Source organism: Adiantum capillus-veneris, chromosome 4, assembly GCF_014529385.1.
Source record: "Adiantum capillus-veneris isolate H3 chromosome 4, ASM1452938v2, whole genome shotgun sequence".
NCBI classification, from domain to species: domain Eukaryota; kingdom Viridiplantae; phylum Streptophyta; class Polypodiopsida; order Polypodiales; family Pteridaceae; genus Adiantum; species Adiantum capillus-veneris.
The window spans coordinates 141,395,528-141,539,706 of record NC_140934.1 but is presented as its reverse complement, the minus strand read 5'-3'; the positions used below and the strand labels follow the sequence as shown (position 1 = coordinate 141,539,706).

At 42.3% G+C, this 144,179-nt stretch overlaps 1 protein-coding gene across 1 annotated transcript; it reads right to left on the bottom strand.

Moving 5' to 3' along the window:
* Positions 1-139,651: 139,651 nt before the first annotated feature.
* On the bottom strand, positions 139,652-142,291 carry LOC147460071 (uncharacterized). The gene has a single exon (XM_086509949.1). It carries the CDS (start codon positions 142,183-142,185, stop codon positions 140,401-140,403), a length of 1,785 nt encoding a protein of 594 aa, XP_086366075.1. The 5' UTR covers positions 142,186-142,291; the 3' UTR covers positions 139,652-140,400.
* Positions 142,292-144,179: the final 1,888 nt, after the last annotated feature.

Here is a 144,179-nt window from a genome sequence, read left to right as displayed (position 1 = left end):
GAAATACCTTAAACCCACGATATTTTGTAGATGAGGGGTTTACATTCAAGGTCCACCACTTGTCCATGCTATTATTGCAAGTATCATGAGTGGTTTGGTCTCAAGATTCACCACTTTTCCACTCTATGTCATTATATTAAGAATATCTGGGTGTTAAGGTCCACCACTTGTCCAACCTATAAGGCTACATCTTAAAGGTTATTCTTTCTTACGACTTGGAGTGACCATGATAGGTTTTACATGGGGGTTTGGTCCCAAGGTCCACCACTTGTCCAAGCTATTACCGCTAGTATTGATAGCCGTTTTTCCGCTCTTTGTAATTACCGCAGTGAGTTACCTCACCCTACCAAAATCACCCAAACACTGTGGCTATCCCTACCATTTCACTATACATAGGCGTGTGTGAGTCGCGGGACTTTTCCCATATCTTCTTAAAAACCCTCAATTAGCTAGTCATTGGGCTAGTTGAGCCAAAAAATAAATAAAAACCCTCAATTAGCTAATCATTGGGCTAGTTGAGCCAATTATATTATGGCCCATGCGTATGTAAATATTTCTTTATATATAGGGCCTAAATAAAAGATTTTTTCATAATTATTTTGGTATTTATTTAAATATTTCTACCTAGGTGTGTGTTATTTATGCTCTGTACATTGCCTCACCATTACCACAATTTTTCTTACCATTTTTTATATTCTTTATTCCATATAGAAATATTTTCATGTAAGATTCTCTTATATTTGATGTAACTCCACCCCAACAAAAATCCAAAAAAAGTAGTTTTATTTATGTGTATATTTTTTCACTATTGTGATTTTTCCCTTCCTACATCTATTTTGTTTTTTTTTTTAGAACACCAAAAATATTTATCTTTTTATGGTAGCCTCATAATGAGAGAGATTTCTTTTGACCCCTTTATATTTTTTCCACTTATATTATTTATATTTGACATGTACATATTTTTTAGACCCCTCAATATTTGATTTTCTTAGTTGTACTATTCACTTATATCATAATCTCAACAATATCTTCAATTATAGACCTACCAAATAAGGTCAAGGGTAGGTGGCATGCATACATGCACTATGGAGGGCTCACTCTTGGAGGTATTCAAAAGAATCATCCAAAGAAGGACCCCACAAGGACCTTTGCAGTGGAAAAAAACGGTCGGTTTTGCTGAATTTTTAAAAGTTCACTTGCTCTCCAAATTTGAAAAGGTGATACAAACAAAAGTTGTAGCTCGTGGGCTGAACTTTTGCCTCAAATGTTTTCATGTTTTTTTGAGCTACGAGCTGTGAGCTATGATTTTTTTAGTGGACCCCAGTTTTCCCATGCTATGTAGCCACACTCTCTCTTCCACTTTATCATTTTTCTCTTTCACACACACTTCTCCACTCATCATCCCCATCTCTCTCACCACTCCTCTCTGCACACTACTCACCTTCTCCTCAACCTTGAAGAATAAGAGAAACCATGGTGAACTCATACCTCCCACACACAATTCCATTCCAAAATTGACCACCTAGTCTCATTTTTCCTCCTCCAAATTACCCATATCTATCAAAAAAACCACAAAATTCAGCCTCTTCTCTTAAAAGACAGCATCATGGTGGTTGATTACTCAGCTTCAATTACCTTGTCTCTCAAGGAAGGTCAAGAGTGGAGAAAAAATGTACCGTCAAAGCTAGTGGACCGTCAACAAGCGTCAAAATTGGCCCTACTCAAGACACATGGAGCATCAACCTTGTAAGAAATCCACCTTTTCTTACCTCTTAAAAGTTTTTCTTCCTTATTTGTATCCTACATGGATACTCCCATTGTAAATATCCAATTCCATTTGTAAATTAATACTAACTCTACTAACACTAACCCACTATGAAAAGTCCTATCACCTCCATTTCTCTCCTCTCTCTTTCCCCACCAACTTCTTGATAATTCCAAGCAAAAGAAATTAGATAAATTGCTGAAAATCTCACCCAACCATGGTTAGAGGAGTAACCCTAGCCTTCAAAATTGCTATAAAAGGAGGGTGTAGCTAGCACAAAAGGGGGGAGCCATAAGCAAGAGCACTATACTATAGCTTGAGAAGCCAAGCTCAACCTCTCTAGAAGGAGCTCTTGAGTGGAAGCTCATTGTCTTATGCATGTGCATGTGTTGTAATAGGGGATTAGCAAGGAAACTCTATGCCATTGTAAGAGAGAGAGTGATCATTCAATTGAGAGTAGGAAATCTATCATTTCTCCTACTAGTGTAAGCCCAACATTTGCTGAATCAAGGAGGGTGGATTTGGACTAAGCTTGGATACTTTGTCTCCCTTCCAACGTGAAGTAATGGACAACAATGATGCGTAAGTGTCTTGGTGTTTTTTGTTAAGTTCTTGATAGCTTGTCTCTGGTGTTGTCATCAATCTAGCCATAAATCCCACATACTGTAAGAGGGCGACAGGGTGGAGAGGACTCCCCTGGCTTTAAGACAGTGATTGGGGTGGTTTTTTTTTGTGATGTGTTGTGGTGAAATTTACGCAAGCTATGTTGAACAAATACTAATCTCACTTTGATTTGTCATGACAGATTTGTAAGAAGGTATTAATGCAACAAGCACCCCCTCCCCCTTTCTCTCTCTTTCTTAAATATATAGTTGTGTTTGCTTGATCATTGCCGATACGTTTCAAAGCATCCCGAGCACTATCTCTCTCTCTATCATGTTTTAGTGTGTAAGAGTGTTCCATTGGTGTTAGGGTTAGTGTAAATTCCTTGCTTGTTTGTGGGTTGCTCTAACGATTCTCCTCTTTTGCGTCCTAGTTCGCTCTTAAACTAGGTGGTGCCCCTTGTGTAGTTGGGATTTAGCTGTGGGTTTGTTGTTTTGGTTTGTGTTGTGTTGTGCCCCAGCCCCATTGAGCAGCACGGGAGCCTTGAAGGGTGTCTAGAGGCCACTCTTCTTGTTGCCCGCCCCGGACCGCCTCAAATTGGTGCCCCCACTGAGGACGGCTTGTGTATTTTTGTGTAGAATCAACCTTTAGCATAGTCAAGTAGTTTGCATGAATCACGAAGATTTGTATGATCCCTTCATTCCCATTGCAAGGCAAAAGGTACACATAATTGTTAGTACTAAGTTGCAATTTCAACGTGTCATTCGTAGAATTTTAGGTCCTCTTAGGTTGGCCGAGATAAACGCTTCAGTAAATCCTTTTATTTTGCCTCTCATTAGGTACGACCTTAGTTTGGACGTCTATATTTTTGTTTTGTTTTAAGCATTAGGACATGCATAGGCCATGGATAATGGCCCAGGAATAGAGGTTTTTCGCTTTCATTTTACTCCACACATTAGAATAAACGTTGCAATTAGTAGAAAGATCCATTTTCAACAACGAATGGTGTTCATGTTTGGTGCCCAAAGAGCAGGAGAAATTCTTGCATCACCAAACCCTGTCATTCTACCTCTCATCAACTACCACACTTCTTTTGATGTACATGTGTTCATTTTATTTTAAAATGAAGTGCAGCCCGGCAAAATAGTGTGTATGTTTGTTTTTTTCTTTGTCCAAGTTGTTACAAGAAACAAAAAACGATCATTTGTTCTAACTGGGAATGTGTGTGCAGTGAAAGTTCAATCCTTAGAGATCTAGCTCTATTACCAATTGAGTTGCAGGAGCAAGTAGTAAGGCGTCTCCCTCATAACAAGAGGGTGGTGAAGTTAAGACGGAAGGTCCTACGCGTGGATTCCATTTTCCTCTTGTTGTTGGGCACTAAGGAAGACTGCGCATTCATCCAACTAGTGTGTGCCCTAAGATTGGTAAATAGAGTGAAATTTGGCGTTTGGCGAGTGCATTTCACCATTGAGGAAGACTCTTCAGGAAACTTGCGGCCATAGTTCATGCTTTATAGACTCACATTTGGTGAATTTTTCCCTCATTTGCGTCTTATTAATAGTCTTCCTTTCGCTTTCAACAAAGGAGATAGGGAGCTATTCAAAGCTTGTCTTAATAAAGAGAGCATAGAGAAGATTGCAAATTTGTATAAATTCTCATCCTTCTCTACTTTCTATGACACTTTGTTCATAGAGACATTGTAAATCTCTTTATGCTTTTGAATGATTCAACCATAATCCTAAGGAGTTTTTGTCCAGGAATATTGTAGCACAAGTGGAGTCTTTAAATCTTGCAAACTTGATTGGACTTGATGAGGATGTTCTTTATGAAATTGTGAGAAGGTTGCCTCACTCCGACTGTGTGGAACTCGAAGGAAAGGAGCTCCTAGTCAATTGCTACTTTCTCATGGCCTTCGACGAGCATGAAGATCTAGTTTTTATACAAACCGCTTGTGCATTGGGAATTGTAGAGCAAGTGCAATTTATCACTTGGGACGTGGTTGCTCTTTTGGATCCAGAAAATGAAGTTCTAGAGATTTCTGTTTATCGCCTTAGCTTTGAAGAATTTCAACCCTTCTTAGAGCTCATCAATAGTCTACCCTTTTGTTTTGATCAAACAAATCGAGACCTTATTGAAGCTTGGATAGCTGAAGAAGAAAACCTAGAGTGCACTTCTTCATTTGCAGGCGAGTGGTTCTAAATCTCTATTGTATCCCTTATTGTAACTCGTGTTGTAATCTTTCATAATAATGGAGAGCCAACGCCAAATGTCTGGATATCCTCTTTTCTTTGGAGAGCCTGGAGAGGATGCAGAATTATTTTTAGCAAATTTCAAGATGTCTTGCCGTATCAAGAGGATAGTAACCGATCAAGAACGTGTAGAAATGTTTGAGGTGGTCCTTAGGAAAGATGCTAGTACTTGGTTTGACTCTTTGCCTGAGGAAGTCAAGGGGAATTACACAGAAGTTTTGAATCGTTTTAAGAGATACTTCTTTGATCCCCAAAACACTCAAAAACTATGGCAAGACATTGTTTCTCATAAGCAAAAAGACTTAGATGACTACTACTTGTACAAGCAAGAGTTTCTACGTCTTTGGGCTCTATGGATACGAAATGTTGCTAACCCTGGTGATGGTGCAAAATTTTTAAAGAAGGAGAGGTTCATAGCCGGACTCTTTCCTGACCTTAAGGTAAAAGTTGAGGCGGGTGCACCTGCTACTTTTGATGCAGCTGAAACTAGGGCTGCTGAGAAGTATAGGAAACTCAAGTGCTTAAGGGGAGAGTTTCCAATAGAAGGTCTTAGACCCAAAGGTAAGTCACAAGCATCAACATCAAGGGAGCTTCCTGAGGTAACGGCGGAAGTAATTGAGAAGTTAAACGAATCTTTAAGCAGCCTGTCAATTCACCTTGCACAAGCTGTAGGTCCAAACGGACAAGCAAAGAAGTCTGAAGAGCGAGATCCACGACCTAGGAGAGTCTTGCAATGTTGGAATTGCGGAGAGTCTGGACATGGGATGTATAATTGTCCTTGGCCCCGTGGGGAGCCAGGGAGACCTAACTTGAATTACCCAGTGATGAATGCAGGTGAAGGAACTGGTCAACAACCAAGGCTTCTACAAAGACCAAATGGACCAAGACCACCTCCACAAGGGGTAGAAGGAGTTCCACCTTTGCCAGATCCAAATGTGCATGTGGTAGAGGTGACAAATTCAAATGAGTTTGACATGGAAGCCAATGGCATTAAGCGTGGCCGAGGAAAAGGTAAAGAGAAAGAGGGTGTCCCATCACAGAGTGACCATGGACAAGGCAAGAAGGCAAAGGAGACCAAGGAAGCTAAGAGGACTCGGCGTCGTATCAATCTCCAAGACTTCCCTCTTGGACATGGTATGGCTCCATACAACCTGTTGGAAGACATGCGAGGTAAGGGTCCTGATATCTCATGGCCTCAGTTTCTTGCATTATGCCCACAAGTTAGGAGGGATTTAACAAAGGCAGTTAGCACTAGGAGAAAGGTAAAAGAGAGTTTTCCTGTTGTAAAAATTGCACATGCTGAAATGAACGAGGACATTACACCGGTGCTAGACTGTTACATCAAAGGAAGATTGGTTAGGAAAAATCTAGTGGATGGGGGTGCACAAATTTGCATCATGACAGAAGGGCTCATGCAAAGACTAGGCATGCACATCCATGAGACACCTGAAATCAAAGTGAAAATGGCAAACAATAGCAAGGCTAGGTGCGTAGGCATTTGTAAAAATGTTTTTGTGGAGGCCTTTGGCATTAAGAAGGCAGTGGATTTCTATGTCATGTCTACCAAGGGAAATGGTTACCCATTTATCCTAGGAAGACCATGGCTAATGAAAATGCGAGCTTTGCAGGATTGGGAGAGTGGGAAATTAATTTGCAGGAATGACAATCATAAGAAGGTTGTCTTTGACATGAAGGAGCAACGCCAAGAGGAGCTCCATGAAGAATCATCTCAAAGTGAGACGGAAGAAGGTTGGACCGATAGCACTTCAGAAGAAGAAAGTAGTAGTAGCATTACTGAAGAGGAGTCTTCCATCGAAGTCATGGGGGTAAGGTTTAAGCCAAGCAACCAAGAGACCTCTTGTCAAGGTTTGGAAGAGGTAGGTTCCCAAGAGAACCAAAAGGTGGAAGATGAAGGAATGTTAGAAGGTATGTTATCAACAACACTTACAAAGGATGAAAGAGAGGAGTTCAAATGTGTGCTAAGGAAGTTTCCGAGGCTTTTTGCTAAAGACTACACCGATGTGCGTGGAGTAGATGCTGTTCAACACAAAATTGAGTTGAAGCCAGAGGCCACACCTAAGGCTCAGAAGCTACGAAGGCTAGGAGTCATCAAGGAGCAGGCTTTACTCAAGGGGGTAAGAAAGCTTCTAGCAGCAGGGTTCATTTATCCAGTGGAGAATTCAGAGTGGGTCTCTCCTGTTGTTGTCACTCCTAAGAAGAACGGCAAGTGGAGGGTGTGTGTGGATTACCGTCCCCTCAATGAGGCAACAAAGAGAGATCACTTTCCCCTCCCATTCCAGGATGAGATACTAAATGAGGTAGCTGGTCATGAGAAGTACATTGTGTGCGATGGTTACTCAGGTTACTTTCAAATAGGGATTGCACTAGAGGATCAATTGAAAACAACCTTTATCACTCCTTGGGGTTGTTATGCTTTTAGAGTCATGCCATTTGGTGTGAAAAATGCTCCTGCAACATTCCAACGTTTCATGAACATGGTGTTTCAAGCATTCTTTGGAAAGTCAATTAGGGTGTTCATTGATGATTTCTGTATTTATAGCTCAAAATCATTGCATCTACAAAGGGTAGAAGAAGGTTTAAAGAAGCTCTACGACATGGGAGGTCAACTCAACCCCGACAAGTGCCACATAGGTGAGGATGAAGTGATCTTGCTCGGTCACAAGGTTTCCCATAAAGGCATTGAGGTGGATCCTTCAAAGTCAAAGGCTCTTATTGAGCTCCCATCACCGAAGAGTCTTAAGGAGGTCATCTCTTTCATTCAGAAGGTGAAGTATATGTCACGCTTCATTCACTTAGCCTCGGAGTTGCTTCATCCTTTGCAAAAGTTGACACAACAAGTAGAATTTGCATGGTCTGATGAGCTTGAAGAGTATTTTTGTAACATTAAACTCATTTTGTCAGAGCTACCAACACTCATGCCTCCTTGTTGGGAGTACACATTCTTTGTTAGCTCTAGTGTTGGAAGGGAAACAATTGGTGCTGTGTTGCTACAACAAGATCCCCACAGTACAAGGATGCGACCCATCTACTTTGCTAGTAGGGTCATGAATGCTTTGGAGAGAGACTACACACAAGCAGAACTCATGATGCTTTCTCTCATGTTTGCGGTGAGAAAGTTTAGATCCTACCTGCTACCAAAACCTTTTGTAATTCTCACTGCAGAAAATTTGTTCCCTTGGGTGTCATCTCAAATGAATCTTAGTACTAGGATCTCAAAGTGGATTATGGAGTTGCAAGAGTTCCAATACTCTTTCAAGGTAGAAGATAGTGTGCGTGCACAATTGGCAGGGATTCTCACTTATAGGGTACGTGAGAAGGAGATTAAGGTGCCTGAAGTAAAGACCCTACCATTGCCACCACCAAAAAGTATTCCTAATGCTTTTACCTTGTTCTTTGATGGAGCTTTTCGTCGAGCCACAGGAAAAGCAGGGGGAGGGCTAGTGTTGCTCAACCCAAGTGGAGAGGTGGTCATGAAAGAGAAGTTCAATCTACCAGGTTCAACTAGCAACAATGAAGCAGAATACGACACACTACTTCATGGTTTGAAGATGTGCATTGGCCAAGGGATAAAACGTCTCATGGTAAAGGGAGATGCACTTCTCATTGTTAAACAGATTTTAGGCATTTGGGCATGCAAGAATGAAAGCTTAAGGACAAAAGTTCATGCCATTCGTAGGATGTTTAATCAGTTTGAAGAAGTGCAACTATATCATATTCCGAGGAAACAAAATGAAGATGCCGATTTACTTGCACAACAAGCAGTTACATGTGTTGAGAGAGAAGTGCAGGTCATCATGGTGGCAGCAACTGTCAAGAAACCGAGATACTAGGGATTGGAGTCATTGGCTCCCATCATTGGCTACATTTTGGAGGGTGAGTTTCCACCAGACTTCACAAAAGCTCAGAAGAGGAGACTCATGAAGAAGGCAAGCATGTATCTCTTCCTAGAAGGCTCCCTCTATCAAAGAGGGAAGGATCAAGTGTGCAGAAGAGTACCAACTATTGAGGAAATTCCAGCCATTCTAAAAGGTTTGCACGAAGAAGCATGTGGTGGTCATTTTGCCCAAGAATTAACTGTGAAGAAGATTTTTCTTGCGGGGTATGTTTGGCCAAGCTTGCATGTGGATGTTCAACATTGGTGTAAAAGCTGTCACAATTGTCAGATAAATGGAAATAGAAGGTTGGTGCATGGCCCGAGGCAAATAGTGATTGCAAATGGACCCTTTGAAAAGTGGGGCATTGATGCTATGGGTCCTCTGCCTAGGACAAAAAATGGTAAACTCTACATTCTAGTGGCTGTAGACTATATGACTAGGTGGGTGGAAGCTCAAAGTGTGGCAAGATTGAATGAGAGGACAGTTAGCAAGTTTGTGTATAATCACATTTGTTGCAGATTTAGCACACCTTTGGAGATTGTTTCTGATAATGGTCCAGGGTTTAGAAAGGGATTGCTCACAGAAGTCTGTGAAGAACTTCACATTCTACATCGTCACAGTACACCCTACTATCCCCAATCAAATGGTTTGGTAGAAAAAGCTAATGGTGTCATTGCAGGCATCATTAGAAAGATGGTGAAAAGCAAGACAAAGTTGTGGGATGACTTCTTGGATGGTGCCTTGTGGGCGTATCGAACCACATATAGGGAAGCCATGGAGTTCACACCATTTCACTTGGTCTATGGTCAAGAGGCTTTACAGCCAATTGAACTAAACATTCCAACAATGCGACTTCATGGAAAATCAGCACAAGATGATCAAGAAGCATGGATGGATCGACTTCTTACCTTAGCTGAGCTTGAGTGGAAAAGAGAAGCATCATACGAGTGCTACAAGAGGAAAGCTAGGCAGGCGAAGGAGAAGCTTGACAAGAAACTAAAGGACAAAGGCATCAATGAAGGAGATCTGGTGCTAAGGTATGACAATCGACTCGATAATCGTTTTGATGCCAAGTTTGAAACTAGATGGCAAGGGCCATACATAGTCAAGAAGGCTTTCAATTCAAGTTACTATCAGCTTATGGACTTGAATGGTAAAGAGCACTCCAGGAAAGTAAACGGGTATCGCTTGAAGCCCTATTTGAGTCGCCTTCTACCAAAGGATCTACCAAAGATCTGTCAAAAGGCCACTGTCTCATGTAAGTATTGTTACATGAAGCATGAGTGTAACTCTAGCCAAAATTCCGAGGGGCCAAACAATGAAGATCTTGTTAAGGACTCTGAAGCACTGTCTTTGGAAAAGATGCTCTATGATGGTACATGAATATACCATCATCCAGGGGGACGGCTAATGATAGCCGTTTTTCGGCTCTTTGTAATTACCACAGTGAGTTACCTCACCCTACCAAAATCACCCAAACACTGTGGCTATCCCTACCATTTCACTGTACATAGGCGTGTGTGAGTCGCGGGACTTTTCCCATATCTTCTTAAAAAACCCTCAATTAGCTAGTCATTGGGCTAGTTGAGCCAAAAAATAAATAAAAAATAAATAAAATATAAGTATATTATGGCCCATGCGTATGTAAATATTTCTTTATATATAGGGCCTAAATAAAAGATTTTTTCATAATTATTTTGGTATTTATTTAAATATTTCTACCTAGGTGTGTGTTATTTATGCTCTGTACATTGCGTCACCATTACCACAATTTTTCTTACCATTTTTCATATTCTTTATTCCATATAGAAATATTTTCATGTAAGCTTCTCTTATATTTGGTGTAACTCCACCCCAACAAAAATCCAAAAAAAGTAGTTTTATTTATGTGTATATTTTTTCACTATTGTGATTTTTTCCTTCCTACATCTATTTTGTTTTTTTTTTTAGAACACCAAAAATATTTATCTTTTTATGGTAGCCTCATAATGAGAGAGATTTCTTTTGACCCCTTTATATTTTTTCCACTTATATTATTTATATTTGACATATACATATTTTTTAGACCCCTCAATATTTGATTTTCTTAGTTGTACTATTCACTTATATCATAATCTCAACAATATCTTCAATTATAGACCTACCAAATAAGGTCAAGGGTAGGTGGCATGCATACATGCACTATGGAGGGCTCACTCTTGGAGGTATTCAAAAGAATCATCCAAAGAAGGACCCCACAAGGACCTTTGCAGTGGAAAAAAACGGTCGGTTTTGCTGAATTTTTAAAAGTTCACTTGCTCTCCAAATTTGAAAAGGTGATACAAACAAAAGTTGTAGCTCGTGGGCTGAACTTTTGCCTCAAATTTTTTCATATTTTTTTGAGCTACGAGGTGTGAGCTATGATTTTTTTAGTGGACCCCAGTTTTCCCATGCTATGCAGCCACACTCTCTCTTCCACTTTATCATTTTTCTCTTTCACACACACTTCTCCACTCATCATCCCCATATCTCTCACCACTCCTCTCTGCACACTACTCACCTTCTCCTCAACCTTGAAGAATAAGAGAAACCATGGTGAACTCATACCTCCCACACACAATTCCATTCCAAAATTGACCACCTAGTCTCATTTTTCCTCCTCCAAATTACCCATATCTATCAAAAAAACCACAAAATTCAGCCTCTTCTCTTAAAAGACAGCATCATGGTGGTTGATTACTCAGCTTCAATTACCTTGTCTCTCAAGGAAGGTCAAGAGTGGAGAAAAAATGTACCGTCAAAGCTAGTGGACCGTCAACAAGCGTCAAAATTGGCCCTACTCAAGACACATGGAGCATCAACCTTGTAAGAAATCCACCTTTTCTTACCTCTTAAAAGTTTTTCTTCCTTATTTGTATCCTACATGGATACTCCCATTGTAAATATCCAATTCCATTTGTAAATTAATACTAACTCTACTAACACTAACCCACTATGAAAAGTGCTATCACCTCCATTTCTCTCCTCTCTCTTTCCCCACCAACTTCTTGATAATTCCAAGCAAAAGAAATTAGATAAATTGCTGAAAATCTCACCCAACCATGGTTAGAGGAGTAACCCTAGCCTTCAAAATTGCTATAAAAGGAGGGTGTAGCTAGCACAAAAGGGGGGAGCCATAAGCAAGAGCACTATACTATAGCTTGAGAAGCCAAGCTCAACCTCTCTAGAAGGAGCTCTTGAGTGGAAGCTCATTGTCTTCTGCATGTGCATGTGTTGTAATAGGGGATTAGCAAGGAAACTCTATGCCATTGTAAGAGAGAGAGTGATCATTCAATTGAGAGTAGGAAATCTATCATTTCTCCTACTAGTGTAAGCCCAACATTTGCTGAATCAAGGAGGGTGGATTTGGACTAAGCTTGGATACTTTGTCTCCCTTCCAACGTGAAGTAATGGACAACAATGATGCGTAAGTGTCTTGGTGTTTTTTGTTAAGTTCTTGATAGCTTGTCTCTGGTGTTGTCATCAATCTAGCCATAAATCCCACATACTGTAAGAGGGCGACAGGGTGGAGAGGACTCCCCTGGCTTTAAGACAGTGATTGGGGTGGTTTTTTTTTGTGATGTGTTGTGGTGAAATTTACGCAAGCTATGTTGAACAAATACTAATCTCACTTTGATTTGTCATGACAGATTTGTAAGAAGGTATTAATGCAACAAGCACCCCCTCCCCCTTTCTCTCTCTTTCTTAAATATATAGTTGTGTTTGCTTGATCATTGCCGATACGTTTCAAAGCATCCCGAGCACTATCTCTCTCTCTATCATGTTTTAGTGTGTAAGAGTGTTCCATTGGTGTTAGGGTTAGTGTAAATTCCTTGCTTGTTTGTGGGTTGCTCTAACGATTCTCCTCTTTTGCGTCCTAGTTCGCTCTTAAACTAGGTGGTGCCCCTTGTGTAGTTGGGATTTGGCTGTGGGTTTGTTGTTTTGGTTTGTGTTGTGTTGTGCCCCAGCCCCATTGAGCAGCACGGGAGCCTTGAAGGGTGTCTAGAGGCCACTCTTCTTGTTGCCCGCCCCGGACCGCCTCAAATTGGTGCCCCCACTGAGGACGGCTTGTGTATTTTTGTGTAGAATCAACCTTTAGCATAGTCAAGTAGTTTGCATGAATCACGAAGATTTGTATGATCCCTTCATTCCCATTGCAAGGCAAAAGGTACACATAATCACTACTAGCATTTGTGGTTTTGTCTCAAGATTCATCACTTTTTCACTCTATGTCATTATATTAAGAATATTTGGGTGTTAAGGTCCACCACTTGTCCAACCTAGAAGGCTATATCTCAAAGGTTGTTCTTTCTCACCACTTGGAGTGACCATGATAGGTTTTACGTTATTCTTTCTCACCACTTGGAGTGACCATTATAGGTTTTACATGCGGGTTTGGTTCCAAGGTCCACCACTTGTCGAAGCTAACTCTATTGAAAAATAGAGAGAAGCAAAGGTCCACCACTTGTCCAAGCTAGGCTCCATTGAAACATGGAGAGAAGGATGCTCCACCATTTGTCCAAGATAGGCTCCATTGAAACATGAAGAGAAGCAAGCTGCACCGTCTCTCCAAGATGATAGGCTCCATTAAAATACCTTAAACCCACGATATTTCGTACATGGGGGGTTTACATTCAAGGTCCACCACTTGTCCAAGCTATTATCCTTAGTAGCATGAGTGGTTTTCTCTTAATATTCACCATTTTTCCACTCTATGTCAGTATATTAAGAAGATCTGGGTTTTAAGGTCGACCACTTTTCGAACCTATAAGGCTATATCTTAAAGGGTATTCTTTCTCACCACTTGGAATGACCATGATATTTTTTACATGGGGGTTTGGTTCCAAGGTCCACCACTTGTCCAAGCTAACTCTATGGAAACATAGAGAGAAGCAAAGGTCCACCACTTGTACAAGATAAGCTCCATTGAAACATGGAGAGAAGGATGATTCACCATTTGTCAAAGATAGGCTTCATTGAAACATGAAGGGAAGCAAGCTGCACCATGTCTCCAAGATGCTAGGATCCATTGAAATACCTTAAACCCACAATAATTTGTACATGTGGGGTTTAAATTCAAGGTCAACCACTTGTCCAAGCTATTACCCCTAGTAGCATGAGTGGTTTGGTCTCAAGAGTCACCACTTTTCCACTCTATGTCATTATATTAAGAAGATCACACTCAATACAAATACTATATACATGTTTTCTTAGTTCCCTTTGGGCCTCTCTATTCAAAAGGAGCCATGGAGCATGTCAAAAGGATAATGGATCTCTTACAATTGGAACCTTGGGGGCAATGATGAAGTGCTAAATACAGCAAACATGAAAAAATTGGGTTTAGCATTATGACCTTTAGAAACCCATAGAAACTACTCAATATCTAGCCAATTTTGTAGTCTATGATTAGATATGGTTACTACCTACAAAATACACACAATTGGCCTAAGAAACTAGCAATATTTAGAAAGTTATACTTGCTACTCTAAAATGTATCGTATTCTTTAGCAATCAAAAAACTCAACCATCATCATATACTATGCTATATAGCATATTAGGTCCCCCAAAACTCAAGGAATATTAGCTTTATGTTATACATTACACTTAAACAATAAAAATTGAATTTGAATATCAAGAAAGCCACCAAAAAAATCATAAAAGTACTAATTTTGGCCAAAAAATAGGATTATGCAATTCTTGTAAATTGGTCATAACTTTCAATTTTAACACTTAGCTCTCCCTACAAGCATCAAAACATGTTGAGTAATATGAAGGCCTAACCTCTAGCCATCTAAACCTCACAAACATGAAGTTTAGAGTGGTATAGTTGCAAAAAATTGAAAAATAGCCAAAAACAGGACCCGTTTTTTCACACAGTTTAGGTTCAAAAATGTTATGCAAGAGTAAGGTTAATGGTGAGATCGATACTCAAAAAAAAATGCTAAGTTTTTTTCAGCTCATACGGCAACTTTGTGGATATATAGAACCTAGAAATTCATTTTCATACTCTTCAAATAATTCAAGAAAAATGGTCACTTAAAAGGACACAAAAGTGTCCAAGGACATAAAAGTGTCATGTTACCATTCTAGTGTTAAAGGGTATTCTTTGTCACCACTTGGAATGAACATAATATGTTTTACATGGGGATTTGGTTCCAAGGTCCACCACTTATCGAATCCAACTCTATTCTTCTCATAGAGAGAAGCAAAGGTCCACCGCTTGTCGAAGCTAGGCTCCATTGAAACATGGAGAAAAGGATGCTCCACCATTTGTCGAAGCTAACTCTATTGAAACATGGGGGGCTTACGTTCAAGGTCCACCACTTGTCCAAGCTATTATCACTATTAGCATGAGTGGTTTTGTCTCTACATTCACCACTTTTTCACTCTATGTCATTATATTAAGAATACCTTGGTGTTAAGGTCCACCACTTGTCCAACCTATAAGGCTATATCTTAAAGGTTGTTCTTTCTCACCACTTGGAGTGACCATGATAGGTTTTACATTAGTGTTTGGTTCCAAGGTCCACCACTTGTCCAAGCTAACTCTATTGAAACATAGAGAGAAGCAAAGGTCCACCACTTGTCCAAGCTAGGCTCCATTGAAACATGGAGAGAAGGACGCTCCACCATTTGTCCAAGATAGGCTCCATTGAAACATGAAGAGAAGCAAGCTGCACCATGTCTCCAAGATGCTATTCTCCATTGAAATACCTTAAACCCACGATACTTCATACACGGGGGGTTTACATTCAAGGTCCGCCACTTGTCCAAGCTATTCTCGCTAGTAGCATGAGTGCTTTGCTAACAAGATTCACCTGTTTTCCACTCTATGTCATTATATTAAGAATATCTGTGTGTTAAGGTCCACCGCTTATCCAACCTACAAGGCTATATCTTAAAGGTTATTCTTTCTCACCACTTGGAGTGACCATAATAGGTTTTACATGGGGGTTTGGTTCCAAGGTCCACCACTTGTCCAAGCTAACTCTATTGAAACATAGAGAGAAGCAAAGGTTCACCACTTGCCCAAGCTAGGCTCCATTGAAACATGGAGAGAAGGATGCTGCACCATTTGTCCAAGATAGGCTCCATTGAAACATGAAGAGAAGCAAGCTGCACCATGTCTCCAAGATGCTAGGCTCCATTGAAATACCTTAAACCCACGATATTTCGTACATGGGGGGTTTACATTCAAGGTCCACCACTTGTCCAAGCTATTATCCTTAGTAGCATGAGTGGTTTGGTCTCAAGATTCACCACTTTTCCACTATATGTCGTTATATTAATAAGGTTTGGGTGTTAAGGTCCACCACTTGTCCAACCTATCAGGCTATATCTTAAATGATATTTTTTCTCACCACTTGGAATGTGCATGATATGTGTTACATTGTGTTTTGTTCCAAGGTCCACCACTTGTCCAAGCTAGATCTATTACATATATATTATACTTACAATATTCAACTAGACTCCCTACCTATCATGTCTAGTAGCATGGATGCTCTGGCTTTAAGGTCCATCGCTTGTCCAACCTATACTCTCTTATGTAAGGGAGATCTCCCTATAAATTCAAAACCTTCCTGCCTAAATTGAAAATTCAAAATCTTATCGCCTAAATTTAAAATATCCCTCCCAAATTTTAAAATATCCTGCCCAATTTTAAAATTTTAATTTTACCACTTAAATTTAAAATATTCCACGCGAAATTGAATTTAAATTCAAGTTTACCACAAAAAGATATCATTATCCCACCTAAATTCAAATATGCAAACATGAAATCATTATATTGTACATAAATTCCAACAAATTCAAAGTAACAAGCCTAAACTGATATTAGTTTGCATAGATATGAATTTATCACACCTAAATTATGTCACCGTGTTAGAGAGAGTGGTTAGAGAATTTGAACAAGGTCCACCACTTGTCCAACCTAGATACCAAGAAGGATTGAGTGTACAAGGTATTGTTTGGAGGTCCTTATAGTCCATTGGTCTCAAGGTCCACCACTTGTGGTAAGGGTCACCAAAAAGTGTATATATTCATCCAAAGAAATACATGTATTTTTGGCCTACATGTCCTAGTTTCAACCATTTATGTCCATTAGGTGTATCACTAAACAACACTACTTTTGTTGAGAAACAGAAGTTACAATCATATCTACAAATGGATTAGAGGAAAATCAGCTCAGCATACATCCAGAACTTTCTACAAGAATCGACTTTAACAGATCACGCAAGTAAGTCTTCCATTCAAGTTTACTAGTATTACAATGTGTTAGTTATTTGTGATATTTATGTATGTATATATACTATGTGTGCATATCGTAATTAAGTGTAATTGTGTATCTGCATTATGTATGAGTATTACAATGAAATAACACAAATATACATACATACACATAGATAACACAGACACACACATACATGAGCATGTATTTTCAAGAGAGAGATAGCAAGATACAGAGATAGATAGAGAGAGAGAGAGAGAGAGAAATACATGTTTTCTAGAGAGAGGAGAGAGAGAAAGATAACAGATTTCACTGTGTTTATGTATGTGGAAGAGATGAAGACGATGTATGGGAATATGTTTTTTTCAAGAGAGAGACAACAAGATAACAGATTTCACTGTGGTTATGTATGTGGAAGAGAGGAAGACGATGTGTGGGAATATGTGCATGTATTTTCAAGAGAGAGACATCAAGATAACAGATTTCACTGTGGTTATGTATGTGGAAGAGAGGAAGACGATGTGTGGAAATATGTGTATGTGTGCGGGAATCCTTTTAAACTATGTATCCCTGTCTTTTGACGAGAGAGTGTGTGTGCAAGAAAGAGTTACAGAGAACCATCTTCTGTATATGGAGAAAGATAGAGAGTGAGAGAGAGAGAAATACCTATTTTTTTGCTATTCGTGAGGTGTGCAATGTCTCCATAGAAGAAGCTATGCCCGATCTTGCCCTTCTGGAAAGCGTTGCGTACGATGCTGTTTCTTTATCTTGTGCGGGAACTGTCAATCCTGTGCGCTCTACCCGTGCGTTGTGTACGATGCCTGGTTTGCTCCTCTACGCGTGCGTATACTCCAACTGTGTGCGATCCGTGTGCACTTTCTTTGTGTTTGCTGCTCGCTTGCTTTCTCTGTGTGCGTTGCTTGTGCGCTCTCTCTGTGCCTAATCATGATAGGGTTTATTAGAATGCCACGTATGCTACAAGTCCATGTTTTATCATAGGATTAACAAAAACAAAAGCATTATAAAACATTAACCAATTCACATGGCCAAAATTAAAGAAATCATGGTTGAAAATATGCAAAACATGCATAACTCTACACTAGGAATTCACTTTTTTTTAAAAAAATCTATGGGCGCTACCCCAGGACCCCGCCCGGAACAATATCCCAAAATCAGCCTCCCAAGCCCTGCCATCGAGAGCGCTATATTCCACATCCCCATCAAGAGCACTACCCCCAAACCTCACGTGGAAGCGCTGCCTCGTCAGATGCACCCCATTGTGACATTGCCCTAAGACCCCGCATTTGGAGTGCTAAATGGGAACATTCTTCATTAGTGAAATTTTGAAATAAATTATATTTAGCATATACTTAAATATAATACAAATATTAACATATTAACTATACTACTAATTTACTATAGTAGTTCTAGATTATGTCCCATACTATATTTAAGGTGCCAAAGGTTTGGCCTTATGGTCCTAGATTTAGCCAAGTGGTCAACACATATAGGACCAAGTGCACACTCTGCCACAAAACTTGGCCACCACTTCACTTGCCAAAGTTTAGGCCACATGGTCAATCCTAAGTTTCCAATGTTCTTATTATTTCATAAGAGACAACACTTCTTTTTTGTCACCTTTTGCCTCGTGGAAAACCTAGGCTTGTTTTCACATACTCAGGCACTTCAAGCCATAATAAATTTTCATTACTCTTCGGAAACCCTTTTGTTGAAGTCTTTGAAAAAACGTTGTTTAAGGCCACCCTAAACCATTTTCATTTAGGGGTGTCTAAAACTAGCTTTTTGGAAATTCGAGAAGAAAATGGTCAAAGTTTCATACTTAGTTTTAACCACTTGACCAATTCAAATATTGGAAAGCAAGGTCTTGTAAAACTTTTCTTTGGACATCACACATTAAAACTAGGTCCCTCACTTGTCCAAGCTATGCTCTAATACAATAAAGGGCTTTTGGTTTCAAGATGCACCACTTTCCCAACCTTGACTCCATTAAAGAAGCTAGCTTTACTTAGACATTTAATAGCAAGGTCCTGTAGCAGTTCACATTGAACATTTTCCATGACAGCTAGGTCCACCACTTATCTAATCTATGCTCTAATAGAGTAAGGGGGTTTTGGTTTCCAGATCCACCACTTGTCCAAACTTGATTTGGGAAGCAAGGTCCTATAATAGTTTTCTTTGTAAATTCACCATTACAACTAAGTCCACCACTTCTCCAAGCTATGTTTTAATACACTAAGGAGGTTTTGGTTTCAAGGAGAACCACTTGTACAACTTTTTTTTTGGAAGTAAGGTCTTTACATAGTTCACCTTGGACCTTGGAGATTGGATACTACAACTAAGCCCACCACTTGTTCAAGCTATCCTCTATATATAGACAAAGGGTTTGGGTTTCAAGATTCACCACTTTTCCAACATTTCTTCCATTAAAGAAAGGAGGGGCATTATAACTAGGTCCACCACTTGTCCAAGCTATGCTCTGATATAGAAAGGGGATTTTCGTTTCAAGGTCCACCACGTGTTCAACCTTGCAAGACTCAAGGGATACTTGGACATTGGAAAGCATACTCCTATAGTAGTTGATAGGTGGCATTGGGTATTACAACTAGGTCCAACCTATGCTCTCATATAGAAAAGAGGCTTTGGTTTCAAGGTCCACCACTTGTCCAACCTTACTTCCATTAAAGAAATGAGGGGCTACGTAAACATTGGCAAGCAAGGTAGCAAGGTCCTAAGGTATTTCACCTTGGATATTGGGCATTATAACTAGGTTCACCACTTGTCCAAGCTATGCTCTGATATAGAAAGGGGTTTTCGTTTCAAGGTCCACCATGTGTTCAACCTTGCAAGACTCAAGGGATACTTGGACGTTGGAAAGCATAGTCCTATAGTATTTGATAGGTGGCAGTGGGTATTACAACTAGGTCCAACCTATGCTCTCATATAGCAAAGAGGCTTTGGTTTCAAGGTCCACCACTTGTCCAACCTTCCTTCCATTAAAGAAATGGGGCGCTACGTAAACATTGGCAAGCAAGGTAGCAAGGTCCTAAGGTATTTCACCTTGGATATTCGGCATTATAACTAGGTCCACCACTTGTCCAAGATATGCTCTTATATAGAAAGGGGATTTTCGTTTCAAGGTCCACCACGTGTTCAACCTTGCAAGACTCAAGGGATACTTGGACATTGGAAAGCATAGTCCTATAGTAATTGATAGGTGGCAGTGGGTATTACAACTAGGTCCAATCTATGCTCTCATATAGCAAAGAGGCTTTGGTTTCAAGGTCCACCACTTGTCCAACCTTGCTTCCATTAAAGAAATGAGGGGCTACGTAAACATTGACAAGCAAGGTAGCAAGATCCTAAGGTATTTCACCTTGGATATTGGGCATTATAACTAGGTCCACCTTTTGTCCAAGCTATGCTCTGATATAGAAAGGGGATTTTCGTTTCAAGGTCCACCACATGTTCAACATTGAAAGACTCAAGGGATACTTGGATATTGGAAAGCATAGTACTATAGTAGTTGATAGGTGGCAGTGGGTATTACAACTAGGTCCAACCTATGCTCTAATATAGGAAAGAGACTTTGGTTTCAAGGTCCACCACTTGTCCAACCTTGCTTCCATTAAATAAATGAGGGGCTACGATAACATTGGCAAGCAAGGTAGCAAGGTCCTAAGGTATTTCACCTTAGATATTCGGCATTATAACTAGGTCCACCACTTGTCCAAGCTATGCTGTGATATAGAAAGGGGATTTTCGTGTCAAGTTCCAACACGTGTTCAACCTTGCAAGACTCAAGGGATACTTGGACATTGGAAAGCACAATCCTATAGTAGTTGATAGGTGGCAGTGGGTATTACAACTATGTCCAACCTATGCTCTCATATAGCAAACAGGCTTTCGTTTCAAGGTCCACTACTTGTCCAACCTTGCTTCCATTAAAGAAATGAGGGGCTACGTAAGTGACATTGGCAAGCAAGGTATCAAGGTCCTAAGGTATTTCACCTTAGATATTGGGCATTATAACTAGGTCCATCACTTGTCCAAGGTATGCTCTGATATAGAAAGGGGATTTTTTTTTCAAGGTCCACCACGTGTTCAACCTTGCAAAAATCAAGGGATACTTGGACATTGGAAAGCATAGTCCTATAGTAGTTGATAGGTGGCAGTGGGTATTACAACTAGGTCCACCACTTGTCCAACCTATGTTCTAATATAGCAAGGATGCTTTGGTTTCAAGATCCACCATAATTTCCAACCTTGCTTCCATTAATATAGCAAGGAGGATTTGGTCTCAAGATTCACCACTTGTCCAACCTATGCAAACCTTTTTCATGTTGTAGCATGATTTTTTGTTTGAAGAGTATTTTTCTATGACTATGGATTTAACAATGTAATCTTTTTCACTTACAGGATGGACTTCGAATCTGGGGAGAAAGTACATATGATACTTGACAATGAAATTGTTTGTATTGGTTGTGTGTGTAGAACAGATCCAGATTCCACTTGTGGTGGTACAAAGATAGGGCAAGGAAATGTCTCCATACTAGTGGAGGAATGCTTGAAGGATGTGGTCCTACCTTTTCCTACAATGGATACTTCATCTCTCCAAGACTCATTATGGAGTGCTCTTCGATGGTCAAAGCTTCTTTTGCAATCTTTTGTATTAAATGGGAACTTAATTGATCCATAGGAAAGCTACAATGGTGATGAAGAACATGATCATTCTGATCCTCTAGTTACAGATGCAATACCTATGACAAGCCCATAATTTGAAGTAGTGATTCGAGAGTCTTGGAGAAATCAGAGGGTCCTTTTAAAAGATGACACAATGATGCAAACCATGAATGAAGGGACCATCTTATATGTATTTCCACATGATTATGTCAGCTTTTAGGAACTTGGTCATGATTGTGTGGGTGTGGGTATTGAAAGAGAAAATGCAAGCATTGATGATGTGGTTGAAGTGGGTAGCATCACTTTGCTAAAGTGGCCCATCAAGCAGACAACAATGTTGAATGGGAGCCCATTACAACGCTTTGTTCCTATTGATGGCATGCATGCTACATATGAGGATGTATCCAACGATGACAATGTTGGAAAAAAACTTGATGGGAGTAATGTTGTCCAGTTGTCAAGGAAGAGACGATACACTTTCATGAACAGGACTCAAAAATCAAAAGCAGCACCAGCTTCGACTTTTTACCTTTCAAACAAATCAAATCAAATGGTATCATTCATTGATTGTTGTGCACAAAATTTTTTCCAGTTTGCAGATCGTGATATGGTGACAAGGTTAGGACAACAATTTTAGGGAGAGTCTCAAAAATTACGCACTAATTATGTTTATGATGTTCTTTCTATATGTTATCAGAAAGATGAGAAGTCACGATACCAATTCAGGCTAAATGGCTCTATTGTTTGTTGTAGAGCATGGTATGAGCTACATGGAATACCAAAGACATCATTTTATCGATACAAGGAGAACTTTGAAAATGGTGTGCACCAATATCTACATGGAAACACATGTACATTGAGAAGGGGACTTCAACATACTAGTTTAGCAAGAGCACTACTAAATGAGTTTGTGGAAAACAACTCTGAGAAGATGCCACATAGAAGTAGAACACTGCTACATGGCTCAAGAGAGACTCAATTGGTGATTCCATCAACATACAAACAAGTGGATATTTTATGTGAAATCAACACGACACTTGACCAAATGGGCTATGAGAAGAAGCTATCCCAATCTTCTTTTGGTAGAATTTGGAACAAAGAGTACGCACATGTCACTTTAACAAAGACGAGTGAGTTCTCTAAGTGCAATATTTGTAGATCAATCAAGGCAACGTTAGAAGCTAAACCTTCTCTTGAAGAGAGAGCTCTTCTCTTGAGGGAGAGAGAAGCTCACATGGCACAACAAAAGAGTTGCAGAAGCCTATATTATGCATGGCGCACGTATTCAGAAACTCAACCACAAAAATATGTATGCATAATCCATGATAAGATGGATCAAAAGAATACTTCCATTCCTAGATTACGCATTGTTCCTAAGGGTGTGGATTCAGGATATAATCTACAGGTGGCATTGATTGGCATGATCACTCACGGACATGGAGAAGGTCATTATGGACACTTTGTCTTGAATGGTTTGTGGCCAGCTGATCCAAATCTTACAATTGGCTCAATTGCTAATTGTTTACATAACCTAGAGAGGATAGATAGGCATCGTCTTGGTGATCTAGTAACAAATGGACTTCCAAGGAGCAATATTTCACTACTACATGCTTTGAACTCAAGGGATGCTTTGGACTACCATAACTTGAGTGATGGAAAAGAGCCCATTGTGCAGTCAGAAATTGCAGAAGAGGAATTGGGGTCAACATTTCGCAAGTTTCCAGAGAACTTGTTGCTACAATTGGATAATTGTGCAGGGAAAAACAAAAATCAATACTTATTTGCCTATTTGTCAATGCTTGTTGCAAGGGGTGTTTTCAAAACCATCCAGCTGGGATTTTTAATGGTTGGACATACACATGAGGACATAGACGCCATGTTTAGTAGGTTTTCAGAGAAGTTGAGAGTTACACAAACCTATACTTTGCCACATTTGATGGATACATTACAAAATAGCTCATCTTCATCTCCAGCTCCATTTTTTCTCACAAAGATCCCCGATTTCAAGCACTATTGTGATGGCTATCTTTGTGATGGACAAGACATACTTGTTGGACATTCCAAACCGCTTCAGTTCAGGTTCTTTATGCAGGATGAGACACCATGGATGCAATATAAGGCACATGTAGGTGTATCAAGTTGGAGTGGAAGTATTCGCCTTTGGAAAACAGACACAGAAGGCAAGCCAATGTTACCACATGGAGATCCACCTCTAGTACAAATGGCCGAGTATGTCAAGTCCCACGAAGAAGTCATTTTGGGGATAAAGAACTATATAAAATTTTGGAAAAATTTAGGGAATGGTTCAAGTATTCCGCGATATTATAGACCCGTGATAGATTATTGGAGTAAGGTAATTGAAGAGATTGGAAAAGCAATCATATCGTAGGGAGTCTTGTATGAAATGTTTTGGCCAAAAACTCAAGAATATTCTCACCTACAAAGCACTACAATGAATTTGCAACAAGGAGAAGAAAGATTCCTAGGCCTTGAAGAGTTGAACGATCATTTTTGTGGGCCTCAACGAGATAGGCCAAGGGAAGAGTTTGACCCTATGTCTGATGTGCACCAAGGTGACTTTATTATGCTTGTTCCGAGTGACACAAAAATCTATCCAGTGTGGCTTGCAATGGCTGCATCTGACATTGATAATGAGCCTACATCACCAAACTACAGAAAACTCTTGATTAAATATTGGGCACCTTGCGCGAGAAAAAGTGGGATGACAGATACTCAAGCTTACAATAATTGTTGGAAGGGTTATTGGGCTGTCAACTATAAGGACCCACAAGTGTGGGAAACTGTAGATGCAATTGTTTGGTCCTGGAGACCCAACAAAGAAGGACCATTTTCTAGAATAAAGATTCCAGAAAAGCATTCTCTAAAAGCCAAAGAAGGCCTCACTCGTGCACATCAACCACACTTGGATCAAAGTTCAGATATAGTATCAAATGTGGAGTAGAATTATGTGGAGCTTCCATTGTGACTATACTAGTCAATTTGTAAACAAAATATTTTTTTGTATCTTCCTTTGTTTTATGTAATTCGTAGTTATTATTCAAATCCATGTGTTTTACATCCTCTTGACTTTTGGTGTTTATCAACGCCACAATCCTATGAGATTTTCACTTCATTGACTAACCACACACCTCACTTTTTCCCACTTTAAGTGGAAAATTCCCAAATTACATGAATTTAGTCGATTTGGAGATTCCCATAATGTGAGATTTTTACCAAAATACCTAATATGGTCTTATATGGAGAAATTTCCCAAAGGAGTGGGCTCATAGGATGCCTCAAATGGGTAAAATCTCAATGTAAGAGTCGTAAATGGAAGCCTTGCTTCACATAAATATGTTTGTGCTAACCAGAACTGTGTGGTAAGCATCCTCCATCAGTGTGTAGAAAACGTGACAAGCAGTCGGCCATTCCAAGCAACTTGCTTTCTTCAACAAGTCAAATAAGAGGCCATGCCTGTCTCTTTGAGATACTAAAAATTTGGCCCTTGCCATCAATATATGCAACAAAATGTGAGTGCTTATGTGAATTGTTAGAAATCGTGCCTGCTTGGTGTGGAGAAAGTGCATCACCTTTGATGTATGTTAGAGATATGCAATACAGGTGATACATGCTCCATCTAGGTCAAATGCTTCATAAGCAATTGACAGTCCTGCTGTTATTACATCAATTCATGGTTGACGATCAAAAGATGTATATTAAGTGCCACATGCCAGTCTCATACATTACCTTATGTAGAGATATGGCCAGAATTGTGTAACCAGTTATGCAGATGACAATAAAGTACAAGCATCCTACTGTGCAGACAAAGCCTACCTTAAAGGATTTGCTGCTACATGGATTATCTATTTCAAAACCTTAATGACGTAATACATCCGATTGTGCCTAGCTGTGATTATGCTAACCACAGAAGCACATGAAGGAGAACAGGCGGAAGTGCGACGCGAGAGAGAGTGCGAGAAGAAGAGCACGACAATATGGTGAAATCGCTCTACTATAATGTATAGAGCATAGTGAGTTCTTATTAGTTTTTTACAAAAGAATATGTGTACATACCTAGTGGCTCGCCCACTTACCTGGGCGACCACATTGGGATTTATACCCCAACAACCTCCCACTTAAAGTCCAATGTGGTACTTTAAGTGTGAGAGAAGCTACTATACAAGCTAATATACAAGAGATGTAGAGAAGTGATGTACTACCCTACACCTAACTGCTTGCGAAAATGCACAAAGCTCTCTGAGGGAAGTCCTTTTATAAGTAGATCAACAGGATTTTCTGTGGTGTGAACTTTGACAAGCTGAAGTTGCTTATCCTCGAGCATTTCCCTGATGAGATGATACTTCACATCCACATGCTTTGTCTTTGAGTGATAAACTAGATTGCGAGCCAATTGTATAGCACTTTGACTATCACAATATAACAAATGCATCTCTTCTTTGATTCCCAAATCTGCTACTAGTCGATTAAGCTAAATTGATTCTTTGCATGCCTCTGATGCTGCAACATATTCAACCTCTGGAGTAGACTGAGTAACACAATCTTGTAATCTAGAACGCCATGATACTGCTCCACCAGCCAATGTAAAGACATACCCTGACATAGACCTTCGGTTGTCTAAGTCACTTGCATAATCTGAGTCTGTAAAACCCTTTACACTTAGCTCCTGACTCCCATATCATATACGCATACTCTTTGTAGCTTTCACGTATCTCAATATTCCTTTCACTGCCTCCCGATGTTTCTTGCCTGGGTTTGACATGTATCGACTTACCACTCCCACTGAAAATGCAATGTCTGGGCGAGTAGCAATCATTGCATACATCAAACTACCCATTGCAGACACATATGGAATCTTATCCATTTCAGCCTGTTCTTCCTCAGACATAGGACAATCTTGTTTGCTAAGTTTCACATATGGTGGCAATGGAACACTCAATGCCTTTCCCTTCTCCATATTGAAACGTTGCAAAACCTTGTCAATATACTCTGTTTGAGATAGCCAAATCAACTTCTTTGATCTGTCTCTCTCAATGCGCATACCAAGTATATGACTTGCCTCACCCATGTCTTTCATGTCAAACGATTTTGCCATCTTTGACTTCAAAGCTGAAATTTCTTCCAACTGCTTGCCAACAATCAACATGTCATCCACATACAAAATAAGGATCAGCCAACTACCATCCTTAGCCTTCTTTGTATATAGACAATGATCGAACTCACTACGTTTGTAGCCTTGAGAAAGCATAAACTTGTGGAACTTATGATACCATGCCCTCGGTGATTGTTTTAAGCCATAAAGACTCTTTAACAACTGGCATACCCAATCTTCCTTGCCTTTCTCAACAAACCCTTATGGCTGCTTCATGTAAATTTCCACATCTAAATCACCATGCAAGAATTTTTTCTTGACATCCATTTGGTGCAACAACAAATCTAATATGGCAACCAATGCAAGAAAGCATCTCGATGTAGTCATCTTGACCACCGGAGAGAAGAATTCATCAAAGTCAATGCCTTGTTCTTGCTTAAAGCCCTTGGCAACAAGCCTTGCTTTGTACTTTGGCTGACTATCATGAGTGGTGATCTTATACCTGTAAACCCATTTACAAGGTAGATCCTTTTTGTCCTGTGGTAATTTAACTAGCTTCCATGTCTTGTTTTTATGCAGAGCTGTCATCTCTGACTGCATGGCCAATTGCCAATTCCCGGAGTCCTTCATTTGCACTGCTTCCTTGTAACATGAAGGGTCATTGCAATCAGTCAACATGACATAGTTCATAGATGGAACAAACCTATCAGGAGGTCGCGTGATACGTCCAGATCTACACACAATAGGTGGCTCAGGCTCAGCCACAACCTGTGGTTCCACTCTATCCTGTCCTTGCTCCTCTTGATCCCTGACATTTTGTCTTGCACGTGTAGGTCCATCTTCTTGGAAGACAACTCTTCTAATCTCCTCAACCCTCTCTGGTTTAGAATGATATTTGGATTCATTAAAGTGAACATCATTGCTGCGGATAACCTTTCTGGATTCGGGATCCCAAAGTCTGTACCCCATCTCACCAGAATTACCATAGCATAGAAAGATGCACTTTCTACTCTTTGGCTCAAGTTTGTTCCTAAATTCCTTTGCAACATGAGTATATGTCTCACAGCCAAAGACTCTGAGATGCTTGTATGAGGGCACCTTGCCTGACCATACCATCTCTGCCACTAAATCCTTCTGCAAAACCTTGCTAGGAGATCTATTTATAAGATGAAAAACTATTGATACAGCTTCAACCCAAAACCCATTTGGCAGTTGTGCATTAGACAACATACTTCTGACCTTCTCTTGTATGGTCCTATTCATCATCTCAACAACACCATTTTGAGGAGGATTGTAAGGAGCAGTAAGTTCACGTTTTATACCTTTTGACTCACAAAAGTCCTGAAAGGCCTTTGAAACATACTCTCCACCATTGTCAGTGCGTAAGCATTTAAGCTTCTTGCCACTCTGATTATCCACAAGTGTCACAAACGTTTCAAAAACACTAAATGCTTCATCCTTGTGCTTGAGAAAGTAAACCCATACTTTCCTCGAGTAATCATCTATAAATGTCATAAAGTAAGAAGCTCCCCCTAGAGATAGGTTAGGCATAGATCCACACAAATCACTATGAACAAGTGCCAACTGTGTATCTCTTCTACTGCTTCTATGCTTATGTGGCTGCTGTGTTTGCTTACCATACAAACAATGTTCACAGAATTCAAAATCATTAAATGACAAGCCAGGAAAATAACTAGAATGAGATAAGATTTCCATTCCCTTCTTGGACATATGTCCTAACCGGCTATTCCACAAAGAAACGTTCGGTTTCTCGGTTACATTGATTACCTTTTTAGAGACATTTGATACATAAATCATGTAAAGTCCTCCAGACTTTACTCCATGTGCTACTGTCATAGAACCCTTGGATATCTTCCACATGTTCTGTCCAAAAGTGGTGACGTAGCTAGCATCATCAAGTAAACCTGTGCTGATCAAGCTCTTTGTAATTGCGAGAACTTGTCTCACATTCTTCAGCGTGAAAGAAGAGCCATTCTGAAACTTCAATTGAACATCTCCAACACCTAAGATCTCACATGTCTGCCCATTGCCTAGCCGAACATGATCTTTAGTGGTCACATAAGAGGTAAACCACTCCTTGTTTGGAGACACATGAAGTGATTCCCCTAAGTCTATAATCCAGTCACTCAGTGCATTTCCATCAAATGCTGTAAGAAGAGCTGAGTCCATTGTATTCTTCAAGAAGTAGATGTCTCCTGACACTAGACTGTCATCCTCTGCAACAGTGTTTGTCACATTTATTTCTTGAATCTTCACTAAGGACTTGTTCTTCTCACCATGGTCTTTAGCTTTCTCTTTGCCTTTTTCTGCTTTCCATTCTCTGCAGTCTCTTTTCATGTGACCCTTCTTGCCACAATGGTAGCATTCTATGTCACTCTTGCCTTTAGCACTGCAGGACTTTCTACGAGACTGATTCCTCTTTCCACCTTTGTACTTTTCTTTGGTCCTTCCCCTGACAACTAAGGTTGTTCCTTTGCCTTTGTCCATTGTCTTTCTATTGGTTTCTTCAGTAAGCAGACTTCCTTCTACACATGCTATGTTCAAACCATCTGGAGGTGCAGAATTACTCAAAGCTGTGCAAAAAGTGTCCCAACTTTCCGGCAATGTGATCAACAGAAACATAGCTCTTACAGGTTCATCAAACTTGACACCTTGAGCTGACAACTGACTATAGATTGTGTTGAATTCATTCAGATGATTGGACATGGGTGGCCCTTCTTTCATCTTCAAGTCAACAAGCTTCTTAAGCCAATATACCTGTGAAGCTGCACTTTGCTTCTCATAAAGATCACTCAGCTTTAACCATGCTTGATAAGCCAACATCTCGTCTGCTACATTGAAGTAAACGCTTTCTGCCAAAGTCAGCATAATGGTAGAAAGTGCCAATTCATCCATTTTGCTCCATTCATCTTCGTCCATATCTTCTGGTTTTATCCCCTTGAGATTTATAGGTTTTATCTGCTTCTTTTGTACCAACACGTTCCAAATCTACTTCTTCCACAATGGGAAATTGGTTCCATCCAGTTTCTTAATATTGTAAAGAGCAGTGTCCTGTGATCCAGCCATAGCTACGCTTCACAGTAGTTTACTTTCCTGGGAAAAATTCGACAGAGTTTCCCCTGTAAACTGACCTCTGAACCAATATCAACCTATCAAATGAACCAAGAAAGCTTCAGATTGTGCAGAAATTTCGGCAGAGTCTCCTTTGTAAAATGGCTCTGGTGTACTCAAAAAACAGACCAAAAACAGCTCAAAAAACCACTATCTCTCTAACACTATAAGCTGTGGGTAAACCTATCCTGCACCTGTACTGTCTCTCACTGTCCTGTTACTGTCCTGTAAGCATAGACTGCGACAATGCCTTAACGGTAGTAAACCAAAGATGCAATCCCAACTATCTAACTCATAGTCAATACATCCTAGCTGCCTATCTAAGGGTGCTCGACGGATCGCTCCAAGACCTGTATCACCAAAAGGATCTCAACATTCGAGAATCCCCCAACTCAATAAAACCTCACTCGACCCTCAACAAATGCTGCAGTAAATCTGACAATACATAGACTTCCCACAAAGTCATATATCCACAAATTTCTCACTGTATGCTGTAACCGTTGTGGAAGATGTTTGCTGCGTGACTCACAGCCAGCAAACCCTCAACAGACATACATCATCTCTGACAATACAATCCATGTGGAAGTACCTGCAATGTCAGGATGAAATCTAGATTATCAAGCAGCAAACACAAGCTACCTGATGAACTAGTGGATGTCGCCTACAGTCTGTGTTTAGATGTGCCCGTGTCGTATGTGACATGCCTCCAAGAACTGTGAGCCATCCTTCGATGTGTAGACATCCACAAATCAAGTGTCAATATCCTCAGCACCTACAGTCGTAGGCCGAAAACCCCAAATTTGCAGAGGCCGATCTGCACTCGCCAAGACCACGTAGTCAAAAATGGCCTGCGCAGAACTTTGTCGAAGCCGAACGGTGGCTGAGATGATCTCATAATGAAATCATCGCCTGTCTTCGCCTGTCGAATCTCACTCCAATCTGAGCAAGTGAGTCTGACTACCTGCAAATGCTGCCCCGAGCCTCGATCTGAGCTCTGATACTAGTTGAAGGAGAACGAGCGGAAGTGCGACGCGAGAGAGAGTGCAAGAAGAAGAGCACGACGATATGGTGAACTCGCTCTACTATAATGTATAGAGCATAGTGAGTTCTTATTAGGTTTTTACAAAATAATATGTGTACATACCTGGCGGCCCGCCCACTTACCTGGGCAACAACATTGGGCTTTATACCCCAATAGCACCTTGTGTGTGGTACCAGCGTTGCTTGTGGATGCACGTACACGGCTAGTGCATACGAGAGTTTTACGGCATGACTCAAAAATTTTGGTAAACAAAAACCAAAATTATGTATACCTTACCTTTGAAGGTCAAAGAGGAATTATAGTCATGTCATCGGAAAGCTACATCTATTGTCTTTCCCCTTAGTCATTGCCTTTACGACTGCTTACTTGCTTTGGATCTTCTACAGTTGCTTCTTGCCTCGGACATTCAATAAATGCAATTTTTGCTCCTTGCTATCGAGATTTAAGTGTTTTAGGCCTTGCTTTGCATTCATTCGTCTTGCCCAATAGCAATGTTCAAAGAAGACGATCTGCCAATTATTTGCCCAAACTTGGTTTTCCAAAGATCTGCAATTTCCTTGAATCCGTAGTTGTCGGATGTGTCAAGATGCATGTCCTCAACATACTGTGTATGTCGTGGTTGTAATACGCTATGCACTTCATAGGATGCAAGGCGACTCCCTGCCATGCCCCTTATTTCATAGTTGCCGCCATGGCCCTTTGGAATGGGGTGTATGCTGGGGTGGGCATGCACCCTATCGTAAGTAAATTGCCCAAGGCCAAAGGCCTTAGGGCATCTTGATGTGAAGCCAACATGAAGCTGGGTGATGGAGTTCTCCACAGAGCCGCCGCGAGAGAGAAAGGGAGGTCTGGCTCCACGCGTTGCTTGGATGCACCCACCACTAAGTCTAGTTTTCTCCTGCTCCGCCTCGCGCTTGAATCCAGGCTGACCACGAGCGATTTGGAGCTTGTCAATGAGCCATCTCCTCCCGCCTCAAGAGGCCTTGCACATGCCACGGCCAGCCATCGTCTTCCTCCCGCCTATCTAGGGGTCTCTTCCACGGTTCCTTGTTCATGCACATGCAAAAGCATGAGAGGAACACGCCTGCCTTTTTCAAAAAAGAGTGGCTCTGGTACCAATGTAAGACCTAGGGAACAGAGACTTGGTATCCTCCTCCCTACCGCCCGTTATATAGGCCTAGCTCCTAGATCTTGCCCTAAGCGGATCCCCAGTCCACACTGGTCCAGTCCAGGCCCTTGGCCTAGGTCCCTGACCCCCTAGGTTGGGCCTTGCCCCATAGGACCCTTGTCCTAACACTCACTACAACAACTTGTGGAGATTATAACGCCCGTATCAAAAGAAATAAAATAGTTATAAAACCCCAATCGTTGGTATGGGTGTCGGTACCAACACGTCGATATGTTTTTCGATATAGCAAGCATCATTATACATGCTAGTGGAATTAAAAAACATATATCAATACGCATACCGATGAGCATATTAATGCTCATATTGACACCAAAACCGGCAAAAGTTTTTTGAGCATAGAAGGTTGGCATGTGGTGCTACATGTATTCTAGTACCAAAAGCAACCTTCTCTGCTCAAAGGAGAGAGTGCAAAAGAAACCGCACTCCACCTTTTTTTTGCGTGAAAAATCCACACATGTATATATTGACCATGACCAGATCCACAAAACATAACCATAACAATACTCACAAACCATAATCATCGTGTAAATCATAAAACATAACCATAACCATGCGATTAACCATAACCATATGATTAACCATAATCTTAAGCATAACCATAAGCTTAAGCATAACCATAACCAATAACCATAACCAAATTCTAAAACCATAACCTTAACCTCAAACCATATCCTCAACCAAATTTTGAAACAATAACCATAACCAAACTCTAAAACCATATCCAAAAATTTGAAACCATAACCATAACCAAATTCTAAAATCATGATCATAATTGAATTCTAAAACCATAACCATAACCATCATGTAGATCACAAAACAAAACGATAATTGGATTTTGAAATCATGACCATAACCTTAAGCACAACTAGAACCATAACGTCAAACCATAACCATAATTTCAAAACATATTCATAACAAAATTTTGAAAAGTTAACCATAACCAAAACCATTGTGTAGATCGTAAAACATAACCATAACTAAAATCTAAAATCATAACCATAGCTTTAAACATAGCCACAATCAAAACCGACATCACCATAAACATAATTGCTACCATCTAAAAGTATATATGAACCAAAACATAACTAGCTATACATCAACATCTACAAATGAAAATTTATACATCGACTATCTTGATCAAGATAACTAGCTATACATCAACATGTACAAATGAAAATTTATATGTCGACTATCTTGATCAAGATAAGGCCTCTCAATCAATGACCTCTCCCTCATTCTGAATCTGCAAAAGAAGATCTAATAGTCCATCTTTGAATACATGTCTCTCCTCTCTACCCATCGGAGGATGCTTCATAGCAAGCTCCTGTAATATAAGCACTTTGTTGGAGTGTATGGTATACTATGCACTTCCCATGGAGACTCTCACTTATGCATACCTAGACTTCTTCCAAATAATATCCATATATCATTATGTGTTTTTTCTACACATATTCTTATTGTGTATAAAGTCAAGATCTAAGTCAAAATAGCCCCAAAAGGAAGCATATGGGCTCTCCACTTTCTTTCCTTTTTTTGGGATAATAATTGAGCTCTCCCATACCTCATCCATGAATAAAGCATGAATCTTTAGGGCAAGCTTATATAACATGTAGATTTGTAGTCATTTCAATACATACATACATATATATATTATATTATATATATATATATTATATATTATATATATATATATCAATGTGCAAGGTCTACTATGCTATTCTTATTCATGAATGGCTCATTACAATTTCCTCCATAATCACAATTTTCCAACAGTTGGCATCAGAGTTCTAGAGTGATTGATACTTCCTAATCAATAAACATCCTCATCTATTAGCCTAATCTAATTAATTCATCTATGTTATAATTTTTTTTTATGTTTCATTAATAATTGCATCAAATTACAAGCCACATTGTCTGTATATGCATCATAGCATGATTAGCCACTTTAATTTTGTGTGCACTAGTCGTTTTTGTGTTATTATCTCTTTAAAAAGAGTTTGAGTGATCCCAATGTGCATGAGCTAAAATTATTATTTTTTTTTTTCACTTAGGGTATAGCCAGAGTGTTTGTGTATGTGTGTGTAATGGGGGAACCACTTTGAGAAGAAGATAAGGGTTTTTTGCTCGTGTTTCATTGACTTTTATTTTTTTTCTCCTAAACCACCACATTCTTCCACATCCATTACATAGATTTGTCTATCCTCTACAAGCACCCATATTGTCATTACGTGCATGCTAAGACTTATCAACTTGCACCCTACTACCTACAAACCTTCATCGTGAATCTCTTGCTGCATTGCCAAATGTGAACGCCACAACTAGCCTGCATAGGAGATTCTCAGCACCATCATCATCAACCTAATATGAGGGCCATGTTAGGGACCATCGATTGCCCCATCTCTGCATGGATACACACGATTCTTGACATCACTCCCACTTGAGATCAACACCAAGACAGGACTCCTTCTACTCTTCAATGCCAACTCAAGGGTAGTAACACCTTCTCTGATATGGAACCCTTACCCCCAAAATATAATTCCTTATCAACTCAAAACCTTCCAATCAAAGGCATGAGACTAAATTTGAACTCTTCCTTCTCAGGTCAACTGGTGAGATCTCTCTAATTCACCCATGGTCTAAGGTCATTTACGCATTTTTCTTGGTTATGATTGAGCACAACCATCATTGAGCTACCATAAGATGAGGGGTGTATTTGTTAACTACATGAATCTCTCGTTCCCAAGTTTGATTCTTGCTCCATAGGTTGGAATCCCTTCTTCCTGTTCTTGACTTAACTTAATAGACAACATAAAATTGGGTTCAAATTTCTAGTTAAAAAATTAACCTTGTGGAATCCACCCTGCCAAGAGACTGTTTAGTAAATGCACCTTTTCCAAGGTAGTACTATGATATTAGAAACACAATTTCAATCATGTCAAACCAAGAATACATATATAGAATTTGAAAGCAACATGAAAACTATTCCATACCCTTGCTTATGTGCATTTATTAGGTCGTTCCTACCTTTTTCTTTATAGAATATTTTACTTCCTTTCTACTTTAGTTATCTTTCAAGCAATCAAATATACGTCTCCAGGAATATCCCCATCCTCATCCTAGGACTCGTATATCCTGTCTCCTTTGCCACGTGTGGAGGCAGCACCTTTACACAACTTCCAATTATTATTATTTTTTATCTTCTATGGGAAAGGATTCAAAGGTAATCTACTCTAGGTCCTTTTTAAATCAATAATCCAAGAAGAAGATAAAAGTTCCAGTTGATGAGGACAACTTCGGGATAGCCCATTTAGGTTCCTAGCCTTTCCAAGGTTCCTTTTTACCAAACAATTAGAAGAGCTCCTTAATCTGATAATATCCTACTGCTTATTTGATCCCTTCATGGATCCATTTTCCCTTCTCCTTTTCTTGTCCGCATCAGGCCTACCCAAACTAGGCCGATTTTCAAACGCATCCATGGGTCACTCCCATCCAATCCCATTTCTATGGCATTAAATGAACCTCGGCTCAAAACATAGACCAACGGTTATCATTCCTAGCTAAAAAGAACCATATTGGGTTGCATCCCATAGGTTAGCACGGACGGGAGCAAAGCGAACCCCGAGCCCCAACGGCCTCTAAAATGCCAAGGGCCGAATGGCGCGCCTCGAGCTTGTCACACGGTAAAGCGAACAGGGGGCACCACCTAGCTTTGAACGGCTAGGATGCAAACCGCGATGATGTGAACACCGCAAACTTACACACCAAGAGAGAGAGAGAGAGAGAGAGAGAGAGAGAGACAGAGAGAGAGATATTTGCAAATGATGAAAACCCTCGGGGGTGTGAGGGAGAATTATTTCTACACTATTTACAAATGGCACACCGTGGTGATAGAGAGGTAGGGAGAAAAGATGGTGCAAACTACTTGGTGTGCTCTCTAAGACAACTCAATGATTGTGAAGCTTTCTACCAAGAGCGTGTATACGTGTGTGCATCGACCATTGGAGTCGAGAGATGGACATGGCTCCCTTCGCATGGTGCAATTCCCCAAGGAAAACCCAACACACAAGCCCCCTCCCCATGATGGTGAGAGTGTCAATTCTTCCCACTACACTCTACCAAGTGCTGACTTCTCATGGACTGCCCCCCCCCCCCCCGATAGTGACCTCGCAGTGCCAATTTATAGGTGTTGGCTGCTTGGATTATGGTAATCTTAGTGTGATTAGGGTAAGCATAATTGGGGAGACAAAGAAAGTGGTGGGCCCGGTGTGGTTGACCCTTGCTTTGTTTTGGGAGGTTATTAAAAGATGAGAATCTCTAGGTGGGCCTTTGTGACCATCACCTAGAGAGAGGAAATTTACAAAGTGGGATTTTACAATGGCTTGGGTGAAAACTGAAGAAATGATAAAAGTAACCTATAAATTATTGAAATTGGCGTCGTGGTTGTGTGTTGCCGGCAAATGGTGTGTTGCCGGTGCGCTGGTGTCGAACGTACTACTTTTCGGGTCGGCCGGGGCATGCCTTCAGCGCATTTTTCTTTTTTGTTGCGGTGCGTGCTTTGGGTCCTCCTTCCTTTTTGTTGTCGTCGTAGTCGTGGAATCCTTCGTTTTCTTTTCCTTGTATTTATGTGCGTATATGCGTGTGTGTGTGTGTGTATGTATGTGTATGTGGATGTGTGTGTGTATATATATATATATATATATATATATATTATATATATATATATATATATATATCTATAGATATATATATATATATATATATATATGGGGGTGTGTGCATGAGTGCGTGTGTGTGTATTCGTATATGTGCGCAAGCGTGCGGTGGGAACAGGGGGTTTATCTACATAATGTATATATTATATGTTTTGTATATTTATTTATTTTTTGTGTGTTGGCAGCCAGCGCGACAGCTACACAGAGATGGGGCATGGGGGGGATGGTGTGTGTGTGTGTGTATGCGTGGGGTGTGTGTGTGTGTGTGTGTGTGTTGAGAGAGAGAGAGAGAGAGAGAGAGAGAGAGAGAGAGAGGAGAGAGAGAGAGGAGAGAGAGAGAAGAGCTCTGTGTTGTGCCTTCTACAGGCCGAGACGTAGAGAGAGAGAGATTGCGGACAGGGTGGAGTCGAAATGGAGCTCGAGAGGGGATTGGGGGTGGTGAGTGAGGGAGAGAATGAGGGTGTGAGAGGGTGAGGGTGAGTGAGTGTGTGGTGTGGAGGGAGAGTGGGCTCCGGCTCCTTACGCTGCACCTTTGGGCTGAGAAGAACGAGAGAGAGAGAAGGGGATGAGGTGGCATGGATAGGAGAGAGAGGGGGCTCTATGGGGGTGCCCACCATGGCGGGGGGGGAGGGAGAGAGTGGGTGGGGGGGGGGGGGGGGGGGGGGGGGGGGGGGTGTTGTCCTATTCTTTGTCTTGCATGGTGTCTCAAGGATGAGAGGAGGGGAGAAGTCAATGGTGTGGGGGGGGGAGGAGAAGGGGGTGGGGATAGGGCCAAGGGAGGGGCGTAATGAGGCCGAGGGGAGGGTGAGGCGAGCGGGTGGGGAAGAGATGGGGGAGGGGAGAATATAAGCGGGCCAAGGCAGGGGGAATGAGAGGGTGGCGGGGGGGTGGGTTAAGAATACAGGAGAGCGAGAGTTCAGATGCGGCTCGACACGGAGTGAGCGCCAGAGGGAAAGCGAGAGAGGGGGTCGGGGTGAGTGCTCCAGGCTTGCGCCTGGCCGAGGGTGGCCAGTAAGGGGGGGAGTAATGGAGGGTGAGGTGAGAGAGAGGATATGTAGGGAAAATGAGAGAGAGAGGGGGGCGGAGGGGGGGGGGGGATTTTTATTCAATGCCTGCTGGGGAAATAACTACAAGGAGAGAGAGAGGGATATCTGAAACCGGAGGCAGTTGTCTAGGATGGGGTATAGACAAGCGGGGGCCCGAGGGTGATAAGGCCGGCCAATCGAAAGGGGGGTGGTGTACCATGCCCATAGAGGTGTCGTGAGGTATACCAGGCGGTTCCGAGCCTTCCAACAGTGTCGCCAAGGCCCCGGTAGAGGAAAAATAGTTTTTTTTAAAATTTTATTTTCAAATATTGGCCATCATTAGCCCTCTCCCTTTGGCTAGAGGCATGGATGCTTCTAGCCCTTCTTCTTCATCTTCAGTCGTGGAATTGGAGGGTTCTCCCTGTTCTGGAATGTCTAGCATGAATTCTGGATCAAACCTAAGAAAATACCTTTTCAGTCTCCATTCATTGACCCTAGTCTTGTGAATTCTCCCATCTGCTTCCATCAGCTTATAGATGTTGTTGTCATAGCGTTTCTTGATGATGAATGGCCCTTCCCATCTGGGTCAAAATTTCTTGTCCTTCCTGGTGTCAAATGTGTTGTCCTATCTCAGCACTAACAAACCTTTTTCCAGTCCCTTTTCTTTAAGCCCTTGATTGAAAGTGAGCCGGCGTCGTTCTGCCTGCGCTGCATAGTGGTTGATTGCTTCTTCCATATCTAGTTGGAGTCTCTCCAGATCCAAGATGTGGTTTTGAAGATTTACAATCGGACGATGTATCTGGCTAGCCAAAACTCGTAAGCTGGCTATCTGTACCTCAATCAATAGAATTGCCTCCTTCCCATAAACTAGATGGAAAGGGGTGAAACGTAGTGATGTTCGGAACGTTTTTCTGCCATGAGATGTTTATCCTAGTCCCCTGTGTGATTGTTACTTGCTTTGTGATGATTTTGCAAATCATTCCGTTTACCTTCTCTACCAGACCATTGCATTGTGGATAGTATGGTGTGGAATGCCGACGTGTGATGCCTAACTTCTTCATTAGTTCTCCCACCAAATTACCTCTGAATCCTGTTCCTCTATCTAATATTATCTCAAGAGGAGTGCCAAAACGCCAACAGATATGCTCAAAAATGAACTTTGCCACCTCTTGGGCTGTAATGCGGATGGTGGCTGTTGCTTCTGCCCATCGGGTCATGTAGTCTACACCCACTATGATGTACAGTTTACCTGATTGGGCCCTTGGTAAAGGACCGATTGCATCTATTCCCCATTTCTCAAATGGACTATATGAGATGGAGAGGAGTCTGTGACTCGTAGGTTAATGCTTGATCACTGGCCACTTGACAAGCCTTACATGTTCTACACCAATGGTGTACATCCCTATTCAAGCTAGGCCAAGAGTATCCTTCTTGTAGAATCTTCCTACAGGTGATGTCTAGAGAAAAATGACCGCCGTAGACGCCATCATGGCAACTTGAAATTACCTCTGTGATCTCACTAGAGGTTGGCACCCACCTGAGAATTTGATCCTTGACCTTACAATACAAGTGGTCGTTTACAAGGCCGCACCTAGTAGCCTTCCTTACTAGCCACTATTTATGGCCTTTGGTGTATCCTTCCGGACATTCTCATGTATCTAAAAAACCGATGACATCAGGCATAGCATCATACCTTGGAAGAGGGATAGCTTTAGTTTGATTGCTCCTACGGAAACGTCTTGTATTCTCTCTTTGGCTAGAGCATCTGCCTCTTGATTTTCTGCTCTGGGGACATGAAATAGTTTCACTACTTCAAAATTCTTTAGAAGGTCCTTAACTTGGCGGAGTTGACCAAGTAAAACCTGATTCTTACAATCCCAGGTGCCATTGATCTGCCTTATCAAAAGCAAAGCATCGCCAAACACATTTAGGCGATGAATTCCTTGTGAAATACATTGTTCCAACCCAAGAATTAGGGCTGCATATTCTGCTTCATTGTTGGAGTGGGACTGTAATAACTGCCCGATGGAGAACCCTCTTTCTTGCTGTTCATTGAAAATGACTATGCCTCCAGCAGACTGATCCATTGCTCTCTTGTATGCTCCGTCAAAGAAAAGAGAGTGAGCTCTTTCTAGCCTAGGACTCTCTACCATTGGTGTTTCTTCCTTTGCTTCCGTGTTGACCTTCAGCTTCTTCTCATAATGGCGATGAGTGAGAATTCCCGGTAAACTAGCCCTGGTGGAGTTTTTTACTTGCATGGTGTAGTCAAACTCTTGTAATCTAATCAACCACCTTGAGATCCTAGATGAGACATCCATGTGTCGCATTACATATGGGAAAACCTCTTCCACTGTCATGATTACAAAGGGTCTAGGCATGAGATAGGAGCGGAACTTTGTGGTAGCAAACATTAGTGCCAGAACCATGTGTTCTACTTCGGTAAATCCTTTTTCTAATGGGGTCATGACACGACTAGAGAAGTAAATAGGATGCTTGAAAGAATTTTTGGGGTCGCATTAGCACGGCTCCGAGTGTATCACTTCCCACACTAGGATTCACATAAAATGGCTCGTCCCACTTAGGAGCTGAAATAGTGGGAAGCTTAGCTAGTATTTGCTTTACCTCAGTAAACTGCTACTCGTTCTCTTCACTCCATGAGAAGGATCTCTCTGGGTGAGTTGTTGTAGTGGAAGGACCACTTGAGATAGCAAGTGAATGAATCTGCTTAAGTATCTTACCTTCTGAAGGAAAGAAACCAGCTGCTTAGCGGTGGTGGGTGACGACAAAGATACAAGAGCTTGAATCTTGCTAGGGTCAGCCTCGATCCCTTTTCGTGAAATTACATGACCAAGGAGAGTGAGTTTGCTTTCACCAATGTGACACTTATCCACGTTGAGCTGGCCACCCAAGGTTTGCAGCCTGGTTAAGCCATCATAGACTTTGCTTAAATGAAGGGCTCGCGAACTATAGATGCAAAAATCATCTATGAAAACCGGTATTGAGGTTCCAAAGTAGGGTTGGAAAGCAAAAGTCACATAGCGTTGAAATGTGGTCAGGGCATTAGTGAGGTCAAACGGCATCACACTATAGGCAAAACATCCCCAAGGTGTGATGAAGGTTGTCTTCTTCTGATCTTCCTCCGCAATGCTAATCTGGAAGTATCCTAAGTAGCCATCGCACATTGTGTATCGTTCATGACCTGCCACTTCATTGACTATTTCATCTTGGAATGGGAGGGGAAAGTGATCCCTCTTCGTGGCTTCATTGAGAGGTTTATAATCCACACAGAAACTCCACTTACCATTTTTTTTTTGTGTGACTACTACTAGGGAGACCCATTCTGAGTCTTCGACAAGGAAGATGAAACCTGTTTGTAGCAAACTTCTCACTTCTTTAAGCAGTGCCTCTTGTTGGATTACTGCAAGTCTTCTCAGGCTTTTGTACTATGGGTTTACTGCCTTCCTTGAGCTTTATGTGGTGTTGCACTGCTGTAATTCCTCTGATCTTATCATAGCCATCAATGAACAAAGTAGTGAAGTTACCTAGCATGGAGACATACTCCTACCTTTCTTCATTGGTTAACTCATTTGACAACATTTTCTGTAACTTACCTGCATCCTCCAAGGACTGCATACTTGATGATCCCTCTTGGTTTGTCGGGGGTGTTTCAGATTGTGTCAATCTTTTTTGGTCTTTAAGAATGACCCCCATCACTTCGATGCTACTGTCACTTCCGTCGGTGGTGGTTGTCTCTTCTCCTGAGGTGGACGAATAGTCGTTGGTGGACTCATATTTTGAAGCCTCCAAGATCATGTTGCGGTACTTTCCAGTCCTCATGTCCTAAAATATGGACTTCCCTTTAGCGTCCTTCATCTAAATCATCCCAGTGCTCCAATCTTGTTTAGCTTCCATAGCCATAAGCCAAGGCCTTCCAAGAATGATGGGGTAGCCCTCCCCTTTGTGTGGCATGACGAAGATGTCTACCTCCACTTCTGTATTGAATTATTTTACTTTGAAAGCATTTACAATGCCCACGCATTTCACTCTTACATTGTTTGCCATCTTGGCTCGGCAGGGTGCCGACCTACTTACCTCTAGACCTAGATGGTGCATCATCTTTTCACTCATGCCACATATTTGCGCATCACCATCTATGTAGACATTTGAGATTCGTTGGCTCTTGATGTGAGCGTCCATGGTTGGTAGGATGTCCATGGGCCTTGATTTCTTGGTACTTACCATTTTTGTCCATTGCCTCCTCATCCTTGGTGCAAGGTGGAGTAATTGGGGCCAAGTTATCTTCAGACCCTGCATTAACACATCCTGAACTAAGTCATAGGGTTTTGCATACTCACCTAGTGAGAAGTCCACGATGTCTATCTTTCATCGCGGTTTAGCTGCTTGCTTGCTAGACTCGGCCTTCCCCGTCATCTTCTCTTCTCTTTGAGATGCTTCTTCGTGCCTGGCACGCTTCACTACTATAACATCCACTTCTTCTACCTTCGCTTTTCCTTTGTGCTTCTCTTGAACTGATTCTTCTACCTTTGCCTTCCCTTTAGCCTCCAAGCTAATAACACTCATCGCTTGGTTCATAGCAAGTGGTGGGGGTAGTGGCGGAATGAGAGGTTGGGGTGGTGGTTGCTGTTGTACAGGTGGTCGAAGGATTCGGAGCGGTGGGATTGTCCTGGTTTCCTAGGTGGTGGTGTTCTGGCTCTTGGAGGAGAGATTTGATTCTGTCTCCCCCCTCTATTGAAATTCTGCCTCCTCGGTTGTGGGCAGTAGTACATTCCATGGCTATGTTCCCCGCAGTTGTAACAGTGGTACTCTTGGTTCTACCTTCGTTGTCCTCTTCCTTGTTCTGGATTCCTGCCAAGTGCATACCCTTGCTGCACTAGATGCACAGATAAACTCTCTAGTTGGGTGGTGATGCGATTCAGCAGGTCTTGCTGCTCTTTTGATGCCTCCTGCAGTTGGATTCTATGATTGGCTGTTGCAGTCACTGGGGTTGGTCGGGCTGAGCTTGTTTCCTCTAACTCGTTTAATATTTCTTGCATACGTAGCTTCTTGTCTTTAAGGTGGGCTACTTCGACTGCAAACTCATATGTTGCAAGAAACCTTCCCTTCACCTTCTCTCTAAGCGGCGACCATAGAACAACAATGAAATGGTCCTTCTTTAGGAAATTAGGAGCTCCTTTGTCTTCCTCCAGTGAGGCAACCCATCTCTCCCATAAGTCCACAAATTTGGACTTGTAGGTGGCATACTCTAGCAGACTTCCCTGCTTTAATTCTGTCAATAGCAGCCATAGCTTCTCCGAGGTTGTACCTCCACCAAACCTCTTTACAAAAGTATCCCTTAACACATCCCATGCATTCTTGGTAGCCTAGGGTAATGCATTATACCAAGACATGGCCTCTACTTTCATCGTCATCTTTGTTAAAGACGACATAAGCAATATCAAAATCATCCAAAAAGTCGGTGGTGAGATCCTCTCCCTTCTTTGCACTGAACATGGGGAAAGAAATGCTTGCCATGGTAGTAATTCAGGAGATTAAAAACCTTTTTTTTTTTTACATTAACAACAATAGCGGCTCATAGCGGATTTTTACAGGAGTGGGTGGATAGGTTAAAACAGGATAAAGATAGAAACATTAAAGGAATGATGGTAATCCAATATGGGAAAAATGATAGGGTTCGGGGAATTGAGGATTTCTCCTAGTACCGCCGCACCGAATAGGGATACAATCTTCTGTTGGTAGAAGACTTTCCTATCTACATAGATATTCACATGCATATGCTGCAGGAATCTGAACGAGAATGTCGTCGGCCCGTTTTCCATCATGCATAGAGGGTGGAATACTTACTTATACTCTTACTGTGCCAGTGTTGATGAGTCGGCACATCCTCAAGAGATTGTCGCCTTCCATGGTCTCTACCTTTCCTTTGTTGCTCAGCACGTATGGGGTGATGGCGACACGTCTGACCACTCCCAGCCTCTTAGCTAACATCAATTGTAGGTAATTTTCGTAGTCAGCGTGTTGCATGAATTCTACTCCATTGAGCTGCATCTCGTCTCCATCCCACTGGGTTTCTCTCGTGGTGGAGAGATTCTTCAGGATATGTCGTACGGGGAGAGGAGGAAGGTCCTCCACTCGCTTTCCAAAATAGCGAGAGCAGTAACCGAACCACTCTTCCCTAGGACATGGGAATCTTCTTACCACTTCCTCTTTGGGATTGTTGAAGTGGATTGGGAGCACTCGCATGTGTCGTGCAAATCGGTAGGCGACCTTCCGCCGCTTAGCTTCGGATGACTTCCTCTTTGGCAAGCTGGGCACAACCCGACTTTCTGAGCTTGAAGCACTTGCTTGGCCAGATGCTTCTCCCTTCAGGGTCATGTGTTTCCAGACTGTCTTATCTTCTCCTTACCTTTGGCTCGACTAGCCCCTTTAGGCCACTTTGGAGTTATAACTTTGACTACAGTTTCTTTAGGGAAAAGAGGCCTCACCGTTTTCTTCCCTTCTTTGATGTGAATGACTTCCTTGCGATGAATGTCTATGTAGAAAATTTCAGCCCTTTTGCTGCCTTCGTTGCTGTCACTCATTGACAGTGTGCTTGGTTGACAATAGTGATGGAACTTCACCGACCTTCCACCTGATGCTCTCAATTTATGGTTAGAACGAGCAACATGAGATGGAGAATTTACCTCTTGAATACTAACGATGGTGCAGCCTGGCAGTAGCACTTCAATGAAGGTGGCTAGTGCCTTCTTCGTCTCCTCCTCTTCTGTCCTCCAGTTAGAAAATTCCTTCAGCCATTTGTCCATGATGGATAGTGGACATCACTTTCAACATTGTAAATTGAAGCGTCTTAGAAAGCCCTCCTCAGTGGGCGCACCAAATGACAGGAGAAAAGAGAACCCCGAACCCTGAAGGCCTCTAAAACTTTGGGGGCCGAATGGCGCGCCTTGAACCACGATGATGTGAACACCGCAAACTTACACACCGAGAGAGAGAGAGAGAGAGAGAGAGAGAGAGAGAGAGAGAGAGAGAGAGAGAGAGAGAGAGAGAGAGAGAGAGAGAGAGAGAGAGAGAGAGAGAGAGAGACAGAAAGAGATTTGCAAATGATGAAAACCCTCGGGGGTGTGAGGGAGAATTACTTCTGCAGTATTTACAAATGGCACGCCGTGGTGATAGAGTGGTAGGGAGAAAAGATGGTGCAAACTACTTGGTGCGCTCTCTAAGATGACTCAATGATTGTGAAGCTTTCTACCAAGAGTGTGTATACGTGTATGCATAGACCTTTGGAGTCAAGAGATGGACGTGGCTCCCTTCGCATGGTGCAATTCCCCAAGGTAAACCCAACACACAAGACCCCTCACCGTGATGGTGATAGTGTCAACTCTTCCCACTACACTCTTACCAAGTGTTGACTTCTCAGGACTCAACCCCCCCCCCCCCCCCCCCCCCTACCGATAGTGACCTCTCAGTGCAAATTTATAGGTGTTGGCTGCTTGGATTATGGTAATCCCAGTGTGATTAGGGTAAGCTTAATCGGGGGGACAAAACAAGTGGTGGGCCCGGTGTGATTGACCCTTGCTTTGTTTTGGGAGGTTATTAAAAGATGAGAATCTCTAGGTGGGCCTTTGTGACCATCACCTAGAGAGAGGAAATTTACAAAGTGGGATTTTACAATGGCTTGGGTGAAAATTGAAGAAATGATGAAAATAACCTATAAATTACTGAAATTTGCATCGTGGTTGTGTGTTGCCGACGAATGCTGTGTTGCTAGTGCGTCGGTGTAGAGCGTACTTCTTTTCGGGGTCGGCCGGGGCATGCCTTCGGTGCATTTTTCTTTTTTATTGTTGGCGGCGTGTGCTTTGGGTCCTCCTTCTTTTTCCTTGTCGTCGTAGTCATGGAATCCTTCCTTTTTTTTCTTGTATTTATGTGTGTATATGTGTGTGTATGTATATATGTGTATGTGGGTGGATGTAAATATGCATATAATATATATATATATGTGTGTGTGTGTGTATTTATGTGTGTATATGTGTGTGTGTGTATATATGTGTATGTGGGTGGATGTAAATATATATATATATATATATATATATATATATATATATGGGTGTGTGTGTGTGCAAGCGTGCGGTGGGAACGGGGGGTTTATCTATATAATGTATATATTATATGTTTTTTTTTTCTGTGTTTGCGGCCAGCGGCAGCTACGGGAGATGGGGGGTGGGGGGGGATGGTGTGTGTGTGTGTGTGTGTGTGTGTGTATTGAGAGAGAGAGAGAAAGAGAAGAAAAGAGCTCTCTGCTGCGCCTTCTACAGGCCGAGACGGAGAGAGAGAGAGAGAGAGATTGCGGGCAGGGTGGAGCCGAAACAGAGCGCGAGAGGGGGAGAGGGGATTGGGGGTGGTGAGTGAGGGAGAGAGGACGAGGGTGTGCGAGGGTGAGGGTGAGTGAGTGTGTGGTGTGGAGGGGAGAGTGGGCTTCGACTCCTTACGCTGCGCCTTTAGGCTGAGAAGAATGAAGAGAGAGAGAGAGAGGAGAGAGAGAGAGAAGAGAGAGAGAGAGAGAGAGAGAGAGAGAGAGAGAGACAGAAGGGGATTGAGGTGGCGTGGATAGGAGAGAGAGGGGGCTCTATGGCGGGTGCCCACCATGGGGGGAGGGAGACAGAGTGTGTGAGGGGGGGGGGGGGGGGGGGGGGGGGTTTGTCCTATTCTTTGTCTTGCATGGTGTGGACTCAAGGCTGAGGGAGGGGAGAAGTCAATGGAGTGGGGGGGGAAGAAGGAGGGTGGGGATAGCGGGCCAAGGGAGGAGGGGTAATGAGGCTGAGGGGAGGGTGAGGCGAGCAGGTGGGGAGAGAGGGGGGGGGGGGGGGGGGGGGGGGGGGGGGGAATATAAGCGAGCCAAGGGAGGGGGAATGAGAGGGTGGCGGGGGTGTTTCTGAAGAATACGGGAGAGTGGGAGTTCACATGCGGCTCGACACGGAGGGAGCGCGACGAGAGAAAGAGAGAGAGGGGGGGTCTGGGTGAGCGCGTGAGAGAAAGCGAGAGAGGAGGTATGGGTGAGTGCTCGAGGCTTGCGCGCCTGCCAAGGGTGGCCAGTAAGGGGGGGGGGGGGGGAATAATTTCATTGAATGCCACCAGATAAATAACTACAGCGAGAGAGAGAGAGGGTATCTGAAAGCGGAGGCAGCCGGCTAGGCTGGGGTATAGACAAGCGGGGGCATGAGGGTGATAAGCCCCGCCAATCAAAGGGGGGGGGGGTGGGGGGGGGGGGGGGGAGGGTTGTGACATGCCCGTAGAGGTGTCGTGAGGTTTACCAGGCGGTGCCGAGCCTTCTACAGTGTCGCCAAGGCCTCGACAGAGGAAAAATAAGTTTTTTTTTTCTTTGATTTTCAAAAATCGGCCAACAACACCTACACCGGCCTTTTCCAAACATGTAATACAAAGTTCACACTTAAATATTCTATGTTATGCTAGGGCTATCCATGTCAAACCTTCTTGGTAATTTTTTAATTCTAGTTGAAATTTAGAGCGAGTTATCATATATTAGGACATTATACCTTTCTTGAGACCTTTTGCCTTAAGTCCCTTGTTGAAGGTAACGCAATGTTGCTCTGCCTGTGCTGCATAATAGTTGATAGAATCTTCTCTATTTAGTTGAAGCTTCTCTAGATCAAGAATGTGGTTGTGAAGATGAGATTTAGGGCATTCCATCTGCCTAGCTAGCACCCTAAGACTAGCCAATTGTACTTCAATGGGTAAAATGGCCTCTGTATCACACATCAAGTGATATGGTGTGAATCCAAGGTATGTGAAAAATGAAGTGCGATAAGCCCAAAGTGCAGCCATAAGGTTCTTGTCCCAATCAATTTTGTGATTGTTTACCTATTTAGTGATGATCTTATAGATCATACAATTCACCTTCTCCACCAAGCCGCTGCATTGTGGGTAGTAGGGAGTTGAGTGTTGTCATGAGATGCCCAGCTTCTCCATTAGCTCTCGTACTAGGTCTCCTCTAAAGCTTGGTTCCTTGCCATATAAATTATATTAAGAGGAGTGCCAAAATGGAAACAAATGTTTTAAAATACAGACTTAGCCACTTCCTTAGTTGTAATCAGGGTGGCTTAGCCCACCTGGTCATGTAGTCCACACACACGATGATATAAAATTTACCTGATTGTCTTTTTGGCAAAGGCCCAATGGCATCCATTCCCCATTTCTCAAATGGTTCATAAGATATTATAGAATTTTGTGGCTCATATGTGAGCCTCCTATCCCCTGCCTTCTGACATTGCTTGCAGGTTTTACACTAGTGATGTACATCTCTCTGTAAACTAGGCCACACAAACCCGGCTTGTAGAACCTTCCTACTAGTGATTCCAAGTACAAAGTGCCCTCCACAAAACCCATCATGGAAACTCGAAATGATTTCAGTGGTCTTTCTAGAGAGAGGTACACGCCTAAGAATTTGATCCCTACCCTTGCAATAGAGTTCATCATTGATAAGGCAGTACTTTGTTGCCTTGCGTACAAGCCACTACTTTTGGCCCTTAGTAATAACTTTAGGACACTCTCCTGTGTCCAAGAAACTCATGATGTTAGGTGTAGAATCTCTACCATCAAAGAGAGCATCTTCAACTTGATAATACCTACCACTAGAACATCTTGTAGCTTCTCTCTAACTAGAGAATTTGCTTCTTGATTTTTTGCTAGAGGGACATGATGTTATTGTACATCTTGAAATTTCCTTAAAATTTTCTTAACTTGGTGAAAATGTCCTAGCAAGCTATGATTTTTACAATCCCAAGTTCCTTGTACCTGTTTTATTAAAAGCATGGCATCACCATATACATTCAACTATTGAATACCTTGTTTCACAAACCACTCTAACCCAAGAGTTAAGGCTACATAATCTACTTCATTGTTAGAGTGGGAATCCAAGCGATGCCCAATGGAGAATACCTTTTTCCCTTTCTCGTTGAAAACAACGAGGCCCACTACATGTTTTTCCACTATCCTCTTATAGGCTCCATTAAAGAAAAGAGAGTGATCCCTCTCTATCTTAGGGACTTCAAACATAGGTGCTACCACCTTGTCACTTGTCTTGATTTTTAGCTTCTCTGCATGTAGAATAGACATATTTCACAGGAATTGGACCATAAGACCACTTGCTCCTCAGTGGGGGCACCAAAACAATGTTAGCATGGAAACAAGAAGGAAAATGATTGCCTTTATAGCCTTGCATGAGTCACACTATTAGAAGAAGGAACTATTGCACCGCCGAAAATACCTGTGATAAACACCTATCAAGATTTATGAAAAACCCTCCAAGTATAGAACACGCTCAAAATAAGGAGAATGTGAGTACATCATGACAAAGCTTGTCTCGTGGAGATGTTCGTAGAGTATACATAGACAGAAAATAGATGAAGGATGAAAGAGTTATGGCCGCCGAACATAGGGGTGTTCTCTATCTTGCTAAAAAATGAGCTCTCTGGAAGTTGTGCAGGTGTTTTAGCTTTTAGAATGGGGGATTTCTTATCTCTTATCCCAAGGATTTTCTCTCTCTTTTGGAAATTTGAGGCGAGAGAAAATATTACCGCGACGGACACCTCTGCGGTTTTCTCGTTGAAATGGACGCCTTCGGGATAACAAGCACGTTCCATCTGTTGTGACTCATTTTCCTCTTGTGAAATCATAGCTGTATCATGACCAACATTACATCCTTCTTGATGTTGAGAGTATTCAATTAAAGACATGCAGGCTTGGTTGAAATCGAGACCATCTTTATTAGAAAGAATAGTAACAATGTTATCATCAGAAGAGTCCTTCATCGTGTCAAGAAGAAGTATAATCAATCGTTTTTGTGGAACAAGATCACCGACAACAGCAAGATGATTAATAATGGATTTGAAAGACTCAATATATCCTGTCATGACAATACCAACTTTATATTGTAACTTGTTAAGCAAACCTCTCAAATAAAGTTTTTCTGTAACAGATTTCTCCTTAAAGTTTGCAATAAGGTACTCCCATACGTCGTGGGAAGTAGGTAGCTCATACACATCAAGCAAAACAAAATTAAAAAGAGCAAAAAGAATATACCAAAGATCTGCTTTATCACATCGCTGCCAATCCGTATTTGCAACGTGTGATTCTTCAAATACATGTCCTTCAGTGATAAGCACGTTGTCATGATATGTATCAACAGGATGAGGCGGATATGCACAACTTCCAAGGACAATATGAGAGAGTTTATTGCCTTTAATAATTAACAACATCTTTGCTTTCCAACCTGAAAATCCTTGGCCTTCGAAAGGAGGAACAGAACGCTAGTCAGAAGGAAAACCGTTGACGAGAATAGTTATAGCCATATATGGTTGTAAGAAGACGTATAAGATAAGATCCCAGAATCTGTACACCATATATGGTGAAAGGCTGCAATTGAGAACAAGAGGAATATGAAGACTGTGTTCTGCCAATGATAAACACAAGAAGGATACTCAATAAACGTCCAAAGATGTGAGGGACGTCACCCAAAAAAGCAAGGAAAAGGAGACGTTAATAATAAAAGAGTCCTCAAAATAGAGTGACGTGAGATGCCACATGAGACTCAAGATTGACAGTTGCAATATGAATAACAAAAAGCTAAATTTGCTCAAAAAAGTTAACACCAAAATTAGAAAAACGATCGCGGACGCTTCATGAAGACACACGAGGACGAAACTTGCGTCGAGCTCAATTCTAGTAAAAACAACATAACTTTGTATTGCAATCTCATCCATTTGTTGCAAATCTAGAACTCAAATCTAAGAGCTCGAGGAGACAAACAAGGTTTCAATGGAAAGTGTCATTGCGCTATGCTCCATTGCGCTTTTCTCGTTCCTCCAAATTTTGAGCCGAAGACTCTCGAAAATTGAGATGAAGTTCTAGGTGTCTAAAGACAAATCCACAAGAAAATGTAATCAACGATTCATCGTATCGATTAGCAATAAACACCACACAAAACACTAATCATATTCTTCTTAACACAAAAACAACCACAATTAACAAGAATCAATCCTCATAAATAAGATTTGTACCAATTCTGAATCTTACATGCAAATCACATACACATACTCTGTTTTGTCACCATGAATTGAATCATTGTGTGACCGTTATCGCTCTGATACCATGTTGAGATGTAGAGAGAAATAGAGAGACGAGACAAGAGACACACCATGTACGCTTCCAAAGACTGATTCATATTGAGGACAAGATACATATATATAGGTGAGACAAAGTTGAGTAGAGTGAGCCATATATACCTCCAACAAAACGGACCCACGGTCTGCAAGATATGGATATTTAAAGCTCGAATGGTTTGTAGACTCCAAAAATATTGGGCAGGTGAAGAGAGGTGACTAGAGCTAGTTCCAGTAGATGAATGTGTAGATCTTGGATTATGGAGTGTGTCGGATTTTGGAATGCCAAGATAAGGAGCTTTGATGTAAATTTGGAGCTGAGCTATTGTGGTGGCATTGAAAGCCGTTCCATCTAGAGGTTTTCATTGATAAGAGTGACAACGACCAAGATATGGTGAGTGAAAGTGGTTTTTTACGGATTTTGGGCCTATCATTCAAGGATGTAAAAGGGTCGGAGGAGGGTGGATCTTTGGAGATCAAAGCGAGCGGTGTGCAAACCTGGTAGGTTTTTACAGAAACTTGATATGATAAGTAGGCAAGCAGTATGGAAAGGTCAAAGTTGGGGTGAAGAAGGAATTTTTGGAAGCAACAATAAGGAGTTTTTTGAACCCATAAGGGGTCTTCACTTGAGGGTGCCACATGGCAGTGCGAATGAGCCATATGCAAGGGTGCGAATGAAAAGGCAGAGGTATAAATGCTATAAAGAATCCTTCATTAGGTGCATCAAGAAAGAGTGGATAGCTCTCACAGTGGGTGTCCATGGCGTCGATGGCACTGGCGCTGCTTGAGCGGGCAACGGGTGGCCCAATGGACACATGGCGACATTTTTACATGACAACGGTGGTTCAGGCACATTGTGGCAAGGTTGGACAAAATGGAGTTAATGGCATGGAAAGATCGCGTGCCCATGCCTGAAACAGGCCAATATTTTTGAAGCCTAGGGAGGCCTCCTACTAGCACGAGCGCTAGTGCATGGGGGGGGCCTTCCCGCACTGGTACAAAGATAGTGAGAGACAAACAAGGCGACAAAGCCTAGAAAGTGGCAGTATGCATGCAAACCTGCCAAAAGAAGAGAAACAAGCGTTCGGTGCTTGCTCACTTGCTAAAAAAAGACTGAAAGCTTTATAGAACCACATTTTGCACCCATTTTTGGGGTCTTTTGACATACCAAGGAAGTTTTTTCCACAGGGGTGAGTCTGCAAAAGCCAATTTGAGCCAAAGGGTCTGTGCTTTTGTGATAGCTCACCATTTCAAAAGTGCTTTGGTTGTAAAGACGGTGCTAAGCCGACTTTCCCCTCCTCATGTTGGATTTTTCCTACCCTCCTCTCTTTTTCTCTTGCTATGAGTGTGTTTTGATATCGGTAGAGGTTTGTACACGTGGACCATTGGGCTGCATAAAGAACACAAACTTGAGGTGTTCTATGTGTTGGAGGCAATGAAACGAGCTGTCGGGGTGAAGTTTTGTTATGTCATAGTCTTGCCATGCAGATGCTACAAATGAAGAAAGTGGTGGCCCTGCAAAATATCGAGAACAATATGCTACAAGCAATAAAACCGTGAATCTGCATACCTGATGAATCGCATAACCATAATCGAAATTGCACACGACAAAGAGAGGCAAAGAGCGGGAGAGATGGACAGGGCACATGCGGATGCACCTCCTAGAGTGGAGTGCTACTCCGGCATGGTGAGAGAGAAGAGAGGAGAGGAGAGAAGAATAGACATGAGCACTGGGTGCAATCCCCCCCCCCCCCCCCCCCCCCCGTGCAAGAGTGAGCATTTTCCTCTTGCACGTATTTATTTATAGATTAGTGAATGCTCAAATGAATACATATTGACCGGCCGAGCAATAATTAATTGGCCATGGCTCATAAAGAGCACTTAAATGATAAAATATATTATGCTTTTGTATAACCCTTAGCCTTTTCCATATGTCAGCTACACTAACCAATAAAATATGAATTCCATATATACCTCTCCGCTAGAAAGAAATTGTCCTTACTTGCAAAGATAGAATATCTGCAAGTCATACTTGTCAAAATAGTGATTAATATTCTCTGTCAGAAATAGCACGTTATAAAATGAAAAATTTATGAAACAAAACAACATTGCTTATGCCTGCCGTCATCCACAAACTACCTATTCTAGTGTCCCATACCACTAGAATAAGTAGTACGTGTCATACCTTGATGAATCAGTATATCATTGGTCACACTCATCATTCAATAATCAATCCTCATCAATCTCAAGTTCAACGCTATTGTGGTAGAAAAGGATCATATATCCATTCTTAATCCAAATCCAAACATCTGCCAACATGTACCCATTTCAAATTTAAATCCAAATATTCTTCATTTTGTATACCTGGGTAACAAAATCATACCAGTCAGTGGTAACCAACCATTGCAGCATGATTTTCTGATTGGTGTTGCCTAAATCGGCAAAATCTACACCAATAAGACATGCTACCTAAATTGGCGAATCTGCACTAATGCTTCCTAAACCGGCAAATCTGCATTTGATATTGTTTATAAAACATGTATCTGCAATTTATCAATGTGCTGCCTAAATCAGCGGATCTGCACCAAGGTGAGTATCTACACACTGCCTAATTGGTGAATATTTCTGTACGTGACCGATGGACTAGAAAAGACATAGAGAAAAATATTTACAAACTTTTATTTATGAATCCAAAACACCTTACCTCAAGTGAGGAGTTATAGAATGGAAAATGACCTTAATAAAAAATTCCATTTAGTGCAAAATTCAAGCCATTATATAAGCAATGGTTGGGTTCATAGCTCATAAGATAACCTGAAAAGATAAAAGAGGTACTGGAGGTACGTACTTGGATAATAGACCTTATTTGAAAATGTAGACACCAATGTGTGCATGTACAGAGAGGGACAAATAGGAGACAACTGCAACTATTTATCTCAGACCAAGATAGAAGAATGTGACAAATTTATTCAGAAAAGGGGCTATGAAATGAAAAAAGAAGAGAAGTACGATGTGGCCTTTCAAGTGATACCTTGTATAACAGACCACATGTTCAGTTTGATTGTACATGGAGGATGTTTATGATTGTTTATACTAGAATTAGAAAACCATATAGTTACAAAAACTTGTAAACGGATGCCTTGAAGGTAGGAATGATTAGTAAAATCATGAAAATAATAATTCTCGTGTATGAGTCTTGTTAAAACAAAGTACAAAGGATAGGGAGGGTTGGTAAGGTTAGTCATCACACAAATTGATTGTCCCCTATTTTGTTTTCAGTTGTTAACAATAAGTGTTTATAGAAGCGGACATTGACGAACAAGAGTTAAATATGAGAATAAGTCATTTAAACATGATAGAATGAAGAAAATGTTTTATAAATCTATATCAGCTTATGAAGGAGTAGTGCAAAGACTATGTAGTGTAGGTGAGTATTAATTTGGAACTACTGGGGAAATGATCAATTATAAGTCTCTACTTGTTCAAAATGAATGTATAAACTAACTAGAAATATAATGCCTTCACAAGGTTGCAAAAAGGAGTGAAAGACTCTTTCATAATGTGTTGTGCACGTGCTAAAAGAAAGAATCACAATCATTGTATTACATAAGCTGTACGAGGCCCCCTTTTTTTTTAAAGCTACAAATACTTCAATGGTGACATGATCCGCTTTTCATACAACTGATGTGGGGTCAATTTTGTACGTGTGCATAGGAGTCTAGAATTTCCAATCATATTTGGTGGAGCCATACTCATTTAAGGCCCTCCATGTTTTGAGATTCAGTAAACTATCAATGCTTGCCTACAGATCTAATGGAATTCACTAGCGAAAACTGTAAGAGGAGTCAAGGTTAGAGATGATGGAGCTCTACAGGGAGGGAGATCTCAGATCTCACACAAAGAGATAAAGAGAGAGAGAGACTGTGTGCCTATGAGTGACTTATATGCTTGGAGATGATAGCAAGCCAGTGTTCTTGTTATTATTAGATAAATGAAGACTTCCAACAAAGCTCAACCATTTGTCTAATTTTTTTTTTTAAAGATCGAATTTCAACCAAAATTAATGAGATTAAATACTATTCTCTTTGGATAGACCTAGATAATGTAGGTCGATCAGTTTGATCGTAAGATTGTAACAAGATTGCTAGATAGGGATTTTAATTACGCGATGATGCATTTTGTTAAATGTTAATTATTGTTGTTATTATCACTATTTTTTTCATGTTAATAACATATCTAATGTCATGACTTATGAAAACCGGTAGAAAACGTAGAACTGATGGGGAAACCACAAACCCCGGCAGGCCCGGCGGGTATGTGATATAGTCCGGCGGGCCCGGCGGGCAAAGCAAGAATCCCGCCGGCCCCATCATGTACCCCCTCCATATTTGGCGGCTCTATATAACCCTGTAGCAGACATCACATCACATCACCGCTTCCTCTAAATTTGGTCATCCTTTAAAATTTAGAAGAAAAACTAAAGGTAAAAGAATGGATAGTCTTTTAAAAAAATTAAAACTTAATGAAACTCTGATCATGGATCATTAGTTCTTTTTTGGACTGAACTGATTCTTGAAAGGAGGTAGAAAGGTGAATCTTTGGGTCGGTATCTCTACATTTGGGATGGACTAATCTCATGTTTGGTTCACCGTTATATTTGCTAAATTGATTGCTATATTGATTAGAACTTCTATCATGGGTCATTAGTTATTTTTTGGACTGAACTGATTCTTGAAAAGAGATAGAAAGGTGAATCTTTGGGTCGATATCTCTACTTTTGGGATGGACTGATCACATGTTTGATTCACCGTTGTATTTGCTTGCTATTCCGATTAGAGCTCCAATCATGGGTCATTAGTTCTTTTTTGGACTAGACTGATTCATGAAATGAGGTAGGAAGGTGAATCTTTGGGTCGATATCTCTACTTTTGGGATGGACTGATCACATGTTTGATTCACCGCTGTATTTGCTTGCTATTTCGATTAGAGCTCCAATCATGGGTCATTAGTTCTTTTTTGGACTGGACTAATTCATGAAAGGGGTAGGAAGGTGAATCTTTGGGTCGATATCTCTACTTTTGGGATGGACTGATCACATATTTGATTCACCGTTGTATTTGCTTGCTCATGTTTGAGTAGATTGAGGTTTATTCCCTTCAGGCTTTACTACTACGCTTGTGTGTGATATTGATTATAACACTAATGTTTGGTTTGAATAATACTTGAAAGAAGAGATAACATACTGAGCTATGTTTATTGGTATTGCAGGCATCTAATAAGTATGTCTTCCACCGGGAATGTGAGCGGTGGTGTTGGTGTCCCAAGCCTGGCTTCCTTGAGGAGACCTCCTACCTCGATGCTAGGTCCTGCTTCGCAAGGGAAGCGAAAGGCAGGTGGAAAAAGTCTAGGACCCGAGTGGAATTTTGCCACAAATTCAAATAAGTATCAAGATTGGAAATATAACTTTTGTGGCGAAGAGAAATCTGGAGGAGCACCAAGAATAAGGGATCATTTGCTAGGTGGCAATACCAGAATCAAAGGAGGAAAGTGCAAGGGCTTAGGTGCAGAAGAAGCAGCTATGCGCTTAAAAGATTTAATTGGTAAGCTAATTTCCACGAGAAAAAGATCAAAACTCTCTACTTTCGACCATCACACCCCCGTATCGATAAGATCAAACCAGTATGAGGGATCATTGCGTGTAACGCCCACCAATGGAAGCACTCAAAGTAGGGAACCAACTTCTCGATGGAAGTACTCCTCCAAACCATGGATCTCCTGACTTTCAGGTAGGATCGTCAAAAAGTAGACAGGTTAGCTTACATACGAGCTTCAAAACACTTGCCTTAGAAGAAGCACAACTTGCACTAGCTAAAGCCGTCTATTTCACTGGGGGATCATTAGCCATTGTCACCCGTGATGCATGGAAGTCAGCTTGGAAATGCATTGGGGAGTATGGTGCTGGATTTACCCCTCCAACATATCACCATATGAGAAACCAATTGTTGGATAAATGTTACACAAGCACACAACAGGAAACTCAAAGGGTAATATTAAATGCAACAGAACAATCTAGATACACCATAGTTAGTGATGGTTGGTCCAACGTTCAAAGGCGGCCATTGATCAACATCATGCTTGTATATCCTCGTGGTGAATGTTTTATCAAAGCTGTGGATAGCTCTGGTCAAATAAAGTCTGGCAGTTTTATAGCTGACATCATTGGCGACGCAGTTGAGGAACTTGGAAAAGAAAATGTTGTCCAAGTAATCATGGACAATGCCAAAAATTGCAGGGTTGCAAGTAGAATACTTGAAAGTCGCTTCTCTCACCTATATAGTGTTGGTTGCAGTACACACAGCTTGAACTTGGTATTGCAAGATTGGTACAAGAGGGAGGACACAGAGTGGTTCAAATGGATAGTAGACAATGCTCGCTTAATAGTCAAGTTTGTTTTGAAGCGTCAGAGGGTTCTTGACATGTACCATCAGAGGATGTCTACTATGTTAAAACTGTTGTGCGAAACTAGATTTTGCACCAACTACTATACGGTATAATCACTAATAAAAAATAAGAATGCTATGATGGAGACATTTGTTTGTGCCACTTCTTCAGAATGGGAGGCTGGTCAAAGGGAGAAGATAAAAAGAAAAATAGGGGTGATCAGAGATCTACTAGCTGATCGCCACTTTTGGGATGATGTGGTGGATGTGCACAATGTCATGATGCCAATTATGCTCGCATTACGCCAACTGGATTCTGCCTTGCCTAACATAGGTAAGGTGTGGATGGCTTGGTGGACTGTTCAAGAAAGCCTTGCAAATTGAGATGAGCCCCAGGAGCCAATTGTGAAGCCTTGGAAGACACCATTCACTCAAAATAGGAGAGAAATTTTGAGAAAGTATGTGCATGGTCGATGGGTTGGAGCACATAGTCCACTACACATCGTAGCTTTCTTATTAGATCCAGAGTATTGGGCAATGGAAATAGACAAACTTGATGAGGAGGTGCTGGAATACTTTTATGATGTGATGGGCAGGTTTTATGATGATCCTGATGAGCATGCATCAGCTGTTACTGATCTTACGAAGTTTAAACTCAAAGAGGTTAAGTTTGGTACATAATTTGTGCAGAAACTTGCCACGGAGCAACCAGCGTGGAAGTGGTGGATGATGAATGGTGGTAGTGCACCCACCCTTAAATGCCTAGATGTTAGAATCCTAGCCCAATGTGCATCCAATTCAAGTTCTGAGAGAAACTGGAGTACATATAAATATGTACATTCCACCATCAGAAACCGCCTTCTAAATTCAAGAGCTGAAAAATTAGTGTATATGTATTGCAACCATCGGCTATTGGCAAGAGTGCAAGATGAGAACTACAAAGAGGACATGCCGCGTTGGACTTATGATGTAACCAATGATGAGGTGGAGGAAGACAATGAGCTGCAAGGAGAATCGCATGAAGTAGAAACTACATGTACTTTAGAAGAGATTGAAGAGAATTTGGAAATTGAACCAACTTTGACCCGTCGCAGCAAGCGACGGTGGTTTAATTAATAGATTATCGAATCCATTGAGTGACTTATGGTTAAGTTCAGAAACTGTTTATCTTATAAGCCTTTTTTTATATTTAGTTTAAGGTTTAGACATTTCCTTAATAATAAACGAAGCCCTTAAAAACCTTTACAAGGCCACAAATCACTATTAAAGCTTCATAATATACAAATCCCTAACAAATCGTTGCATTATCACATATCATAATTGAAGCTGAAGAGAAGACAATTCACAATTCACTAATAAATTCTCGCAAGACAACGAGTCAATGTTATCAAATGTTACAAAAACTATCCAAGTGATAGTGAAATATTTGTGAGAATATCTTCATTCTCCTGTTCACGTTGACCTTTAAGCTTATTATAGTCTTCGGACATTTTGAACATTGCATATATCTTTTTGGATATCTCAAACTCACATATAGCACAATGAAAGTTATTCATCATGCTTTGCATCAAGCATGATATATGATACATATGTCCGCATGGCAAGCTGAAGTGACCACACCACTCATGAAAGAATGATCTACATATGGGGCAAGGACCACCGTGCTCACCAGAAGTTGGAGGGGCCTCAATAGATGTTGGGTGCTCAATGAATGTGGCAGCATTTTGTTTTTTTATAGTCGCTTCTAACTCTTTTACGTGGCGAGATAGCACCTTCACCTCCCTTTGCAAGTCTCTATTTAGGGTTTCTTCTGCATGAGACCTTTGTGTAGCTTGTGATGCTTGCCTGAGTTGAGTTTGAAGCTCCTCCTTAACTTGATGCACTTACATTGATGCACCTTCTAGTGCCAATGACATCTCTTGCCGTGTGACGGTGATTGCAATACTGCAAATGTCCTCAACCGTCATTTGAGGTGTTGATGGGGGCTTTTCACAAGCCAAGCACCCATACCCCTCTTCTCTCGTCCCCACCCCATGAAAACCCCCTCTTAGGGAGGGAGTGAAAAAAGGCATTGGAAAAAGTAAGAAAAAAATAAAGTATGATTATGTAAATATATAAGAAAGGTAAAATAGGACACCTCATGCCTACGGGGTAGCCCATCCCCACCTTGCCTCCTTTTTCTTCACTGTTGCCCCGCCGGGTGTCCCTTTTCCTCTCCTCCACTCAAAAGGTCAACCCCCTCTCTCTTCCCTTTGTCCTTTCTCCTTTATCTCTCCCCTCAAGCTACCCCACCTCTCACCAATAATGCATTATAACTCACCCATAATGCACCCTAACTCACATGCAACTTACCCTATCTTCCAAAATAGTATACCCCACCCCCTCTTTCTCTCTCCTATCATATCCCATGACCCAAATACCCCCCTCTCTCTCTAAAGGGCTCCTTGTCTCTTGTCGTGTAGCTAAATAACCTCCCCCACACTCACACACACTCAGTTTCACTGAAAAAGTTGCCCACAGACCCATCCCCACCCGGTGGTTACCTGATTTTTCTTGTGTTCACACACATCTGCACACAGATTCACCTATGAACTCACTCCCCTCTCTCCCCTCTTGTAATTACTTTATTCTCCATGTCACCTCTCACTTTTTTTCATCAACCCATCTCTCTCTCTTAGTCTCTCTCTCTTAGTCTCTCTCTCATGAGACTACTGTTCTGGCACATATACACACAGCCAGACAAGTGGGGCCCACAGTCACTTGGCATTTGTAGATAATGATTTCTTCATTTCTAAATTCTAGAATTTCTTCCCCCTCCTCCCCTATATAAAGAGGGGTCAACATCACACTAAACACACAACATCACCAAAGAACACACCATGCACTGTGTGTGCCTAGTGCACACACACGCACCCACACCATCACCATCACCGCAATCACCATGCTTGTCTTGAGCATGACCTCTACACCCTTGGCTATGGAAGATGAAGGGCAACTAAATAAAGGATGATGGCCATAATCCTCGTGCGAGTCTTCGCCATCAACTCCCACCTATCCGCCATGTGCTCTACCACTCTCTCCCTTCTCATTCCCCTACCCTATGCTCCCCATTTCATCGCCTAATTCTCTAAATAAAGCTTGAGGTTTTGTGAGTATGTTTTCTTGCAATGTTTTGCCCATGTGAGGTGTGCGAAATCGCCACCTAGTCTTGTGTTTTGGAGTGAGCTTGTGTATGTGTGAAGGGTGTGCGGATTCGCCATCCTTTTGTGGTGCCTAAGTACTAAGCCGCTATACCCCCTCCCTCACTCTCTCTCCCTCTCTCTCACTTGATCTCATTCCCTATCCTCTTCATCATTACTCCCAAGCATCCATCTCTCTTGGATGAAAACTTTGTTATGGTGGTGTGTTGTTTGCGTCCTAGCCCGTGAAGCTAGGTGGTGCCCCTTGTTTGCTTTACCATGACAGGCACGAGGCGCTCCATTCGGTCCCCGGTGTTTTAGAGGCCGTCGGGGGTTCGGGGTTCACTTTGCTCCCGTCATTTGGTGCCCCCACTGAGGATCTTTTCATGAAACCCTTCAGTTTACAAGACTGAAACCCCTAAACTATTGTGAATAGATGAATGGCTAGCAGAATTTGCTAATTGGACGACAGAAGAAGAAGAGCTCCAAGCACAACTAGACGAACTCTGCATCTCCATCGAAGCTCGAGTGCCAGGCGTAACGGTAATCGATTTGCAGTGGGAGAGTCAACCAACACGCCAAACCTAGTGGATATACATAGGCCAAGTGCCAACAAGAAGAAGGAGAAGGTCGAAACCATGTCCGCAACCTACAACCAACCCACAACAACAAAATGGAAGGATCTCTACACAATAGAGAATCAACACTATTCTACTTTGAGAATCGGGTAACTCAAGTCACCGAGGTAATTATCACAGTCAGTTTTCAAGTCGCACCTGATGCTGCAGCACAGATAACGGAAGCATTGGCTCACACTCTCACTAGAGTAACTAGGGATCTCCTGAGTTTGTTTCAGGAAAGAACACCAACCTCTCCGACAAGCTTGGACAGTGACTAAGCACCTCTAAGCTTCACATGAATCAGTACAACCTACCTCAAGACAGATCACACATACCAACACGTGTATGCTCAATCAAGGTAATATTGGATTGGAAGGCTCACTACAAGCACGTCATTGACACCATGCTGGGTGGGGAGTGATTTTTTGAGGTTCTGGCATCAGATCAACCATTTGTCCTACCTTTGGTACAAGGAAATGTACCGTTTGAAGTTTTAATCTATGTCCTAGTATAAGAGGGTATATATGCCTCCTTGTAAAGAAGGAAAAAACTTTTGCAAGTTAAGTAGTGTGTCTTTCTAGCTCTCTCTCAGTAATCATGGCAAGTGTAGCATTTCCAACATTTAAAGGAAAGAAGGGGGAGGATTTGGTAACAGAATTCCTAGATGACTTTGAAGTAGCATGTGTAGTGAGCAACAAAGATACGGATGAATCCCGGGTTAGAATCTTTAAGCATCTTATGAAACTAGAATCTAGATCATGGTACAATGCACTTCCACATGCAACCAAGGATGACTGGGAACCCTTAAAAACCGTTTTTAAGAGGCGCTTTGGGGGAGGTACCACTTCAGAAAAGTTGTGGGACAAGTTGAGAGACTTGAAGCAGGAGGGGCTTTTAGAATATGCCACCTATGAGTCCAAATTTGTGGATTTGTGGGAACGGTGGGTTGAGTCACTGGCTAGGGGGGAAGCTGCACCCGATTTCCTAAAAAAAGATCGGTTCACGCATGGCTTATGGCCGCTTCTCAAGGAGAAGGTGAAAGGTAGATTCCCGGCTACGTACGAGTTAGCCGTTGAGATTGCTCGCCTTAAAGACAAGAAGTTGCGAATGAAAGCCAAAGAAACCGAGTCAACAGAATCAGGAACATCGCGTCGACCAGCAACTACCACAACCACCATTCCACCACCACCACCGGCTCTTGGGGTAAGAGATGACCAACAAGATATGTTGGCCCATATTAATGACCAACTGCAGAATTTGTCTGTCCACTTAATACAACAAGGGCGGAGTCAAGAAAGAGATCAAGACCCTGGAAGAGCAGGACGAAAAAATAGGGAGTATCATTGCTACAACTGCGGAGAAGACGGTCACGGTATGTACTACTGTCCCAAACCACGACAAAACTATAATAGAGGAGGTAGGAGGAACCAATTGTCACCCCCTAGAGAAAGAACACCCCCACCCCGAGCACCACCCCCACCAACACAAATTCTACGTCCACCCCAGACACCACTACAAGCACCCATCCCACCTCTTCCACCAGCCCCACCACCTGATCGCCTTGTAAACATCATAAGGCTAGAAGAGAAAGGAAAAGCCGTAGTAGTGGATCCACCCAGAGCAAAGGAGAGGGACAAGGGTAAGGAGAAGGTAACCTTTTTAGAACCACTTGAATCCATGACTGTGAAAACAGCTAGGAGGGAGAAAGCTACACAATCAGATGATGAGAGAAGCATGAGAGGAGAAACTAGCAAGAGGCCATCCAGGCCACGACGGAAATTGGGGCTCACCGACTTCCAGCTAGGGGAAAGTTCTAGGCCCTATGATCTAACATTGGATGTGGCAGAGCAAGGACCGAAGATTACATGGCCACAACTGCTACATCTTGCACCTAAAGTAAGGCGACAATGGTCTAAAATGGTAAGTACAAGACGCTCCAAAACAAAGGTAGCCGGAGCAATTTCGGGATGCAACATGGAGGACATCCTTCCAATTGTCGACGTAAACATAAAAGGAAAGAGGGTTGGAAACACCTACATTGATGGAGGTGCACAAATCTGTGTAATGAACGAAGCTATGATGCTTCGATTAGGGCTCGAGGTTGACAGGCCTTCTCCATGCAAGGCAAAGATGGCAAACAACGCAAAAGTAAAGTATGTGGGTGTGGTAAGTGCCGTGAAAATCAAAGCTTTCAACACTGAGGTAGAGGTAGATGTTTTTGTAATGCCTACTAAGGGGGAGGGCTATCCACTAATTTTGGGAAGGCCATGGTTGATGGCCATGAAGGAAAAACAAGACTGGGGTACTGGCCTTCTACGCATGACCGGTAAGAAAGGGGAGACAATCTACTATGACATGAGGATTGGCAAGCAGAAGCAAATGAATCTGGAAACATCGGCAGATGAAACCACTAGCGAATCTTCCAGTTCTGAGAAGGAGACCACATCCACCGACGAAAGTGACAGATCCATTGATGTGATGGGTATCATTATGAAGGATCCACAAAGGGTAAGCACAACTGGTGATCCATCACCAAAAGGGCAACCCAATGAAGAGCAGAGCAAATCACCTGGCCTAGGAGGAAGTAGGTTGAAGGGTATGTTGTCTACGGAATTAACACTTGAGGAGAAAGATAGTTTTTTGCAAATGTTGATGGGATTTCCTAACCTGTTCATTGACAACTATGAAAGAATCACAGGCATTACAGTGGTGGAACATCATATTAAGCTGAAGGAAGGGGTAAAACCAGTTGTGCAAAAGCTACGACGATTGGGGGTCATACAATAAAATGCATTCTTGGCCGAGGTAAGGAAACTGCTGGAGGCGGGATTCATCTATCCTGTAGAAAACGCAGAATGGGTGTCACCCGTAGTGGTGACTCCTTAAAAAAATGGTAAGTGGAGGGTCTGTGTTGACTACAAACCACTAAATGCAACTACAAAGAGAGACCACTTTCCTCTCCCTTTCCTGGATGAAATTCTGAAGGAAGTAGCGGGTTTTGAATGTTATACCGTCTGTGATGGTTATTCTGGATACTTTCAAATACGCATAGCCTTGGAAGATCAGCTAAAAACCACTTTTATCACGCCATGGGGTTGTTTTGCATACAGGGTTATGCCATTTGGTCTCACAAATGCACCTACCACATTCCAAAGATATGTCACATATGTTTTTCAAACGTTCTTTGGAACATCCATAAGAGTGTTCATTGATGATTTTTGTATATATAGCTCCCGTATTTCACATTTAGAAAAGGTAACTGAAGGTTTGGCCAGGTTGTAGAGCCTAGGTGGGCAATTAAATGTGGATAAATGCCACATTGGGGAGAGTAAAGTCATTCTACTAGGCCATGAAATTTCAGCAAGAGGTATCAACGCCGACCCAAGTAAGGTGTCCGCACTCATAGCCCTACCTTCACCAACGACCGCACGTCAAGTGGTCTCTTTTCTATAGAAGGTGAGGTACTTAAGTAGATTCATACATCTACTATCACAACTTGTTCTACCACTGAAACAACTCACTCAAAGATCAACTTTCACTTGGGACGAGGAAAGCGAACATCACTACAACAAGGTAAAGGAGGTCTTAGCCACTCTGCCAACTATCTCACCACCTAAGTGGGATGAAAAATTCTATGTCACCTCAAGTGTTGGTGATGACTCATTGGGGGCTGTGCTACTCCAAAAGGATACGACGACATCTTTCATGAGGCCAATCTACTTCTCTAGTCGAATGATGACAGCAACAGAAGAGGGAAAGGTTTCACCCATGTGGAACACTTAGTCCTAGCTCTTAGATTTGCAACTACAAAGTTTAGGTCATATTTGCTGCCTAAGCAATTTGTGATTCTAACCACAGATAAAATATTTCCCTATGTTGTACAGCACATGAATGTGTCTGCTAGAATTACTAAATGGCTAGTTCGTATGCAAGAGTTTGACTACACGGTACAGGTAGAAAGCACGACAAGGGAAAGTTTGGGGGGACTCATGACCTACCAAGTCTTTGAAGGGAAGGAGAAGCATCTAATGAGGGAGAAGTCCGATTACCTCCAGTACCACCGATGGTAGAAGGAGCATACTCTCTCTACTTTGATGGAGCCTACAAGCGAGCGTGCGACAAAGCAGCTGCAGGCATAGTGGTCTTTGATGACAAAGGGACAAAGGTATTTTTGTTGGGCCAATTGTTAGATTCACATTCTAACAATGAAGCTGAGTATGCAGCACTAACCAAGGGTCTACAATGGTGCGTCTCACAAGGTGTACAACACCTTAATGTATTTGGGGATGCTCTACTTCTGGTAAGGCAAGTAAATGGAGCATGGACATGCAAGAATCCTAGTTTAAGGACTCGCTTAAGTGGTGTAAAAACCTTGTTGGGTAAGTTTGAAGAAGTTCAAATACACCATATCCCAAGGGCTCAAAACCAAGAAGCAGATGCCCTAGAAAGTGAAAGACTACAGGAAGTGGTGGTTGGAGCAATAAAGCTTAAGCTCCCTCTATTTCAAGGCAGTGATGCCTTGCCTGACATCATGCATTTTTTGGAAACAAGAGAATGCCCATCAGATTTAACAAAGGGACAGAAGCAATGGCTGACGCGGAAGACCACAAGGTATCGACTCATCAATGATGGTTTGTACTGTAAGGGTTAGGACGAAATACTCAGGAAGGTCCCTCTCTCTCAGGAAATCATGGTAGTAATTGCTAGCTGTCACCACGGGGTTTGTGGTGGTCACTTTGCCCTAGACATAACAAGTAGGAAAATCTTGCAGGCAGGCTTCATATGGCCTAGCCTCAACCGTGATGTACACCACTGGTGCAAAACGTGTAAGTTGTGTCAAAAGACCGGCACTAGGTCACTTATGCCTGAACCACAGACACCTATTCTCTCATATGGCCCATTTGAAACATGGGGTATTGATGCCATTGGGCCATTACCTAGGGCCAACTCAGGAAAATTCTACATTATCATGGGCGTCGACTACATGACTAGATGGGCAGAGGCTACAGCCACCACTAAAATCACAGCGGTAGAGGTAGCTAAATTTATCTACGAGCACATATGTTGTAGGTTTGGCACACCTTTAGAGATCATCTTTGATAGAGGTCCAGGTTTTGAGAGCAGACTTGGTAGGAGAATTAATGCAGAAATTGGGAATTAAAAGGAGGCACTCTTCACCATATTACCCTCAATGTAATGGCCTAGTTGAAAAGGTAAATGGAATGGTTTCTAAAATTATTACCAAGCAGGTAAACAATCATCCTGGAGACTGGGATAAGTATCTACTACCAGCTTTATGGGCCTACAGAACTTCATTTCCTACATCCTTGGGATTCACACCGTATCATCTAGTATTTGGTAAGGAAGCAATCTTGCCCATTGAAGTGCAACTACAAAGTCTCAGAGTAATGGCAAGCCAGCTTCAACAGTCCAACATGCATTTGAGAGATCACATCATCAACTTGGAAAGACTGCAGCTAGACAGAGAAGAAGCAATAAATTATTATGCAGCACAAGCAGAGCATAGAGGGCTTAGCTTTAACGAGCATCTCTGGAAAAAAGAATTGAAGAAAGGAAAGTTGGTGCTCCGCTACGACAATCGCTTCAACACGCACAAGGATAAGAAACTCCTACTCCGATGGGAAGGCCCTTTCATCATCAGGAAAAAGTATGCCAATGGAAGCTACCAGCTTATGGAGGCTGATGGAAAACTTCATAAAACCAGGGTAAATGGTTGGCAACTTAAACCTTATTTTCTTCGATTTGACCAGGCTCCACCAATTGACATTCCAGATGAGGACACACCATCAGCCACTGATGGGGGCTTCTCACAACCCAAGCTCCCATACCCCTCTTCTCTCGTCCCCATCCCATGAAAACCCCCTCTTATGGAGGTAGTGATAAAAGGCATTGGAAAAAATTAAGAAAAAAATAAAGTATGATTATGTAAATATATAAGAAAGGTAAAATAAGCCACTTCATGCCTGCGGGGTAGCCCATCCCCACCTTGCCTCCTTTTTCTTCACTGTTGCCCCGCCGGGTGTCCCTTTTCCTCTCCTCCACTCAAAAGGTCAACCCCCTCTCTCTTCCCTTTGTCCTTTCTCCTTTCTCTCTCCCCTCAAGCTACCCCACCTCTCACCAATAATGCATTATAACTCACCAATAATGCACGAACTCACATGCAACTTACCCTATCTTCCAAAATAGTATACCCCACCCCCTCTTTCTCTCTCCTATCATATCCCATGACCCAAATACCCCCCTCTCTCTCTAAAGGGCGCCATGTCTCTTGTCTTGTAGCTAAATAAACTCCCCCACACTCACACACACTCAGTTTCACTGAAAAAGGTGCCCACAGACCCATTCCGGCCCGGTGGTTACCTGATTTTTCTTGTGTTCACACACATCTGCACACAGATTCACCTCTGAACACACTCCCCTCTCTCCCCTCTTGTAATTACTTTATTATCCATGTCACCTCTCACTTTTTTTCATCAACCCATCTCTCTCTCTTAGTCTCTCTCTCATGAGACTACTGTTCTGGCACATATACACACAGCCAGACAAGTGGGGCGCACAGTCACATGGCCTATGTAGATAATGATTTCTTCATTTCTAAATTCTAGATTTTCTCCCCCCTCCTCCCCTATATAAAGAGGGGTCACCATCACACAAAAAAACACAACACCACCAAAGAACACACCATGCACTATGTGTGCCTAGTGCACACACACGCACCCACACCATCACCATCACGGCAATCACCATGCTTGTCTTGAGCATGACCTCTACACCCTTGGCTATGGAAGATGAAGGGAAACTAAATGAAGGATGATGGCCATAATCCTCGTGCGAGTCTTTGCCATCAACTCCCACCTATCCGCCATGTGCTCTACCACTCTCTCCCTTCTCATTCCCCTACCCTATGCTCCCCATTTCATCGCCTAATTCTCTAAATAAATCTTGAGGTTTTGTGAGTATGTTTTCTTGCAATGTTTAGACCATGTGAGGTGTGCGGAATCGCCACCTAGTCTTGTGTTTTGGAGTGAGCTTGTGTATATGTGAGGGTGTGCGGATTCGCCATCCTTTTGTGATGCCTAAGTACTAAGCCGCTATACCCCCTCCCTCACACTCTCTCTCTCTCTCTCACTTGATCTCATTCCCTTTCCTTTTCATCATTACTCCCAAGCATCCATCTCTCTTGGATGAAAACTTTGTTATGGTGGTGTGTTGTTTGCGTCCTAGCCACTGAAGCTAGGTGGTGCCCCCTGTTTGCTTTACCATGACAGGCTCGAGGCGCGCCATTCGGTCCCCGGTGTTTTAGAGGCCGTCGGGGTTCGGGGTTCGCTTTGCTCCCGTCATTTGGTGCCCCCACTGAGGATCTTTTCATGAAACCCTTCAGTTTACAAGATTGAAACCCTTAAACTATTGTGAATGGATGAATGGCTAGCAGAATTTGCTAATTGGACGACAGAAGAAGAAGAGCTCCAAGCACAACTAGACGAACTCTGCATCTCCATCGAAGCTCGAGTGCCAGGCGTAACGGTAATCGATTTGCAGTGGGAGAGTCAACCAACACGCCAAACCTAGTGGATATACATAGGCCAAGTGCCAACAAGAAGAAGGAGAAGGTCGAAACCATGTCCGCAACCTACAACCAACCCACAACAACAAAATGGAAGGATCTCTACACAATAGAGAATCAACACTATTCTACTTTGAGAATCGGGTAGCTCAAGTCACCGAGGTAATTATGACAGTCAGTTTTCAAGTCGCACCTGATGCTGCAGCACAGATAACGGAAGCATTGGCTCACACTCTCACTAGAGAAACTAGGGATCTCCTGAGTTTGTTTCAGGAAAGAACACCACCCTCTCCCACAAGCTTGGACAGTGACTAAGCACCTCTAAGCTTCACATGAATCAGTACAACCTACCTCAAGACAGATCACACATACCAACACGTGTACGCTCAATCAAGGTAATACTGGATTTGAAGGCTCACTACCAGCACGTCATTGACACCATGCCGGGTGGGGTGCGGTTTTTGGAGGTTCTCGCATCAGATCAACCATTTGTCTTACCTTTGGTACAAGGCAATGTACCGTTTGAAGTTTTAATCTATGTCCTAGTATAAGAGGGTATACACTCCTCCTTGTAAAGAAGAAAAAAAACTTTTGCAAGTTAAGTAGTGTGTCTTTCTAGCTCTCTCTCCGTAATCATGGCAAGTGTAGCATTTTCAACATTTTAAGGAAAGAAGGGGGAGGATTTGGTAACAGACTTCCTAGATGACTTTGAAGTAGCATGTGTAGTGAGCAACAAAGATAGGGATGAATCCCGGGTTAGAATCTTTAAGCATCTCATGAAGCTCGAAGCTAGATCATGGTATCATGCACTTCCACAAGCAACCAAGGATGACTGGGAACCCTTATAAACCGCTTTTAAGAGGCGCTTTGGGAGAGGTACCACTTCAGAAAAGTTGTGGGACAAATTGAAAGACTTGAAGCAGGAGGGTCTTTTAGAATATGCCACCTATGAGTCCAAATTTGTCGATTTGTGGGAACGGTGGGTTGAGTCACTGGCTAGGGGGGAAGCTGCACCCGATTTCCTAAAAAAAGATCGGTGCACGCATGGCTTATGGCCGCTTCTCAAGGAGAAGGTGAAAGGTAGATTCCCGGCTACGTACGAGTTAGCCGTTGAGATTGCTCGCCTTAAAGACAAGAAGTTGTGAATGAAAGCCAAAGAAACCGAGTCAACAGAATCAGGAACATCGCGTCGACCAGCAACTACGACAACCACCATTCCACCACCACCACCGGCTCTTGGGGTAAGAGATGACCAACAAGATATGTTGGCCCATATTAATGACCAACTGCAGAATTTGTCTGTCCACTTAATACAACAAGGGAGGAGTCAAGAAAGAGATCAAGACCCTGGAAGAGCACGACGACAAAACAGGGAGTATCATTGCTACAACTACGGAGAAGACGGTCACGGTATGTACTACTGTCCCAAACCACGACAAAACTATAATAGAGGAGGTAGGAGGAACCAATTGTCACCCCCTAGAGAAAGAACACCCCCACCCCGAGCACCAACCCCACCAACACAAATTCTACGTCCACCCCAGACACCACTACAAGCATCCATCCCACCTCTTCCACCAGCCCCACCACCTGATCGCCCTGTAAACATCATAAGGCTAGAAGAGAAAGGAAAAACCGTAGTAGTGGATCCACCCAGAGCAAAGGAGAGGGACAAGGGTAAGGAGAAGGTAACCTTTTTAGAACCACTTGAATCCATGACTGTGAAATGAGCTAGGAGGGAGAAAGCTACACAATCAGATGATGAGAGAAGCATGAGAGGAGAAACTAGCAAGAGACCATCCAGGCCACGACGGAAATTGGGCATCACTGCCTTCCAGCTAGGGGAAAGCTCGAATCCCTATTATCTAACATTGGATGTGGCAGAGCAAGGACCGAAGATTACATGGCCACAGCTTCTACATCTTGCACCAAAAGTAAGGCAACAATGGTCTAAAATGGTAAGTACAAGACGCTCCAAAACAAAGGTAGCTGGAGCAATTTCGGGATGCAACATGGAGGACATCCTTCCAATTGTCGACGTAAACATAAAAGGAAAGAGGGTTGGAAACACCTACATTGATGGAGGTGCACAAATATGTGTAATGAGCGAAGCTATGATGCTTCGATTAGGGCTCGAGGTTGACAGGCCTTCTCCATGCAAGGCAAAGATGGCAAACAACGCAAAAGTAAAGTGTGTGGGTGTGGTAAGTGCCATGAAAATCAAAGCTTTCAACACTGAGGTAGAGGTAGATGTTTTTGTAATGCCTACTAAGAGGGAGGGCTATCCACTAATTTTGGGAAGGCCATGGTTGATGGCCACGAAGGCAAAACAGGACTGGGGTACTGGCCTTCTACGCATGACCGGTAAGAAAGGGGAGACAATCTACTACGACATGAGGATTGGCATGCAGAAGAAAATGAATCTGGAAACATTGGTAGAAGAAACCACTAGCGAATCTTCCAGTTCTGAGGAGGAGACCACATCCACCGACGAAAGTGACAGATCCATTGATGTGATGGGTATCATTATGAAGGATCCACAAAGGGTAAGCACAACTGGTGATCCATCACTAAAAGGGCAACCCAATGAAGAGGAGAGCAAATCACCTGGCCTAGGAGGAAGTAGGTTGAAGGGTATGTTTTCTACGGAATTAACACTTGAGGAGAAAGATAGTTTCTTGCAAATGTTGATGGGATTTCCTAACCTGTTCATTGACAACTATGAAAGAATCACAGGCATTACAGTGGTGGAACATCATATTAAGTTGAAGGAAGGGGTAAAACCAGTTGTGCAAAAGCTACGACGATTGGGGGTCATACAAGAAAAGGCACTCTTGGCCGAGGTAAGGAAACTGCTGTAGGCGGGATTCATCTATCCTGTAGAAAACTCAGAATGGGTGTCACCCGTAGTGGTGACGCCTAAAAAATATGGTAAGTGGAGGGTCTGTGTTGACTACAAACCACTAAATGTAGCTACAAAGAGAGACCACTTTCCTCTCCCTTTCTTGGATGAAATTCTGAATGAAGTAGCGGGTTTTGAATGCTATACCGTCTGTGATGGTTATTCTAGATACTTTCAAATACGCATAGCCTTGGAAGATCAGCTAAAAACCACTTTTATCACGCCATGGGGTTGTTTTGCATACAAGGTTATGCCATTTGGTCTCACAAATGCACCTGCCACATTCCAAAGATATGTCACATATGTTTTTCAACCGTTCTTTGGAACATCCATAAGAGTGTTCATTGATGATTTTTGTATATATAGCTCCCGTATTTCACATTTAGAAAAGGTAACTGAAGGTTTGGCCAGGTTGCAGAGCCTAGGTGGGCAATTAAATGTGGATAAATGCCACATTGGGGAGAGTAAAGTCATTCTACTAGGCCATGAAATTTCAGCAAAAGGTATCAACGCTGACCCAAGTAAGGTGTCCGCACTCATAGCCCTACCTTCACCAATGACCGCACGTCAACTGGTCTCTTTTCTACAGAAGGTGAGGTACTTAAGTAGATTCATACATCTACTATCACAACTTGTTCTACCACTGCAACAACTCACTCAAAGATCAACTTTCACTTGGGACGAGGAAATCAAACATCACTACAACAAGGTAAAGGAGGTCTTAGCCACTCTGCCAACTATCTCACCACCTAAGTGGGATGAAAAATTCTATGTCACCTCAAGTGTTGGTGATGACTCATTGGGGGCTGTGCTACTCCAAAAGGATACGACGACATCTTTCATGAGGCCAATCTACTTCTCTAGTCGAATGATGACAGCAGGAGAGAAAGGTTTCACCCATGTGGAACACTTAGTCCTAGCTCTTAGATTTGCAACTACAAAGTTTAGGTCATATTTGCTGCCTAAGCAATTTGTGATTCTAACCACGGATGAAATATTTCCCTATGTTGTACAACACATGGATGTGTCTACTAGAATTACTAAATGGCTAGTTCGTATGCAAGAGTTTGACTACACGGTACAGGTAGAAAGCACGACAAGGGCAAGTTTGGGGGGACTCATGACCTACCAAGTCTTTGAAGGGAAGGAGAAGCAATCTAAGGAGGGAGAAGTCTGATTACCTCCAGTACCACCAATGGTAGAAGGAGCATACTCTCTCTACTTTGATGGAGCCTACAAGCGAGCGTCCGACAAAGCGGCTGCAGGCATAGTGGTCTTTGATGACAAAGGGACAAAGGAATTTCGTTGGGCCAATTGTTAGATTCACATTCTAACAATGAAGCTGAGTATGTAGCACTAACCAAGGGTCTACAATGGTGCGTCTCACAAGGTGTACAACGCCTTAATCTATTTGGGGATGCTCTACTGCTGGTAAGGCAAGTAAATGGAGCATGGACATGCAAGAATCCTAGTTTAAGGACTCGCTTAAGTGGTGCAAAAACCTTGTTGGGTAAGTTTGAAGAAGTTCAAATACACCATATCCCAAGGTCTCAAAACCAAGAAGCAGATGCCCTAGCAAGTGAAAGACTACAGAAAGTGGTGGTTGGAGCAATAAAACTAAAGCTCCCTCTATTTCAAGGAAGTGATGCCTTGCTTGAAATCATGCATTTTTTGGAAACAGGGAAATGCCCATCAGATTTAACGAAGGTACAGAAGCAATGGCTGACAGGGAAGGCCACAAGGTATCGACTCATCAATGACGGTTTGTACTGTAAGGGTAAGGACCAAATACTCAGGAAGGTCCCTCTCTCTCAAGAAATCACGGGAGTAATTGGTAGCTGTCACGACGGGGTTTGTGGTGGTCACTTTGCCCTAGACATAACAAGTAGGAAAATCATGCAGGCAGGATTCATATGGCCTAGCCTCAACCGTGATGTACACAACTGGTGCAAAACATGTAAGTTGTGTCAAAAGGCCGGCACTAGGTCACTTATGCCTGAACCACAGACACCTATTCTCTCATATGGCCCATTTGAAAAATGGGGTATCGATGCCATTGGGCCATTACCTAGGGCCAACTCAGGAAAATTCTACCTTGTCATGGGGGTCGACTACATGACTAGATGGGCAGAGTCTACAGCCACCACTAGAATCACAGCGGTAGAGGTAGCTAAATTTATCTACGAGCACATATGCTGTAGGTTGGGCACACCTTTAGAGATCATCTCTGATAGAGGGCCAGGTTTTAGAGAAGACTTGGTAGGAGAATTAATGCAGAAACTTGGCATTACAAGGAGGCACTCTTCACCATATTACCCTCAATGTAATGGCCTAGTTGAAAAGGTAAATGGAATGTTTTCAAAAGTTATTACCAAGCAGGTAAACAATCATCCTGGAGACTGGGATAAGTATCTACTACCAGCATTATGGGCCTACAGAACTTCATTTCGTACATCCTTGGGATTCACACCGTATCATATAGTATTTGGTAAGGAAGCAATCTTGCCCATTGAAGTGCAACTACAGAGTCTCAGAGTAATGGCAAGCCAGCTTCAACAACCCAACATGCATTTGAGAGATCACATCATCAACTTGGAAAGACTGCAGCTGGACAGAGAAGAAGCAATAAATTATTATACAGCACAAGCAGAGCATAGACGGCTTAGCTTTAACGAGCATCTCCGGAAAAAAGAATTGAATAAAGGAATGTTGGTGCTCCGCTACGACAATCGCTTCGACACGCGCAAGGATAAGAAACTCCTACTCCGATGGGAAGCTCCTTTCATCCTAAGGAAAAAGTATGCCAATGGAAGCTACCAGCTTATGGAGGCTGATGGAAAACTTCATAAAACCAGGGTAAATGGTTGGCGACTTAAACCTTATTTTCTTCGATTTGACAAGGCTCCACCAATTGACATTCCAGATGAGGACACACCATCAGCCGCCACCTCTGACGATAATGATCAAACAGATGAGCTAGAGACATGAATGCCTCTAGCCAAAAGGGGAGGGCTGAAGATGGGGGCTTTTCACAAGCCAAGCTCCCATACCCCTCTTCTCTCGTCCCCACCCCATGAAAACCCCCTCTTATGGAGGGAGTGATAAAAGGAATCGGAAAAAGTAAGAAAAAAATAAAGTATGATTATGTAAATATATAAGAAAGGTAAAATAGGCCACCTCATGCCTGCGGGGTAGCCCATCTCCACCCCACCCCCTCTTTCTCTCTCCTATCATATCCCATGACCCAAATATCCCCCTCTCTCTCTAAAGGGCGCCATGTCTCTTGTCTTGTAGCTAAATAACCTCCCCCACACTCACACACACTCAGTTTCACTGAAAAAGGTGCCCACAGACCCATCCCGGCCCGGTGGTTACCTGATTTTTCTTGTGTTAACACACATCTACACACAGATTCACCTCTGAACACACTCCCCTCTCTCTCCTCTTGTAATTACTTTATTCTCCATGTCACCTCTCACTTTTTTTCATCAACCCATCTCTCTCTCTTGGTCTCTCTCTCATGAGACTGCTGTTCTGGCACATATACACACAGCCAGACAAGTGGGGCCCACAGTCACATGGCCTATGTAGATAATGATTTCTTCATTTCTAAATTCTAGATTTTCTCCCCCCTCCTCCCCTATATAAAGAGGGGTCACCATCACACAAAAAAACACAACACCACCAAAGAACACACCATGCACTATGTGTGCCTAGTGCACATACACGCACCCACACCATCACCATCATGGCAATCACCATGCTTGTCTTGACCATGACCTCTACATCCTTGGCTATGGAAGATGAAGGGAAACTAAATGAAGGATGATGGCCATTATCCTCGTGCGAGTCTTCGCCATCAACTCCCACCTATCCGCCATGTGGTCTACCACTCTCTCCCTTCTCATTCCCCTACCCTATGCTCCCCATTTCATCGCCTAATTCTCTAAATAAATCTTGAGGTTTTGTGAGTATGTTTTCTTGCAATGTTTTGCCCATGTGAGGTGTGCGGAATCGCCACCTAGTCTTGTGTTTTGGAGTGAGCTTGTGTATATGTGAAGGGTGTGCGGATTCGCCATCCTTTTGTGATGCCTAAGTACTAAGCCGCTATACCCCCTCCCTCACACTCTCTCTCTCTCTCTCACTTGATCTCATTCCCTTTCCTTTTCATCATTACTCCCAAGCATCCATCTCTCTTGGATGAAAACTTTGTTATGGTGGTGTGTTGTTTGCGTCCTAGCCGCTAATGCTAGGTGCTGCCCCCTGTTTGCTTTACCATGACAGGCTCGAGGCGCGCCATTTGGTCCCCCGTGTTTTAGAGGCCGTCGGGGTTCGGGGTTCACTTTGCTCCCGTCACTGCCACCTCTGATGATAATAACAGATGAGCTAGAGACATGAATGACTCTAGCCAAAAGGGGAGGGCTAATGATGGGGGCTTTTCACAAGCCAAGCTCCCATACCCCTCTTCTCTTGTCCCCACCCCATGAAGACCCCCTCTTAGGGAGGGAGTGATAAAAGGCATCGGAAAAAGTAAGAAAAAAATAAAGTATGATTATGTAAATATATAAGAAAGGTAAAATAGGCCACCTCATGCCTGCGGGGTAGCCCATCCCCACCTTGCCTCATTTTTCTGCACTGTTGCCCCATCGGGTGTCCCTTTTCCTCTCTTCCACTCAAAAGGTCAACCCCCTCTCTCTTCCCCTTGTCCTTTCTCCTTTCTCTCTCCCCTCAAGCTACCCCACCTCTCACCAATGATGCATTATAACTCACCAATAATGCACCCTAACTCACATGCAACTTACCCTATCTTCCAAAATAGTATAACCCACCCCCTCTTTCTCTCTCCTATCATATCCCATGACCCAAATACCCCCCTCTCTCTCTAAAGGGTTCCATGTCTCTTGTCTTGTAGCTAAATAACCTCCCCCACACTCACACACACTATGTTTCACTGAAAAAGATGCCCACAGACCCATCCCCACCCGGTGGTTACCTGATTTTTCTTGTGTTCACACACATCTGCACATAGATTCACCTCTGAACACACTCCCCTCTCTCCCCTCTTGTAATTACTTTATTCTCCATGTCACCTCTCACTTTTTTTCATCAACCCATCTCTCTCTCATGAGACTGTTGTTCTGGCACATATACACACAGCCAGACAAGTGGGGCCCACAGTCACATGGCCTATGTAGATAATGATTTCTTCATTTCTAAATTCTAGAATTTCTCCCCCCTTCTCCCCTATATAAAGAGGGGTCACAATCACACTAAACACACAACATCACCAAAGAACACACCATGCACTGTGTGTGCCTAGTGCACACACACACACCCACACCATCACCATCACCGCAATCACCATGCTTGTCTTGAGCATGACCTCTACACCCTTGGCTATGGAAGATGAAGGGCAACTAAATGAAGGATGATGGCCATAATCCTCGTGCGAGTCTTCGCCATCAACTCCCACCTATCTGCCATGTGCTCTACCACTCTCTCCCTTCTCATTCCCCTACCCTATGCTCCCCATTTCATCGCCTAATTCTCTAAATAAAGCTTGAGGTTTTGTGAGTATGTTTTCTTGCAATGTTTTGCCCATGTGAGGTGTGCCGAATCGCCACCTAGTCTTGTGTTTTGGTGTGAGCTTGTGTATGTGTGAAGGGTGTGCGGATTCGCCATCCTTTTGTGGTGCCTAAGTACTAAGCCGCTATACCCCCTCCCTCACTCTCTCTTTCTCTCACTTGATCTCATTCCCTTTCCTCTTCATCATTACTCCTAAGCATCCATCTCTCTTGGATGAAAACTTTGTTATGGTGGTGTGTTGTTTGCGTCCTAGCCGCTGAAGCTAGGTGGTTCTCCCAGTTTGCTTTACCATGACAGGCACGAGGCGCTCCATTCGGTCCTCGGTGTTTTAGAGGCCGTCGGGGGTTCGGGGTTCGCTTTGCTCCCATCAGTGTCCTTGAGGTAAAGTCCACTGCTTCACCCAAGACATAATGCATGTATAACATCTTGGAAAACCACAATGGACAATCCATATGATACATAGGATGACCCATAACATCGAGATATATGTTCTCTCCATTATCGCGTATGTCTGCATTAATGCATTGTGATAGCTTCAGTCGACCTTTCTTGATGTTGTCATCTGCAACGCCTGGCCATATGGATTTCGCCATTTCTCGGTCAATCCTAGTGTTCACCTCTTTCCATTGTGTACCCACTGGGTTGGCCCACTAGGAGCAACGAGCAACAATTCGAGCGGTGTCGTTCACTCCACCGCCTTGACACATGGATCTGAGACGCTCAAAAGCGCGCTTAGCCCTTTGATTATCATTATCTATATCCTGATTAAACACTATACTTCAGTTACGGCATACAAACTTAATGATAATCAATTGCTATAAGAGTAACCACCATTTTACAACAATCAATTGCTATAATTTTAACCACCATTTTACGACAATCAATTGATATTAGAATAACCACCATCTTACGACAATCAATTGATATAAGAGTAACCACCATTTTTTAAATCAATGAATGACAATCAGTGACTCCACGTGGCTTATTGCTTGAAACTTCAGAGAAAAAACAAAACTCATAGAAAATTTGTTGTCTATTGAGATATAACAAAGTGTTTTTATTACTCATACATCATCCATTGCGCATAAAACCCAATTTTTAAAAGTGCTTTTATAAGTCACAAGTCTCAAAAAACCCTGCTTAATAAAGTACATCATATATCCATCAAAAAAAGGCTACACTCAATTCAGAGGGAGGGCGTAAGCATTGTTCTGGCTGGGCTTCAAATCTTTCTAATTCTTCGTCCAAAAGTGCCAAGGTCTTTCTTTTTATGGATTTCTTCCTCACCCAACCTTCCACAACAATCCTAGATATGGCTTGTACCTCCACTAAAACCTTATATTTGAACCAATCTGTGTTGTAGTAGTCAGAGAACTCTCCACAAAAACTTACAAAATTGCCATATCACCCATCCTATGGCGTACACATCTGTGGCCTTGGTCCATGTGCATAAATTATTGCCATCTAGTAACTCAGGAGCTCGCCAAGGATGAAGCTTGTGCCAGTTTTCATCGGTATTGTTGGTCTTTTGTGTCTCTATACCTACGCTTTTGCAATGACACACCTAGCCGCAATTGCAACCATGTGCCAGTGCATCCACGCACGGTGACTTCTTTCAAACAAAAGCTACCGTCAATCTAGCATCAACACACCTAGTCGCAATTGCAACCATGTGCCGAAGCATGAATGACTGGGAGCAACATAAAACATAGTCATCCTACGGTTTTGAAATGACACACCTAGTCACAATTGCAACCATGTGCCAGTGCATCCACGCACGATGTCTTCTTTCAAGATTCAAGCATATGAAACATTATGAAATTATTTGAGCACACGTTCATGCATTAGATGCTACCGTCATTCTAGCAGCAACACACCTAGTCGCAATTGCAACCATGTGCCGAAGCATGAAATACTGGGAGCAACATAAAACATAGTCACCCTACGCTTTTGCAATGACACACCTAGCCGCAATTGCAACCATGTGCCAGTGCATCCACGCACGGTGACTTCTTTCAAATAGATGCTCCTATCATTCTAGCAGCAACACACCTAATCGCAATTGCAACCATGTGCCGAAGCATGAATGACTGGGAGCAACATAAAACATAGTCACCCTACGCTTTTTCAATGACACACCTAGCCGCAATTGCAACCATGTGCCAGTGCATCCATGCACGGTGATTTCTGTCAAACAGATGCTCCTGTCATTCTAGTAGCAACACACCTAGTCCCAATTGCAACCATGTGCCGAAGCATGAATGACTGGGAGCAACATAAAACATAGTCATCCTACGCTTTTGCAATGACACACCTAGCCGCAATTGCAACCATGTGAGAGTGCATCCACGCACAGTGAGTTCTTTTAAACAGATGCTCCTGTCATTCTAGCAGCAACACACCTAATCGCAATCGCAACCATGTGCCGAAGCATGAATGACTGGGAGCAACATAAAACATAGTCACCCTACGCTTTTGCAATGACACACCTAGCCGCAATTGCAACCATGTGCAAGTGCATCCACGCACGGTGACTTCTTGAAAACAGATACTCCTCTCATTCTAGCAGCAACACACCTAGTCGCAATTTCAACCATGTGCCGAAGCATGAATGACTGGGAGCAACATAAAACATAGTCTCCCTACGCTTTTGCAATGACACGCCTATCCACAATTGCAACCATGTGCTAGAGCATCCACGCACGGTGACTTCTTTCAAACAGAAGCTACCGTCAATCTAGCAGCAACACATCTAGTCGCAATTGCAACCATGTGCCGAAGCATGAATGATTGGGAACAACATAAAACATAGTCATCCTACGCTTTTGCAATGACACACCTAGTCCCAATTGCAACCATGTGCCAGTGTATCCACGCACGATGTCTTCTTTTAATATTCAAGCATATGAAACATTATGAAATTATTTGAGCACACATTTATGCACTCCTCTTTGTCGTAACTAATCATCTCAGCATGATTTTTAGTTTAATCCATGTTTTTTGTGTTTAATTAACACAATATTTACATTAACAAGCACTAAACTATGGCGATAAAGAAGGGAATCTCTTCAATTTCAACCAAAAAAAACATCAATTGCATCATGAAATCAACATTAAGTGAAGCAATTAGCAAAATGCAAACATAAGAAAGAAAAACCACTTAGCTGTTTCTTCTCAGATTGTTCAGTCTGGGAGCGTAGCCTTCGCTCTGATACCACTGCTATAGCCAAAGGCATGGAGTTCCCTGCAAAATACCCGAAATAGCATACTACAAACCATAGAACAGACTAATCCGCATACCTGACAATCACATAGACGCATAATTGATGATATACATGAACAAAGAGAGATAAAGAGCGTGAGAGAGTGAAAGAACGCCTATAGGTGCACCTCCTAGAGTGGAGTGCTACGCCGGCACGGCAAGATAGAAGAGAGGAGAGGAGAGAAGAAGACACAAGCACTGGGTACAATCTCCCCACGTGCAAGAGTGAGCATTTTCCTCTTGCATGTATTTAATTTATAGATTTCTTGAATGCTCAAAGTGAGTACAAATTTCCGGTCGGACATAAATGGCCGAAGCTCATAATGAGCACTTGAATAATAAAATGTACATGAAATATATTTTTGAATGCATAGGCCTAGCTCGCCCAAGACTTTTCCACCTGTCAGCTACAATAAATCATAAAATATCAATTCCATTACATGTTATCCAAGCACCAGTGATATTAAAAAAAACACCGACTTTTTGTATGTTGAAAACCTCAATATTTGTGGCAAAGTATGCTAGCATCATTGTGTGGTGTAGAGGGAAAGAGGGAGATTTGCGACTATGATTGCTAGTGTGGGTTGAGAAGGGTGGTGTGTGGGTGATTAGGCGGCATCATGTAGAGGCTACATGGGAGATTCCTAGCAATAGGTAAAAAAGCAGGATTAGTTTACGGTTGTTGTGTTTGCAACAGGAAAATCTAGTCAACCATGAACACAATAAAATTAAACCAAATAAAAACCATTCTCTTCTACTGGTAGTTATCATCCATCACTACGCTCCGTTCGGGTTGATGAATTTTGTGTATGGCAATAGGAGATTTGGGGGGCCATCCACTTGGGAGTTGGCCTGCGGTTGAGACATAGTAGCCGATCAGGTCATCCCACGTGTGTGTGTGTGTGTGTGTGTGTGTGTGTGTGTGTTGTTGGCTGGCAAATATGTGGCTAATCTACGTGCAGTTTTCCACTCTGCATGTGCATTGGGTTAGGGGGTTGTAGGGTATGTACGATGAACATCGGCTCTTGCTGCCGGTCGTAGTCAATGCCGTTGATAGTACTCCACTCCAGAGTTCGTGAGTGGGCGAACCATGCATGGTGAGGAGGGTGGCTGTGGTTTGTGTGCAACCCACAAAAGTGGAGACAGTCGAGGAAAGTTCCCCTGTGGTGGTGCATCGTTAAGACGGTGGAGACATGGAGGATCCGTGCAAGGGGAAAAGAAAGGAGTGTCGTCCCCATGCAGACGACGGGCAATTATATATATAGAGATATAAAGAAAAAGCAAAACTTGCAGGTGGCTCCCACAGAGTGGGGTCGACCAGACAGCGACACACGTAGGGAGTGTTTGAAGTCGCTTGGGATAGCTTTGTAAGATGTTCAGATTCTCGTCTTCTTCTTCTGCTTTTGCTTTTACGTGTTGTACATCTCGCTAATCAGTGCAATTACGACCATACAAATATTTTTCTTCTTAATATACAAGAGCAAGCGCAAGAGTCACTATTATTGATTATTATTCTCCAATTTATCATAATTAGATCCTTAATTATGCTAATCATGTGGTAATTTACAATCATGAAGAATATTTGTATTGAATGATGAGAAATTATACTTACTAAACAATCCAAGTGCATTTACAACCTTAAGAAATTGAAGATAATCACCTACATATAACTTCAAACAATAAATAATTAAGTTCAAGGTAAGCATGACTCATATCTAATATCGATCATCTCCACAACTATGATTATTGTGAGTTCAAGAGCGTATCCACAGCTCTGATACCACTGCTACAAACGGAGAATGCGGTGGCCCTGCAAAATATCGAGAACGACATGCGGCGAGCAATAAAACAGTGAATTTGCATACCTGAGGAATTGCATAACCATAATCGAGATTGCACATGACAAAGAGAGGCAAAGAGCGGGAGAGATTGAGAGGACACGTACGGATGCACCTCCTAGAGTGGAGTGCTACACCGGCACGGCGAGAGAGATGAGAGGAGAGGAGAGAAGAATAGACATGAGCACTGGGTGCAATCTCCGCCCATGCAACAGTGGGCATCTTTCTCTTGCACGTATTTATTTATAGATTAGTGAATGCTCAAATGAATATATATTGACCAACGGGGCAATAATTGGCCATGGCTCATAAAGAGTAGCTAAATGATGAAATATATTATCCTTTCGCATAACCCTTAGCCTTTTCCACCTATCAGCTGCACTAAACAATAAAATATGAATTCCATTATAGCAGGTGTGTGTTGTTTGAAGGTGATTTTCAAGAGGATAGAGGTGTTGTGAACACCTTGAGCTATAGAGAGACTATTTTTTTGTGTGTTGGGTGTTTTCTCCATCATCATCATTATGTAAAACCTTTCAGATAATGCAAGGAATGCATGGATGTAGTGGAGCTTCTTCTATTTTGTATATAATCCATGTTTTGCTTGCAATCCAATATTTGTGACACTAGTCACATGCCTTGTGCAACCTTTTTATCCAACTAGCTAGAGTTCCATGTTTTAATATCAATTCTGGTCAATTTTCTTGAAATATAAAATCATGGCTATCTATCTATCTCTTTTCTCTCTATTGTTGTAATACCAAAAATTTACAAATAGGCTCACATGGGTTCATTGGAGACCCATGTGAATTTATTTTTCCACAATCAAAACAAAAAAAAAACAAATTTGAATGATTAGGCGTCAAATATACTGTTGGTAATAACAATAGTAATATTTACAAAAAAAATCACGAAATAATATGGGGTAATACATGTCATAATAATCAATATCTAATTCTCCTAAATGATTTTCTCATGTTAAACTGATCATTTAATATGGGGAAGTGCAAGGGGAGAAAAAGCTAGAATATTGGTTAAGCTAGCAGACCGGCCACAGTAGGGATCCAAAGGAGTGAAAATAGGGATCCAAAGGGTGGGCCATCTGCAAAAGAGCCATGTGCAACAATGGGCTTAAAAAGACCCTAAGGTTGATCCCATTAAGACTTCCAAAATGCTAAGGTTCCAAAATTCAAAGGTTGTGTCCAAAAGTCAAGCATGGGGGGAATTGGATGCTTTGTGTGTGCCCCAAAAGTCTTTATCAATCCCTACATAGGAGGGGGCAAGCCTTGGGAGTAGGGGATGAGAGAGAAACTCACACACACACACACACACACACACACACACACACACACACACACAAGCTCCCTTTACACAAAGGGAATGAGGGACACATGTCAGCTCCCTAGCCCAGATGCCCACAAGGTGTACCCAATTCCTATTGGATGTCCTTGGAGGTGGACCAATGAAAATTAGGCTAGAGTAAATCTAGTTTAATAATTTAAAAACACTTCATAAAAGAACCAATGAGAATTAAGCTCTCTAGAAGACTATTAGACAGTCTCCCAAGGGGACCCCCGAGCATTCAGCAACCCGATGGCTTGCCTAATTCCTATTGGCCAGGAGTCAACGGGGTCCAATTAGAGTTTAGTTGCATTTATTAATTACATAAAGATCTCACAAAAAGGGGAAAGGGGGACACATGTCAGAAGGCTATCACTTATACTGCTTAAATATCATTGGCTAGCTCTAGGGAGGTCCAATGAGACTGTAGCATGAGCAAATAGCAAGAGGGGTTGACCAAGAGAGAGAGGGGGCTGATTTTTGCAAGGCATTAACACACACACACTCACACAATCTCATGTGTGAAGTAAAGAAGACTCTCTCTCCTTATCAAGCTTTAATGGAAAGCTTACCACCTACTCCAAGCTTGTGAGAAGGGAGGCCTACACCAAAAACTCTTGGATTTGTGATGCAAATCCAACCAAGAGCCAAGCTTCAATGCATGCTCATCTCCTCTACCATGCTAATTACTAAGCTAAGCTATGCTAATATGAGTGATTATGTGAGGAGATGTACATCTTTCTCGTAAGAATACCCCTCCTTCCTCTCAATCTACTCTCATACCCCGCTAGGTCTCACCATCTTCGAAGGTGTGTGAGGTCTTGGGTCTGAGATCGTGAGGGAATTGATGTTGTGTTTGATAAGTGTTTTGCTTAGTGCATGAAGCTTTCATCTTCATTGTAGTAGCTAGTCTTGAAGGAACACAAAGAATTGTATTGTACAATGTCTCTCTTGATGGGAGAAACCATAATACAAAGCCTTTTGGAGGGGGGACTGGCTTCATGTAAATCCGGTCCTCAACTGTTGTCAATAGCTTAATTTCTCTCTCTTTTGAAATTATTGTTGATGCTATTTAACTAGGTGTTATGCTTTCTCCACCCAAGCACTCTTGTAATTCTCATTAGGAATCTATTCTAATGAAATGCCCACTATGTTCATGATAATTTCCGCTACACACAAGTTTTTAGGACATTAAATGTTACACTGGTATTAGAGCACAAGGTTTCTCTTTTCTTCCTCAAGAAGGAAGGTCCACAAGCTAGCTATAAATGTTTGGTATTATTAATTGCCTATGAGTAAGTAGAATAGGGATTTTTCAGCCTTGCACTGTGCCTGCCATCATGCAGTTAACGGGCGTTACCATGGAGAGCTATGGTCTTAATAGTGGAGTCGTACGGGGCTTGCCTACGGCTTAACCACTATTAAGCTATTAGAAGCTTGATAGGATCCGGTGTTGTTTTGGTGTTGAACGACCCTCTCTTCTATTCCTTGCAATTAATGGTATTCAAGCCACGAGTACAATAGCTTGAGTGCTTTTTCTAAAGGGGTAAAGAGGAGTAGCAACTAGGGCTTGAAGTGCCAAAGTACACCTAAAAGTTGTTGCAATGGCTGACAATAGTAAAGAGAGTGAAATTAATGTTGATAACTTTGATTTTGCTAATGAGCAAGCTACTAATGATTCCTGCTTGTTAATTTTATTGTTTCTAGGCTTCAACAAGCCATGGGAAATCCATCTCTCCAAGATAGCTACTAATAATGCCTGCTTGTTAACTATCTTGGTTCTAGGCTACAACAAGCCATAGGAAATCCATCTCTCCAAAGTGAAGCGCAATGGCAGCTCCGTGCTCATGGGATTCTCAAAGCTCACCACCATGACAAGAGAACACCTAGGAAGCCTCCTTGTGAGACTTCCAAAAGAGGTCTCTCTCCGATTCAGGAAGAAGAAGAGAATCCATACGAAGGGCTCAAGAATTTACTTCTTGATGATGCATCTCCTTCCCAAAGGAGAACTCAAGAGCCTTCACCGAAGGAACGAGAAAGAAGTGAGTCTCGCGTCACCTCGGCGGAGATGGCTCCACGAAGACGGCGGGCTAAACGCTCTCCACCATCTCCAAAACGGAGAAGACCATCACACCCTTCTCCACACCATAATTCAAAGAGGTATGACAAAAAGCAAGATAAGAAAAAGGCGAGAAATAGGACACCCTGTTCTCCATCCTCTTCATCCTCTTCCTCTTATGAAAGTGATGGTGAAGACGATGAAGATCAAGTCAAGAAAAAGGCGAGCAGGAGGTCACCCTCATCTCCACCTTCCTTAAATTCTTCACCTTCTGAATAAAGTGATGGTGCAACCTTTGAACCATCAAAAAGAAGAGGCCATAGGAAACTCTATGCCGCGTGGAAGAGGTCTTCCAAGCTCAAAAAGTTCAAAGAGGGAGGGAAGAGAATATCTTTCCTTACCTATGATGGCACCTTTGGTGCTACGGACAAAGTCTTGGCCTTTATCCAACAATTTGATGCGGCGTTCGGAGATGAGGGCTTCATGGAGTCCTCTAAGCTATGCCATGTATCTATGCACTTTCAAAAGTCCGCCAAGCAATGGTGTTCTAGCCCACGATCCAATGGTGAAGCTCCGCGAACATGGAAAGCTTTAAGAGCTTCCATTATGAAGCAGTTTTCGGCCACTAATGTCAAAGACAAAGTACCCACCGAATGGCGAAGCTTAACACTAGAATGGTACCAGGACACTTTTATGTCCTTGGACACTTTTGTGTCCTGTTAAGTGACCATTTTGCTTGAATTATTTGAAGAGTATGACAATGAATTTTTAGGTGCTATATATCCACAAATTTGCCTTATGAGCTGAAAAAAACTTAGCATTTTTTTTTCAGTATTGATCTCACCATTAACCTTACTCTTGCACAAAATTTTTAAACCTAAACTGTGTGAAAAAACGGGTCATGTTTTTGGCTTTTTTTCAATTTTTGGCAACTATACCACTCTAAACTTCATGTTTATGAGGTTTAGATGGCTAGAGGTTAGGCCTTCATAAATCTCAACATGTTTTGATGCTTGTGGGGAGAGCTAAGTGTAAAAATTGAAAGTTGTGACCAATTTACAAGAATTGCATAATCCTGTTTTTTGGCCAAAATTAGCACTTTTATGCTTTTGTTGGTGGCTTTCTTGATATCCAAATTCAATTTTGATTGTGTACGTGTAATGTATAACATAAAGTTAATCTTCCTTGAGTTTTGGGGGACCTAATATGCTATATAGCATAGTATATAATGATGGTTGAGTTTTTTTATTGCTGAAGAATACGATACATTTTAGAGTAGCAAGTATAACTTTCTCAATATTGCTAGTTTCTTAGCCCAATTGTGTGTATTTTGTAGGTAGTAACCATATCTAATCATAGACTACAAACTTGAAGTAGTTTCTATGGGTTTCTAGAGGTCATAATGCTAAACCCAGTTTTTTTATGTTTGCTGTATTTAGCACTTTATCATTGCCCCCAAGGTTCCAATTGTAAGAGATCCATTATCCTTTTGACATGCTCCATGGCTCCTTTTGAATCCAGAGGCCCAAAGGGAACTAAGAAAACATGTATATAGTGAGGCGGTCCGGGGCGGGCAACAAGAAGAGCAACCTCTAGACACCCTTCAAGGCTCCCGTGCTGCTCAATGGGGCTGGGGCACAACACAACACAAAACAAAATAACAAACCCACAGCCAAATCCCAACTACATGAGGGGCACCACCTAGTTTAAGAGCGAACTAGGACGCAAAAGAGGAGAATCGTTAGAGCAACCCACAAACAAGCAATGAATTTACACTAACCCTAACACCAATGGAACACTCTCACACACTAAAACACGAGAGAGAGAGAGAGAGAGAGAGAGAGAGAGAGAGAGAGAGAGAGAGAGAGAGAGAGAGAGAGAGAGAGAGAGAGAGATAGTGCTCGGGCTGCTTTGAAACGTATCGGCAATGATCAAGCAAACACAACTATATATTTAAGAAAGAGAGAGAAAGGGGGAGGGGGTGCTTGTTGCATTAATACCTTCTTACAAATCTGTCATGACAAATCAAAGTGAGATTAGTATTTGCTCAACATAGCTTGCGCAAATTTCACCACAACACATCACAAAAAAAACCACCCCAACCACTGTCTTAAAGGCAGGGGAGTCCTCTCCACCCTGTCGCCCTCTTACAGTATGTGGGATTTATGGCTAGATTGATGACAACACCAGAGACAAGCTATCAAGAACTTAACAAAAAACACCAAGACACTTACGCATCATTGTTGTCCATTACTTCACGTTGGAAGGGAGACAAAGTATCCAAGCTTAGTCCAAATCCACCCTCCTTGATTCAGCAAATGTTGGGCTTACACTAGTAGGAGAAATGATAGATTTCCTACTCTCAATTGAATGACCACTCTCTCTCTTACAATGGCATAGAGTTCCCTTGCTAATCCCCTATTACAACACATGCACATGCATAAGACAATGAGCTTCCACTCAAGAGCTCCTTCTAGAGAGGTTGAGCTTGGCTTCTCAAGCTAAAGCATAGTGCTCTTGCTTATGGCTCCCCACTTTTGTGCTAGCTACACCCTCCTTTTATCGCAATTTTGAAGGCTAGGGTTACTCCTCTAACCATGGTTGGGTGAGATTTTCAGCAATTTATCTAATTTCTTTTGCTTGGAATTATCAAGAAGTTGGTGGGGAAAGAGAGAGGAGAGAAATGGAGGTGATAGGACTTTTCATAGTGGATTAGTGTTAGTAGAGTTAGTAGTAATTTACAAATGGAATTGGATATTTACAATGGGAGTATCCATGTAGGATACAAATAAGGAAGAAAAACTCTTAAGAGGTAAGAAAAGGTGAATTTCTTACAAGGTTGATGCTCCAAGTGTAATTGAAGCTCCACTCTTGACCTTCCTTGAGAGACAAGGTAATTGAAGCTGAGTAATCAACCACCATGATGCTGTCTTTTAAGAGAAGAGGCTGAATTTTGTGGTTTTTTGATAGATATGGGTAATTTGGAGGAGGAAAAATGAGACTAGGTGGTCAATTTTGGAATGGAATTGTGTGTGGGAGGTATGAGTTCACCATGGTTTCTCTTATTCTTCAAGGTTGAGGAGAAGGTGAGTAGTGTGCAGAGAGGAGTGGTGAGAGAGATGGGGATGATGAGTGGAGAAGTGTGTGTGAAAGAGGAAAATGATAAAGTGGAAGAGAGAGTGTGGCTGCATAGCATGGGAAAACTGGGGTCCACTAAAAAAATCATAGCTCACAGCTCGTAGTTAAAAAAAATATGAAACAATTTGAGGCAAAAGTTCAGCCCACGAGCTACAACTTTTGTTTGTATCACCTTTTCAAATTCGGAGAGCAAGTGAACTTTAAAAATTCAACAGAACCGACCATTTTTTTCCACTGCAAAGGTCCTTGTGGGGTCCTTCTTTGGATGATTCTTTTGAATACCTCCAAGAGTGAGCCCTCCATAGTGCATGTATGCATGCCACCTACCCTTGACCTTATTTGGTAGGTCTATAATTGAAGATATTGTTGAGATTAGGATATAAGTGAATAGTACAACTAAGAAAATCAAATATTGAGGGGTCTAAAAAATATGTACATGTCAAATATAAATAATATAAGTGGAAAAAATATAAAGGGGTCAAAAGAAATCTCTCTCATTATGAGGCTACCATAAAATGATAAATATTTTTGGTGTTCTAATTTTTTAGAAAAAAACAAAATAGATGTAGGAAGGGAAAAATCAAAATAGTGAAAAAATATACACATAAATAAAACTAGTTTTTTTGGATTTTTTGTTGGGGTGGAGTTACACCAAATATAAGAGAAGCTTACATGAAAATATTTCTATATGGAATAAAGAGTATGAAAAATGGTAAGAAAAAATTGTGGTAATGGTGAGGCAATGTACAGAGCATAAATAACACACACTTAGGTAGAAATATTTAAATAAATAACAAAATAATTATGAAAAAATCTTTTATTTAGGCCCTATATATAAAGAAATATTTACATACGCATGAGCCATAATATACTTATATTTTTTTTATTTTTTTTATTTTTTTTGCTCAACTAGCCCAATGACTAGCTAATTGAGGGTTTTTTAAGAAGATATGGGAAAAGTCTCGTGACTCACGCACGCCTATGTACAGTGAAATGGTAGGGATAGCCACAGTGTTTGGATGATTTTGGTAGGGTGAGGTAACTCACTGTGGCAATTACAAAGAGCCAAAAAACGGCTATCATTAGCCCTCCCCCTGGATGATGGTATATTCATGTAACATCATAGAGCATCTGTTCCAAAGAGAGTGCTTCAGAGTCCTTGACAAGATCTTCATTGTTTGGCCCCGCGGAATTTTGGCTAGAGTTACACTCATGCTTCATGTAACAATACTTACATGAGACAGTGGCCTTTTGACAGATCTTTGGTAGATCCTTTGGTAGAAGACGACTCAAATAGGGCTTCAAGCGATACCCGTTTACTTTCCTGGAGTGCTCTTTACCATTCAAGTCCATAAGCTGATAGTAACTTGAATTGAAAGCCTTCTTGACTATGTATGGCCCTTGCCATCTAGTTTCAAACTTGGCATCAAAACGATTATCGAGTCGATTGTCATACCTTAGCACCAGATCTCCTTCATTGATGCCTTTGTCCTTTAGTTTCTTGTCAAGCTTCTCCTTCGCCTGCGTAGCTTTCCTCTTGTAGCACTCGTATGCTGCTTCTCTTTTCCACTCAAGCTCAGCTAAGGTAAGAAGTCAATCCATCCATGCTTCTTGATCATCTTGTGCTGATTTGCCACGAAGTCGCATTGTTGGAATGTTTAGTTCAATTGGCTGTAAAGCCTCTTGACCATAGACCAAGTGAAATGGTGTGAACTCCGTGGCTTCCCTACATGTGGTTCGATACGCCCACAAGGCACCATCCAAGAAGTCATCCCACAACTTTGTCTTGTTTTTCACCATCTTTCTAATGATGCCTGCAATGACACCATTAGCTTTTTCTACCAAACCATTTGATTGGGGATAGTAGGGTGTACTGTGACGATGTAGAATGTGAAGTACTTCACAGACTTCTGTGAACAAGCCCTTCCTAAACCCTGGACCATTATCAGAAACAATCTCCAAAGGTGTGCCAAATCTGCAACAAATGTGATTGTACACAAACTTGCTAACTGTCCTCTCATTCACTCTTGCCACACTTTGAGCTTCCACCCACCTAGTCATATAGTCTACAGCCACTAGAATGTAGAGTTTACCATTTTTTGTCCTAGGCAGAGGACCCATGGCATCAATGCTTCACTTTTCAAAGGGTCCATTTGCAATCACTATTTGCCTTGGGCCATGCACCAACCTTCTATTTCCATTTATCTGACAATTGTGATAGCTTTTACACCAATGTTGAACATCCACATGCAAGCTTGGCCAAGCATACCCCGCAAGCAAAATCTTCTTCACAGTTAATTCTTGGGCAAAATGACCACCACATGCTTCTTCGTGCAAACCTTTTAGAATGGCTGGAATTTCCTCAATAGTTGGTACTCTTCTGCACACTTGATCCTTCCCTCTTTGATAGAGGGAGCCTTCTAGGAAGAGATACATGCTTGCCTTCTTCATGAGTCTCCTCTTCTGAGCTTTTGTGAAGTCTGGTGGAAACTCACCCTCCAAAATGTAGCCAATGATGGGAGCCAATGACTCCAATCCCTGGTACCTCGGTTGCTTCACAGCAGCCGCCACCATGATGACCTGCACTTCTTTATTTACACATGCAACGGCTTGTTGTGCAAGTAAATCAGCATCTTCATTTTGTTTCCTAGGAATATGATATAATTGCACCTCCTCAAATTGATTAAATAGCCTACGAATGGCATGAACTTTTGTCCTTAAGCTTTCATTCTTGCATGCCCAAATGCCTAAAATCTGTTTAACAATGAGAAGTGCATCTCCTTTTACCATGAGACGTTGTATCCCTTGGCCAATGCACATCTTCAAACCATGAAGTAGAGTGTCATATTCTGCTTCATTGTTGCTAGCTGAACTTGGTAGATTGAACTTCTCTTTCATGACCACCTCTCCACTTGGGTTGAGCAACACTAGCCCTCCCCCTGCTTTTCTTGTGGCTCGACGAAAAGCTCCATCAAAGAACAAGGTAAAAGCATTAGGAATACTTTTTGGTGGTGGCAATGGTAGGGTCTTTACTTCAGGCACCTTAATCTCCTTTTCGTGCACCCTATAAGTGAGAATCCCTGCCAATTGTGCACGCACACTATCTTCTACCTTGAAAGAGTATTGGAACTCTTGCAACTCCATAATCCACTTTGAGATCCTAGTACTAAGATTCATTTGAGATGACACCCAAGGGAACAAATTTTCTGCAGTGAGAATTACAAAAGGTTTTGGTAGCAGGTAGGATCTAAACTTTCTCACCGCAAACATGAGAGAAAGCATCATGAGTTCTGCTTGTGTGTAGTCTCTCTCCAAAGCATTCATGACCCTACTAGCAAAGTAGATGGGTCGCATCCTTGTACTGTGGGGATCTTGTTGTAGCAACACAGCACCAATTGTTTCCCTTCCAACACTAGAGCTAACAAAGAATGTGTACTCCCAACAAGGAGGCATGAGTGTTGGTAGCTCTGACAAAATGACTTTAATGTTACAAAAATACTCTTCAAGCTCATCAGACCATGCAAATTCTACTTGTTGTGTCAACTTTTGCAAAGGATGAAGCAACTCCGAAGCTAAGTGAATAAAGCGTGACATATACTTCACCTTTTGAATGAATGAGATGACCTCCTTAAGACTCTTGGGTGATGGTAGCTCAATAAGAGCCTTTGCCTTTGAAGGATCCACTTTAATGCCTTTGTAAGAAACTTTATGACCAAGCAAGATTACTTCATCCTCACCTATATGGAACTTGTCGGGGTTGAGTTGACCTCCCATGTCGTAGAGCTTCTTTAAAACTTCTTCTACCCTTTGTAGATGCAATGATTTTGAGCTATAAATACAGAAATCATCAATGAACACCCTAATTGACTTTCCAAAGAATGCTTGAAACACAATATTCATGAAACGTTGGAATGTTGCAGGAGCATTTGTCAGGCCAAATGGCATGACTCTAAAAGCATAACAACCCCAAGGAGTGATAAAGGTTGTTTTCAATTGATCCTCCAATGCGATACCTATTTGAAAGTAACCCGAGTAGCCATCACACACAGTGTACTTCTCATGACCAGTTACTTCATTTAGTATCTCATCCTGAAATGGGAGGGTAAAGTGATCTCTTTTTGTTGCCTCATTAAGTGGAAGATAATCCACACACACCCTCCACTTGCCGTTTTTCTTAGGAGTGACAACAACGGGAGAGACCCACTCTGAATTCTCCACTGGATAAATGAAACCTGTTGCTAGAAGCTTTCTTACCTCCTTGAGTAGAGCCTGCTCCTTAATGACTCCTAGCCTTCGTAGCTTTTGAGCCTTAGGTGTGGCCTCTGGCTTCAACTCAATCTTGTGTTGAACAACATCTACTCCACGCACATCGGTGTAGTCTTTAGCAAAAAGCCTCGGAAATTTCCTTAGCACACATTTGAACTCCTCTCTTTGATCCTTTGTAAGTGTTGTAGACAACATACCTTCTAACATTCCTTCATCTTCCACCTTTTGGTTCTCTTGAGGACCTACCTCCTCCAAGCCTTGACAAGAGGTCTCTTGGTTGCTTGGCTTAAACCTTACCCCCATGACTTCGATGGAAGACTCCTCTTCAGTAATGCTGCCGCTACTTTCTTCTTCTGAAGTGCTATCGGTCCAACCTTCTTCCGTCTCACTTTGAGATGATTCTTCATGGAGCTCCTCTTGGCATTGCTCCTTCATGTCAAAGACAACCTTCTTATGATTGTCATTCCTGCAAATTAATTTCCCACTCTCCCAATCCTGCAAAGCTCGCATTTTCATTAGCCATGGTCTTCCTAGGATAAATGGATAACCACTTCCCTTGGTCGACATAACATAAAAATCCACCGCTTTCTTAATGCCAAAGGCCTCTACAAAGACATTTTTACAAATGCCTACACACCTAGCCTTGCTATTGTTTGCCATCTTGACTTTGATTTCAGGTGTCTCCTGGATGTGCATGCCTAGTCTTTGCATGAGTCCCTCTGTCATGATGCAAATTTGTGCACCCCCATCCACTAGACCTTTCCTAACCAATCTTCCTTTGATGTAACAGTCTAGCACCGGTGTAATGTCCTCATTCATTTCAGCTTGTGCAATTTTTACAACAGAAAAACTCTCTTTTACCTTTCTCCTAGTGCTAACTGCCTTTGTTAAATCCCTCCTAACTTGTGGGCATAATGCAAGAAACTGAGGCCATGAGATATCAGGACCCTTACCTCGCATGTCTTCCAACAGGTTGTATGGAGCCATACCATGTCCAGGAGGGAAGTCTTGGAGATTGATACGACGTCGAGTCCTCTTAGCTTCCTTGGTCTCCTTTGCCTTCTTGCCTTGTCCATGGTCACTTTGTGATGTGACTCCTTCTTTCTCTTTACCTTTTCCTCGGCCACGCTTAATGCCATTGGCTTCCATGTCAACCTCATTTGAATTTGTCACCTCTACCACATGCACATTTGGATCTCGCAAAGGTGGAACTCCTTCTACCCCTTATGGAGGTGGTCTTGGTCCATTTGGCCTTTGTAGAAGCCTTGGTTGTTGACCAGCTCCTTCTCCTACATTCATCACTGGGTAATTCAAGTTAGGTCTCCCTGGCTCTCCACGGGGCCAAGGACAATTATACATCCCATATCCAGACTCTCCGCAATTCCAACATTGCAAGACTCTCCTAGTTCGTGGCTCTCTCTCTTCTGACTTCTTTGCTTGTCCCTTTGGACCTATAGCTTGTGCAAGGTGAATTGACAGGCTGCTTAAAGATTCATTTAACTTCTCAATCACTTTAGCCGTTACCTCAGGAAGCTCCCTAGATGTTGATGCTTGTGACTTACCTTTGGTTCTAAGAACTTCTATTGGAACCTCTCCCCTTAAGCACTTGAGTTTCCTATACTTCTCAGCAGCCCTAGTTTCCACTGCATCAAAAGTAGCAGGTGCACCCGCCTCAACTTTTACCTTAAGGTCAGGAAAGAGTCCGGCTATGAACCTCTCCTTCTTTAAAAATTCTGCACCATCACTAGGGTTAGCAACATTTCGTATCCATAGAGCCCAAAGACGTAGAAACTCTTGCTTATACAAGAAGTAGTCATCTAAGTCTTTTTGCTTATGAGAAACAATGTCTTGCCATAGTTTTTGAGTGTTTTGGGGATCAAAGAAGTATCTCTTAAAACGATTCAAAACTTCTGTGTAATTCCCCTTAACTTCCTCAGGCAAAGAGCCAAACCAAGTACTAGCATCTTTCCTAAGGACCACCTCAAACATTTCTACACGTTCTTGATCGGTTACTATCCTCTTGATACGGCAAGACATCTTGAAATTTGCTAAAAATAATTCTGCATCCTCTCCAGGCTCTCCAAAGAAAAGAGGATATCCAGACATTTGGCGTTAGCTCTCCATTATTAAGAAAGATTACAACACGAGTTACGATAAGGGATACAATAGAGATTTAGAACCACTCGCCTGCAAATGAAGAAGTGAGAAAATACCACTCTAGGTTTTCTTCTTCAGCTATCCAAGCTTCAATAAGGTCTCGATTTGTTTGATCAAAACAAAAAGGTAGACTATTGATGAGCTCTAAGAAGGGTTGAAATTCTTCAAAGCTAAGGCGATAAACAGAAATCTCTAGAACTTCATTTTCTGGATTCAAAAGAGCAACCACGTCTCAAGTGATAAATTGCACTTGCTCTACAATTCCCAACGCACAAGCGGTTTGTATAAAAACTAGATCTTCATGCTCGTCGAAGGCCGTGAGAAAGTAGCAATTGACTAGGAGCTCCTTTCCTTTGAGTTCCACACAGTCGGAGTGAGGCAACTTTCTCACAATTTCATAAAGAACATCCTCATCAAGTCCAATCAAGTTTGCAAGATTTAAAGACTCCACTTGTGCTACAAAATTCCTGGACAAAAACTCCTTAGGATTATGGTTAAATCATTCAAAAGCATAAAGAGATTTACAATGTCTCTATGAACAAAGTGTCATAGAAAGTAGAGAAGGATGAGAATTTATACAAATTTGCAATCTTCTCTATGCTCTCCTTATTAAGACAAGCTCTGAATAGCTCCCTATCTCCTTTGTTGAAAGCGAAAGGAAGACTATTAATAAGACGCAAATGAGGGAAAAATTCACCAAATGTGAGTCTATGAAGCATGAACTCTGGCTGCAAGTTTCCTGAAGAGTCTTCCTCAATGGTGAAATGCACTCGCCAAACGCCAAATTTCACTCTATTTACCAATCTTAGGGCACACACTAGTTGGATGAATGCGCGGTCTTCCTTAGTGTCCAACAACAAGAGGAAAATGGAATCCACACGTAGGACCTTCCGTCTTAACTTCACCACCCTCTTGTTATGAGGGAGACGCCTTACTACTTGCTCCTGCAACTCAATTGGTAATAGAGCTAGATCTCTAAGGATTGAACTTTCACTGAACACACATTCCCAGTTAGAACAAATGATCGTTTTTTTGTTTCTTGTAACAACTTGGACAAAGAAAAAACAAACATACACACTATTTTTCCGGGCTGCACTTCATTTTATAATAAAATGAACACATGTACATCAAAAGAAGTGTGGTAGTTGATGAGAGGTAGAATGACAGGGTTCGGTGATGCAAGAATTTCTCCTACTCTTTGGACACCAAACATGAACACCATTCGTTGTTGAAAATGGATCTTTCTACTAATTGCAACGTTTATTCTAATGTGTGGAGTAAAATGAAAGGGAAAAACCTCTATTCCTGGGCCATTATCCATGGCCTATGCATGTCCTAATGCTTAAAATAACACAAAAATATAGACGTCCAAGCTAATATCGTACCTAATGAGAGGCAAAATAAAAGGATTTACCAAAGTGTTTATCTCGGCTAACCTAAGAGGACCTAAAATTTTACGAATTACTCGCTAAAATTGCAACTTAGTACTAACAATTATGTGTACCTTTTGCCTTGCAATGGGAATGAAGGGATCATACAAATTCTCGTGATTCATGCAAGCTACTTGATTATGCTAAAGGTTGAGCCTTCACAAAACATACACAAGCCTGTCCTCACTGGGGGCACCAATTTGAGGCGGTCTGGGGCGGGCAACAAGAAGAGCAACCTCTAGACACCCTTCAAGGCTCCCGTGCTGCTCAATGGGGCTGGGGCACAACACAACACAAAACAAAATAACAAACCCACAGCCAAATCCCAACTACATGAGGGGCACCACCTAGCTTAAGAGTGAACTAGGACGCAAAAGAGGAGAATCGTTAGAGCAACCCACAAACAAGCAATGAATTTACACTAGCCCTAACACCAATGGAACACTCTCACACACTAAAACACGAGAGAGAGAGAGAGAGAGAGAGAGAGAGATAGTGCTCGGGCTGCTTTGAAACGTATCGACAATGATCAAGCAAACACAACTATATATTTAAGAAAGAGAGAGAAAGGGGGAGGGGGTGCTTGTTGCATTAATACCTTCTTACAAATCTGTCATGACAAATCAAAGTGAGATTAGTATTTGTTCAACATACCTTGCATAAATTTCACCACAACACATCACAAAAAAAACCACCCCAACCACTGTCTTAAAGCCAGGGGAGTCCTCTCCACCCTGTCGCCCTCTTACAGTATGTGGGATTTATGGCTAGATTGATGACAACACCAGAGACAAGCTATCAAGAACTTAACAAAAAACACCAAGACACTTACGCATCATTGTTGTCCATTACTTCACGTTGGAAGGGAGACAAAGTATCCAAGCTTAGTCCAAATCCACCCTCCTTGATTCAGCAAATGTTGGGCTTACACTAGTAGGAGAAATGATAGATTTCCTACTCTCAATTGAATGACCACTCTCTCTCTTACAATGGCATAGAGTTCCCTTGATAATCCCCTATTACAACACATGCACATGCATAAGACAATGAGCTTCCACTCAAGAGCTCCTTCTAGAGAGGTTGAGCTTGGCTTCTCAAGCTATAGCATAGTGCTCTTGCTTATGGCTCCCCACTTTTGTGCTAGCTACACCCTCCTTTTATCGCAATTTTGAAGGCTAGGGTTACTCCTCTAACCATGGTTGGGTGAGATTTTCAGCAATTTATCTAATTTCTTTTGCTTGGAATTATCAAGAAGTTGGTGGGGAAAGAGAGAGGAGAGAAATGGAGGTGATAGGACTTTTCATAGTGGGTTAGTGTTAGTAGAGTTAGTATTAATTTACAAATGGAATTGGATATTTACAATGGGAGTATCCATGTAGGATACAAATAAGGAAGAAAAACTCTTAAGAGGTAAGAAAAGGTGGATTTCTTACAAGGTTGATGCTCCAAGTGTCTTGAGTAGGGCCAATTTTGACGCTTGTTGACGGTCCACTAGCTTTGACGGTACATTTTTTCTCCACTCTTGACCTTCCTTGAGAGACAAGGTAATTGAAGCTGAGTAATCAACCACCATGATGCTGTCTTTTAAGAGAAGAGGCTGAATTTTGTGGTTTTTTGATAGATATGGGTAATTTGGAGGAGGAAAAATGAGACTAGGTGGTCAATTTTGGAATGGAATTGTGTGTGGGAGGTATGAGTTCACCATGGTTTCTCTTATTCTTCAAGGTTGAGGAGAAGGTGAGTAGTGTGCAGAGAGGAGTGGTGAGAGAGATGGGGATGATGAGTGGAGAAGTGTGTGTGAAAGAGGAAAATGATAAAGTGGAAGAGAGAGTGTGGCTGCATAGCATGGGAAAACTGGGGTCCACTAAAAAAATCATAGCTCACAGCTCGTAGCTCAAAAAAATATGAAACAATTTGAGGCAAAAGTTCAGCCCACGAGCTACAACTTTTGTTTGTATCACCTTTTCAAATTCGGAGAGCAAGTGATTTTTAAAAATTCAGCAAAACCGACCATTTTTTTCCACTGCAAAGGTCCTTGTGGGGTCCTTCTTTGGATGATTCTTTTGAATACCTCCAAGAGTGAGCCCTCCATAGTGCATGTATGCATGCCACCTACCCTTGACCTTATTTGGTAGGTCTATAATTGAAGATATTGTTGAGATTAGGATATAAGTGAATAGTACAACTAAGAAAATCAAATATTGAGGGGTCTAAAAAATATGTACCTGTCAAATATAAATAATATAAGTGGAAAAAATATAAACTAGGGGTCAAAAGAAATCTCTCTCATTATGAGGCTACCATAAAAAGATAAATATTTTTGGTGTTCTAATTTTTTAGAAAAAAACAAAATAGATGTAGGAAGGGAAAAATCAAAATAGTGAAAAAATATACACATAAATAGAACTAGTTTTTTTGGATTTTTGTTGGGGTGGAGTTACACCAAATATAAGAGAAGCTTACATGAAAATATTTCTATATGGAATAAAGAGTATGAAAAATGGTAAGAAAAAATTGTGGTAATGGTGAGGCAATGTACAGAGCATAAATAACACACACCTAGGTAGAAATATTTAAATAAATACCAAAATAATTATGAAAAAATCTTTGATTTAGGCCCTATATATAAAGAAATATTTACATACGCATGGGCCATAATAGCCCAATGACTAGCTAATTGAGGGTTTTTTAAGAAGATATGGGAAAAGTCCCGTGACTCACGCACGCCTATGTACAGTGAAATGTTAGGGATAGCCACAGTGTTTGGGTGATTTTGGTAGGGTGAGGTAACTCATTGTGGCAATTACAAAGGGCCGAAAAACGGCTATCAATAGTATCTGTATTAAGCATGACTATAGAAACTTTGATGATAGGTCCGTAGCATAGCAAAAATGCAACTTTTTTGTGCCTATTTTTTTGTCTAAAAAAACATTAGTGAGGTAAAAGCAACCATATGTTTTGATCACCAACCCATTGAAGCTAACGGGGCATTTTATCTCATGTCCTACAAAAATCTCCACTCTTATTTATATGCAATCAACCGTAAGAAATTGCTGTTTTGGGCAAAATGCACTAGTCCATCAACTTTGGAGGCTTGTAGTGACCAAGGGATGAGAAAAACTACAAGTTTATCATTTTTTCCATATGTAGTAGTTATTGAACTATAAGCTAATGAAAGGATTTTTCAAAATGAGTGGATCTACTATGGTTTTGGAATTTTTTTCCAAAACCTTGAAAGGACACTTTTATGTCCTGTTAGGTTACCATTCTAGTGTTAAAGCTCTGTCCCTATGAATCCATCCACAAATATGTAGACAAGTTTTGGGACCTACAACTCAAAGACACTGTCTTCAAAATTTTGGATTTTGGAGAGCAAAAGCAGCAATTTTGTGCGGGCTTAACCGAAGAAATGGCGGAGTATGTCAACTCCCAAAGGCCACGTACAATATCGGCGGTAATACACCATACTATGGTGCCCTCTCGAGTCAATTTCCAAACGGGGGCTAAAATAAATAATAAGCCCACGGCAAACAAGGATTCCAACGAGCCTAAGGGGAAGGACAATGTCCAAAAGTCTCCTAAGGGCAACTCCAAAAAAGCTAAAGAGAAGGGAGTTTACAAAGGTAAAAAAAAACTCTCTCCTAAAGAGCTTAAGCATTTTCGCAAGGATAACCGGTGTTTCAAGTGCGACGAACAAGGGTATGCGTACCGCGCTTGTCCCCAAAAGAACACCCTCCATGATCCTCCTAGAGCTACCTTGGTTGAAATCCAAGAGGAGGAGACTCACCAAACTCACCACAAAGGATCTCCTCTATGCCATGCTTGGGGAACCATAAGAGAACATGCTGCTTTTATTCTCTTTGACCCTAGTTCTACTCACAATGTTATATCTATAGAGTTGGCCACCAAGCTAGGCATACAAGCCTACGAGATGGGAGATGCTTTCAAGGGGTAAGAAGCTTCAGTCACTCCCTTAATCGGGAAATTGAGGCTCCATGTCCAAAGCTATGTGGACAAAGAGAACTTATTTATCTATCCTCTCAAGCATGAGGATGTAATCCTAGGGGCACCATGGTTTTGATCGCCTAGCTGCCAATGTTAAATTCCCTGAAAGGAGAATCTCCTTTAAGTTCAGGGAAAATGATATGTATATAGATGCTAAGGAAATGGGTAACACTATCCCCATTGTACATACACCAGTTTTCAACAAGTCAATAAAGAGCTCTATTTCCGTGTACATGATTTTTGTTAAAGATTCTCAAAATGAACCTAATGCTTTAGCAAAAGAAAATAAAAGTAATTAGAGTTATCCAATTTTCTCAAGGGGTTTCAAGATGTTTTTATTGACGACATCCCTTGTGAGCTACCTCCTAAACGAGGTAATGATGACCAAGCAATTGAACTTCTTCCAGGAAGTTCACCGCCTAACAAACCTCCTTATAGAGTTTCTCAAGCTCAACATGAGGAGTTTATGTGGCAAGTGCATGAGTTAGTTGAGAAGGGCATGGCTAGGCGTAGCTCATCTCCATTTTTCTCACCTGTGCTATTAGTTCAAAAGAAAAACGGCACATATCGTATGTGTGTCGACTATAGAGCACTAAATAGGATCACTATCAAGAATAGGTTTCATGTTCCACGGGTAGAAGACCTATTTGATAAGCTACAAGGATTGACCTACTTCAGTAGGATTGACCTAAAAAGTGGCTATCATCAAATAAGGATAGTTGATCAAGACATTGTAAAGACCGTATTTCGCACCACGTTTGGTCTTTACGAATACATTGTCATGCCTTTTGGCTTGACCAATGCACCAGCCACATTCAACCACTTGATGGAGAAGTTGTTCAGGCCTCACCGAACCTTCACTGGAGTGTTCCTTGATGATATTATCATCTACTCTAATTCATTAGACGAACACAAGAAACACCTCGAGGTAATATTTCAAGTTTTAAGAGAGAATAAACTTTATGTTAATCGAAAGAAAAGTGAATTTTTCTTGCAAGAGATTCAGTATTTAGGTCACATTATCTCTCAAGATGGCATCCAAATGGATCCATCAAAGTTAGAGGTAATAAAAGGATGGCCTAAACCAAAGAATCTTCATGAACTAAGAAGCTTTATAGGTATGTGTGCATACTATAGACTCTTCATAGAAAAGTTCTCACAAATTGCGGGACCATTACATGACCTAACAAAGAAAAGTGTTAGGTATACATGGTCTGCTAAGGAGAACAATGCTTTCGAAAAGCTTAAAGAAAAGCTTATCTCTCAACCTGTGCTTACACTACTGGATCTCTCAAACCATTTGAGGTCCAATGTGATGCTTGTGGTGATTGCCATGGAGCTGTTTTGCTTCAAGAAAGGGCACGCCATAGGCTATGAAAGTCGAAGGCTTGACCTTGTTGAGCAAGCTCTAGGCATATATGAAAAGGAACTCCTTGCAGTTCTACATGCCTTAGACTCATGGAAGCACTATTTATTGGGGACTCCTTTCATTCTACGAACGGATCACCAAAGTCTTAAGTACTTCATGACGCAGACTAAGCTCTACGACAAACAAATGAGGTGGGCAAATTTCCTTTCGCAATTTCATTTTAATATTGCTCACATTACTGGCAAGCATAATCAAGTAGCAGATGCACTCTCAAGACAGCCGAGAGTGAATGTGGTTTCCATAGCAACTCACAATGATCTATCTTCAATGATAGATGAGTGTGCTATTGATCCCGATTTTAGAGATGTGATTTCAGCCCTTGCATTGGGGAAGAAAGAAGAACCAATTACTTTACAAGATGGTTATCTTCTCTATGGCAATAGACTATGCGTTACTAACTCACTAAGTGAGAAAGTAATGTATGAATCTCATGCTCCTCCTTACGCGGGGCATAGAGGGATTCAGTCTACCCTAAAGGGAATTGAAACATATTTCTATTGGCCTACCATGAAAGTGAACATACAAGAGTATGTTTCTAAATGTGTGGTATGCCAAAAGACAAAATTTGATAGAGGGAAGCAACCTGGATTGCTTCAACCCTTGCCAATCCCTAATTCACCATGGAAGAGAATATCCATGGATTTTATCTTTGGATTGCCTAAGTCTATCCATGGGAATACGGGAATATGGACGATAGTAGACAGTTCATTAAACAAGCTCATTTTATACCTGTCAAAAAGACTATCAAAGCCCATCAAATGGAAACCCTCTTCATTTCAAAAATTTTCAAGTACCATTGGTTGCCAATGTCCATACGGATAGAGATCCTAGAATGACCACTAATTTCTGGAAGGGTCTCTTTGAGAATTTAAGGACAAGGCTAAACTTCTCTTCAGCCTACATCCACAAACAGATGCCCAAAGTGAAATAGCTAACCTATCAATTCTTGATCTACTAAAAGCCTATGTAACGAAAGTAGATCAAAGATCCCAATCATTAGGAAACATATGGACTCTCCTAGGGCCCTTTTGATTAGGGAAGGGTTAGTGGAGGACCAATGAGAGGGCTCTTGGGATATCACCTATAGTCTAAGGAGAGATAGGGGGGTAGCCTATTTGTCCCCCTCTTCAATGCTTGATTCCTAGAGAGAAAGGGGAGGTCTACTGGGGGGTTAGAAAGGGGGAAAGAGGTGTCATAAAGCCTAGAGAGGGACCCTTGACAAAAAGGGACCCCAAAAGAAAAATTGCGTAGGTCAAAAAACCCTAAAAATGTGAAATTTTTGAAAAGTCTAAAAAATGACCATTTCCCCTCCAAAATTTCCCAAAACATAACCAGACATCAAAAAGTCACTTTTTCTCTCTAAATTCCCTCTCTCTCTCTCTCTCTCTCTCTCTCTCTCTCTCCCACACTCTTCTTTCCCCTGCCCCCTCCCCTCACTCTCTCTCTGCAGTCAACCCCACCATAGCCAAAAGCTCACTCTCCATCTTCTCTAGCTCTCCCTCCCCTCCCCCCTCCATTCTCTCTGTGCTGTGCAGCCCACCATAGCCCAAAGCTCATCACTATCCTCCTCTTCAGTTGTCCCCCCTCCCTCTCCGCACTCTCTCTAGAGTCAACCCCACCATAGCCAAATCCTCACTCTCCATCCTCTCTAGCTCTCCCTCCCCTCACCCCTCCATTCTCCACAATGCATCCCACCATAGCCCAAAGCTCATCACTATCCCACCATAGCCAAAATCTCACTCTCCATCCTCTCTATCTCTCCATTTCTCCCATTCATTATCTCTGTACTCTGTAGACCTCATTATCCTTCTCTCCAACCCTCACCCCCCTCCCCCTTCCCAATCTCTCTCTACTATGTGGCCACCCGACCTCTTCCCAAGCATGTGATCGGCCACCCATACCACGCATAGACGGCCCAAGTTGGAGATACAAAAGGTCATACTGCACAACACAAAGAGCTCAAAGGTGGAATGGATCCCAGAAATATTTAGCAAGGCTCATGGGTCTACAGGCAACCGTTCAGTGTTGGTCCTCATGGAGTACAATGTTGAGGCATACTGGAACACCATTGGAAGTGAAGACTGATGGCTTTCAAAACAAAATCTGGAATGGTGTATAGTGTAGCTGAGATCCACTTGCAGAGAGCTTCAAACCAATTTTCACCTCATCGTAAGTCTAATGCTAAGTCATCTTATGGATATGTCCTCTTTAATTTGCATGTGTTCATATTTTTTGACAACGGTATTTGTGAACGTATTTTTTTATCCAGCTTACTTGCAAAGAAACCGCTTGAATGCCTCTCGGGTACCTTTATGGTTTTGCATGCTATAGATAAGAACTAATCTATATAACTCAACAATGTATACTAATTTAAACTATAGTAGCTAACACCATATTTGTTGTATTACAGGATGTTATTGTAGTGGATGCTTGGGCTCAACTTGGTTTGGTGTCAAGTGGAAAGTGCGACTTCTCCAATCAGAAGATTATTTTAAACAGTCTTTATTTGGTGTGTATACCTGTGGACATGGAGGTCCATGGAGTTATCAATGATGAGACAAGCCTTGCTAAGAGCATATCAATTGCCTCGGTCTATATTCCATTCAATGTATTTGATCCAGTACATAACATCCCAAGCTATTATTGTAGCCGAGCTACAAACTTTGTAATGAAACTACTTGAATAGAAAGCACTCTTGTTTCTATACATTTTTCTCCACTCTAGTTAATCTTCATTTATATGATATTGTTCTTGTGATCAATTTTTGTTTCATCTAATCTTGTATGGGCATTGTGCTTCCTACCAAATTTTTGGTGCTCATAAGTGAATTGATCAAGTAAATTGATTTTTTGGTAGCAAGTACACCTTTGCAATGTGCCTGCATGTAGATCTAGTAAGCCATCTAACCTCAAAGGTTAGGTTTGATTCATTTTCTGTTGTATGAGCACTTAGAGTTTATCTCAAAATGGTGGCAAGCTTTAAATTCTTAGAAGAATCCCATACTCAAGACTAATGTAAGCAAGATAGAGCAATCATATTTCCTTGTGTTGCAGGCATAGACATGACCCTCCTTTGGCATTGAACAAACATTTAGTTCATGAGCACTCAAAGTTTATCTCAATATATTTGGCAGGCTTCAAGTTTTTGAAAGAATACACTCAAACCTAATCCAAGAAAGATAGAGCAATCATATTCCCTCATGTTTCCCCACACATGAATCCCCTCTTGGCATTGTGTAAACACTTCATTCTACCTTTTCCATCAATAATGCAATGGAATGCTATTATGTTGTATTTGATATGAATTTGTGTAAGTTCAACCATAAGCTTGTGTTCTTTGAAATCCCCAAGGAACACAGACTATGAAATCAAAATAAAGAAAAGAGAGCGAACAAACAAGATAGAGATAGGGGATATATATATATATATATATATATATATATATAAATTGTACATAGATAGATGGAGGATAAATAGACAAACAGACAGATAAATATAGACATATACATTATTAGATAGATAGATATACATGCAAATAAAAAACACAAAGATAGATAACTAGGGATAGAGAGAGAGAGAGAGAGAGAGAGAGAGAGAGACCCTTTTGGAACTCAAGGGCATTGCCCCTTTATTGAGGACACACTCTTATGATGGATAAATGACATGATACATGGATCAAACCCAAGACAAGTTATTCCTTGGATTGCTTGCTAATTGAGTATGCATCACGCATACTTTGAGCCATCTGTTAGCAGAGAATGAGTAGAGAATGCATCATGCACATGGTGAGCCGTTGTGAGCGGGATGAAAACACACACAGCGCCTCTATAACGACCCGACACACACTCTTGGGAAGATACACACACACACTATGGGGCACCACTCGGCTTACACAACACACCTGGCCGAGACAGGGAACACACCTCTAGAAAGAGGAGAGAGACTATCCACTTGCCCACTCCACACACACACACACACACACACACACACACAAAAACTCAGCTCAAAAGAGGAGAACTTCTGATTTTTAGATACAAATGAGCTCGGGCCAACACCAATGGGGCAAACAGCTCACACAATATGGGTAAAAGATACCAGATACAATCACAAATTGGAGAAGAAGCTTCACTCACCGGAGAAGATTACACAGAAAAACAACAAAAAAAGAGTGAGTAATTTGGCAAAATGGACAGCGCCATCGCGTCCGGAACGGCCCAAAACCCCATTCTACAATGTCAAAGTGCTCAAATCCGACCTCGGATGAGCTGTTTACGGCCAAAACAGGCTCCAAAATGAGCAAAAACACAGCTGCGGCTGTTCCTCCTCTCTTCTCTACGTTTTTTCTGGTCTTTTCTCTGTTTTTTCAGTTCCCACACTTAGCTTTATTACTTGGGCACCCTTGGCCTTTTAGATGACCTCAAACGGAACCCGAACAGGCCAAAAACTGACCTCATAGTGCATAGTTGTCACCTTTTTGCATCATTCGCACACCGGGCACTCAGCTTTTTTCCAATAATGCATCTCGCCACCACATGAAGTGGCCCCAAAAAGTGGTCCTAATGATGACCTTTCTGCATAACTCTCACAAGAAAACACCCACGTTGTGTCCGTCCTCATCCGCGTGCAAATATTGACCTCGTTCGCCCTCCTGACGCCACTAGATGCCATCTGACGCACCTGCTGACCTCACGTCGTCGGCCCGCGGATAGCTTCCTCGAGAAGTTTTACGCGCTACCAACTCCTCATTATTGTAGAAAAAACACACTGGCACTGGTAATAATGAAAATCGATGCACTATGTACATGTTGTCCTACCTGTACACATGTGGGCCCCACATAACCACCTGGCTCAGGAAAATGGGCAATCCTTTATTTGATGCACCATGCATGTATATGTACATATGCGCAATCCCTTGCTCCAAAAAACTCCTGACATAATCTGCCCACCCCCTAGCCTGCTAGAGCATTCATGCTCAACAGCAGCACTAGTAGATGCTCATTCCACCTGGATCAAAAGGCCAAAGGCATATCGCCTGATTCACAAGAAGCATCATAACACCACACCTACATTTGTCAACAATCAACCAAAATGCACCATAGGCATATTCAACTAACACATCCGCCCTGTCTGGAGTTCCAAAAGTATAAATATTGCATGCCATATTCAACCCAACAGATAGAGACAACTCAAGTGACTCATCACCTAGCATCTTGGCTTCACCAGCCATAGCAACAACCTGCAAATCATGCACCCAAGTAGCTAAAAGCATTGTGTGAAGGTAAAGTTGTTGATATCCAAAGCACAAAAGTATCCCCGCAGCACACATATCCCTAGCATAGGCATCCACATAGCTGAGATTGGACTCATATATGCCAAACCCCTTCTCATCATCATAAGCATACTCATCATCACACATAACTTCATCCACATCATAATCATGGCTATCACCACTATCCATAGCTTCGAGCATGGGTTCATCAGTCTCCAAGAATACAGATCCCTGCTATAAACCACAATCATGATCACAAATCGGTTCAATTACTGCACATACATCAAAATATGGATTCAAAACAGGCTCCACATCCAACAAATCCACAAAATGGGTCTCAACCTTGCCCTCTTCCCTAATTTCCAAGGAACTAGTATCCAAAGATACGTGCTCATCATCAATAACCTCAACCTCACACTCACACCCAGAATCACAAGCTAAACAAGTAGCCAATGCATCCTCTTCAAGACTTTTCAATCCTGTATCCAAAGCATTACTCACCTCTTTAGGCTCTTCCATAAACCTGTCAACCTGCAAGACCTCTTTACGCTTCACAATAGACCTTGGGAAGAAACGAGAAACATCATAGGATAGGCTACTTTTCACCTGCTTAGGCTTAACTTCATCTTCAATGTCAAATCCATCTTGCACATGCATACCTGTACTGATACCATGTTCCTGAAGACGCTTAAACTTCCATTCCTTGTGCTTTGCAATGCATACTGCATCTTCAAAAGACTCGGGCCTCTTCAACTCAACCTCGAACCGCAACCAAGGTGACAAACCATCAACAAAAAAACTTTTCTTCAATGAACAAGGGGGGGTCTCATCCTTAAGAGAAACACACCAACGAGTCCATAAATCTGTAAAACCTTGTACATAGGCATCAACACCTTGACAAGAACCTTGCTTAAGAGCATTGAGCTCATTCCATACTGCATTTGCATCTTCAAAAACCTGGAAACGCTCTAAAAAAGCTTCTATAAACTTGTCAAGACTCAAACCATAAGAAGAAGCCACTGCTTCTTTAGCTTCCAAATCCATGAACCAAACATGGGCCTCATCTTTCAAAAGCAATCCAAATAGCCTCAAAATCTTCTCCTCATCACACATATTGTTGCTTATGCATGCCACCTTGACTTGCTCTAGAAAGTCTTCCGCATCTTCACCACTTCTTCCATGAAATTCCGGATAAGAGAAAGCCATGGCTACCCAAGCTACTATGCTTTGAGAACCCCTTCAAACACAAGTGTAAGAACCCAAAACTTTTCACTACCCAATCCCCAGAAACTTCAATGGAGCTCAACTTTAGATAAGGACAAACACATGCACATCAAATGAGTTTTCATAGTTAATCATCGGAATTACAACAGGCAAAGGACATTCCAGTATCTCCCTTAATCTTCTTGGCCCGAACATGAAGACTATGCGCTGTTGGAAAAAAATCTTCCTGGACACATGAACATTTATCTGGATGCTCTGAGTTAAATGAAAAGGAGTCAATTGAGGGCCATTTTGATCATCCATTAAAGTCAACCATGCAGCTCCCAAGAAAGCACACCTGTCTTATCCTCTGATTTTGCCAAAATTTCACCAGCATAACAGCATAAATGGCTCAAAATACCAAAAAACTAGCCATCATAACTTGGGAAAATTTTGACAGAGTTTCCCCAGAAGTAGAGCAGTAGGAACCCAAAATATAGATTGTCTATGTATGCATACATTGTTAACAATAGAACCCGAGCATCAAGTAGGACTCACTAGTACATAGCCTATGGCGAGGTCACAAAAAGGGTGCTCAGCTACCTGTATCACCGAAAGGATCTCCACATTTGAGAATCCCCCAGCTCAATAAAACCTCACGCTATCGACCCTCACACGAAGGCTAATGCAAATCGCATATAGTCAAGTCTCAGAAATGACTATCTTCCAGACCAAGTCTCAGAAATGGCTGGGACTGCCAAATACAACCAAGTATGGCTCCACAAATGCGTACAATGGTAGTTTCCACAAGTAACGTACAATCCAGCAGACAATGCGCTCAAATAGGCGCCAAGTGATGCATTCCCACAACAATTGCAAGTGACATCACTGCTAGTATATCACTGTACTCCAGCTACCTGTACCTGTGTGAATCACCTGTACCTGTACCTATCCCTGTAACCTGTAACCTGTAACCTATAATCTGCAACCTGCAGCCTGTAATCCCAAATCTCGAAGCTTGAAGCTCGAAGCAGAAGGTACTCGAAGAAGATCCTCAGTGGGGGCACCAAAAGAATGTGAGCAGGATGAAAACACACACAGCGCCTCTATAACGACCCGACACACACTCTTGGGAAGATACACACACACACTATGGGGCACCACTCGGCTTACACAACACACCTGGCCGAGACAGGGAACACACCTCTAGAAAGAGGAGAGAGACTATCCACTTGCCCACTCCACACACACACACACACACACACACACACAAAAACTCAGCTCAAAAGAGGAGAACTTCTGATTTTTAGATACAAATGAGCTCGGGCCAACACCAATGGGGCAAACAGCTCACACAATATGGGTAAAAGATACCAGATACAATCACAAATTGGAGAAGAAGCTTCACTCACCGGAGAAGATTACACAGAAAAACAACAAAAAAAGAGTGAGTAATTTGGCAAAATGGACAGTGCCATCGCGTCCGGAACGGCCCAAAACCCCAGTCTACAATGTCAAAGTGCTCAAATCCGACCTCGGATGAGCTGTTTACGGCCAAAATGAGCAAAAACACAGCTGCGGCTGTTCCTCCTCTCTTCTCCACGTTTTTTCTGGTCTTTTCTCTATTTTTTCAGTTCCCACACTTATCTTTATTACTTGGGCACCCTTGGCCTTTTAGATGACCTCAAACGGACCCCGAACAGGCCAAAAACTGACCTCACAGTGCATAGTTGTCACCTTTTTGCATCATTCGCACACCGGGCACTCAGCTTTTTTCCAATAATGCATCTCGCCACCACGTGAAGTGGCCCCAAAAAGTGTTCCTAATGATGACCTTTCTGCATAACTCTCACAAGAAAACACCCACGTTGTGTCCGTCCTCATCCGCGTGCAAATATTGACCTCGTTCGCCCTCCTGACGCCACTAGATGCCATCTGACGCACCTGCTGACCTCACGTCATCGCCCCGCGGATAGCTTCCTCGAGAAGTTTTACGCGCTACCAACTCCTCATTATTGTAGAAAAAACACACTAGTACTGGTAATAGTGAAAATCGATGCACTATGTACATGTTGTCCTACCTGCACACATGTGGGCCCCACATAACCACCTGGCTCAGGAAAATGGGCAATCCTTTATTTGATGCACCATGCATGTATATGTACATATGCGCAATCCCTTGCTCCAAAAAACTCCTGACACCGTCTATAGCCATTTGTAGTAGAGGATGAGTTTGCTTTTTCTAGATATATTATATGAGCTATAGTTTTGTAAAATGCTTCTTTGGATGGATGTTCATGGTTATCTTGTAGGCCCAAGGCCACCATGCCAAAACTAAGCAAGCACAAAGAGTAGGAGGCAAGGCAGGGGGTGCATAGGCCTTGAGAGTCCCAAATAAATCCTGCCACAAGGGAGCACATTTGGGCCTTCCATAGACCTATGAAAGGCCCAAATGCGCTCCCTTGTGGCAGGCTTTCTTTGGGCCTCCCAAGGCCTATGCATCCCTTGCCTTGCCTTCTATTTGTGCCAGATTGATTTGGCATGGTTCACATGGTCCTACAGGATGTTCAAACTTCACTCAACCATGCAATAATAGCTATCTCATACCATGGCGCATTGCAATTCCCCCTTTGATTTTCAGGATAGCGCCCCATAGTGTGTATGCTCTATTTTTGGTCTCTAAAGAAAAAGGGGGTGCTTTGCTTGGTTGTACAAGACACTTCTTAGTATCACAAAGGACTTGTAAGAAACTAGGCAACTAGGCTCTCCTGGATCCTCCTCCCAACCTCCCTTTATAGGTGGGCTCCTAGCCCCTTGCCCTAAACGGATCCCCTGTCCACACTACCTAGCCCGACCCTTGGCCGTAGTCCTTGCCTAGCCTAGTTCTTAGGGTACACGACCCGTGTGTTAAGTATGGAGCCTGATCTACCCTTGTAATTTTCAGTGGTAAAAGCGCACATTTTTAAGGCCCCCATTATGAGGAGAAGCCATCGTGTGTGAAGGAAAATCACTCACCGGAAACCAAAATTTTCACGGCCAAGAATCAAGGGCAACTTTAGGGGCCTCGGAGGCGGAACCCCCGATACTTTTTTTTTTCCCTCGCCGAAATATTCCTTTTCGCCAGAATATTATGGCCGGACGACGGCCAGAAAGTGGTCGGAAAACAACCATCGGTTGGTCGGTAGTCAATGGCCGGTGGCTGGTGGTCGAAAGTCAATGGCCGGTTGGCCGGTGGCCGAATTGAAAAGCGGACTTGTCTTCTCAAGGGCGGCCACACATGGGCGGATTGAAGGGTCCCCGATTTGGACTTATCTACACAAGGGCGGCTAGACATGGCTGCCTCTCATAAGAGAGGACAGCCCTTTTGGCCTATAAAAGGAGGCCATTTCTACAGACATTTCATAGTGTGAAGTTGATGCAACAAGGTGAGTGTGAGGTGGTGAGAGTGAAGCAAGGCGGGAGCTCCATTAAGCGTATAATCCCTTTGTAAACTACTTCTTGTTTTGAAGTACTAAAGCCATTGAGTGGCTGCTTTCCCGTGGACGTAGCCCACATTGGGTGAACCACGTATATCGTGTGTACTCTCTCTCTCTCTCTACTCTATAATCTCGTGTATGTAAATCTGTCTCTCTCCATTAAGTAATCTATTCAAATATCTATTTAGCTACGTCTTATTTCCTAACAACTGGTATCAGAGCAAGGTTTGCTCGTAGCTAAATTATCTCAAGGAAAGGATTCCTTGAATTGAGTGGGAGTTATGGCGGAGGAAGGGACGCTCAAGATTGAGAAGTTCAACGGCAAAAACTACCAACATTGGAAGATGCAGATTGAAGACTATCTCTACCAGAAGGACCTCTATTTGCCACTAGGCGGTCTTGCGAAGAAGCCCGCAACAATGGCAGATGAAGCATGGATTGTCCTTGATCAAAAGGCACTGGGAACAATCCAGTTAAGATTGGCATCAACCGTGGCCTTCAATGTTTCGGAGATTAAGACCACTGAGGACATGATGAAGTCACTTGGCGACTTCTACGAGAAACCATCGGCATCCAATAAGGTATTTCTTATGAAGCGCTTGTTCAATCTAAAGATGGCAGAGAATGGTTCAGTTGCAGAACACCTAAATGACTTTAACACAAACATAAGTCAACTTCGATCGATGAAAATCAATTTCGATGACGAAGTGCGAGTTCTCCTTATACTATCATCTCTATCAGATAGTTGGGACAGCCTTGTGATGGCTGTAAGTAATTCTATTTCTGTCACAAATACTCTTAAGTTTGATGATGTTGTGGGTGTTCTCCTAAGCGAGGAAATACGAAGGAGAAGCACAGGAGAATCATCAAGTGCTGCATTGTCAGTGGAAACGAGAGGAAGGCCTAAGGAGAGGTTCAAAAACCAAAAGGGTCGTGATCGCTGAAGGCGGAGCAAGTCACACACAAAGTCAGTTCTTGAATGTTGGAACTGCGGCAAGAAGGGCCACGTCAAGAAGGATTGCTGGTCCAAGAAGAAGAAGGAAGCACAGTCTCAAGACAACAAGCCAACATCGGAGGCCAATGTGGCAGTTAAAGTAGAGCAAGATGCTCTAATTCTCTCATTAGACAATGTGTCTAATTCCTGGATAGTAGATTCCGGGGCTTCATTCCATGCGACACCACACATGCAACATTTCCAAGACTACACTAAAGGTAATTTTGGGTATGTATACTTGGGAGATGATGAAGCTTGTGAGATTGTCGGCAAGGGTACAGTTTCTGTCAAAACTGCTAACGGAAATGAATGGAAGCTTAAAGATGTTAGGCATGTTCCTTCTCTTCGCAAAAATTTGATCTCTACAGGACAATTGGACGATGAAGGTCACAACATTGCATTCGGAAACAAACGGTGGAAGATCTCAAAGGGATCTTTGGTGGTTGCCAAGGGTGAAAAAGTCGGTACACTTTACTTGTGTACTGTTAGCACGCAACCTTCAGCTTGTGCAGCAACTACAGAAGTTGACAGTGTGATGTGGCACTACCGACTTGGGCATATGAGTGCCAAAGGAATGCAAATCCTTCAAACAAAGAAGCTTCTACCAGGTTTGAAAGAAGTGGACTTAGAGTTCTGTGAAGATTGTGTTTATGGTAAACAAAAGAGGGTAAAATTTCAAAAATCAGGAAATGAAAGAAAGAATAAAAAACTTGAGTTGGTTCATTCTGATGTTTGGGGTCCTGCAAGTACACCATCACTTGGTGGCTCATTGTACTATGTAACATTCATAGACGATGCGACTAGAAAAACATGGGTTTATGTCATGAAGAATAAATCCAATGTGTTTTCCATATTTCAAAGGTGGAAAGCCTTTGTGGAGAATGAAACAGGTACCAAGGTTAAATGCCTCAGATCCGACAATGGAGGCGAATATTGCAGCCAAGCTTTTGAAAGCTTTTGTGCTAGCAATGGCATTCGGAGGCAAAGGACAACCCCAAGGACACCTCAACAAAATGGGATTTCGGAAAGGATGAACAGGACAATCATGGAACGAGCACGAAGCATGCGGCTACATGCAGGCCTACCGCTTGAGCTTTGGGCTGAAGCTGTAAGTACGTCTGTGTACTTAATCAATCGGTCACCCTCAACGGCATTGGATGGGGGAGTTCCAGAAGAGGCATGGACAGGTAAACCCGTGAATTATGCATTTCTCAAAGTGTTTGGGTGTGAGGCTTTCATGCACATAGATAGAAGCCTAAGATCAAAGTTAGATGCAAAGTCCAAAAAGTGTTTCTTCATTGGCTATGGAGAAGGAGACTTTGGGTATCGCCTATGGAATCCTGAAGATGGTAAAATCTTAAGGAGTAGGGATGTAATTTTTAACGAACAAAATATGTACAAAGATTACTTGGAAAGAAAACAAACAAAAGAAACAGGTGATGAGTACATGGAGCTTGAGGACAGTGAAGACTCAAGGACTGCAAACGGTGACAATGTGCAACAACGTCAACCAAATGAGCAGCCTCAACCTATTCCCCGAAGATCTACAAGAGCAAGTAGACCTCCAGAAAGGTTTGTTCCTTCCTTCAACCATCTCTTGATCTCAGATTCTGGAGAGCCGGAATCATATGAAGAAGCTATGCAACATGAATCCAAAGAAGAATGGATGAAGAGCATGCAAGTGGAGATGGACTCACTACATCACAACCAAACATGGGAGTTGGTTGAGTTGCCTAAAGGTAAGCGGGCACTTCAAAACAAATGGGTGTACAAGATAAAGGAAGAAGAAGGTGGGAAGAAAAGGTACAAGTCTAGGCTTGTGGTAAAAGGTTTTTCTCAAAAGAAAGGTATTGACTTCAATGAAATATTTTCTCCTGCTGTAAAAATGAACTCAATTAGGCTTGTCTTAAGCCTTGTGGCTGCTCATGATCTAAATCTCGAGCAAATGGATGTAAATACGGCATTCCCTCACGGTGACTTAGAGGAGGAAATCTACATGCTTCAACCAAAGGGGTATGAAGTAAAAGGTAAGCAGAAAATGGTTTGCAGATTAAAGAAGAGCTTGTATGGTTTAAAGCAAGCATCAAGACAATGGTACTTGAAGTTTGATCAATGGATGTTGGATCATGGATTCACAAGATGCAACTCGGATCACTGCGTCTACACGAAGAATTTGGGAGATGGGAAATTCATCATCCTAATGTTGTATGTTGATGACATGTTGATTGCAAGTGCTAACATGCAGGACATCAAAGACCTAAAAGAGGAGCTGTCCAAATCTTTTTCCATGAAAGATTTAGGTGCTGCAAAGAGGATACTTGGTATGAAAATATTAAGGGACAGGACGAAGAAAACAATAAAGCTATCTCAAGAAGATTACATCAAGAAGGTACTAGAAAGGTTTGCAATGCAAAATGCAAAACCAGTTTCTACACCTTTGGCTGGTCATTTTAAACTAACGAAGGATATGTGTCCAAAGACACAAGAGGAGATAGCCTATATGTCTAAAGTTCCATATGCTGTAGCGGTAGGTTCTCTAATGTATGCTATGGTCTGGACAAGGCCAGACATTGCACATGCAGTGGGAGTTGTGAGTAGGTTCATGGACAACCCAGGTAAAGAGCATTGGCAAGCTGTGAAGTGGATACTTAGGTATCTAAAAGGGACAACAACAAATGCTTTGTATTTTGGAGGAACTGATATTTTTCTAGAAGGGTATGCTGATGCAGATATGGCAGGTGACAAAGATACTCGAAGGAGCACTACTGGCTATGTGTTCACAGTTGGAGGCACAGCAGTAAGCTGGGCTTCAAAGCTGCAGAAAGTGGTTTCACTTTCTACCACGGAAGCAGAGTATGTAGCAATGACGGAGGCAAGCAAAGAAATTATGTGGCTTCACAGATTCTTAGAAGAGCTTGGATTCAAACAAGACAATTGTGTCTTGTACAGTGATAGCCAAAGCGCTATCCATCTTGCGAAGAACTCAGCTTTTCATTCAAGGACAAAGCACATTGAGGTGAGATATCACTTCATACGCACTCTTTTGGAAGAGGGACAACTAAAGCTAGGAAAGGTGCATACAAGTGAAAATCCTGCAGACATGTTTACAAAGGTGGTCAACAAGGAGAAGTTGAGCTTTTGCTCATCTTCAATCGGCATTCAAGGATAAGAAGCCAGAATGGAAAGCAGTCATAGGTTTGGTTTGGAGATCAGTCTCCAAGTGGGAGATTGTTAAGTATGGAGCCCGATTTACCCTTGTAATTTTCAGTGGTAAAAGCGCACATTTGTAAGGCCCCCATTATGAGGAGAAGCCATCGTGCGTGAAGGAAAATCACTCACCGGAAACCAAAATTTTCACGGACAAGAATCAGGGGCAACTTTAAAGGCCTCGGGGGCGGAGGCCCCCGAGACTTTTTTTTTCGTTGGAATATTCTTTTTCTCCGGAATATTATGGCCGGACGGCGGCCGGAAAGTGGTCGGAAAACAACCGGTCGGTTGGCCGGTGGCTGGTAGTCAATGGCCGATGGCCGGTGGTCGGAAGTCAATGGCCGGTGGCCGGTGGTCGGAAGTCAATGGCCGGTGGCCGGTGGCCGAATTCAATGGCCGGTGGCCGAATTCAAAAGCGGACTTGTCTTCTCAAGGGCGGCCACACATGGGCGGATTGGAGGGTCCGATTTGGACTTATTCCCACAAGGGCGGCTACACATGGCTGTCTCTCATAAGAGAGGGCAACCCTTTTGGCCTATAAAAGGAGGTCATTTCTACACACATTTCATAGTGTGAAGTTGATGCAACAAGGTGAGTGTGAGGTGGTGAGAGCGAAGCAAGGCGGGAGCTCCATTAAGGGTATAATCCCTTTGTAAATTACTTCTTGTTTTGAAGTACTAAAGCCATTGAGTGGCTGCTTTCCCGTGGACGTAGCCCACATTGGGTGAACCACGTATATCGTGTGTACTCTCTCTCTCTCTCTCTCTCTCTACTCTATAATCTCGTGTATGTAAATCTGTCTTTCTTAATTAAGTAATCTACTCAATTATCTATTTAGCTACGTCTTATTTCCTACAGGATGCAAATATTGCAGCCAAGCTTTTTAAAGCTTTTGTGCTAGCAATGGCATTCGGAGACAAAGGACAACCCTAAGGACACCTCAACAAAATGGGATTTCTGAAAGGATGAATAGAACAATCATGGAGCGATCACGAAGCATGCGGCTACATGTAGGCCTATCGCTTGAGCTTTGGGCAGAAGCTATAAGTACGTCTGTGTACTTAATCAACCGATCACCCTCAACGTCATTGGATGGGGGAGTTCCAGAAGAGGCATGGACAGGTAAACCGGTGAATTATGCATTTCTCAAAGTGTTTGGGTGTGAGGCTTTCATGCACATAGATAGAAGCCTAAGATCAAAGCTAGATGCAAAGTCTAAAAAGTGTTTCTTCATTGGCTATGGAGAAGGTGACTCTGGGTATGGCCTATGGAATCCTGAAGATGGTAAAATCTTAAGGAGTAGGGACATAATTTTTAATGAACAAAATATGTACAAAGATTACTTGGAAAGAAAACAAGCAAAAGAAACAGGCAATGAGTACATGGAGCTTGAGGACAGCGAAGACTCAAGGACTGCAAAAGGTGACAATGTGCAACAACGTCAACCAAATGAGGAGCCTCAACCTATTCCCCAAAGATCTACAAGAGCAAGTAGACCTCCAGAAAGGTTTGTTCCTTCCTTCAACCATCTCTTGATCTCAGATTCTGGAGAGCCGGAATCATATGAAGAAGCTATGCAACATGAATCCAAAGAAGAATGGACGAAGAGCATGCAAGTGGAGATGGACTCACTACATCGCAACCAAACATGGGAGTTGGTTGAGTTGCCTAAAGGTAAGCGGGCACTTCAAAACAAATGGGTGTACAAGTTGAAGGAAGAAGAAGGTGGGAAGAAAAGGTACAAGTCTAAGCTTGTGGTAAAAGGGTTTTCTCAAAAGAAAGGTATTGACTTCAATGAAATATTTTCTCCTATTGTAAAAATGAACTCAATTAGGCTTGTCTTAATCCTTGTGGCTGCTCATGATCTAAATCTCGAGCAAATGGATGTAAATACGGCATTCCCTCACGGTGACTTAGAGGAGGAAATCTACATGCTTCAACCAAAGGGGTATGAAGTAAAAGGTAAGGAGAAAATGGTTTGCAGATTAAAGAAGAGCTTGTATGGTTTAAAGCAAGCATCAAGACAATGGTACTTGAAGTTTGATCGATGGATGTTGGATCATGGATTCACAAGATGCAACTCCGATCACTGCGTCTACACGAAGAATTTGGGAGATGGGAAATTCATCATCCTAATGTTGTATGTTGATGACATGTTGATTGCAAGTGCTAACATGCAGGACATCAAAGACATAAAAGAGGAGCTGTCTAAATCTTTTTCAATGAAAGATTTAGGTGCTGCAAAGAGGATACTTGGTATGAAAATATCAAGGGACAGGACGAAGAAGACAATAAAGCTATCTCAAGAAGATTACATCAAGAACGTACTAGAAAGGTTTGCAATGCAAAATGCAAAACTAGTTTCTACACCTTTGGCTGGTCATTTTAAACTAACGAAGGATATGTGTCCAAAGACACAAGAGGAGATAGCCTATATGTCTAAAGTTCGATATGGTGCAGTGGTAGGTTCTCTAATGTATGCTTTGGTCTGGACAAGGCCAGACATTGCACATGCAGTGGGAGTTGTCAGTAGGTTCATGGACAACCCAGGTAAAGAGCATTGGCAAGCTGTGAAGTGGATACTTAGGTATCTAAAAGGGACAAGAACAAATGATTTGTATTTTGGAGGAACTGATATTTTTCTAGAAGGGTATGCTGATTCAGATATGGCACATGACAAAGATACTCGAAGGAGCACTACTGGCTATGTGTTCATAGTTGGAGGCACAACAGTAAGCTAGGCTTCAAAGCTGCAGAAAGTGGTCTCACTTTCTACCACGGAAGCAGAGTATGTAGCAATGACAGAGGCAAGCAAACAAATTCTGTGGCTTCACAGATTCTTAGAAGAGCTTGGATTCAAACAAGACAATTGTGTCTTGAATAGTGATAGCCAAAGCGCTATCCATCTTGTGAAGAACTCAGCCTTTCATTCAAGGACAAAGCACATTGAGGTGAGATATCACTTCATGCGTACTCTTTTTGAAGAGGGACAGCTAAAGCTAGGAAAGGTGCATACAAGTGAAAATCCTGCAGACATGTTTACAAAGGTGGTCAACAAGGAGAAGTTGAGCTTTTTCTCATCTTCAATCGGCAATCAAGGATAAGAAGCGAGGATGGAAAGCAGTCACAGGTTTGGTTTGGAGATCAATCTCCAAGTGGGAGATTGTTAAGTATTGAGCCTGATCTACCCTTGTAGTTTTCTGTGGTAAAAGCGCACATTTGTAAGGCCCCCATTATAAGGAGAAGCCATCGTGCGTGAAGGAAAATCACTCATCAGAAACCAAAATTTTCACAGCCAAGAATCAGGGGCAACTTTAGGGGCCTCGGGGACGGAAGCCCCCGATACTTTTTTTTCCCTCACCGGAATATTCCTTTTCGCCGGAATATCATGGCCGGACGGCGGTCGAAAAGTGGTCGGAAAACAACCGTCGGTTGGCCGGTTGGCCGGTGGCCAGTGGTTGGAAGTCAATGGCCGGTGGGCCGGTGGTTGAATTCAAAAGCGGACTTGTCTTCTCAAGGGCGGCCACACATGGGCGGATTGAAGGGTCCCTGATTTGGACTTATCTACACAAGGGCGGCTACACATGGCTGCCTCTCATAAGAGAGGGCATCCCTTTTGGCCTATAAAAGGAAGCCATTTCTACACACATTTCATAGTGTCAAGTTGATGCAACAAGGTGAGTGTGAGGTGGTGAGAGTGAAGCAAGGCGGGAGCTCCATTAAGGGTATAATCCCTTTGTAAACTACTTCTTGTTTTGAAGTACTAAAGCCATTGAGTGGCTGCTTTCCCGTGGATGTAGCCCACATTGGGTGAACCACGTATATCGTGTGTACTCTCTCTCTCTCTCTATACTCTTTAATCTCGTGTATGTAAATCTGTCTCTCTCCAGTAAGTAATCTACTCAAATATCTATTTAGCTACGTCTTATGTCCTAACACCGTGTCCTGACATTACTCCCCCCTTAAAGAATAGTTTTTTTCCTCGAAAACAAAAGTGAGAAACTTCTTTTTAAGAATACTGATGTTCTTGTTATTGATGTCCCATAAGTGAGCCAGTTTTTTGTATGACCGATAATTGGTGCAGTGCGGAGGTACAATGAAACCAAGAGGAATATCTTGATTTTCAACATTGTTGTCCGTTTGCAGCCACTTGGGTCTAAATGGTAACTCCATATATAACTCACTTGAGTGCTGTAAAGGAGTAACCACAATGAAGATTCACTTGGGTTTAAATGGTAACTCACGTGAGTACTATAAAGGAGTAACCACAACTAAGCGTTGTCCAAAGGCATAACCAGTTTTCAGATCTTCTGAAGGTACTAGAATAATGCAAGGAAACCTTGGCGTAACTTTCCATGCAATTGTGAGCAAGATTTCCTACTCGCCTAAGTATCTTGAAAAGTCCGTTACATGTTCGTCCCTAATGAAGGTTACATGTCAACGTACTCTGCCAACACACCTGGTAAGTCCTTGACGTATGAAAGTATTGACACAATCTCCAACCCCACCACAAGAGGTGTTCAAAGTCAAAAATCGTACTTAAGCAAATTCTAGAATAGGGAGAAAATCATCTATCTAGAAATGCGTTGTGCTAACGTATGCTCTTAGCAGATCCTTTAGCACAAAATTACTCTTTGTAATCTTTGTAATCTGCCTATCCCCTTGGATAACTAATAGTACTGAGGTGTGTTTTCCTCACATTTTACAGACAGTCATCCCAGATGACTGGTAAACGGGAAATCACAGTAGTATTTAACATTGGTGAAGAATCAACAATGTCCGAAATAACCATCATGGTTAACTTGAAAAAATCCAGAAACACCCAAACCGAGCCATGACCTCTATTTGTGATTAGTGGATTTAAAATTAATCTCATAGAGATAGTGCACATAGAGTTCAAAATGCTTCATAAACAAGAACCTCTGGAATATGCATGCCGTTCCAAATCAGCCTTTGCGAAACACTAGGGCCCATAACACCTAGTGTGAATTCATTTAGCAAAAACTAACCTGAACCTGTATATCCACAATGATCCTTGCCAATACTTATGGCAAATGTGATGCACCTAGCACACAATAAAAGGAATGTAAATAGTTATGAAAAGAAACTAAATACTTTTAGTTTGCAATCTCTTGCAAGCCTTGATGAAACGTCTGAATCACAATAAATGGTGAAACATTGCTCACTTCTAGATACAGACAATGAAACTTTTTCAGTAACATCTTATAGCCTTGTTATATGTATAAACAACCATCTGTAATGTTGTTTAGCAGTACTTGTACCTTAACAGGATTTTCTAAGTATCCGACAATTGCTCCTGATACGTCATGCTAAAAATGGTTTTCGAAAACAGATGTGACCAGCACCTAGGGACTTTGTCGTGACACATAATTGAAATAATGGCGCCAGTGTCACTCCAGAGACTCATATTCTCCACATGTGGAATATGTCTCATGTAAGGATGTGTAAAAAAGAAAATCCTTCAAGTACAAGATGTACTTGGGTGTGGAGGTAAGTGTAATACTCTACGACAAGAGTGAGAGGGACCCTCATTATCTTGCTCCACACTGGCTAAACCAAACTCCTTGAGTACCGAGACCATGTTGTATCACATGTGACAACATTTCCAAATTGAACCCTACAAGTAGGTTCGTAACAGCATAAGGCAGAACGATAGATTGGACACTTGGCCCAAAATACTTTCTGCCGACATGCCCTTGGCATGGCTCTATAACATTCAAGCGTATTTATACGTCTTGAAAAACCAAGCAAAGCATACTAAAAATGGAATAACACCAAATCAATAGATGCGTACCTGGAGATTTGAACGTAATGTTCACTTACCCGTATTCAAATGGAGAGGAGCACGTCCCCAAACAACATTGCACTGGGAAGCTTGTTTATTGAGTATGTCTTCGCAATTGTGTATGCTCATAGCATATGCCAAACACGCAAAGTCACCACATACCCAAGCTTCACACATGAACCAACTCTCCAACATAAGGAGTAAGAGACATAGAGCCTAGCCTAGCTTCATCCAACGTAAGGAGTAAGAGACATAGCGCCGAGCCTAGTCTCATATTGGACAAGCCTTATGTGTCTAACCTTACTCATGCCCTGCACAAGTAGGTAGCACAATCTAGTGTCCTTGCATCGTACATGCCATCACCATGTCATGCATGTGACGCATGATTTGACGCCTTGCATACCTCAAGCTGTGCTTGATAACTGCCTTTGAGACATGTGTGTATGCCTTGCACACCTTCATGATCTACTATGCATGCTTACTACCGTTTAGGCAAATATGGTGCCTGCTAGGCACACTTTTTTTGCCTCCAAGACATAGGGGTTACCTCGAGGATGGCCCTATCATCGGTTAGGCATAAGGGTTACAACTTTCCTCAAGCAAGTCAACAACACGCTCTACAGATATGACACATGCATTGATCGAGTAAACTAGAGTCTCGGGGCGGACACTTTTTAGAATGTGTATGCTATCACGTGAGTTAACCGGAGAGGATTATTAAAAGATCAAAATGTATACATACAGAGGGGGGTGGGGGTTTTTTAAATAGACAGGTAGTGTAAATATAGTACGTATATTGAGGTATTATTAATAACCTCTTGAACGCACGTGATATATGATAAGTGACCGCCCCGGGACTAGAGTATATGCAACTACTAAGGACATCCTCGCATCATGCTACCAAAGCCATACCCTCCTCAAGCACACATGGTTATGCCCCCTCCACGAGAGCCATGTCCATGTCTTACATGTAGGGTAGAAGCAGTGACACACAGGTAGTGTATTCCAAAGGAATGTGACACACACATCCATCTACTACGACGCAACCAAGTGTTCTACCGTAAGCATACCATATCAAGCATACAAGGTTGTATGCCTACCCCAAGCAACACATAACTGTCTCTACGACTACTCAAGCATAACTGCTTGTGTCAAATGCATGCGTGAAAGAAGAAAACATAACTTTAAAAAGGTTACCTTGGCTTCGAGTCCTTCAGCTTCGTGTTTCCTCCGGCAATCAAGCATGTCGGAGCGTGTGCATATAAGCTGACCCAAGCCGAACCAGACATGTGCCACCTATGGATGTTGCCATTGTCCCATGCATGCATCTATGCATGGCAATATCCTTGACGTTCCATCTTTGGATGCGACATCTCGGCATGTGCACTCATACCTCAATGAAAACGGTCTGCTCGAAGAGCATACGACGCCTCGCGGCCCTGCTCCTAGAGCCTGCCAGGCCTCCCAACCGCCCTCTAACTATACCCAAGAGAGATCTGCACTATTCAGCTTGTTTGTATGAAGTCCGACTGTGGGACCAACCCCTTGTGTGGGGAGGGTGCCCAAGTTGGGGCACCCATTGGTGTGTAAATGGAAAAAGACAAAAACAACAAAAAGAACCTCCTTATACAGCGATGGCAAAAAACGCAGGGCTGCCATCGAAAGTCGATCACGCTGCTCCAACCACGCCCCTACAGGGCCCTCTGCTGTGACGAATTTTGCCTATCTTGCCGGGGCGCACCCTTTTGGTGCCAGGCCCACCCGAAACGGTGCACGTCAATCATCCTCTCCCCCTCCCGCAAGCGGCCCTTCCCGCGAGCTTCCACGAAGGCCTTGCTCGGCTCTGCAGGGGCCGTTTCTTGTGTCCGGGAGAGACAAAGAGACGGAGAGAGGAAGAGAACTTGCAACCATGACCCTACCTTGCCATGCAAGGCCATGCAACCACGTCCCCTCCATAGCTCGCTCTACCCCTGAGCTCTGATACCAGTGTAAGAAACTAGGCAACTAGGCTCTCCTGGATCCTCCTCCCAAACTCCCTTTATAGGTGGGCTCCTAGCCCCTTGCCCTAGATAGATCCCCTGTCCACACTGCCTAGCCCGGCCCTTGGCTGTAGTCCTTGCCTAGCCTAGTTCTTAGGGTACAGGACCCGTGTCTTGAGAGGCCTACTAGTGAAACAAAGCTAAAGCAAATGGCCATAACATGCAAAAGGAGAGATACAGAGAGAGATAATTGATTCTTAAAGAAGCTACCCATAAAGGAGCCAATATTCTATTAGTACAAACACTACTCTATAAGTTTATGCAAAAAATAATTGATCATACATGGCTAGCTAGTTGAAAGCAAAGAGATATTGGGGGGGGGGGGGGGGGGGGGGGGGGGGGGGGGGGGGGGGAGAGAGAGAGAGAGAGAGATAATAAAGGTTTTCTAAAACCATCCCATGCCTCTTTTCTATCCAATGCATGAATAGGCACCCTTGCCTCCTCTCCTAAACTAACCAACTAGCCCCTACCTTTGAAGCATTGGTTGATATAGTTTTGCATCCTCAAAAATGCTACCATGATGCAATTACATGGCCCATCTTGATTCAGGCTTATGAGTGATGGGTAATCCTCCCCACTAGCATAATTCTCACCATTGGTTCAACACTTTCTACACTAGTTATGAACCCCTAGTATTCACCAAGAATTTTTCGTATTCATGTGACACACTTGTATAAGCATCAAACCCCTCTGTAAGAATCAAATCTTCAAAGAAATTTCTACATGGAAAATAATTTGCAAGATCAAAGATTTTATATATTAAAGACATAGCGCTTGTTTTTACAAAACCATGTCCATTGCAGACCACCTCAAACATGATTTTATGAGATTACAAAGTAAAAGCTATGTTGATAGCTTTGGGCATTATGGATACGTGTTCGGAATGTATAGAGTACAGATCTAAATTCTTCAAATGGTGCCTCAAATACACTCAGGTTTGAAACCAGTGCCATTGTGTGAAGTAACATCGCCATTGCTTGACATACTCGACCTTCCTCTGCTTGGGATCCATCTCTGTCTCATGACTATGGAGTTTCCACCTATGGTGCAGGGGCAACCTTCTGTGTCCTTCCAACTAGAAAGTTTGTGATGTGACTCCACCTTACATGAAAAAGAAATATTATGTTCCATAGCTTGCAAGAAGTTTCGTATGCTAGAGTCTTTTCCATAGATTGTGACGGTTTTGTATTAGTGTTGTGGGATGCAATAGAGGCAAAGGTGGATGTGAAGACAACTACATTAGCTTGTAATTAGGGTGGGCTTGGTTGATAGGGGAAGTTGAGTGGGAGGGAAGGGGTAGGGTTAGGGGAGGGGACATTGACATTGAAATGGAAGATTGAGGAGGTAGATAAAGAGGTAGTTGCTGTAGATCTTGTCTTACGGTAGACTTGGTATTTTTGAGGGAGGACAGTGAACAATGGAAGAGGGTACACGGATAGAAAGAAGAGAGCAGAGAGGAATGTGGCAGTGAGAGGAAGGTTTTAGCAGGTAGATGAAGAGGCAGATCCAGGAGTGTGTGAGAATGAGAGGGAGGGTTTAGCAGGTAGATGGAGAAGGAGATGCAAAATTCTGTAAGAGTGAGAAGGAGGATTTAGCATTTAGATGAAGAGGGAGATGTAGTAGGTCCTGGCTATGGTGGGCATGGCTACTTTGAGGAAGGGAAGTGAGAGAGACAAAGAGGAGACATGGAGAGAGAGAAAGGGATTTTGGAGGCAAAAATGATGTTTTGATATTAGAATAGGTTTGGGGTCACTTTTTGGGGGGAAATGATTACTTTTGAGAATTTCAATAAATTTGAAAATTTTAGGGTTTATTTTTTACTGAGTTTATAAAAAAAATGAAAGGTGGGGTTCTCTTTTTGTACAAGGGTCCCTCTCCCTCTTTATGACACCCCCTTTTCTCTAGGAGATGTTGAAAAGCTAGAGAGAGAAGGTAGCCTCCTAGTCACTACTTACCCCACCTTTTTTGGGCTTGAAGGCTAGAAAATGACCTACCAAAATAGCCCCCATCATTTCCTTTGTCTCCCTTAATCACAACATACTTCCTTAAAATTAGGGATTCTTACAAGGCCCATGGAGAGTCCATATTTTTCCTAATGATGGGAGAAGTACTTACCCTTAGTGGAGTATGCTTATAATAACACTGTACATACTTCCACATGAAAAGCACCTTTCGAGGTAATTGAGGGAAGATCAAAAGTCCATTGCTACTTAAGGTACATGGGAAGATCTTCACTGCAGATGAGTATAGCCGATACCTACAAGAATCTTTTCAAAAGATTAAGGATGTTATCTCTATCTCACAACAAAGGCAAAAGGCTGTTGCTGACAAGCACAAAAGATCCCAAGCCTTCAAAGAAAATGATTGGGTCTTATTAAAATTTCCCAAGGCTCGATTAAGACACACGACAGGCAAGAATCCTACGGGACACCAAAAGCACTATGCTAAACTAGCAAAAAGGTACTATGGTCCCTTCCAGATTCTTAGGCCAATCAATGAGATGGCCTATCAACTCAAGTTGCCCAATCATTGGCTCATACAAAATGCTTTCCATGTGAACCTATTAAAGCCTTACAAAGGACAGCCACCTTAAGAACCAACTATTGAAGACCCACCGGAGATCGAGGACCAAGAAGAGGTGTTGCAGCCCGAGTCCATTCTCCGACATGAAGACAAGGTACTAAGAGGCGGTAAAACTATCCGACGATATCTTATTAAGTCTAAGAATTATCCTTTTGAAGATGCTAGATGGATGCAAGGCATACAATTAAAGGATAACCTAAACCTTGTCAATGCTTACAATGCTTCCCAAGAGTAAGCAAATGTACAAAATATTAAAAATGAACAAAGTTTTTGTCTTATAAGACTCTCTTTTTCTTTATTGTGCACAAAAATGAAGTAGTATGCATGCTTAGATCAAGTTTACGGAGACGACGTCTCCCAAACACCAAGTAGAGCTTGTCACTCTACTAAGGAAGATTGATAGGACTAATGTGCAGACATGCTTGCGGCAGCCTTAGGCTCTCAAGCGCCAAATAGACTAGTTATCCATTGTGGAATGATGTCGTAGGGTAACATAAGGATCCTCTACCCGCTAAGAAAAAGACTCATGAATATGCTTTATCTTCTCTATACCATAGTCGAGGACGACTATGATTTCAAGAGAGAGGTAATGTCATAATAATCGATATCTAATTCTCCTAAATTATTTTCTCATGTTAAACTGATCATTTAATATGGGGAAGTACCATGGGAGAAAAAGCTAGAATATTGGTTAAGCTAGCAGACCGGCCACAATAGGGATTCAAAGGAGGGAAAATAGAGATCCAAAGGGTGGACCATCTGCAAAAGAGCCATGTGCAACAATGGGCTTAAAAAGACCCTAAGGCTGAGCCCATTAAGACTTCCAAAATGCTAAGGTTCCAAAATTCAAAGGTTGTGTCCAAAAATCAAGCATGGGGGGAATTCGATGCTTTGTGTGTGTCCCAAAAGTCTTTATCAATCCCTACATAGGAGGGGGCGAGCATTGCGAGTAGGGGATGAGAGAGAAACTCTCACACACACACACACACACACACAAGCTCCCTTTACACAAAGGGAATGAGGGACACATGTCAACTCCCTAGCCCAGATGCCCACAAGGTGTACCCAATTCCTATTGGATGGCCTTGGAGATGGACCAATGAAAATTAAGCTAGAGTAAATCTAGATTAATAATTTAAAAATACTTAATAAAAGAACAATGAGAATTAAGCTCTCTAGAAGACTATTAGACAGTCTTCCAAGGAGACCACTGAGCATTCAGCAGCCCAATGGCTTGCCTAATTCCTATTGGCCAGGAGGCAAAGGGGTCCAATGAGAGTTTAGTTGCATTTATTAATTACATAAAGCTCTCACAAAAGGGGAAAGGGGGACACATGTCAGAAGGCTATCACTTATACTGCTTAATTATCATTGGCTAGCTCTAGGGAGGTCCAATGAGACTGTAGTATGAGCAAATAGCAAGAGGGGTCGACCAAGAGAGAGAGGGGGCTGATTTTTGCAAGGCATTAACACACACACACTCACACAATCTCATGTGTAAAGTAAAGAAGACTCTCTCTCCTTCTCAAGCTTTAATGGAAAGCTTACCACCTACTCCAAGCTTGTGAGAAGGGAGGCCTACACCAACAACTCTTGGCTTTGTGATGCAAATCCAACCAAGAGCCAAGCTTCAATGCATGCTCATCTCCTCTACCATGCTAATTACTAAGCTAAGCTATGCTAATATGAGTGATTATGTGAGGAGATGTACATCTTTCTCGTAAGAATACTCCTCCTTCCTCTCAATCTACTCTCATACCCTGCTAGCTCTCACCATCTTCGAAGGTGTGTGAGGTCTTGGATCTAAGACCGTGAGGGAATTGATGTTGTGTTTGATAAGTGTTTTGCTTAGTGCATGAAGCTTTCATCTTCATTGTAGTAGCTAGTCTTGAAGGAACACAAAGAATTGTATTGTACAATGTCTCTTTTGATGGGAGAAACCATAATACAAAGCCTTTTGGAGGGGGGACCAATCCCATGTAAATCCGGTCCTCAACTGTTGTCAATAGCTTAATTTCTCTCTCTTTTGAAAGTATTGTTGATGCTATTTAACTAGGTGTTATGCTTTTTGTTGCTCTCTCCACCCAAGCACTCTCGTAATTCTCATTAGGAATCTATTCTAATGAAATGCCCACTATGTTCATGCTAAGTTCCGCTACACACAAGTTTTTAAGCCATTAAATGTTACAATACATGTGGCTATATTCGCAATAATATTGAAACTAAAAAAAAAGTCCTCCCTCCCCCTCTCTTTTCTTTAACCAGTCCATTTTGGACTCTCTCTACAAATCGCAACAAAAAAACATGGTAAATGTTTTCAAAGTTTCATAGTGCAACTTACACGGAATGATGCATGTTAATGTTATTATTCAACTTAATTTTGTAATGAAAATGAAGGTCTTGATACAATATATTTGAACGAAGGTGTCTTTTATTTATGAACAAAGGTGCATCTTTCAACACCTATGTACACGGGTGCATTGGATACGTTCAAGTTCACTAACTTGATAAAAAGGTGTATGCTTTTACATTCATAGAATAAGGAACCTATTGCGACATGCAATGCATTCACAAGAGTGAATGAGAACACAGCTACAAGATCTTACATTTATGGGTCTAAGTTCATCTCATTAACTAATTTTCATGCATGATTCGTTTGGAATCATGAAATTAAAAGAAAAAGTCACTTTCTACATCAAAGACCCCTCCCCCCCCCCCCCTACGCGTCCTTTGTGATCACATGGAGGCTCCGGTTGCATTGTGATCGTAGCTCGAAAGATGTCAGTTTCCCCCCCCCCCCCCCCCCCCCCCCCCCCTCTCCTTCCCCCAAAAAGAAAAAAAAAGAAACCCCCCTCTTTTTCCTTCTCCCCTTGTTGACCGTGGCCCAAGACCTGAACAAAGTGGAGGTTGTAAGCCCACGACCCCTCCCCGTTGCTTGCCCCTCCGAATTCAATCGACTCTGCATCCACTCGTTCCCCAGGTCTCTTGCCTATGTATCCCCTCATTGCCTCAACCTTAGATGAAGATGCAACCTTGCCTCTATCTCGCCATTCGAGATCAAAAAAGGCCAACACACTCTCTCTCCCCCCCATTGCCTTCGTGCTCCCATGTTGCCAGATACCATCTCACCAGAATGTGCATGCTTGAGAGAGAGAGAGAGAGAGCATTGCTATATCCAAGCCTTGCAGGCTCTGGAAACGAGCTTCTGCGTAGATCGCTTGCCCCTGCCCCCTCATGGGAAAAATGCACAATGGCCAAGCCAAATCATCTCTCTCCGTTGATCAACGGTGACTCCATGAGTGATGAGAGAGGCATGGGAGCCCTGCCTTCAGTCCGTCGAGGCCAACTTTTGCATCTCATTACCCTAACCCCATTTGAGCAGAGTTTGTTCATGATCGAAAAATATCGTCGCCAGGGACCCCTTGCATCGAGATGATTGTGAAACCAGAGAAACTATGTCTCTACTCCCTTGGCTCTGACACACGGCATCGAGACGATCGTGATAGCAAGAAAATCATTCCATCGGGACGCATGGCATCTCCCCCTCCCCCCCGCAAGTTCTAGGGATCTCATTAACGTGATCACGAATACGTTATCACGTTAATAACGTTGAGTGATCACATTTCAAAATACGTGATCACGTTAAATATTCACTGTTAACCCAAACGGCACACGGACACCCATCACCTACGATGGACGCGTATTATGTATTTGGTAGAGTCAGGTACCGGGCTTGTCGGACCAATAGGGAAAGGTAGAGTGATCGCCAATGAGAGGCGCACTTTAACTTGGACATTCAAGGGATTAGTTGGCTAAGCATGGGCGCCCAAGTGTGAATGGGGTGAGCTCCTATAAAAGCCAACTAAACCTAATTTTTACTCATTCTCTCATTTGTGCAATTGAAGAGTGCTCTTGCTCCATTTCCATCTCCATCTTCTTCTTCTTCACCTTCTTGTGTGTGTGTGTGTGAGAGAGAGAGAGAGAGAGAGAGGGAGAGTGTGTGTGCGATCGAGCATTACGAAGGCACGACGGCGGCGAAGCGGTTGAGCGCGGCGCGACTGCAGCTTCTTCTTCATCGCGACGAGGAATCCACCACGAAGGCGAGCGTAGAGCGGTGAGTGACACACCCTTTGTTTCCTTGAGCTTGCTAGTTTAGGCTTGTTGTGTGCTTGGAGCCGTTTGTGGCTCGCATACGGTGTATTGGCAAGTCCCTTGCTTCGACAGTGCGGCAAGGAGCGCACATTTTTGGCGCCGCTATCGGGGATATGCCTTACACTAAGCTCGGTTAGCACTTTACGCTCTCTTGTGGTGCAATTTCTATCATAGGAAAGGCAGGGAAGGAGTGTGTGGAGATTTCTGTTTTTTTGCGTTTTCTGCATTTGCTGTCAAGTTTCAATTTCTGCTATTGTCTGCGTTTTTTCAATTTCCGCAATTTCTGCATTTTCAAGTTCGGCGTTTTCAATTTCTGTAATTTTCTGCATTTCTGCGTTTTTTTAATTTTCTGCAATTTCTGCATTTTCTGCAATTTCTGCGTTTTTTTCTGCAATTTCTGCAATTTTCTGCAATTTCTGCAATTCTGCGTTTTTCAATTTTTTGCATATCTGCGTTTTTTTAATTTCTGCGTTTTCTGAAATTTCTGCATATCTGCGTTTTCAATTTCTGCATATCTGCGTTTTGCAATTTCTGCATATCTGCGTTTTCAATTTCTGCAATTTTTGCAAAAAAAAAAAAAACGAAAATTAAAAACGCGAGTGAGCGGGGCGGCGAAATTTTTCGAAAATAAAAAACGTGACTCTTAAAACGGACGGGTTGGTTTGTATAAAAGATAGATCGGGATCATTTTCCCAAGCCCAAGCCCAGGCCTCAGTCCTCAATCTTATGATATATACTAGACTCACTCTTATATATATACCCTACTCCCTCAAGAGAGAATGAGAGCATGTGGGACAAGTCCTCCACTCTCCTCCTTTCTCTTCCCACTTGCACCCTTAGACTTTTTAGTTTGGGCCTAGTTCCTTACTGGAAATTGACAGTTTTAGGGATTTCGAGGGCATAGAGTGACCAAATGGAGGGCTGTAAAGCACGGCACGACCCTCTGACCGATGCGCTCGTTTCGAGCTATCACACGGCCCATTCCACGACACGCTCTAAAAAATCTAGCAAAAAAACAAACAAAAAACACGCTAAAAACTAGTCACAAGGCCTCCTAGAGCAGCTTTTTGACACCTTAGGGTATCAAAAGCACATGCACTTACGCTCTGGGCGGATGCTAGAACACGAGCATATTGAGGGTGCCTCTGTTCATACGGACACCCATTACCCATCCACGATAAGCTCTAGACCCTCAGCGGGGACACAAGGTAGCACCACCCAAGACCCTAAAATAGCCGCTAGTGATTCCTCCTCCGACTCAGAAATCATGGAAGCATACCCTAACCAAAACACTGAGAGAGAAGGCCATGCACCTCCCGAAGCTCCACAGCCTAGTACTAGTATGTTTAGCCGTTTCATGGAAACATTAGGTAGAGCTACTCGCTCGGAACCTGATGCAAATGAAGCACACGAAGGGGGTGGGGAAGTGGACTCTCCTTTCACATCGCACGTGGACCCCACACCCCCAAAGAGTGTCCATGTGGATATCCTACCAACTTCTTACCAAGAAGGCCCTGTTGAGCTGCCTCCTTCAGAAGTTCCCTCTAGAGTACCATTGCTGACAAGTAAAACCACCGGGAGCCACATTGCTTCTACCTCACAAGAAACCATTAACACGTCGACTCTAGAAGGATTATTCATTAATGATCATTGGACATACGACCTCCACACTGAGGTGTTGACGGATCTACACTCTGGCCACGCCTACCATGTAGGATGGATAGAGATTGTACAATCCACCTCTAGTGCCACGAGCATCGAAGATCAATAGAAAATGATCTGTAATGTTATCCATGGCATTATTCAATCAGAAAGGCAAAACCGAGGGGTAAATATACTCTCAACTGGCCCCATGAGATTTTTGGATACGAGCAAGGCTCAACAGCCTACTCTATCACAAATGGAGACTCCTCTAATGAGCCCCATGGACCCATCTTACGTCATTTCACCTGGGGTCTCTATGCAATCTGAGCCTCCGAGCGAAAACTTTAGCTTCCCTAACTTGGCTCAACCCTCTATTAAGGAAAACACAGTGCTCACTCCAGGGATAAGCCTGACAGAGAATGTACCGATGACATCTACGGTTAGCGCAGTGCCACTACCTAGTGTCGTAGTACCTAATATGGGGCCTCGACCATATGTGCCTCTAGCCCCTTATGCACACATGGCCCCCACACCTCCAATAGTACCACTTGCTTATGCTCCTCGAGTGCCGCTCCCTAGCTCTTATCCGAGTGGACCTATGCCCGGTTATGTTCCATATCCTGCATCATCCACACATATGCCAAGACCGGTACCCGTTCCTCTCCCACATATGATTCCAAGAGTACCTCCACTAGCCCTGCCTCCTCACATAGGTGACTTGGCAGCGTTTGCTCAAACCATAGGTCGATCTATCGCGGAAAATATGCGTCATGCATCTGATAGAGAGCCTAGAAGTAAGGCAGTACAAATTGCCAAACTCACGCAAAAATTCAATGGGGACGAAGATGCTAGGAAACACATTGAAGTGTTTGAACAAGTATGTGATTCCTTAGGGGAACGCAACGAACTACATAAGTGCAATGCCTTAAGCTTGACATTAAGTGGGAAGGTTGGAGATTGGTATAGGACCCTAAGGGTGGACGAGAAAACAATCTACCCTACCCTTCGAAGGTTGTTTCTAAAGGAGTACATACGAGAAGGTGTGCTTTGGGGTGTAGCATCTCAGCTACAGAAGGCCGAACGTAAGGAAGGAGAGTCAGTAAGGGACTTCATTAGTCGTCTAAAGCACTTAAACTCTCGTTGCCCTGTAAATGAGCGCTTCAACAATAACCAACTGCTTGATCGATTCATTCGAGGGTTGAGGAATGAAGGAATCTATAATGGACTAGTGATTAGAGGTATCACAACCTGGGAAGATGTCACTGCCAATGCAATCCAATTAGAGGACAACTTGATGATAGCAGGCATGAGGGTGTCTACTGACACGAGATCCACTAGCTCACAAGCCATTGAGTATGAACCCATGACTGCAAAGCCCATTGCCAATGAGCCAAAGGTATTTGAGACCTTCTTGACAGACCTCACCAAGGCAATCCAAGAGTCTCTTAAGGATAATCGACCCCCTCAAAATAGTCACATGTATCCAAGAAGGGAGCAACAATGGTGTTCCATTGGCTTAGGTCCACATAGCACTAGTGAGTGCCCTACGTTTAGAGTATAATTTAATGGAACTTGCAACGCATGTGGTAGGTATAGTCACCAAGCTAAGGATTGTTTAATGATCAAACGTATGATGGCAAATAGACCACCTATAGCGTGGACGGATGCGCCTCGAGCTCCTGTATTGATGCCTGCTCCACCTGTTGAGCAACTACCGCAACACATGGTCCCTAGATCTCAAAATGTTGTACAAGCTACACCGCTACCACCTCCTGTGCTAGGACCGCAGCCCCCGCATCCAAGAGTCGCCCCTATGAACCAAGTGGGTTGCGAGCCATCTAATGCTTATGCAGATGGCTGTGAGGAGGAAATAGACACTAGTATTGCCTACGGACTTGATACATTGGAAGAGTGTCCTATATACTACATGGAAGATTGTTGGGGACAAGTCAAGCCGGTTTATCAAGCTGCTGCTCTCGCATCCAGAGGTCAAAATATCAACACCCAGGCTAGGAGGCCACCTCTTCAATGCTACGAGTGTGGTGGACCACATCGAGCAACGGAGTGCCCTATTAGGCTGCAAAAGAATGCTGCACAGATGCAAATGAATCAAGGGAGCACATCTGCAATGCCAATACTCACATGTAATCGTTGTGGCATAGATCACTTGATTGCCCAATGCCCCTATAACCCAAATGCGCCTAAAATCACACCCCTGAATTTGGTCGAAATTGCTAGTGTGACATCTCCAATACCACCCGTCGCACCCGCTTATGCGATTACACGGTCCATGCTTCAAGGGCCAGGACATATCCTCGAAGAGAGAGATACCGCGTTAGTTATCCAAGCAAAGAAAAAGAAGACACGAAGGAAGAAGTCGCAGAATACGGAAAATTCAAAGCCAAGTTCCAAAACAAACATAGGAACAGGAGATGACCTCGTGTATATGAATGACCTCGAGGATGATTCAGATTCAGTCGAGACAATGGAGACTAGAACCAATACCACAAAGGGAAAGACCGACAAGGAAAACCGTAACATGGGACCAAATGAAAACCAAATGAGAGAAAACCATAAAGAGCCTCTGAAAACACCACAAGTGTTTCCAAATCCAATCCAAGACCCCCAAGATAAACCGCAGGGGCAAAAAGGGAAGAATCGTAAAAAGAAGATTGGGACGTACCCAAACCCTGTAGATGAGATTAAGCAAGTGAAACATCTAAGAGGTTTAGTGGAGGAGACTCAAAGGAAACTAGAACCAGAACCCATGCATATCAAAATTCATGACACAGTGTTTCCCACGCAAGTTCATCCACCCCACATGAACCATAGACCGTTAGCCATATCTAGTATCATCCAAGAAGGGAGTGAGGACAGGACATCAGAAAGTGAGCATACACCTTTCTTGTTGGGAAGGATGTTTAACGAAGGAATACCTGATCCCATTGAGGAATATGAGATTCCATCCTCACCAGTTCCTAGTCAAGGACCTACACCCTGCAAAACGCCAATGAATGTTGCCAAACTAGTGGACTTCCTGTCTTCTGAGGTCCGAACCATGATCATAGCAAAGCTGTATGGAGATCCTGAGTTATTCCTTGCACTTCGAGCATTCCTTAACGGAGAGCTACGAACGGGATTACCGCAGTTTGCGCAACCAAATAGGCCTGACTCGATTATGATTGATGAGGAAAATCATGTGCAATCACTTGACTTAGATGGACACGAGTCTGTGATCGAGGTACCCATTAACGAATTAGGGCAGTATTTTGAAGGCGACGAGTCTAATGCGACCCTACCCATCACTACCAAGGGATTAACTATAAAGGGAATTCTTGATGGTGGTGCGGGAGTTAGCATCGTTACAAAAGATTGTTGGGAATCCATGGGAAAACCCCGCCTCAGTGTTACTAACATTGTGGTAAAGATGGCAAATGGTACCATAGCCAAACCTATGGGGATGCTCAAGGATCTTAAGATCAAAGTTCTAGGACACAAGGTACGACATACGTTCATTGTAATGGATTTCTCTAAACACCTTATGTCATATGAAATGATTTTAGGACGACCATTCATGAGGGAAGCACAAATGGTTCACGATTGGTCTAAAAATCATGTCTATTTGCAATTCCAAGACTCTGTCCTTAGAGTGGATTTGGTAACTGGTAAGGTACACCCCTTAGGGAGTAAAACCATTATTGATCATCGCTCTGACACCACAGTTCACTCGGCCCCACTACAATATTGTTACACTTGTAAGAAGGATACAGACATTGGCCAAGATTCTCCTTACATGGATGTGTTACCGGGTATGACGGAATCAGACAACGTAGACTGGGTCCACCTAGCATCAACCATAGACACTTGGGGAAATAGGGGGACGACCTGGGTAACACCTGAGGGGGATGAAATGCATATACCCTTAAATATGCTACAAGTGATGCATATCGCTTCCGACAAGACTCATCCTAATGTCACGAAGAAAACATACAAGTGGGTCCCTAAAGCTTCTTTAGTGACCATAGCTAGTGCAAAAAAACAGAAGCCTTGTAAGAAACGTACCACTCGCTCCAAGAAAAGTAAGAAAATGTTGCGATGGATCCCTAAACGACTATTGGAAGCCCAAGGCTACTATCAAGGAAATGATCAAATCTGGGTGCCAAAACGTAGATTGTGCTCTTACCTATCACCTGACGCAAGTGAGCCCAATCCCGTAGTTCCAAAACGAATCAATGATTGTGGAAAGGAAAAAATCACAGAATGCTACACACCCGCTCCCGAGCTAGTTTGGGTACCAAAGAAAGAACGATTTATTCCACCTAGCTCAGGAAGGGGGGAGTCCCATGAAGATTCTAGCTCCTCATGTAATACATCCATAGAGGTAAAAGCTTCTACACAGCCTCCATCTATAGTAGCGGACCTCCATGAAGCTACAAAAGAATCCACACCTCCCAGTGTTCAAGAATCACCTGATGAACCACTTCAAGTCCGATCCTGGGAGAGTACCTTACCACCCTTGCAGCTTGATGAGGCACCTAGGGTAATAGAAAACTACTGGCAAAAATCCTCACCTATTACCAACTGGAATAATTGGTTTCAAAGGGTGACAAGCTCATTTCAAACGGTATGATCTACCCAAGGAAGGGGGGAGTGTTTGCTGACAGTCATCATTTGTTTGTTTCCCTCTCAACCTTTTTCCCTGACCTCTCAATTCCAATCTTAGGGAATGTACATATAAAGCTTTATACTCACAAAAAAAAGAAAAAATAAAGAGCAAGAGCAATTAGCAAACGAGTATGCACATTAAAGTCAAAACATTGACTCAGACCTACACATGTCACATTTGGTACAGTGAAACAGAAACCTATGCCATGAAACACCTTCAATCCTCATCGCTTGAGTGATGGAGGGTAGGTAAGATTAGTACGATAGGAGTGTTTCTATTTTAGAGTTGAGAGATTAGCGAAGTTCTCTTTTCCCACTAATGTGCCTCCTGGAGGTATTCCTTTTGTTTCATAGTGTGTACAAGAGCGTGTTGCTATTGATAGGATTTGGACCTTCATGGAACCTTCAAATCAAGCACGACCATCAACACAAACAGGTGTTTCTTGTCCATTAGCATTGCCATTATCTTTTTGCATCTATGATTGTCTGCTTTGATTGTGATTGGTAGCATAATATTCAGTGCATTTGCTTAGTATCAAACATTTAATTCAATGTAATGTTTTGTCATAATCACTTGTCTAGGTTTAAAAATCAAGCAGTCCGACTAAGCTAGTTTGACCAAGCTAGGTATTAGAAATCTTCTCTTAATACCATGGGGAATGCCTTCCTAATAAGCAATGGTTACTTAGGTTCTTAATCCGATTTAGGCAGCATTGTATGAAATGTACTAGGGCTTTCTAGTGGGCTTAACACTAGTGACCTTTAGCTTAAGTATTATAAAGGGAGTTTACTAATGTGATGAGCCTGGGGAGTGTAACAGTGTTATATGACCCCCCAAAGTTACAAAATTTAAATGCTGAAAATGAACAAGCAAAAAATCAAAGTGCCACAATGTAAAATTTTAAGCTGGAAGAGAAATCCTGGCTTAAATTGGTACTTCACTCACATGTATCGCCTATGGTACTAGAGCCCTAGAGGTTCCCAGTGTGGGCGCTTTTCCTTGAGAAGCAAAAAACCCAAGGCATACAAAATAAGCACACACTTCATAATTGAATCAATGAGAAAAGACTTTGGGGGGTCAAAGAAAAAGTAATCAGTCAGGCGATGATTTCATGAGAAATTCCTTTTATGGTAGCTTAACTACAAAGTCTTCTAGGTATAGCCTCTAGTCAGCCCTCGAACATGAATACTTGGCTCTCGCGATTAAACAACTTAATTGACCACAGAAAATTAAGAAGCTTACCCATGGTATTAATATTCGATCTCTAGTGCTTTTCGACCGTCAAATTAGCGACCCCAGACTTGTTTAATTTTCTACCTTTACATCTGTTTATGCATTTGATTACATTGAAATTTAATGTTCATTGCTGACAAATTGTTGAAATTCTTTTTCCAATCAATGTGTCTACCTAAAACTGCATATGCTTTTTAAGAGAATGCAATTACTGTGCCAATGTTGTTTGATTTTGCAGTGACTGAAGAAGGCTAAGGACATTCATCTCAAATGCTCTTCCACCTCGACGACCCAGCTTCAACTCAATAGCTTCCGAGGACGGAATCTACATCAGGAAGGGGGGCATGTTAACCCTCACGGCACACGGACACCCATCACCTACGATGGACGCGTATTATGTATTTGGTAGAGTCAGGTACCGGGCTTGTCGGACCAATAGGGAAAGGTAGAGTGATCGCCAATGAGAGGCGCACTTTAACTTGGACATTCAAGGGATTAGTTGGCTAAGCATGGGCGCCCAAGTGTGAATGGGGTGAGCTCCTATAAAAGCCAACTAAACCTAATTTTTACTCATTCTCTCATTTGTGCAATTGAAGAGTGCTCTTGCTCCATCTCCATCTCCATCTTCTTCTTCTTCACCTCCTTGTGTGTGTGTGTGTGAGAGAGAGAGAGAGAGAGGGAGAGTGTGTGTGCGATCGAGCATTACAAAGGCACGACGGCGGCGAAGCGGTTGAGCGCGGCACGACTGCAGCTTCTTCTTCATCGCGGCGAGGAATCCACCACGAAGGCGAGCGTAGAGCGGTGAGTGACACACCCTTTGTTTCCTTGAGCTTGCTAGTTTAGGCTTGTTGTGTGCTTGGAGCCGTTTGTGGCTCGCATACGGTGTATTGGCAAGTCCCTTGCTTCGACAGTGCGGCAAGGAGCGCACATTCACATGGATTTCCTTTAAGCTATAGAAGTTGTCCAATTTAGTACGCCCATTGGAGTTTTTTAATTTCTTGGTGGGCTCGGTTTAGCATTCTTACAGTTTCCCAATGGGTCTGTTGAGAAAAATTCATACCCCGACGAGATTTTGGCAGGTTGCCATGTCACCACTTATCGAGTTTCTTGTGATCACGTTAATTGTGATTAGAGGAATGTGATAATAAACGTTGTGATCACAAAAAATTTCACTTGATCAAAAAATATTAAATCCCATTCCCAACCCCTCTTTCCCCTCAAGCTGTAAGAGCATCTATTGAGATTCTTATAAAAACAAATGAGAAAAAGATTGTAGCAACATACTATAAACATAGTGAGTTTGCACTATTTACACATAGAGAAATAATGTACATATGTGAGTGTAAATGAGAGAGTAAGGGCATGGTTATCGGTAATTGATAACTCTGCCCAACTTTTCCTCTCTCCAAGCTACTAGGCCTTGACACGGTGGTCACGCGTTCTCTTGTTATTGTTGGCATTGTTTAAGTGAGGCAAAGATCGTGAGAGAGCAAAGCATCTACAGTGGGGCCCTCTTCACATGTGCAAGAAGGAGAGAAATTGCACACACGTTAGTGTAGCGTAGATTATTGAAGTGTTCAAACACTTATTGCAGGCTGATGGCTTTCATGTCCGTTGCTATTGCAAAATGGCTGTTCAAACACTTATTGCAGGCTGATGGCTTTCATGTCCGCTGCCAAAATGGGCATAGAGAATTTTCGCTCAGGAGGAGGTAAGACTCCGGCTGGTCGTCAACTGTTTTGATTGGATGTGCTTAAAGCGCAATCAGCTCTTGCGTGCATAAAGCAAGTTGCATGTGCAAAGGCAAGGGAATAAGAGCGGGTTTCCAACTCTGTCGAAATCGTCAGAGTTGAGAAACGAAGGCAACGTTTAGATGATGTCAGTACATTGGGGTAGAACTACGTCCGTGCAAACGTGCCCATAGTTACAAAAGAGCATGCATAGTTCTAATGAACCCTCAACTAGTCCACTCCTCAGTCCTATGCCTCGCGTGACCATTGCTTGAGAGAGAGAAAGAGAGGCGTTCACTCTCATTGTGGGCATATAAAGCGCTGGAGAGGTAGGTACCACGCTTTGACTTTGGAGTCGAGGCCACCGCTGTACACGACGACGCCGGCGTCACGATGAGCGCGATCGCCGTCGCCAGCTACATCAATAGAACAGTCATAAGTAAGTACATGGTGAGGCGGAGATGCAGGGCAGAGTACAGAAGCAATGGATTTGACAGGCCCACCGTGGCCTGCCAGCACCGACAGGCACTTGTACTCCCATGTTGATGTTTTGGCCTCATGGGCGCCATCGCCGTAGTCGTTGCTGCGGCGCTGCTTCGGTCGGTCGCCAGCCTCCCTCTTCCAAACCCTGATGGTCTTGTCGGCAGAGCTACTGCAGACTATATCGTTCCCCACTGTGCTCACTGACAGCACAGCCCTTGTGTGGCCCACCATCACCTTCCTCATCACAAAGCTAACACCGGCGCTAGCCACTGCTCTCGTATTATCCTGACTCATCCTCCTCAACCCTGCTAAGGACCCACTTTCATACATCCTTAATACAGTTGCCGTGCTGCTGTCATCCCTTGCTAGCCAATCGACCTTCGCTTCTCCTAACCCGATGTCCATCTCCCCAGCCTTAAGATGTCCATCCCCATTGTCACTGCTATAAGAATAGCTCACCCTTGGTTGAGGCTTATAGGACACCCTTTTCCATGCTATCATAGCCCCATCCGAGCTCCCAGAATAGAGAATTCTCCCATTAGCTGACGCCGCCAGCGCGTTCACTGCAGCTCTCTGTCCATGTAGTGTGGTGAGCAGGCTGTGTTTTCTCTTCTTCCCCGAGAACCCTCGCTGCATCCACAGCTTGATACTGCAATCAGCCGATGCTGTCACCAGCACAAACCCATCAATCACGATCATTGCATTGATAGCATCATTGTGAGCATGAAAGGACTCTATGCAGTTACAAGTATTTAAGCTCCACACTTTTACTGTTTTATCCCATGAAGCTGAGTATAAGACACTAGGAGTGCATGATTGCACACTATTTCCCTTACTGCTGCATTTGTCGCCTCCCATTGCGAGCGCACTTATTGTATCCGCATGCTCCATCCATAGCTTCTTCTTATGCCGCCGCACTTGCACATACTTTCTCTCCAGCACCATGCTTTTTAAAACATGGTCCAACCTAGGCAACACTGCCAGCAGTTTATGCTTGCATGTAGTATCACTATTCCCCACTCTCTTCCAGACCCTTATCTTGTTATCTTGATGGGCACTATAAAGTTTGTCACCAAAGGTCATCAAAGCTTTCACCATCCCATATCCACTACCAAAGCGATCCAGTTCTTCAAACAAGGGAGCCTTAAACACTCTTATGCCAGTGCTAGCCGATGCTGAGTAAAGAAGATCTCCGGCGACTGCAAGTGCAAAAACTCGGTTGTTATGTTGCCCTATGGTTGTAATATTAGGTCCTGTGTCTGTAAATATGTCTACTATAGTGGGTGGGGTTTCTTTGTTGCCTCTCGAACCATTAATGTATTTAAGGCTAATTGGTTTGCTAAAAGCAAAAATGGCTTCATTTGTAATAATGCTGTGCAGGGCAGAAGCTTGGAGCTGGTATACAACCACGTTGTCCTCATGTTTCCCATCTTCCTCAATGGCTTTGTGGGTATACCCGACCCGCGCGTCCCTATCACGACCGTTCTTAAGAATTTTTTGCGATCGATCTTTTCGACCAACAGCTGTGCAGAGCAGAGGCGCATGCTTCCTTGGTAAATAAGAGTTAATAATGTGCTGCAAGGCAGTGACAAGGTGGACCATGGGGAAACAAGTTCTTATAATGAAATAAGATTGCCTTTCCGGGCGAATTGAGGGGATAATATATATAGCTAGTTAGACAAGTGCGAGCCGGATCAGTACTGAAGCTAATAAAACAAGTGTAAAATGCTTATATAGAGGAGGAGGAGGCTCTCTAAATATCTGCATAGACGTGTTGAAGGAACCGTATGCCTCCCTGTTTGCCACGCTAATGCTGTAAATTGACCTCACGTACTTTTCAATGGCCACAATGCTTTTCCAATGACTGCTCCTCCCACTTGTCACCTTAAAACATCCCTAAGCTATATTGTAGCCATCAGCACTCACTCTCTCAGGGCTCCCTAGCTAGGACCCTAATTCTATTTCTATAAATATCTACTTTTCATGGCTCCGTAGTTAGGACCCTGATTCTATTTTGATCTTTTGTACTTAAAGTTCATCTTTTGTACCTCCGGCACACATTCTAAATTCACTCCTTTGTAGTGGGAATAAATTGTCTGCATTCAACATCATCACTCTCTATTCTCCTTATAGTCTTCCTTCTTCATACGTTGCATAAATATCAACTCAAAATATCGGGTGCTTGCAGATGTGGCATCCCCTTTGGACATCCAGTTGTCCATCAACTTTGTTTGTCCAAAACAAGAACAAACAAACAAATTTTGACTAATTTTCAAGCGTCCATTACAAGCAAGTAGATCCTCCAACCTAGTTGTTGTGTATATATCTTCATAGAGTGACATCTCAAGCACTTATCACATCTCTGTGTTTTACCATGTAGTGTGTTTGCATTTGTCTGTGTTTAAACATCCCTCCTACGCTAGAAAAACAAAGAGAAAAGCAACAGTTGACTAGATGATAAGGGTCAAAAAGAAAAAGAAAAAGAATTGTTTAATTTTTCATGATTTACTTTGCCACGTGGAGTGCTAATCGACAAGCATAATACACTACAAGAGAATACCTCCAGAGTCGCCAATATTATCGCAGTTTAACAAAGAAAAATAGAGACAAAATTTTTAGGGTGTGCGATAATAGTAGTAGCAAAAATGAATGGAGCAATGATTTATCGGTAATATGCACGGCAATAGCTACAGTACTATATATTAGTAATCATACGTCTTTAAAAAAATAAAGATACTCATTTGGGTCATTTAAAATTAGGTAGCCTAAATGAGCATGTGTATTTTTGACATGCATAAAACATATGAAATATTAATTGTATTTTTTAAAAATGTGAAAAAGTTATTAATAAATATTCAAATTACAATGCATACCTTACTTTTAAAGATTGGGACAGAAAAGGACAATACTTTGAAAGATTTACAAATAAAATCAATTTTTCAAATGAGTTTTATACAAAATATGAGGGTTTTTTGTGTCATATCTACACTTGTGAAAGAGGTGTACATAACAATTTTTATCTATCTTAATCTTCATCATCCTCATCCTCATCCTCATCCTCATCCCCGTCCCGAGCTACACGCATTGTATTGCCTTGACTCTATACCAACCAAAACAAACTAGAAAAATCAATAATCCAAATTAACATTAATATAATAGATCATTGTGTATACTTACTGCTTGAAGCATTTCAATCGAATTGCTCATGAGAGATATGATGGTTTTTTAATAACAATTGCCAAATATCGAACACTCTGTCTTTATCGATTCTTGAACATCTCTCTAGTAAGATGGATAAGAGTGATATTTTTCTAAATTAACAATAACCGAGAAATTTTATTAAGTTACACTACAAGAGGTTGTGTGCTCTTGTGACGGTGCGACGGAAATACATTGGGTTTTTATAACCCTCGGCATCGCTAAGACTGTCGCTAACACCGTCGATATGGGAACGTCGCTATAACGGTCGCTATATGTGTCACTATAACCGTCGCTATATAGCGACACCTATAGCGACGATCATAGCGATGTTTACAGGCCATCTATAGCGACGTTTATAGTGATGCTGCAGAGCCTTATATAGCGACGATCATAGC

Coding starts and splice junctions, on each gene's coding strand:
- LOC147460071 (XM_086509949.1), bottom strand. CDS start 142,185: ATGGTCCACCTTGTCACTGCCTTGCAGCACATTATTAACTCTTATTTA.